The following is a 144,179-nucleotide window of genomic DNA, read 5'->3' on the forward strand; positions in this document are numbered from 1 at the left end:
AGTCTACAGTGCCGAAATTGCTACATCAGACTAATTACAGTCCATATTTACAGTGACAAATCGACGGAATCGTGTCTTAACGTCGCCGAAGAATACTACTAGTGAATTCGTAAACTGTGTTTTCTTGACTGTGACAAGTCGCAACTAAAAATGTTACTCTGAAATGAATCTTAAGTAACACTGGCGGTGAAAATAGCAGAAATCGCATTTTAACGTTGGGGAGGGATAAAAATACACCGTTGAGCCAGAGGAATTGGTACACCTGCCTAATATCGTGTATAACCCCCATGAGTACGCAGAAGTGCCGCATCACAACGTGGCATGGACTCGACTAATGTCTGAAATAGTGCTGCAGGAAATTGACAACACGAATCCTGCAGGGCTGTCGATAAATTCGTAAGAGTACGAGGGGGTGGAGACCTCTTCTGAACAGCACGTTGCAAGGCGTCCCAGGTACGCGCAATAATGTTCATGTCTGGAGAGTTTGGTAGCCAACGGAAGTGTTTCAACTCAGAAAAGTGTTCCTGGAGCCACTCTGTAGCAATTCTGGACGAGTTGGTTTGGCATTGTCCTGTTGGAATGGCCAAAATCCGTCGGAATGCACAATGCACATGAATGGATGTAGGTGATCAGACAGGATGCTTACGTACGTGTCACCCGTCACACTCGTATGTAGACGCATCAAAGGTCCCTACCACTCCAACTGCACATGCCCCACACCATTACAGAGCCTTCACCAGCTTCTGCATCTACATCTACATCTATACTCCGCAAGTCACCTGACGGTGTGTGGCGGAGGGTACCTTGAGTAGGCTACCTCTATCGGTTCTCCTTTCTACGAGGGCAGTTCAATAAGTAATGCAACACTTTTTTTTTCTCGACCAATTTTGGTTGAAAAAACCGGAAATTTCTTGTGGAATATTTTCAAACATTCCCGCTTCGTCTCGTATAGTTTCATTGACTTCCGACAGGTGGCAGCGCTGTACGGAGCTGTTAAAATGGCGTCTGTAACGGATGTGCGTTGCAAGCAACGGGCAGTGATCGAGTTTCTTTTGGCGGAAAACCAGGGCATCTCAGATATTCATAGGCGCTTGCAGAATGTCTACGGTGATCTGGCAGTGGACAAGAGCACGGTGAGTCGTTGGTCAAAGCGTGTGTCATCATCGCCGCAAGGTCAAGAAAGACTGTCTGATCTCCCGCGTGCGGGCCGGCCGTGCACAGCTGTGACTCCTGCAATGGCGGAGCGTGCGAACACACTCGTTCGAGATGATCGACGGATCACCATCAAACAACTCAGTGCACAACTTGACATCTCTGTTGGTAGTGCTGTCACAATTGTTCACCAGTTGGGATATTCAAAGGTTTGTTCCCGCTGGGTCCCTCGTTGTCTAACCGAACACCATAAAGAGCAAAGGAGAACCTTCTGTGCGGAATTGCGTGCTCGTCATGTGGCTGAGGGTGACAATTTCTTGTCAAAGATTGTTACAGGCGATGAAACATGGGTTCATCACTTCGAACCTGAAACAAAACGGCAATCAATGGAGTGGCGCCACACCCACTCCCCTACCAAGAAAAAGTTTAAAGCCATACCCTCAGCCGGTAAAGTCATGGTTACAGTCTTCTGGGACGCTGAAGGGGTTATTCTGTTCGATGTGCTTCCCCATGGTCAAACGATCAACTCTGAAGTGTATTGTGCTACTCTTCAGAAATTGAAGAAACGACTTCAGCGTGTTCGTAGGCACAAAAATCTGAACGAACTTCTCCTTCATCATGACAACGCAAGACCTCACACAAGTCTTCGCACCCGAGAGGAGCTCACAGAACTTCAGTGGACTGTTCTTCCTCATGCACCCTACAGCCCCGATCTCGCACCGTCGGATTTCCATATGTTTGGCCCAATGAAGGACGCAATCCGTGGGAGGCACTACGCGGATGATGAAGAAGTTATTGATGCAGTACGACGTTGGCTCCGACATCGACCAGTGGAATGGTACCGTGCAGGCATACAGGCCCTCATTTCAAGGTGGCGTAAGGCCGTAGCATTGAATGGAGATTACGTTGAAAAATAGTGTTGTGTAGCTAAAAGATTGGGGAATAACCTGGTGTATTTCAATGCTGAATAAAACAACCCCTGTTTCAGAAAAAAAATGTGTTGCATTACTTATTGAACTGCCCTCGTATTCCAGCCTCGTATTGTTCGCGGAAAGGTGGAAAGAAGGATAGTAGCTACGCCTCCGTGTGGGCTCTAATCTCTTTGATTTTATCCTCATGGTCTCTTCGCGAAATATTCGTAGGAGGGAGCAATATACTCAAAAATGGCTCTGAGCACTATGGGACTCAACATCTTAGGTCATAAGTCCCCTAGAACTTAGAACTACTTAAACCTAAGTAACCTAAGGACATCACACACAACCATGCCCGAGGCAGGATTCGAACCTGCGACCGTAGCAGTCCCGCGGTTCCGGACTGCAGCGCCAGAACCGGTAGACCACCGCGGCCGGCCGGAGCAATATACTGCTTGACTCTTCGGTGAAGGTATGTTCTCGAAACTTCGTCAAAAGCCCGTACCGAGCTACTGAGCGTCGCTCTTGCAGAATCTTTCGCTGTAGTTTATCTATTATCTCTGTAACGCTTTCGCCATTACTAAGTGATCCTGTAACGAAGCGCGCTGCTCTCCGTTGGATCTTCTCTATCTCTTCTATCAACCCTATCTGGTACGGATCCCACACTGCTGAGCAGTATTCAAGCAGTGGGCGAACAAGTGTACTGCAACCTACTTCCTTTGTTTTCGGATTGCATTTCCTTAGGATTATTCCAATGAATCTCAGTCTGGCATCTGCTTTACCGACGATCAACTTTATATGATCATTCCATTTTAAATCACTCCTAATGCCTACTCCTAGATAATTTATGGAAATAACTGCTGACCTGCTATATTGTAGCTAAATGATAAAGGATCTTTCTTTCTATGTATTCGCAGCGCATTACACTTGTCTATCTTGGGATTGAACGGTTCTCTGCTGGCATGCAGGATCCATGGGTTCATGAGGTTGTCGTCCATACCCGTACACGTCTATCCGCTCTAAATAATTTGAAATGAGACTCGTCCGACCTTGCAACATGTTTCCAGTCATCAAAAGGGCTATCTCAGTGTTGACGGGGTCAGGGCAGGCGTAAAGTTTTGTGTCGTGCAGCCATCAAGGGTACACGAGTGGGCCTTCGGCTACGAAAGCCAACGTCGATGATGGTTCGTTGAATGGTTCGCAAGCTGACACTTGTTGATGGCACAGCACTGAAATCTGCAACAATTTGCGGAGGGGTTGCCCTTCTGTTACGTTGAACGATTCTCTTCAGTCGTCTTTGGTCGCGTTCTTGCAGGATCTTTTTCCGGACGCAGCGATGTCGGAGATTTGACGTTTATCGTATTCGTGATATTCACGGTACAGTCGAGAAATGATCGTACGAAAAAATCCCCATTTCGTCGCTACCTGGGACAAGCTGTGTCCCAACGTTCGTGCGCCGACTTTAAACCACATTAAAACTCACTTAAACCTCGATAACCTGCCATTGTAGCAGCAGTAACCGATCTAACAACTGTGCCAGACACTTGTTGTCTTATATAGGCGTTGCCGACTGCAGCGTCGTATTCGGCCGGTTTACATATCTCTGTATTTGAATACCCGTGCCTATACCCGTTTCTTTGGCGCTGCAGTATATAATAAGTACTACGAAGTGCTTTTATTTCCGCTATTTGACCTTAGATTTCCTCTCAGTCAATTTCGAAAAGCTGTCTGGTTGAAAGGTGTGCGAAGGAAAGGTTGAAAACAGATCAGACCTAGCAAAACATTTACTCAGCATCTTGGAGATCACAACCGTTATGTCATTCCATATTTATCGAAATGCTGACTTTCGAAAGCAGCCTTTTCACAACACATAATTGTTTCTATGGTTATTCTAAAGTGTAACAAACGGAAAATTACACTCCTGGAAATTGAAATAAGAACACCGTGAATTCATTGTCCCAGGAAGGGGAAACTTTATTGACACATTCCTGGGGTCAGATACATCACATGATCACACTGACAGAACCACAGGCACATAGACACAGGCAACAGAGCATGCACAATGTCGGCACTAGTACAGTGTATGTCCACCTTTCGCAGCAATGCAGGCTGCTATTCTCCCATGGAGACGATCGTAGAGATGCTGGATGTAGTCCTGTGGAACGGCTTGCCATGCCATTTCCACCTGGCGCCTCAGTTGGACCAGCGTTCGTGCTGGACGTGCAGACCGCGTGAGACGACGCTTCATCCAGTCCCAAACATGCTCAATGGCGGACAGATCCGGAGATCTTACTGGCCAGGGTAGTTGACTTACACCTTCTAGAGCACGTTGGGTGGCACGGGATACATGCGGACGTGCATTGTCCTGTTGGAACAGCAAGTTCCCTTGCCGGTCTAGGAATGGTAGAACGATGGGTTCGATGACGGTTTGGATGTACCGTGCACTATTCAGTGTCCCCTCGACGATCACCAGTGGTGTACGGCCAGTGTAGGAGATCGCTCCCCACACCATGATGCCGGGTGTTGGCCCTGTGTGCCTCGGTCGTATGCAGTCCTGATCGTGGCGCTCACCTGCACGGCGCCAAACACGCATACGACCATCATTCGCACCAAGGCAGAAGCGACTCTCATCGCTGAAGACGACACGTCTCCATTCGTCCCTCCATTCACGCCTGTCGCGACACCACTGGAGGCGGGCTGCACGATGTTGGGGCGTGAGCGGAAGACGGCCTAACGGTGTGCGGCACCGTAGCCCAGCTTCATGGAGACGGTTGCGAATGGTCCTCGCCGATACCCCAGGAGCAACAGTGTCCCTAATTTGCTGGGAAGTGGCGGTGCGGTCCCCTACGGCACTGCGTAGGATCCTAAGGTCTTGGCGTGCATCCGTGCGTCGCTGCGGTCCGGTCCCTGGTCGACGGGCACGTGCATCTTCCGCCGACCACTGGCGACAACATCGATGTACTGTGGAGACCTCACGCCGCACGTGTTGAGCAATTCGGCGGTACGTCCACCCGGCCTCCCGCATGCCCACTATACGCCCTCGCTCAAAGTCCGTCAACTGCGCATACGGTTCTCGTCCACGCTGTCGCGGCATGCTACCAGTGTTAAAGACTGCGATGGAGCTCCGTATGCCACGGCAAACTGGCTGACACTGACGGCGGCGGTGCACAAATGCTGCGCAGCTAGCGCCATTCGACGGCCAACACCGCGGTTCCTGGTGTGTCCGCTGTGCCGTGCATGTGATCATTGCTTGTACAGCCCTCTCGCAGTGTCCGGAGCAAGTATGGTGGGTCTGACACACCGGTGTCAATGTGTTCTTTTTTCCATTTCCAGGAGTGTACATTGCCGAGATCCAAATGGTTTAAATCGCTCTGAGCACTTTGGGACTTAACATCTGAGGTCATCAGTCCCCTAGAACTTGGAACTGCTTGAACCTAACTAACCTAAGGACATCACACACATCCATGCCCGAGGCAGGATTCGAACCTGCGACCGTAGCGGTCGCGCGGTTCCAGACTGTAGTGCCTGGAACCGCCTTGCCGAGGTGAAACGCGTCATATGAGTGGAACAATACGCAGTATGCAATACGAGAAAAACGTCTAAAATGCCTTGCTACCCTTTGTCACTCACGAAAGCTTTACTATTTGAAACAACTGTTGCGTGCACAAGACAGAAGATTAATGTTATCAGTGCATGAACTAGCAGAAAAAAATGGTGTGCTGTAGGGAGACACCAGTATAGCTGACCCAAGAACGAAATTTCCAGGAAGTGCAATCAGGCAGCATTACAGTAGGTAAGGGACTTGTAACGGAATTACAAACATAACTACGTTCATGGACATAGACACAGTTTGCAGTGCGGAAAATATGTCTGCCGGCCGGAGTGGCCGAGCGGTTCTGGGTACTACGGTCAGGAGCCGCGCGACCGCTACGGTCGCAGGATCGAATCCGGCCTCGGGAATGGATGTGTGTGATGTCGTTAGGTTAGTTAGGTTTAAGTAGTTCTAAGTTCTAGGGGACTAATGACCTCAGAAGTTAAGTCCCATAGTGCTCAGAGCCATTTGAACCACTTTTAAAATATATCTCCACAGACGCACAAAGTAAGTGCGTCAATCCTACACAATAAAATCCAGATAAATGCCACACGGAAATCAAAGGCCTGAAAAATTTTACCCAGAGACTGACAGAATATGATGTAGAAGAAACAGGTGGTCCAGTAAAGTCTGCAGCAGAGTTGGATTCGGTTGGATTGGATTGTTTGGGGGAAGAGACCAAACAGCGATGTCAGCGGTCTCATCGGATTAGGGAACAACGGGGAAGGAAGTCGGCCGTGCCCTTTCAAAGGAACCATCCCGGCATTTGCCTGGAATGATTTAGGGAAATCACGGAAAACTAAATCAGCATGGCCGGACGCGGGATTGAACCGTCGTCCTCGCGAATGCGAGTCCAGTGTGCTAACCACTGCGCCACCTCGCTCGGTCAACGTTGGATGACCTTTGTCTTTATTTGACAACGTTTTATGTTTGATCACTTATTTTTGGGGCTACAAGATCAATCTTGAGGTACTGTTTCGGAGATGCCGGTTTTGTCATCTGATGTAATACGAAAAGAAGATTTTGCAAACACCAAAGAGATTAAGTCTCAAATCGAGGTGTGGTCATTTCTAATTGCATATTCTCTTGTTTCAAATTAATCGTCTCAAACTTATTCTGGATCGTCAGGATTTTCTGATTTCTTCCTCTGATTTATTGCAACTACTGTTAATTGTGTATGTTTACGCAAGTCAGTGACACAGCTTAGATTCGTTCACCGAATATATTTAAGAAATTTAAAAGTGTATTACAGGTTTTCATAGGCAGCCGGTCTTGATTACGTTAAACAAGACTTATTTCTGTCATGGTTATCGCTATTCTATGTTAGTAGGAAACATAGTGGTTTTATGATTGTATTTCAGTTGTGCAATCCGGTTTATCATTCATATCAAGCAGTATCTACTCTAGTTACCGTGAACTGTAAAGGATACCTCTTTAGACAAGAAAATGGGGATCTTATGTGACTAATCTTGAAAATGAAATAAAATTGTAAATAAGAATATAGGCTAAATAAACACACAACGCGGGGTGTATCATATTTACTAGCGGAAAATGACTCTGGTGGGAGCACACGATAACAGAGTTAAAAGCGTCCCAGTACACATGCAACCGCAAGCAAGACGTTTGCTAAATAATAGCAAACTTGAGACTACGATCAAGCACTGATTTCAACATGAAATATTGTTGTTCTCATTACACTACCGCTTACGTATTTGAAGTGAAAACCTTCCGATTATCCCGTAACTACGACACCTGGGTCCTAGGGAGCCGGGGAAATTTGTTTTTTCCATTGCCTTAATATAAGCTGATCACATTTCTTCAAGTCGACCTGGGACCAGTTTTATAAATGATCATCGCTCGGAATCCAAAAAAGCTGTGTAATTCTTATTCACTATTAAAGCTTACTACGAAATGAATAGCGGGCAGAGAATTCATACTTACTGTGTAATTATAATATATTTAAGTCTCAAAAGTTAGTAAATAGGACACAGCATTTGCTTACGTAACTATACACCGCTGTTAAATCTCCGTTGTCCGTACCGCCACAATTCTGTGACGAATGAAATTGATTCCGAAGATGCTGGCTTCCCTTTTGGTTTAAGAAATCATAGAATTCCGAACAGTTGTGTTAAAATTACCTTGCTCCATCAGTGTTACTTTCAATGTTTACACTTCCATTTGAGTTTTCTCAGATGTCCATATTTCATTCATCGAAGGAAAGTCACGCTCGACTCCGGCATTTGTACCGCGAGTACCTAACACAAATTCCACAATCTTACAAATAGTTTCATAAGATACATGTTTGGGTGTGAAGTGCTGCAACATTTGTACGGCGCATGAAGATATGTTAGATTAAATATAAAGTGTGGATACTTTTACAATGCTAGAAACAGAAAAACTTACATGATGACACCCCACATGACAGAGAATTTGGTTTCATTTCTAAAAAGCAGAACATTGAGGCGTCCCGGCAGAACCCGATGGGGACAAGGGAACTGGACTCAATCAATCTGGCCGCGCGGGATTAGCCGAGCGGTCTAAGGCGCTGCAGTCATGGTCTGCGCGGCTGGTCCCGGCGGATGTTCGAGTCCTCCCTCGTGCATGGGTGTGTGTGTGTGTGTGTGTGTGTGTGTGTGTGTGTGTGTGTCCTTAGGATACTTTAGGTTAAGTAGTATGTAAGCTTGAGGGACTAATGACCTTAGCAGTGAAGTCCCATAAGATTCCACACACATTTTATTCAATCAATCGGAGCTGTCCCGGCCAAATCGGGACGTCTGGTCACTTTACCAATATGTGTGGCAGCACTGACCCGGCTACCTCTGTAGTATCCAGTTGGCTACCAGCGGACAACATCGATGAAGGAGTGTCTTTGTAAGCTTTGCTTCTATAAAGCTGACTGCGTCCCGAAGTTCCTGGTGTACCTTTAGTCAAAGACGTTTTTTCTTTGGATTTGCGCTATCTTACGTAAGAAAAATGAACAAGAAAGCTATAGATACTATGAAGACTAAATGAACCAGTGGATGGATGACTACGATTGTCTCCAGCCTGTTTCGGTAGTTCGAATGAACAAAAACACCGATATTGAGTGTTACACAGAATGATCAAAAACTAAGTTTTTATAGCAATTTATGCTGTTGTGTACTATTTTCATAGACGATGATGAAGTCTGGTTTGTGGGGTGCTCAACTTCATGGTCATCAGCGCCCGTAGAAGTCCCAATTTTTATACAGTCCAATTTTTTTACACAGCCCAATCTAGCCACCGTCATGATTGATGATGATGATCAACTGATGAAATGATGAGGACAACACAAACACCCAGTAGTCCCTATGCAGAGAAAATCCGTAGCCCAGTCAGGAATCGAACCCGGGACCCTGTGATCCTGAGGCAGCAAGGCTAGCCGCTAAACCACGAGCTGCAGACATTTTCATAGACGAGCTAGTCATTCAGCTGAAAATGTTACAATAAAATCCGCCCGTAAGTTATGCCTGCAGAAATTTTTATACTGACTTTGAATTTTTGTTGTATTTTTTTACAGCTTCGAAGCATACTTTGTTTCGTGTTTCAGTGTGGAGTTTCACTTCTGTTGCCCAGTATTTGTAGTTGATGTGCACGATTTTGCAAAAGTATACTTTTTAAATTCTATATCTTATACTGTTCACTGACTTCGTTTTCAAAATTTCTACAAGATATGACCGGAAATGGTGAATATAGTTCTAAAATGGCAGTAATATATTCTTATAAAATGTATAATATTTTTAAATTACACCCAATTATTTACCTTTTTATTGAAACTCACCTGACACGTTAAGTAGTTCCTTATGTATTGTAATTTTTTAGAGAACCAGTTTTGGGTTAAGCCCCAATGTAATTGGGCTCAAATTTCAAACATGATCTTAACAAAAAAGCCATAGTGCTCCACTGCGTTTACTGTACACTATTAAAGATGGTGAGATGTTGAACACGCCACATCGCTTTTCGATGCAATATTACATTCTTCTGTGATTTGACTTAGGACTTGTTTCAGATACTGTTTTTCGTGTCTCTATAACGAAGAAATTTACAAGAAAGCGAAACAACGTTTGTTGATACATTTTCTTAAAAAGTTACTTAGGGTGTTGTAACCTTACCCTCCCACACATCACCAATAAATTGTTTGTACAAATTCTGAAAACTTCGAGAGGAGTAAGATTACAAAAGAACTTTTTTACTTAAGTTGATTATCTCGTTGTTGTCGACGGCTCAACGTCTCGTCTAGGGGTACATTCTTACAGCTGAAAGTTCGATTTAATGTTGCGGCTTCTTGTTGCACTAAATAATTAATATAGATTTGCCTGTGGCAATAAATATCTTTTTATTTTATCCCATTCTTCTATGCCACACTGACTTCACAAGCCCCATTTCTGTCACACCACCAGTTACATTATTAGAGACAAGAAGAGCAAAATACGTGCGTTTCCATGTGAGGCATGCCCACTGGTACTTATTCTGCGGCCCTCACATTATTCCAAAGAGTTTGCAAAGCAAAATAGATTACAAACTATATTTTCCAAAGAGTTTACATAGGTTAAGAGATTACAAACTATCTTTACCAAAGAAGAATCTTTCGCTAAAATTTATCATTATTTTGTAAATCAATGTAGAAATAAATTTAATAATTATCTATAGATTTTGCAATTAATAATATGAATTTTAAGCATGTGAGAATTACCGCAATTTAAATTATTTTTGAAAGAAGAGTAATTTTAGCTGTTACTACATATCGATTGTAACACATGAAGTTATATTTTATACATTTTAGCCTGAAATAATATATCACATACAAAATCGTATAAATTCTTTTAGTGAAACAGCTGAGTTAATTTTAAGCTATGCAAGAATGGATAGTATGCACGGTATTGGTTATCTCTATACAAAAAAAAGGTAGTGTTAGAAGAGGGTGACTCATTATAGTGGTCAAGAAAAAAGTAGGGCACCTCCTATTGACAAACTGCCTATTGGCAGTCTCGGGTTCCTCGGCCGACGTTCATCTAATGATTTTACTGACGTATCGCCAGCATGAGTGGCTGGCATTGTCAAAGCGTCACCTTCCATTGCCGGTGGTGAAGCTTTGACAATGCCAGCCACTCATGCTGGCGAAACGTCAGTAAAATTATTAGATGAACGTCGGCCAGAGAACCCGAGACAGAAGCCAATAGGCAGTTTGTCAACAAGTGGCCACGAAAGCCTTAACAATTTTGTACACCTCCTGTTACCACTACACTCACCTGTCGTTATTTTCGCCATTTATTATGATACAACACGGCGCCTGCAAATTGCCTCGATACAGCGGCAGGATAGTGAAGGGGCACAGGTGCGAGTCTAAAACAGGAGGCGATCGACCGCGGGAGCCGCGCCCACATCCGCCAAGTTGGCCAGCCTGCTGCAGCTGACAGCAGGGGGCAAGGGAGGCGTTAGGGGATTCCCCTGGGACCTCGCGGGGCTTTTACAGGCCTCCGCTGGTCAATGGCTCGCTGTATCGGCAGAGAGGAGATCGGCGAGGCTCCGAGAGGGCGGGAGGGAAGTCCGGCCTCCTCCCACACGGTGGAGACACCCTCTTTGATACCCCGCTGTAAATTAGCCTGCTCTCTCTTCTACAAGGCCCAGGGGGCGTGCGTCCACCGACACAGCATCCACTGCAAAACACACGCACTCCACTGTACCTACCAGAACACCCACAAAGAGTGCAGCGCACAGAAAACCATTTGCTGTATTGAAATTGTCATTTCCTTTCTCCCATTCATACACTGCACTACGTCACTTTCGTATAATTACTAAACACATCGTCATCATGACCATCATCATCATCTACACCTCTACTTCACAAGTCACTTTGCAGTCTGTGGCACAGGGGAGTTAGTGCACCACTGTCGCTTCCCACTGTGCAGTGCCAGCTGTGGAAAGTGCTCAGGAAGAACTATTGCTGGTAAGCATTCGTGTAGGCTCGAATATTTCCAATTTTACCTCCAGGATCTTTTCTGTATATATATATATACAGGGTGATATTTTTCACCATATAGAAACTCTAGGGATTGATTGGTGAGAGGATATGGAACAAGAAAGGTCTAATAGACTTACGTCCGGAAATGACTGGTTTCCATGCTAGTTACCACTTATTCAATCATACTTTGTTACAGAGACTGCGGTCTGATACGTACTGTACCACACAGCCACAGTTACAATATACATGGTTTCTTCCTAGAGGGTGGTACTGCTCCTCATACATCACGCCCTATCACCCTCTCCTGCCATAGCAATTGGTAATTTTGTGTGCGATTCACTTCTCTTGCTGACTCACCTTGTAGTAGATGTGGCACAGAATTGTACACAATGGTTCTGTATTCGAATCGAGAGCTCGATGACATGGTGTTTATTTATAGAAAGGCATGTGGCAGGGAGCAAGGTTGTATCTGGCACAGCATTCATTATTTGCAAAAGTTGTCTGAGACAGGGTCGTTTCAAGAAGCAGAAAATCATTAAGGATGTACCCAAAATGTTTGGACACCAAGCCTAGAGGACAATGTGATTAACACTGTGGAATGCGACTGCCATGTCAGTACCTGGCTGTTGGCCTGCCAATATAGGATAAGCCACATGATCTGTGGCACATTCTCCATAACAATTGTTACAACCCTTATCACTTACAACATGTGCAGGGCTTGCTAGCGATAGACTTTCCACATCAGGAACAGTTTTGTCATTGGTTTCTTCACCAAGCAACCACAATTCTGGGATCTGTGTCATCCACCCTATTCACAGATGAGGCCATCTTTACGCAGATTGGCTATCTGCAACTTTCATAACAGTCATCTGAGGGATAGTATGCAGAGCCCCCTTGGTATGGTGACACTGAATCATTTGCATGGGTGCAGCTGGAATGTTTGGGCCTGGATAATTAGTGACCGTATTTTGGGACCAGTCTTCCTTTCACAGTCGCCTAATAGGCAGGAACTATCAGTGTTTCTTGTATGTGACTTTGCCTCCACTGATGATCCGAAGAGTTATGTGGCAGTTACACGATGATGCTCCAGCCCTCTTTGGTGTTAACGTCTGGATGCATCTCAATTGTTTCTTCCCAGGCTGATGGATCAGATGGGGTGGTCAAGTTGCATGTCCTGCCCCTTCATCGGATCTCAACCTGTGCAATTTCTGGTCATGCGGCCATCTCAAAAGTATGCAGATCCCATTTCAGATGTGGAGACACTGGAGCAGCATATCCATGCTGCCTTTGATGCAGTTCGGATGTAGCCTAGCTGATGTGAACAAGTGAGACAGAACATGCTATGGCACATACATGCATGCATTGAGGCACATGCAAACCATTTTCAACACATACTGCAACTGTGACTGCACAGTATAGTGCGTATTAGATGGCAGTCTCCGTATCAATGCATGATTGAATAAATGGTCACTAGCATGGAAATCATACATTTTCGAACATAAGTTCATTAGACCTTTTTTGTTCTATATCTTCTCATCGATCAGTCAGGATGCTTACATACGTGTCACCTGTCAGATTCGTATTCAGACATATCAGGACTCCCATATCCAGCTACACATGCCCCACACTGTTACAGAGCCTCCACCAGCTTGAACAGTCCCCAGCTGAGATGCAGGGGCCGTGGGTTCATGAGGGTGTCTCCATACCCGTACACGTCCATCCACTCGACACAGTTTTGAACGAGACTCGTCTGACCAGGAAAAATGCTTCCCGTCGTCAACAGTCCGATGTCAGTGTTGAAGGGCCCGGGCGAGGCATAAAGCTTTGTGTCACACAGTCATCAAGGGTACACGAACCAGCCTTCAGCTCCAGAAGCCCATATCGATGAAGTGTCGTTGAATGGTTCGCTTGCTGACACTTGCTGATGGTCCAGCATTGGAATCTGCACCAATTTGTAATTCTGTCACTTTGAAAGGTTCTCTTCAATCTTCGTTGCTCCCGTTCTTGCAGGATCTTTTCCCGACCAACGACGTCAGAGATTTGATGTATTACTAGATTCCTAATATACACGGTACACTCGCGAAATCCCACTTCATCGCTATATCGGAGATACTTTGTCCATTCAAATATAAGAAAATTAGAGCACGTACTTAGGCGTTCAGACGGTCGCTTTTCCCTCGCACGATCCGCGAGTGGAACAGAGGGGGGAAAATGTGACTTTGGCGCGAATTGTGCCCTCCGCCACACACCGCTCGGTGGCTAACGGAGTATAGATGTAGATGTAGATGTAGCTGTGCCGACTATAACACCAGGTTCAAACTCACTAAAATCTTGATAACCTGCCATTGTAGCAGCAGTAACCGATCTAACAACTGCGCCAGACACTTGTTGTCTTACATAGGCGTTGTCGACCGCACCGCCGTATTCTGCATGTTTACCTACCTCTGTATTTGAATACGCACGTCTTTACCAGTTACTTTGGAGCTTGAGAGTGTACAGCAGAAGCCCAGTTATCGACAGATTAGAGAAAACCATGAGTTTTGAAATCTGTATTTGATAATGCAGTTAGTCGTTACTGGAATTACGAAGTTTTTATAGACAGGTGGAGGTTTTCATTACCTACCATCGATATGTGGTGATAGTCTAAACATGTGTGATCGTTTCCTTGAATTATATTGTAAGAACCAACGTCGTAACAGCCGTTATATGCCAAAGCTTCCAGTAACTAGCCCACCTAATAATATCCCACATTTCAGTGGAAGAGGAGTTTCTCTGCTGCATGCTGCTGCGGTGTGAGTGAGAGAATGCATGTACTTTCGTTTTTCTTGGCGGGAGCTGGCTAAGGTGAGCTGTGCAACAGGTCAGCTGATTAAGCCGTTATCCGACTCCCCCCCTCCCCCCCCCCCATATATCATCATCAGCCAATTCAATCATTAAATGATGTGGCCTCTGGCCTCTTCGAGTCGTGGATTCAGGTAGGCTTTCAGTATATATATATATATATATATATATATATTACGAATCTGCTGTATGGGTATATGTGACGCGCTACCCTTAACACCAGAACTGCGAAAACTTCATTCAGATGACGAATAAGAAAGACATATAAAAAATAATTACCCGATATTCGTGCATAACTAATAAGCAGATGTAATTGAAGCATTTTTCATTTACACTAATAAACCCATTTATTTTATATCTGTGAATAAAAATGAATAATAGATAAATCTGGAATCTAATGACATTTATTTTTCTATATCTTTGTCATTTATTGGGGAAGAGTACTCTTTGTTCGTTTAAATCAGTTATCAGAAGAACTACTTTTCTTTTTTTTTCAAATATCTCATCGGAAACTTTATTTGATTACTGTGACACAGTAAACTACATGGGTTGTACACATGAAAAGAGGATATCAGTGTGTAATATCACCCAAAATGGCCTCTACTTCATGGCAATGATATAACAGTTTCGATTCACAACGTTCTTACACAAAAATATTGAGAAAACATCAATTGAACTGCAGCTTCTGGAAATTTGTGGCTAGACCTTGTGGTGTGAGTACTGTAATACCTTCGGTACACACACCATCAGATTATTTGACTTGTCACTCTAACGAAGTAGGCGAGTGTCAACAATATGTCTCGTGGTCTTATCGTGGTGTGTTTATCTTCTGCCGTTACGTCAGACGATAGAAATGCCACTTGCACGCTTAGAGTAGCAAATTGACGGTGACCAACTTTAAACAGAACTTGATTAATTTTCACACACATTTATTAAAATAATAAAAAGCGTAGACATTATGTAACTTGATTCTGAATGCCGTTTACAATTGACAATCTGAAGTTCCTTTCGTCTTGGTACGTTAATCTTATTCTCCATATCTCTGATACTTGACAAAGTGTCTATTCAATTATCTTCATGGCTATGTACAGGAATACGGTAATCTTATTAGCCGCAGACTGAAACTTGACTATAGACTGGTACAGACTGGTGCAAACAAATGCAGACTAATGCAGACTGACTAATCGGAGGTTTTCTGTTTTTTTTTTTTTCTTTATTGTTATTTTCAAACCTGTTAACAGGCAGGCCAGCAGCAGAATGCTACGCCGCTCTTTGGCCTCAGAGAACACACAAGATACAAATGAAGACATCGAGAGAAAAAAACATGGTGGACATAGAAACGGAGACAAACACTTTTTAAAATACATGGAGCCATTCACGGGCGTAGAGTCCAAGATAAAATTTGTTCAGACACTTGGACAGAGACGAACAGTGTCACACGTGAACGTAGGCGCACAAAAACGAATAACACTGAACCACTTAAGCACAAAACGACGACACACACAGAACACGAGGCGTTGATCTCCGGTGCGCGAATGTTCACTAACCGTGTACGAGTCCGGGGACCTGCCAAGAGAGGAGGAGGGGGGGTGGGAGAGGGAGAGGGGAGAGCAGATGCCAAGGGCTGGGGAGAGAGGGGGAAGGGAAGAAGGGGGAGGGGAAGCCCGGGGTAAGAGAGGAGGAGGGAGGGGATGGGGGGAAAGGAAAGAGAAGGGAAGGGAGGGTGCCTAAAGGAAAGGACACAGGAAGTGGGGGGGAGGTTCAAAGTTGATAGGAGGGGTAGATGGAGGGGTGGAGGACATCATCAGAGAGGGGGAGCTGGCGGAAGCCACCTTGGGAGAGGGTAAGGAGGGTGGAGAGATGGAGACTGGGTGGGGTGTGGGAATATAGGCGCGGCAGCGGGTGGGGGTGGGAGAGGATGGGTGAGACAAGCGGATGAGGAGGATCGAGTTTGTGGGAGGTGTACAGGATCCGTATCCTTTCAAGGACGAGGAGGAGGTGGGGGAAGGGGATGAGATTGTACAGGATCCATGTGGGGGAGGGGAGACGGATGCGATAGGCGAGGCGGAGAGCATGGCGTTCAAGGATTTGGAGGGATTTATAAAAGGTAGGGGGGGTGGAGACCCAGGCCAGATGGGCGTAACAAAGGATAGGGCGGATGAGGGATTTATAGGTGTGGAGGATGGTGGAGGGGTACAAACCCCACGTACAGCCAGAAAGGAGCTTGAGGAGTCGGGAGCGTGCCTTGGCTTGGATTGTCCGGAGATGGGGGGTCCAGGAGAGGCGACGGTCGAGGGTGACGCCAAGGTACTTAAGGGTGGGAGTGAGGGAGATAGGACGGCCATAGATGGTGAGATAGAAATCAAGAAGGCGGAGGGAAGGGGTGGTTTCGCCTACAATGATCGCCTGGGTTTTGGAGGGATTGACCTTGAGCGACCACTGGTTGCACCAAGCGGTGAACCGGTCAAGATGGGATTGGAGAAGGTGTTGGTAGCGCTGCAGGGTGGGGGCAAGGGCAAGGAAGGCGGTGTCATCGGCAAACTGGAAGAGGCGGAGGGGGGGTGACGGCGGCGGCATGTCCACTGTATACAAAAGGTACAGAAGGGGGGAGAGGACGGAGCTTTGGGGCACACCGGCGGTGGGGAAAAAGGTGTAGGAGTTGGTGTTATGGATGGTGACGTAGGAAGGACGGTGGGAGAGAAAGGAGCCGATCAGACGGACGTAGTTAATGGGAAGGGCGAAGGTTTGGAGCTTGAAGAGGAGACCGGAATGCCGTACGCGGTCATAAGCTCGTTCGAGGTCCAGGGAGAGGAAGATTGCGGAGCAACGGGAATTAAGCTGGTCGGAAAGGAGATGAGTGAGGTGAAGGAGAAGGTCGTCAGAAGAGAAGGACGGCCAAAAGCCACACTGGGTAACGGGAAGGAGGGTAATCGGAGGCCTGTACACTTATTATAATACCTGGCGCGTTCAGGTATCACTGCGCAAGTGTGATCCGCGAGGAGAAAAGGTTCTACGTTAGCAGCAATCTCATTGGCTGCGTTACATATTAATACGCGGATCAGCGGAAGCAGAATTTGATCCGTCTCTAAGACAGCGCCATCTCGTAGTGCGGAGACGGACGAGCGCTGCGCCTGTGCTGTTGTGCTTAGCGGGGCGCGCTCTAGTGGGAAAGTTGTGTACGTGCTGACTACGCGGAACTACGTACACAACAGATCTTATGATACCAAACTGCTGAGGTCATCGGCCCCTAAGCTTACACGCTACTTAACCTAGTTTACACTAAGTTACGCTAAGGACAACACACACACCCATGTCCGATGGAGGCCTCGAAACTCTGACAGTAAGAACCGCTCGAACCATGCTGGACGTCCCAGACTGTGCGGCTACCCTGCGTGGCTGCAGCTTTTGCCAAATAAATTTGTTGTGCTTCCTGATTAGTTTCCGATCCCAGATTACGTGAAAAGCAAATTTTGTTTCAAGTCTTAACGCCATTTGAAACTCGTGACTCGATTTCTTCGATATTTTTTGGCTATTATAACTATGTCTGTAGTTACAAGTGTTACACCGTGGGTTGGGCATTGTTGCAAAATTGCAGTTCGAATGAAAAAGCGAAAACAGTCTGCCAATCGTCTCTTGACAGGTTCCTCGATAAAAAAAATTGCCAGTGTGTTGCAAGATTATGAACTCTTTAAGTATTCAAAGCTCTATGTAAGCGCATACACGCATGTCAGATCGAAAAACTATTCCATTTTCGAATGCAAATCCTAAAACAGTTTTGGACGACTTTGGTCATTTTGCAGGATTCCATGTACGTGTCACCTGTCAGAGTCGTATGTAGACCTACCAGGCGTCCCAAATAACTGCAACTGCGCACAAGCCACACCATTACATAGCCTCAACCAGCTTGAACAGTCCCCAGCTGACATTCTCATTTTGGAATTACTCCATTTTTAAGTGCTATACAAAAAGTTGCTTTCGGAGCATAAAACATACACGTCCAGCGTTTGAAAATAACTGCTCTAGGACCAGCAACACTGATGGGCACTTAAGGAAGCACTGTTTTGTTCAGAGCAGAGAAGGAACTAACTACGTTATATTCACCCAGTATTTCGTAACGAGAGAACTGAGCGGGTTGCAACAGACTTAAGCTTAAGCTTAATTTCAAACCTTTCCTAAACTTTTTCTCGGTCACATGGTAACACTGAAATATTTTACACATCAATAAGTTGTATTTGCAAAATACTGAGACGAAGTCTTTACAGAAAAATGAAAAAGCTGGTGGAAGCCAACTTCAGGGAAGAACAGTTTGGATTTTGGAGAAGTGTAAGAGGCAATACTGACCCAACGACTTACTTTAGAAGAAGGGGTAAGGAAAGACAAACCTACGTTAAAAGCATTTGTAGATTTAGAGAAAGCTTTTGATAATGTTGACTAGAATGGTTTCTTTGAAATTATGAAGATAGCAGAGGTAAGATACAGGGAGCGAATGGTCATTTAAAACTTCTGCAGAAACCAGATGGCAGTTATAAGAGTCGATGGGCATGGAAAGGGAGCGGTGGTTGAGAAGGGAGTGAGACAGGGCTGTAGCCTATCCCTGACGTTATTCAATCTGTATATTGAGCAAGCAGTAAAGGAAACAAAAGAAAAATTTGGAGTAAGAATTAAGGTTCATGGTGAAGAAATTAAAACTTTGAGGTTCGCCGATGACATTGTAATTCTGTCAGAGACAGCAAAGGTCCTGGAAGAGGAGCTGAACGGACAGGACATGTCTTGAAGGGAGGATATAAGATGAACATTAACCACAGCAAAATGAGGATAATGGAACGTAGTCGAATTAACTCAGGTGATGCTGAGGGAATTAGATTAGGAAACGAAACACTTAAATTAGTAGATGAGTTTTGCTATTTGGGGAGCAAAATAACTGATGATGGTCGAAATAGGGTGATATAAAATGTAGAGCGGCTATGGCAAGGAAAGCGTTTCTGAAGAAGAGAAATTTGTTAATATCGAGCATAGATTTAAGTGTCAGGAAGTCTTTTCTGGAAGTATTTGTATGGAGTGTAGCCACCTATGGAAGTGAAACGCGGACGATAAATAGTTTAGAGAAGACGCGAATTGAAGCTTTCGAAATGCCAAGCTACAGAAGAATGCTGAGGACTAGGTGGGTAGATCACATAACTAATGAGGAGGTAATGAACAAAATTGGAGAAAAAGGAATTTTATGGCACAATCTGCCTACAACAATGGATCGGTTCATAGGACACATTCTGAGAGATTAAGGGATTACCAATTTATTATCAGAGGGTAGTGTGAAGGGTAAAAGAGGAACCAAGAGATGGATACAGTTAGGGGACTGAATAGGACGTAGTCTGCCGTTGTTACTCGGAGGTGAAGAGGCGTGCACACGATAGAGTAGCATGGAGATAGTCTTCGGAGTGAAGACTCTGTGAGGTACTGGATGGGCTTAACAATGGGTTTAGAACGCTTGGCATATTTTGTGATTTAACTAAGGCATTTGATTGTGTTGATCACAAAATATTGCTCCAGTTTTGGACAATTACGGAATACGTGGAGTAGCTCACAATTGATTCACCTCTTACTTTAGTAACAGGCAGCAAAAGGTCATTATTCACAATGTTGATAATGGCTGTGCTGTGGGGTCTCAGTGTGGTACAGTCAAGCGGGGGCTGCCCCAGGGATCAGTGTTGGGGCCACTTCTGGTCCTTATTTATATAAATAATATGTCCTCTAGTATTACGGGTAACTCTAAAATATTTCTGTTTGCTGATGACACTAGCTTGGTAGTAAAGGATGTTGTGTGCAACATTGTTTCGGTTCCTAACAGTGCAGTTCATGACATAAGTCCATGGCTTGTAAAAAATAAACTAACGCTAAAACACAGTAATGTTCCGCTTTTACAGTTTCTAGCATATAATTCAACAAAGCCCGACGTTTTAATTCCACAGAATGGGCATATGATTAGTGAAACTGAACAGTTCAAATTTCTAGTAAGCTGTCGTGGAAAGCCCACGTTCAGGATATTGTGCAAAGACTTACTGCAGGCCTTTTCACTATTCGAATAGTATCTGAATTGAGTGATCGTTCGACACAAAAATTAGTCTACTTTGCTTATTTTCATTGACTTACGTCGTATGGTATTATATTTTGGGGTAACTCTTGCCATTCTAAAAGGATATTTTTGGCTGAGAAAAAGACGGTTAGGGCAATAAGTGGCGTAAGTTCGCGAACCTCTTGTGGACCCCTGTTAACTAGTCTGGGTATTTTGACATTGGCCTCTCAATATACACTCCTGGAAATGGAAAAAAGAACACATTGACACAGGTGTGTCAGACCCACCATACTTGCTCCGGACACTGCGAGAGGGCTGTACAAGCAATGATCACACGCACGGCACAGCGGACACACCAGGAACCGCGGTGTTGGCCGTCGAATGGCGCTAGCTGCGCAGCATTTGTGCACCGCCGCCGTCAGTGTCAGCCAGTTTGCCGTGGCATACGGAGCTCCATCGCAGTCTTTAACACTGGTAGCATGCCGCGACAGCGTGGACGTGAACCGTATGTGCAGTTGACGGACTTTGAGCGAGGGCGTATAGTGGGCATGTGGGAGGCCCGGTGGACGTACCGCCGAATTGCTCAACACGTGGGGCGTGAGGTCTCCACAGTACATCGATGTTGTCGCCAGTGGTCGGCGGAAGGTGCACGTGCCCGTCGACCTGGGACCGGACCGCAGCGACGCACGGATGCACGCCAAGACCGTAGGATCCTACGCAGTGCCGTAGGGGACCGCACCGCCACTTCCCAGCAAATTAGGGACACTGTTGCTCCTGGGGTATCGGCGAGGACCATTCGCAACCGTCTCCATGAAGCTGGGCTACGGTCCCGCACACCGTTAGGCCGTCTTCCGCTCACGCCCCAACATCGTGCAGCCCGCCTCCAGTGGTGTCGCGACAGGCGTGAATGGAGGGACGAATGGAGACGTGTCGTCTTCAGCGATGAGAGTCGCTTCTGCCTTGGTGCCAATGATGGTCGTATGCGTGTTTGGCGCCGTGCAGGTGAGCGCCACAATCAGGACTGCATACGACCGAGGCACACAGGGCCAACACCCGGCATCATGGTGTGGGGAGCGATCTCCTACACTGGCCGTACACCACTGGTGATCGTCGAGGGGACACTGAATAGTGCACGGTACATCCCAACCGTCATCGAACCCATCGTTCTACCATTCCTAGACCGGCAAGGGAACTTGCTGTTCCAACAGGACAATGCACGTCCGCATGTATCCCGTGCCACCCAACGTGCTCTAGAAGGTGTAAGTCAACTACCCTGGCCAGCAAGATCTCCGGATCTATCCCCCATTGAGCATGTTTGGGACTGGATGAAGCGTCGTCTCACGCGGTCTGCACGTCCAGCACGAACGCTGGTCCAACTGAGGCGCCAGGTGGAAATGGCATGGCAAGCCGTTCCACAGGACTACATCCAGCATCTCTATGATCGTCTCCATGGGAGAATAGCAGCCTGCATTGCTGCGAAAGGTGGATATACACTGTACTAGTGACGACATTGTGCATGCTCTGTTGCCTGTGTCTATGTGCCTGTGGTTCTGTCAGTGTGATCATGTGATGTATCTGACCCCAGGAATGTGTCAATAAAGTTTCCCCTTCCTGGGACAATGAATTCAGGGTGTTCTTATTTCAATTTCCAGGAGTGTATATTCCATACTGTCGTCTCTTGTTAGCAATAACTTGACGTGTAAATAAAAAATAAAATAACACCAATAACCACAGTAACTGGTATTTGAAGAAATGAGTCATTTCGATTCTTCAAAGAACCTCTGGTTTGATCTGAAGCCGGTTGTCAGGAACAGTGTCAAAAGCCGTCTAGAAATCTGAAAATATGGAATCCACTTCAGCTCTTGTGTCGAGACCACTCACTAGTTCGTGCGAATTAAGAGCCAGTCATGTTCTGCAAACACTACTGGCCATTAAAATTGCCAAGAAGAAATGCAGATGATATATGGGTATTCATTGGACAAATATATTGTACTAGAACTGACATGTGATTACATTTTCACGCAATTTGGGTGCATAGATACTGAGAAATCAGTACCCAGAACAACCACCTCTGGCCCTAATAACGGCCTTGATACGCCTGGGCATTGAGTCAAACAGAGTTTGGATGGCGTGTACAGGTACGGCTGCCCATGCAGCTTCAACACGATACCACAATTCATCAAGAGTAGTGACTGGCGTATTGTGACGAGCAAGTTGCTCGGCCACCATTGACCACACGATTTCAGTTGATGAGAGATCTGGAGAATGTGCTGGTCAGGGCAGCAGTCGAACATTTTCTGTATCCAGAAAGGCCCGTACAGGACCTGCAACATACGGTCGTGCATTATCCTGCCGAAATGTAGGGTTTCGTAGGGATCGAATGAAGAGTAGAGCCAGTGGTCGTAACACATCTGAAATGTAACGTCCACTGTTCAAAGTGCAATCAATGCGAACAAGAAGTGACCGAGACGTGTAACCAATGGCACCCCATACCATCACGCCGGGTGTTACGCCAGTATGGCGATGACGAATACATTCTTCCAATGTATGTTCACAGGGATGTCGCCAAACACGGATGCGACTATCATGATGCTGCAAGCAGACCCTGGATTCATCCGAAAAAATGACGCTTTGCCATTCGTTGCACTCAGGTTCGTCGTTGAATACACCATCGCAGGCGCTCCTGTCTGTGATGCAACGTCAAGGGTAACCGCACCCATGGTGTCCGAGCTGATAGTCCATGCTGCTGTAAACATCGTCGAACTGTTCGTGCAGATGGTTGTTGTCTTGCAAACGTCCCCATCTGTTGACTCAGGGATCGAGACGTGGCTGCACGATCCGTTACAGCCATGCGGATAATATGCCTGTCATCTCGACTGCTAGTGATACGAGGCCGTTGGGATCCAACACAGCGCTTCGTATTACCCTCCTGAACCCACCGATTCCATATTCTACTAACAGTCATTGGATCTCGGCCAACGCGAGCAGCAATGTCGCGACACGATAAACCGCAATCGCGATAGGCTACAATCCGACCTTTATCGAAGCCGGTAACGTGATGGTACGCATTTCTCCACCGTACACGAGGCATCACAACAACGTTTGACCAGGCAACGCAGGTCAACTGCTGTTTGTGTATGAGAAATCGGTTCCAATCTTTCCTCGTGTCAGCACGTTGTAGGTGTCGCCACCAGCGCCAACCTTGTGTGAATGCTTCTGAAAAGCTAATCATTTGCATATCACAGCATCTTCTTCCTGTCGGTTAAATTTCGCGTCTGTAGCATGTCATCTTCGTGGTGTAGCAATGTTAATGGCCAGTAGTGTATTTCTTGCATTAAAAATATTGCCTGTATTTATGTTGTGTTGTGGTGTTCCGTCCTGAGACTGGTTTGATGCAGCTCTCCATGCTACTCTATCCTGTGCAAGATTCTTCATCTCCCAGTACCTACTTCAGCCTACATCTGTCTGAATCTGCTTAGTGTACTCATCTCTTGGTCTCCAATTTTCGCTCTCCACGCTGCCCTCCAGTACTAAATTGGTGATCCCTTGATGCCTCAGAACGTGTCCTACCAACTGATCTCTTCTTCTAGTCAATTTGTGCCGCAAACTCCTGTTCTCCCCAATTCAATTCAATACCTCCTAATTAGATATGTGATCTACCCACCTAATCTTCAGCATTCTTCTGTAGCACCACATTTCGAAAGCTTCTATTCTTTCTTGTCCAAACTATTTATCGTCCACGTTTCGCTTCCATACATGGATTACACTCCATACAAATACTTGCAGAAACGACTTCCTAACACTTATATGAATACTCGATGTTAACAAATTTCTCTTCTTCAGAAACACTTTCCTTGCCATTGTCAGTCTACATTTTATATCTTCTCTACTTCGACCATCATCAGTTATTTTGCTCCCCAAATAGCAAAACTCCTTTACTACTTTAAGTGTCTCATTTCCTAATCTAATTCCCTCAGCATCACCCGACTCAATTCGACTATGTTCCATTATCCTTGTTTTGCTTTTGTTGATGTTCATCTTATCCCCTCCTTTCAAGACACTGTCCATTCCGTTCAACTGCTCTTCCAAGTCCTTTGCTGTTTCTGACAGAATTACAATGTCATCGGCGAACCTCAAAGTTTTCGTTTCTTCTCCATGGATTTTAATTCCTACTCCGAACTTTTCTTTTGTTTCCTTTACTGCTTGCTCAATATACAGATTGAATAGCCTGTATTTATATTCAGTTTAATTTATGTCCTCACAGTAGTTCAGAGTCAGTGAACGTGAGGGACGGAGAGGGTGTGGGAGGTTTGGCAGCTCCTCCTGTTGCTTCCTCCTCCCTCCTTCCCTCCCACGTCCTACCGTGCAAACTCTCAGCGGCCCCTGTCCTGCAGAGGGTCTGCAGGTTTTTCCGCTGTTTCTTTCTCCCTTAGCTTGCCTTTTTTTGTGTGTCGGGAACGCGGGCTTGGAATGGACAGCGGGTAGCGAAGCACGCACGCACAGTAGCTCCCCAGAGCACAATAGGCCTGACCCACCCCACCTGTTCTGCTTCGAGCTGCGCCTCTACCGTGCAGCCGCAACAAACTAGTAACGCCTGGAGAGAAAAAAAAGGAAAAAAAAAGGAAAATAAAGCTACACAGGGCAGGCGCTCCTGGAAATACCTGCCAGCACCCTCTCACTTCACACACGCAGACACTTCTATTAGGCCACCTCACCGCTTTTACCACTCTCAATGGAAGATGTTGAACACGAAGCAATATGGCGACGTTAGTCAATTGCCAAAGTGCACTAAATAGCGTCAAAAACTGGAATAAGCTGAATAAAAGTGTGTCACCTACAGTTATGAGTATCACCAAACAAAATACCTGACATTGCCAGAATAGGAGAGAGCAGTCGTAAACAGTTCATCATCAGTTTTCTGCTATATTAGCAGGTCCTTTGCCTCTCCATTTTCTGCGATCCATTGCTTCCTTCTTAAGGCTGCTGTATGTTGTACCGTCCATCATGTCATCCAGAATCTGGAATCTCTTCCTTCCTTTTCCCTTCTATACAACCTTCTAAAACTGTTTTTATCAGTCCGTCATTCTTTCTTAATATATGCCCAATCCAATTTCTTTTTCTTCTCTATTACATCTAGTAACTGTGTTTTCTGTCCCACTCTTCTCAGTACCTCTTCATTTTTTACTCTGTCCATCCAACATATTCTTTCCATCCTCCGCCATGTCCAGATCGGAAAAGCCTCCAGCCTTTCTCTGTCTTTCTTCCTCATAGTCCATGTTTCAACGCCATGTAGAAGAACACTCCATACAAGACATTTTATGAGTCTCTTCCTGAGCTCTCTATCCAGACCGCTGCAGGAAATTCTCCTTTTCTTATAAAACGCCTCTTTTGCCATTGCTATTCTTGTTTTAATTTCTTGCAGTTAACTAAATGTAAAATTTTAAAATCTTTCCATGAAGCGTTTTAAAGTTTTCACAAAGTTGCCATATAGTGTCCCCATCCTACTTGACATTAAAAACTTTTACATTAAAGCAGAGTTATTTAACACTATTTTCCGAAACTCCTTCACCAAAGAAGACGAAGTAAATATTCTTGAATTCCAAACAAGAACAACTACCAAGATGAGAAACACAGTAGTAGATATCCTCCGTGTAGCAAAGCAGTTTAAAGCCAGTTAATACTAGCCCCAATGTTGTTCAATCTGTATATTGAGCAACCAGTAAAGGAAACAAAAGAATAATTCGGAGTAGGTATTAAAATCCATGGAGAAGAAATAAAAACTTTGAGGTTCTCCGATGACATTGTAATTCTGTCAGAGACAGCAAAGGACTTGGATGAGCAGTTGAACAGAATGGACAGTGTCCTGAAAGGAGGATATAAGATGAACGTCAACAAAAGCAAAACGAGAATAATGGAATGCAGTTGAATTAAGTTGGGTGATGCTGAGGGAATTAGATTAGGAAATGAGACACTTAAAGTAGCAAAGGGATTTTGCTATTTGGGGAGCAAAATTCCTGATGATGGCGGAAGTAGAGAGGATATAGAATATTTATTTAAAAAATTGCAGCCAAATAGCCATATGCAGTTACTTTGCTTAACTTTTTACATTTACATTTTACATTTTTGCATATTCATTTATCGATTTCATACTTTTACTGCACAGTTCTATGTGATATCGTTCACAGGCTTCGTTACACAGTTCACATACACATGTTGTGGTTGGGTCGTGATAAGGATATAAAATGTAGACTGGCAATGGCAAGGAAAGCGCTTCTGAAGAAGCGAAATTTGTTAACATCGAGTACAGATTTAAGTGCCACGAAGTCGTTTCTGAAAGTATATGTATGGAGTGTAGCCATGTATGGAAGTGAAACATGGACCATAAATAGTTTGGACAAGAAGAGAATAGAGGCTTTCGAAATGTGGTGCTACAGAAGAATGCTGAAGATTAGATGGGTAGATCACATAACTAATGAGGAAATATTGAACAGAATTGGGGAGAAGAGAAATTTGTGCCACAACTTGACTAGAAGAAAGGATCGGTTGGTAGGGCATATTCTGTGGCATCAAGGAATCACCAATTTAGTATTAGAGGGCAGCGTGGAGGGTAAAAATCGTAGAGGGAGACCAAGAGATGAATACACTAAACAGATTCAGAAGGATGTAGGTTGCAGTAGGTACTGGGAGATGAAGAACCTTGCACACGATAGAGTAGCATGGAGAGCTGCATCATACCAGTCTCTGGACTGAAGACCACAACAACAACAACAATAAAGGCAAGGTCTCCGGTCCAGATTGTATACCAGTCAGGTTCCTCTCAGAGTACGCTGATACAATAGCTCCATATTTAGCAATTTTATACAACCCCTCGCTCACAGGTGATCTGTACCTATTAACTGGAAAATTAATCAAGTCACACCAGTACCCAAAAAGGGAAATGCGAGTAATCCGCTGAATTGCACGCCCATATCACTAAGGTCGATTTGTAGGGTAGTAGGGTTGACAAACAATATGAATACCACGAAGAAAACGATTTATTGATACATAACATGGATTCAGAAAATATCGTTCATCTGCAACACAACTAGTTCTTTATGAACTAATGAGTGTTATCCACAGGGGATGTCAAATTGATTCCATATTTTTGGATTTCCAGAAAGCTTCCCACACCGTTCCTCACAAGCATATTCTAACGAAACTGTGTGCCTATGGAATATCGCCTCAGTTGTGCGACTGTGAGGAAGGTCACAGTTCGTAGTAACAGACGGAAAGTCATCGAGTAAAAAAGTAATATCTGGCGTTTACCAAGGAAGTGTTATAGGCCCTCTGTTGTTCCTGATCTTAATTAACGACATAGGAGACATTCTGAGAAGCCGTCTTATATTGTTCGTAGATGATAGTGCCATTTACCGTCTTGTAAAGTCATCAGATGACCAAAACGACTTGCAAAATGATTTAGATAAGATATCTGTGAGGTGCGAAAAGTGGCAATTGACCCTGAATAAAGAGAAGTGTGAAGTTATTCACATGAGTACTAAAAGAAATCCGCTAAATTTCGATTACGCGATAAGTCACACAAATCAGAAGGCTGTAAATTCAACTAAATACTTAGAGACTACAATTACAAATAACCTAAATTGGATCGATCACATAGATTATGTGGTGGGTAGAGCAAACCAAAGACTGCGATTCATTGGCAGAACACTTAGAAGGTGCTACTGGTCTAGTAAAGAGACTGCATACAGCACGCTTGTCCGCCTTATTCTGGAGTACTGCAGTGCGGTGTGGGATCCGCATCAGGTGGGGCTGACGGATGACATCGAAAAAGTTCAAAGAAGGGCAGCTCGTTTTGTATTTTCGCGAAATAGGGGTACGTTGTTTCGCTACACGATCTCTTTCTTCCTGGATGTACTTGGTGTAGCAGCCGAGTAGAGTTCATACACTGAAGTGCCAAAGAAACTGGCACAGGCAAGCGTATTCAAATACGGAGATACGTAAACAGGCAGAATACGGCACTGCGGTCGGCAACACCTACGTAAGACAACAATTGTCTGGTGCAGTTGTTACATCGCAAGTTATCAAGATTTAACTGAGCTTGAACGTGGTATTACAGTCGGTGCATGAGCGATGGGACACAGCGTCTCCGAGGTAACGATGAAGTGGGGTTTTTCCGATACGACCATTTCACGAGTGTACCGCGAATATCAGGAATCCGGTAAAACAAATCTCCGACATCGCTGCGGCCGGAAAAAGACGCTGCAGGAACGGGACTAACGACCACTGAAGAGACTCGTTCAACGTGACAGAGGTGCAACCATTCCGCAAATTGCTGCAGATTTCAATGCTGGACCGTCAACAAGTGTCAGCATGCGAACCATTCGACGAAACGTCATCGATAGGGGCTTTTGGAGCCGAAGTTTACAAAGCCACTCAGCTACAATGCCACCAGATGGTAGCACAAAGCAGTAGAGTTTTAGCCCCATTGGCCTCGCATTAATACCGCTAGGCGCTAGCACACTCCTAAGATATGCCAATTCAATTGCTGTATAATAAAATTAGATCGCACTTGTGTACGTGTTTTATACTGATAGAAAAACCTGTATGTGTTTTATACTGATAGAAAAAATTACGTTGTGGGATTGTGAATGAGATATAATACATTTAAGTTTCGGATTTTGTCACGTGGTAATCCATTTGAGGTGCTGGGAACCATAAAGCACATCGTCGTCGAATGTGAGACTGCAGCAGCTATTACAGCTTCCGACATCTGTTGATCTTATGGTGGGTCAGGTTTATCTGTCAGATGTTTTTTATTCCAGTGTTTGATCACAATATCATCTTCAGACGATGACCGGTTTCAGTCCATAATTCAAACATTATGAATCACCTCGAAGGGAACGATCTGTTGATACGTAATCGGCATGGTTTCAGAAAACATCGTTCTTGTGCAACGCAGCTAGCTCTTTATTCGCACGAAGTAATGGCCGCTATCGACAGGGGATCTCAAGTTGATTCCGTATTTCTAGATTTCCGGAAAGCTTTGACACCGTTCCCCACAAGCGACTTCTAATCGAGCTGCGGGTCTACGGGGTATCGGCTCAGTTGTGCGACTGGATTCGTGATTTCCTGTCAGGAAGGTCGTAGTTCGTAGTAATAGACGGCAAATCATCGAGTAAAACTGAAGTGATATCAGGTGTACCCCAGGGAAGCGTCCTGGGACCTCTGCTGTTCCTGATCTGTATAAATGACCTGGGTGACAATCTGAGCAGTTCTCTTAGGTTGTTCGCAGATGATGCTGTAATTTACCTTCTAGTAAGGTCATCCGAAGACCAGTATCAGTTGCAATGCGATTTAGAAAAGATTGCTGTATGGTGTGGCAGGTGGCAGTTGACGCTAAATAACGAAGTGTGAGGTGATCCACATGAGTTCCAAAAGAAATCCGTTGGAATTCGATTAATCGATAAATAGTACAATTCTCAAGGCTGTCAATTCCACTAAGTACCTGGGTGTAAAAATTACGAATAACTTCAGTTGGAAAGACCACATAGATAATATTGTGGGGAAGGCGAGCCAAAGGTTGCGTTTCATTGGCAGGACACTTAGAAGATGCAACAAGTCCACTAAAGAGACAGCTTACACTACACGCGTTCGTCCTTTGTTAGAATATTGCTGCGCGGTATGGCATCCTTACCAGGTGGGATTGACGGAGGAGATCGAAAGGGTGCAAAAAGGGGCAGCTCGTTTTGTATTATCACGTAATAGGGGAGAGAGTGTGGCAGATATGATACGCGAGTTGGGATGGAAGTCATTAAAGCAAAGACGTTTTTCGTCGCGGCGAGATCTATTTACAAAATTTCAGTCACCAACTTTCTCTTCCGAATGCGAAAATATTTTGTTGAGCCCAACTTACATACGTAGGAATGATCATCAAAATAAAATAAGAGAAATCAGAGCTCTAACAGAAAGGTTTAGGTGTTCGTTTTTCCCGCGCGCTGTTCGGGAGTGGAATGGTAGAGAGATAGTGTGATTGTGGTTCGATGAACCCTCTGCCAAGCACTTAAATCTGAATTGCAGAGTAATCATGTAGATGTAGGTGTAGATGACCATCCTCAGATCTTTTTTGCACCATGTCCTAAAGTGTTAAGGCCATAATGGCATGGTGTAAAAAATATCTGACGATGGTCATTACGGACTGAAACAGGTCATCGTCTAAAGAATTGATATTGTGATCAAGGACTGGAATAAAAACCTTTTGACAGTATTGGATCACTGTTTGTATCTGCAACTATGTCGCAGTTGGTGAAAGGTTTATCTGTGCTGTAGATCCACATTGTACAAGGTCTGACTCAGAAGTTTCAAGACTGATTCATTTCTGAGCAGGGGAGCTCTCGCGGACTGGTTTCGCCAGGAGGGGGAAGTAGTGGGGGGTCTCAGGGGACGAACTGACGCTGCAGCAGTTGCCTCCAGAACCCTGGAGAGTGCGCATCGCTTGCAGCATGATTGCGTGTCACTGACCTCGGTCGAAAAGTGGGAGACGCGGAAATGGAGCAGCACTTGGAGCAGCATTATGCGATTAAGTTTTGAGTGCGACTGAACAAAACCGCCACGGAGACACTCAGTATGATCCAAGAGGCCTTCAAGGAAGAAGCCAAGTCCCGTGCATTGGTTTTCATGTGGTACAAACCTTTCAAAGATGGCCGCGGGAATGTTGACGACCGCTCTTTGACGCCATCATAAAGCCGAACAGATCAAAATGTGGAGAGAGTGCGGGAACTTTTAAACAATGACCGTCGTCCTAGTACTAAATAAATTGCCGATGAAACGGGACTCAGTCAGAGTACGGTGTGGAGGACTGTGACGGAGAATTTGATGATGTGAAAAGTGTGTGCCAAACTGGTACCAAAAATTTTGTCGGTGGATCAGGAGAAACGGCGCACGACTGTTTGCCACTTAATGCTCCAATGGTTGAATGTTGGTCCGAACCTTCTGGAGAAAGTGGTTACTGGTGATGAGATCTGGGTCTACACGTACGATCCTGAGTCAAAGCGTCAAATCTCAGAATGGCACACTGCTTTCTCGCCGAAGCCCATATATGAACATTCATGAAAAAAAAAGGTTCAAATGGCTCTGAGCACTATGGGACTTAACTTCTGAGGTCATCAGTCCTCTAGTACGTAGAACTACTTAAACCTAACTAACATAAGGACATCACACACATCGATGCCCGAGGCATGATTCGAACCTGCGACCGTAGCGGTCGCGCTGTTCCAGACTGTAGCGCCTAGAACCGCTCGGCCACCCCGGCCGGCATTCATGAAATGCAGTCTCAGTGGTTTCTCTGATATTCACTTTCATGTGGGACCGAAGACGGTGTGCTTTTGGCGCTTATGGTTCTCAGCGCCTCATTTTCATTCTAGTCAAATGACCACGTTGCTAGGCTTGAATTTAATTATTTCCAAAAACGGCAGTTTGTATTTGGAGCTGGTTGTTTACTGTGCTGGAATCGGCTTTCGCGTACAGTCTCAGCACTAACTCTCTTGAATTTGTTTTAAGTGCCAACAGAAAATAAAATATACCAGGAAAACTTGGCCGCAAAGGAAGTAGTACCTGATGACCAGATCCGTTGACGCCATCAAACAGGCGTGACTATAAGCGAACATTTAACAATGAAGTGTACAATAAACCGAAGTTGTTGTGTGGATACAACGTAAGAAAGTCTATTTTTCAGCCCAGAAGTTAATTCGTTGACTAATACTTGTGTCAGGCATCTTGTACATTTGTGTGAAAAAACAAAAAACACTGATACTCCCACTTACCCAAAAGTGGAAACGGGGAGTAGCGAAAACTTAAACATTATTTCGGTCTTGCCATAAACTGTACTTTATTATGTACGAAAGTACAAAATTATTTTTTCAGATAAGTTATGTACATTGTTATTATTATTGTTATTATTAGCCAAAGTCCCCGTTTGAGAATGATAAGCAGCTCATTTTCATTCTTTGTTAGGGTTCTTCTTATTTTCCCAATATTGTTTCATTTTTATCCCTGAAGACATTCTTTCATTCTTCGGTCCATTTCGGCCGGTATGGTTTTGGTTACATATCTGGAATAAACTTCCACTTAACAGTTTTGCTTCTGACTGTATACCTGTCTGATGTGTTTGTTAGCCTCGGGCTGAGATGTGTGTGATGTCCTTAGGTTTAAGTAGTTCTAAGTTCTAGGGGACTGATGAACTCAGATATTAAGTCCCATAGTGTTTAGAGGCATTTGAACCATTTTTTTGTGTTTGTTATGTCAATTTTTGCTTGTGTCAAATCCTTCTTAACTTAAATTACCCAAGGTATTGATGCTTTAATGGATGTCGCACAATCCAATAGACGTTTAGTTCGTCTGTTTCCAGATGATCTGTCTAGGTGTCCATAGAGCTTCATTCGTCTCTTTCTGATGTCAATTTCGATGTTTGATACTTTTTCTACTGTCTCGTTGGTTTGCAGTCTGTATCCATCTTGTGTGTATCGTGGTCCCAGAATTTTCCTTATAATCTTTCTCTCTACTTTCTTAATTTATTGTAAATCTCGTTTTCGATTTAGTGAGAGTGGTTTACTTACATGTGTTACTGTCGGTTTGATTACGGTATTGCAGTGTCTGATTTCAGTGCCTTTTGGCAGGCATTTTTTGTTATACATATCTGCAACAACTCCAGACACTTTCTTCATTGACTGCAATCTCTTTTTTGTATCTGATGGTTCAATAATTTCGCCGACAAACTCAAGACTTTTGTCTCTGTTGATTTCACCATAATTTGTTTTAAGTTTCGAAATATCTAACTTGGAACGCAGTAATTCAGTCTCCTCAAAAGAGATTTGCCGACCAAACTTCTCTGCACATTCTTTGAGGGTCCCGATTTGTTTTACTGCTGTTTCTTCACTGTCGCTTGTAGTCGCCAAGTCATCTGCAAATGCTAAGTATTGAATGTTTAATTTTCCTCCACCTCTTCCTAGTTGAATTGGCTTCCAAAGTTTTTCTTTTCTTAGTTCGTTTTCCCATTCTTTCATTACTTTGTCTAAAACGATGTTGAATAATAGTGGCGAGATCCCATCTCCTTGTATTACTCCTGTTTTAACTAACAATAGTTCTGAAACTTCGTCTATAAATTTAATTTTTGATTTGGTTGCCGCTCCTGTTTGTTCGATCAGTTTTCAAGTTTTGGTGTCTAGTCCGCGCTCTTCTAGAATGTTGTGTAGGGATTGTCGAGCTATAGAATCGCATGCCTGTTTAAAACCAACAAGTTTCGACCTGTTTGTTCTAATTTTTAACGTAGTTTTAAGATTAAAGATCAGTTCTGGGCATGATGTATTAGGTCGAAAGGCTGGTTGCTAATCTGAATTGTGTGTTCTAGCTGTTCTTGTACTCTATTTAGAAGACAAGCAGACAAAATTTTGTAAGTGGCCGGCAAAAGTGAAATCCCTCTGTAGTTGTTACGTCTGATCTCTCTCCCATTTTGCGCAACGGATGAATTAGTGCACATTTCCAGTCCTCTGCAATCTTTTCTGTCTGGCAATAATTATGAGGGTCATTAAATAGTTAGAGAGACAAATTGGTCTGGGGAAAAACTGTTAGTAGGGTAAATTTGGTACTTTTATGGCTTTAAGTTGGCATCACTGGGATTAGCCCTGATCAGGTGATGTATCAACATTGTTTTGTTTATAGACTCAAAAATACATTTCAAGATGGAACTACCACATTAGTTGATCAACGTTCTGTTATTCGTTTTTTACTTGCTGAAGGCGAGAAACCAGTGAATATGTACTATAGAGTGTCTAAAGTTTACGGTGATGATTGTATGAATCGTGCAAATTTTTACAAGTGGGTAGAGCAATTCAAAAGTGGCGACTCAGAGACTGACGAACTCTGTTCTGGTCGAACCGTTGCAGTTGTAGCTCCCTCACTTGAAAGTCGAATTAATGACATTATTCGTGCCGACTGCCGTGTTACTGTGGAAATGATAGTTGATAAGGTTCAAGCTAGTACTGGTACAGTTCATAACATTATCTGTAACAAGCTGAAGTACCGCAAAACATGTGCAAGATGGGTCCCATAGGAGTTGACGGGGCTACACAAGGAAACAAGGTTGAGAGTGTGCACGGAGCTAAAGGAACGTTATGAAAGGGAAGGTGAGCACTTCACCAAAAACATTTTAACCTGATTAAACTTGGGTTCACTATTATGAGGCGGAATCAAAAAGACAGATCACGAAGGACGCCAACTCACCTGTCAAGAGAAAATTCAAAACCCAAGAATCAGCAGGAAAAATCATGTTGACAGTGTTTTGGGATGCTGAATGTCGAGTTTCTTGTGATTATCTGGAAGAGCAGCGTACAGTGTACGGCCATTTCTATTCGGATTTGGTTTTAAACAAGGTGAAGCCAGGAAAGAGAGACAGACGTCGTGGATCTCAGAGGAGAGATGAGATTTTCCAGCAAGACAACGCACGTCCTCATATTGCTCAACTAATTCGTGAAACCATCGACAAAATGGGCTGGGAAGTACTGTCTCATCTGCCTTACAATGCTTATTTAGCACCTAGAGATTTCCATTTTCTCTGGTACACTGAAGGAGGCATTACGTGGGAAGAGGTTGCAGGACAACGAGGACGTGAAAAAGTTCGTGGGAAATTGGTTCGAAAATGATGATAAAGAGTTCTTTGCAGCCGGAATAAAAAAGCTTGTACACCGTTGGAACAAGTGAAATAATGTTTAAGAGCATTACGCTGAAGAGTAGAAAAAGTATTGTTTCGTAAAAATTAAAGCTTTTGTCTCCAGATCAAACTGTCTCTTTAATTATTGAACGACCCTCCTATTATTATTATTATTATTATTATTATTATTATACCCAGTGGAGGTACTTTTATGAATATATTGATAAGCATAATTGTTGTACAGTAGAAGCGATTTCAAATAACTTCCGAGAATTCGTCCAGGTAACACTTTCAGCGACCGCTGATATTTCGGCGGGAGAACAGCCCGCCATTTTCAAGGCAAACTGCAACGGAAAGGCTACGTTCATGCAAATTTAAACTCTCGGTTCTCGGACTGATGCTGCAGCGATAACACACACGCTGAACTCTAGTGCAACCACAGGTAACCAAAGTCGGAGCTGTCGATAGTAGGACTATGAACTGGCTGAATTCCAGGAAGTTATTTGAAAGTCATATACGCCAGGAGAAACTCAGGTCTCACAGTAGAAGCTATTAATTTCACACTCTCCCATGTACCTGAACCTACACTACTGGCCATTAAAATTGCTACACCAAGAAGAAATGCAGATGATAAACAGGTATTCATTAGACAAATATATTATACTAGAACTGACATGTGGCTACATTTTCACGCAATTTCGGTGCATACGTGCTGAGAAACTAGTACCCAGAACAATTACTTCTGGCCGTAATAACGGCCTTGATACGACTGGCCATTGAGTCAGGCAGAGGTTGGATAGCGTGTACAGGTACAGCTGCCCATCCAGCTTCAACACGATACCACAGTTCATCAAGAGTAGTGACTAGCGTATTGTGACGGCCTCCATTGACCTGACGTTTTCAATTGGTGAGAGATCTGGAGAATGTGCTGGCCAGGGCAGCAGTCGAATATTTTCTGTATCCAGAAAGGCCCGTACAGGACCTGCAACATGCGGTCGTGCATTATCCTGCTGAAATGTAGGGTTTCGCAGGGATCGAATGAAGGGTAGAGCCACGGGTCGTAACACATCTGAAATGTAACGTCCACTGTTGAAAGTGCCGTCAATGCGAACAACAGGTGACCCAGACGTGTAAACAATGGCACCCCATACCATCACGCCGGGTGATACGCCAGTATGGCGATGACAAATACACGCTTCCAATGTGCGTTCACCGCAATGTCGCCAAACACGGATGCGTCTATCATGATGCTGTAAACAGAACCCGGATTCATCCGAAAAAATGACGTTTTGCCATTCGTGCACCCAGGTTTGTCGTTGAGTACACATGGCAGGCGCTCCTATCTGTGATGCAGCGTCAAGGGTAACCGCAGCCATGACCACCGAGCTGATAGTCCATGCTGATGCAATCGTCGTCGAAATGTTCGTGCAAATGGTTGTTCTCTTGCGACCTTCCCCATCTGTTGACTTAGGGATCGAGACGTGGCTGCATGATCCGTTACAGCCTTGCGTATAAGATGCCTGTCATCTCGACTGCTAGTGATACGAGGCCGTTGGGATCCAGCACGGCGTTACGTGTTACCCTCCTGAACCCACCGATTCCATATTCTGCTAACAGTCATTGGATCTCGACCAACGCGAGCAGTAATGTCGCGATACGATAAACCGCAATCATGATACGCTACAATCCGACCTTTACCAATGTCGGAAACGTGATGGTACGTATTTCTCCTCCTTACACGATGCATCACAACAACGTTTCACCAGGCAACGCCGGTCAACTGCTGTTTGTGTATGAGAGATCGGTTGGAAACTTTCCTCGTGTCAGCACGTTGTAGGTATCGCCACCGGCGCCAACCTTGTGTGAATGCTCTGTAAAGCTAATCATTTGCATGCCCGAGGCAGGATTCGAACCTGCGACTGTAGAGGTCACGCGGTTCCAGACTGAAGCGCCTAGAACCACACGGCCACACCGGCCGGCTATTATACACAGTGAATGTACTTGTGTGAATATATTGATAAGCATACACATTCTCCTGTTTACCTGGATCTATAGGTTTGCGAACACCCAGAATGTATACTTACAAGCCGCCACTGCCCAGACTGATGTGTTACGCGCGCTCCCCCGTGCTTTATTGCCTCTGCGTATTCTGTGCACGCGCTCTGCGGTCTAAACTTTTGCAGCCGGGCAGCGTCGTGTCCTCTGGGTCAGACAGGGGGTGGGGGTGGGGGGGGGGGATGCACACGCAGTTGTAGAGGCAGAGCAAATGGGGCCCTGGGGGGCTGTAGCAGGCGGTGGCTCGCGCCGATCCAGGGACCGGAAATATTTGTCCCCACGGCTGCGGTCAGCCGCCCGTAGCAGTTGCTGCTTCCTGCTCTCGTTCTGCCCCACAGCGTACACACCCCACGAAACAGCTGGCCTAACGTGAAAATGCATTCCCTTTTTCTCTTACAAACAAAATATTACGCCATTACCAAATAGTCCTCGTTTGCAAACTGCATTGTGATGCAAAATGTTCTAGTGGTCCAACCACTTCCGCTCGTGTGTTTTCGACAAGGCCTTGCAAATATACACTACTGGCAATTAAAATTGCTACACCACGAAGATGACGTGCAACAGACGCGAAATTTAACCGACAGGAAGAAGATGCTGTGATATGCAAATGATTAGCACACAAGTTGGCGCCGGTGGCGACACCTACAACGTGCTGACATGAGGAAAGTTCCCAACCGATTTCTCACACACAAGCAGCAGCTGACCGGCGTTGCCAGGCGAAACGTTGTTGTGATGCATCGTGTAAGGAGGAGAAATGCGCCCCATCGCGTCTCCGACTTTGATAAAGGTCGGATTGTAGCCTATAGCGATTGCGGTTTATCGTATCGCGACATTGCCGCTCGCGTTGGTCGAGATCCAATGACTGTTGGTAGAATATGGAATCGGTGGGTTCAGGAGGGTAATACGGAACGCACGGGTAGAATATGGAATCGGTGGGTTCAGGAGGGTAATACGGAACGCCGTGCTGGATCCCAACGGCCTCATATCTTTAGCAGTCGAGATGACAAGCATCTTATCCGCATGGCTGTAACGGATCGTGCAGCCACGTCTCGATCCCTGAGTCAACAGATGGGGACGTTTGCAAGACAACAACCATCTGCACGAACAGTTCGACGACGTTTGCAGCAGCACGGACTATCAGCTCGGAGACCATGGCTGCGGTTACCCTTGACGCTGCATCACAGACAGGAGCACCTGCGATAGTGTACTCGATGACGAACCTGGGTGCACGAATGGCAAAACGTCATTTTTTCGGAAGAATCCAGGTTCTGTTTACAGCATCATGATGGTCGCATATGTGTTTGGTGACATCGCGTTGAACGCACATTGGAAGCGTGTATTCGTCATCGCCATAGTGGCGTATCACCCGGCGTGATGGTATAGGGTTCCATTGGTTACACGTCTCGGTCACCTCTTCTTCACATTGACGGTACTTTGAACAGTGGACGTTACATTTCAGATGTGTTACGACCTGTGGCTCTACCCGTCATCAGATCCCTGCGAAACCCTACATTCCAGCAAGATAATGCACGACCGCATGCTGCAGGTCCTGTATGGGCCTTCCTGGATACAGAAAATGTTCGGCTGCTGCCCTGGCCAGCACATTCTCCAGATCTCTCACCAACTGAAAACGTCTGGTCAATGGTGGCTGAGCAACTGGCTCGTCACAATACGCCAATCACTACTCTTGATGAACTGTGGTATCGTGTTGAAGCTGCATGGGAAGCTGTACCTGCACACGCCATCCAAGCTCTGTTTGACTCAATGGTCAGGTGTACCAAGGCTGTTTTTACGGCCAGAGGTGGTTGTTCTGGGTACTGATTTCTCAGGATCTTTGCACCCAAATTGCGTGCAAATGTAATTACATGTCAGTTCTAGTATAATATATTTGTCCAACGAATACCCGTTTATCATCTGCATTTCTTCTAGGTGTAGCAGTTTTAATGGCCAGTAGTGTAGGTGAAACACCGGTAGATTTTTCAGCATGACAACATCTGCAAAACTGGAAGAGTTTTTCTTCAAATTCACTTCAGCTGCAAAAGCCTAATAGGTTGCGTTATCCTTTTACTGTATTAACATCTACACTCTGAATGCTATGTTATAGTGTGTGGTGGAGGGTACTTGGTACACTGTTATATTTCTCCTCATTCCTGTTCTTGCTGCACATGCTGTCGCGAAGAGCGATGGTTGTTGAGCCTCTGTATAAACTCTGTGCGTGTGTGTGTGTGTGTGTGTGTGTGTGTGTGTGTGTGTGTGTGTGAGGAAGCAGTATGTTGGTTAACTCGTCTGGGAATGCAGCTATCGAAGTTTTAAAATCATGCCAAGCAGGGGTGCCCATCCATTCAGCTTACCTGGATCACAGTGGAGCAAGTCGAGCATTTTTGGGCTGCACATAATAAACTTAAAATACTGACTGCTATCAATAATTGAGGAGGAAAAAAAGGATGGACTAAGGAGAGAATAGCAACGTGTTGTCGGAGTTTCACATTGAATTCTTGCACACAACATCCTTAATATCCTTTACTACCGAGTTAGTGTCATCAGCAAACAGAAATATTTTGGAGTTACCCATAATACTTGAGGGCACATCATTTATATAAATAAGGAACAGGAGTGGCCCCAGCACTGATGCCTAGGACACCCCCCTTTCTGACCATACCCTACTCAGACCCCACATCATAGCTATTCTCAAGACCGTGAATAATGACCTGCTGTCCGTTTTTAGAGTAAGAGGTGAACCACTTGTGAGCTACTCCCCGTATTCCGTAATGGTCCAACTTCTGGAGAAATATTTTGTGATCAAGAGAATGAAACCCCTTAGTTAAGTCAAAACACATGCCTAGTGTTCGTAACCTTTTGTTTAATCCATCCAGTACCTCTCAGCGAAAAGAGAATATAGTATTTTCAGTTGTTAAACGGCTTCTAAAGCCGAACTGTACAGTTGATAAAAAATTATATGATATAAAACAATTAATTATCCTCACATAAACAGACTTATCAGTAACTTTACCAGACACTGATGGCATAGAAATAGGTCTAAAGTTGTCTACATTATCCCTTTCTGCCTTTTTATGAAGCAGTTTTACTACTGAGTACTTTAATCGTTCAGGAAACTGGCTTTAGTAGGTACCATAGTTGAACACAAATGTTCCTATTCTGTGCTTACACGAAATATAATTTTCATCCGTCGAACCTATAATACCACTGTGCGAGGAGGCATGGTACCTAACGCACAAGATCTGCATTCGGGACAGCTGGGTTCATCCCCAGAGTCAGCCGAGCAGATTTGGGTTTTTTGTGGAGTTCAATCTAGGCAAATACCGGGATAATTCCTGTATAAAGCCCACTGCCACCTTGTTTCCCTTACAATACTAAAAAAATGCGAGCAAAGCTACGTCTTGCTGTCGACGAGACAAAAAAAAAGAGACTAAACTTACTTTCGTACTTCTGCCGCCAGAGATGATCGGTAGCGTATGAAGTGGACCCACGCGTATGTTGACGGCATTCAGCAAGAAGGAAATTCTTTTCCGTTACACCTCCTCTTTTCGTGGCGGTCGTTCTGTTGCTTCCCTTACTCGGTGCCTCGTTGTTGTTTGAAATCTAGCCACGAGTTGGAAAGACGTGGATTGCCGCGCGCGCAGATGTTCACTGTCGTCCCTGAACAACGTTTACTCACACACAAAAACATACCCTCACGGAGATACGACTGACAAAATAACTAACAGTTTTCCGATAGCTCCTTTACTTGTAACGTTAAACCAGCTTTTCATATCTGTAAAAGCCTTACTTCTCCAGAGAATTTTTTTATATTTCGGAAATAAACTGCAACACCCATAACGTGAATGCTTCAAGGATTGTCCCGAAAGTACCGCACCGCATTCTTTTTCTCAGTCGGAAACAATGCTACGGATGGCAAACGTTTAGCGTTCAGAGGATGTAACACCACTTTATTACATACTATTATATACAGTCATATCACCAACTATTTTACATTTCATATTAACACCTCTACCACGAACAAAGACACAGATATTTTCATCATGAGACAGTTTACAAGATCTACGGGTTGTAACACACAATGATTTACCAATAAAAAAATTAGTCGATGTTTGACCAAAACCGCGAACTTGAGACATGGTTACCATGAACGTCCGATAACCGAGAACATCGCGAGGAGGTATCTGCTCCAAAGATGTAGCTGTAGACTTAGTCAGTTCGTCCGTTTTGATTGATGTGTTGAAAGGACAGACTGTTCTTCGAGGAGGTCGTTTTGATTTTACTTTTTCTGTTACTGACAATCCTGTCGGTCAGTGTTGGTTGACAGTAGCGATTATTCGTATTGATACTGCTACTAAGTCTACAGCAACGTCTTTGGAGCAGATACCTCCTCGCGATGTTCTCGGTTATCGGACGTTCATGGTAACCATGTCTCAAGTTCGTGGTGCTGCTGAAACATCGACTAATTTTTTTATTGAAAAACCATTGTGTGTTAGAACCCGAAGGTCTTGTAAACTGTCTCATGATGATATTTGTGTCTTTGTCCGTGGTAGAGGTGTTGATGTTAAATGTAAAATAGTTGGCGATATGACTGTAGATAATAGTCTATTTTTCGAGGAGGTCGGTTTGATTTTGCTCTGTGTTATACGAGATGCATTCAAGTTCTAAGGCCTGCGATTTCTTTTCTAATTAACTACTCACCCGAAATCGATGAAACTGGCGTTACTTCTCGACGTAATCGCCCTGCAGACGTACACATTTTTCACAACGCTGACGCCATGATTCCATGGCAGCGGCGAAGGCTTCTTTAGGAGTCTGTTTTGACCACTGGAAAATCGCTGAGGCAATAGCAGCACAGGTGGTGAATGTGCGGCAACGGACAGTGTCTTTCATTGTTGGAGAAAGCCAAAAGTCACTAGGAGCCAGGTCAGGTGAGTAGGGAGCATGAGGAATCACTTCAAAGTTGTTATGACGAAGAAACTGTTGCGTAACGTTAGCTCGATGTGCGGGTGCGTTGTCTCGGTGAAACAGAACACGCGCAGCCCTTCCCGGACGGTTTTGTTGCAGTGCAGGAAGGAATTTGTTCTTCAAAACATTTTCGTAGGATGCACCTGTTACCGTAGTGCCCTTTGGAACGCAATGGGTAAGGATTACGCCCTCGCTGTCCCAGAACATGGACACCATCATTTTTTCAGCACTGGCGGTTACCCGAAATTTTTTTGGTGGCGGTGAATCTGTGTGCTTCCATTGAGCTGACTGGCGCTTTGTTTCTGGATTGAAAAATGGCATCCACGTCTCATCCATTGTCACATGCGACGAAAAGAAAGTCCCATTCGTGCTGTCACTGCGCGTCAACATTGCTCGGGAACATGCCACACGGGAAGCCGTGTGGTCGTCCGTCAGCATTCGTGGCACCCACCTGGATGACACTTTTCGCATTTTCAGGTCGTCATGCAGGATTGTGTGCACAGAACCCACAGAAATGCCAACTCTGTAGGCGATCTGTTCAACAGTCATTCGGCGATCCCCCAAAACAATTCTCTCCACTTTCTCGATCGCGTCGTCAGACCGGCTTGTGCGAGCCCAAGGTTGTTTCGGTTTGTTGTCACACGATGTTCTGCCTTCATTAAACTGTCGCACCCACGAACGCACTTTCGGCACATCCATAACTCCGTCACCACATGTCTCCTTCAACTATCGATGAATTTCAATTGGTTTCACACCACGCAAATTCAGAAAACGAATGATTGCACGCTGTTCAAGTAAGGGAAACGTCGCCATTTTAAGTATTTAAAACAGTTCTCATTCTCGCCACTGGCGGTAATATTCCATCTGCCGTATGGTGCTGCCATCTCTGGGATGTATTGACAATGAACGAGACCTCATTTTAAAACAATGCGCATGTTTCTATCTCTTTCCAGTCCGGAGAAAAAAAATGGGAGGCCTTAGAACTTGAATGCATCTCGTATCTTACATGAAGTCTCCTGAGAGAGCGCGCCAAGTTTCCGTCACTTCCAACAGATAGCGTAGTTGCAGGATAGTTTAAAAAAGGCGTCTGTAGGTGGTGTGCGTTGCAAGCAACGTGCCTTCATTGCAGAGAAAAAAAACTGTGGGGGAATGTTCGCAAACGCTTGTGCAGAGTCTGTGAAGCATCTGCTGTCGACAGAAGTACAGTTAGTCGCTGGGCACGGCAGTTGAGGTCATCAGAAGGCGGTTCGGCGGAGCTCCACGATTTGCAGCGGTCGGGAGGGGGGCATCCACGGCTGTCACACCCGACATGTAGCAACGAGCTGATGTTGACATTCGCGAGGACAGACGCATCACGACTCGGCAGTTAGCGCTGCATCTTGCAGTCAGAAAAGGAAGTGTGGATGCAGTTATCCGCACTCTAGGATATTCAAAAGTGTGTGCGAGATGGATCCAGCGGTGTATCAAAAACGGCACAGAAAAAAAAAAAAAATTGTCTCGATTTGTTGCAAAGTTTTGAAGCTGAAGAGGAGGCCCTCTTGTCGAGGATTGTGACACGTGATAAAATCTGGGTTGCCCATTTTGAGCCCGAAGCAAAACGACAGTCGATGAAATGGCGCCATTCCTACTCCCCACAGAAGAAAACATTCAGAGAAACTGCTTCCGCTGGTACGGTCATGATCACCGTGTTCTGGGACTGTGAAGGTGTGATTCTCATTGATGTGATTGCAAGAGGCGGTACCATTAATTCATAAGCCTATGTCAACACGTTAAGAAAAGTCAAGACGCGCTTCTGGCGACTTCGGCGCCACAGCAACCCAGGAGATGTTTTGCTCCAACACGATAACGCTCGGCCCCACACAAGTCTGAGGACAGCTGAACACGTAGCAAAACAGGGTTTGACAGTGTCACCCCGTCCACCCTACAGCCCTGACCTAGACCCCTCGGACTTCCGCTCGTTTGGACTATTAAAGGATGCCATTTGTGGAAGACATTTTGAGGACGATGAGGAGGTGATTCACACAGTGAAGCACTGACTCCGCCACCAGGACAAGGATCGGTGCCGACAGGGCATACACGCTCTTGTTTCGCCCTGTAGGAAGACCATAAATTACGTGTGTAGATAAAACACCATTATTTCGTGTGTTTAATTCTCGTTTGCAGAATGAGATTTTCACTCTGCAGTGGACTGTGCGATGATATGAAACTTCCTGGAAGATTAAAACAGTGTGCCGCACCGAGACTCAAACTCGGGACCTTTGCCTTTCTCGGGCAAGTTCTCTACCATCTGAGCTATTTTTTATTTTTTTTAATACCTCCCTCCCATCCTGGGGATGTACAAAGGATGCAGTATGTGTATTATTGTGAATTTTCTTAATTTTATTAATTCATTTATTTATTTTTAATTTTTGTTTTTATTTTTATTTTAACAGTAAGGAACCGAAAAGTAGTAAGTGCACTCGTTGCGTCGAGTTGGGGACGCACATAACTAAAAACATGCTAACAGTTGTAGAAAAAGGCATAAAGAAAGAGAGCAAAGGGGGGGGGGCTAAGGAAAACATGAAACAAAACTGAAGGGTGGAATCCATACCACCATTAACCAGTGCTACATCTTACACCGGATGGGAAACAAAAACTGCGAAGAGCTTTTCGCACCGGGGACAAAAAGAGGAAATGGGGCAAACACTGCTACAGAGTGCGAGGGTTCACAACGAAACTCTCCATCCGCTGTATCATCCAGGTATGACTTCTCGTAATGACCAAGGTAGATCCCACGTTGTACCGTGTAGTGTTCTATCATCGTCTTGAAATTTCATCTTCTCTTACCCGTGATGTGCCAGCTACGTGGAGGGTCGAGGAACGCACTCCACAAATAATTGGAAAAATACTGTCGATACTTTGGGTTACGGAGGATCTTGCAATGTCGTTCCTGCAAGTAGTTCCAGAAGTCTAAAGTGTCCTTAGTGCCGTCTTGAAACAAATAATGCACTGCCTCTCAAAGCACGACTCACGACCCACCCTCACAGCTTCAATTCAGCCAGTAACTCGTCTCCTACCTACCAAACTTCACAGATCGTAGAGCACTTGCCCGCGGAAGGCAAGAGACTTCGAGTCTCGGTCTGGCACTCAGTTTTAATCTGCCAGGAAGTTTCATATCAGCGCACACTCCGCTGCAGAGTGAAAATCTCATTCTGGAAACATCCCCCAGGCTGTGGCTAAGCCATGTCTCCGCAATATCCTTTCTTTCAGGAGTGCTAGTTCTGCATGGTTCGCAGGAGAGCTTCTGTAAAGCTTTGAAGGTAGGAGACGAGGTACTGGCACAAGTAAAGCTGTGAGGACGGGGCGTGAGTCGTGCTTGGGTAGCTCATTTGGTAGAGCACTTGCCCGCGAAAGGCAAAGGTCCCGAGTTCGAGTCTCGGTCCGGCACACAGTTTTAATCTGCCAGGAAGTTTCATATCAGCGCACACTCCGCTGCAGAGTGAAAATCTCATTCTGGAAACATCCCCCAGGCTGTGGCTAAGCCATGTCTCCGCAATATCCTTTCTTTCAGGAGTGCTAGTTCTGCATGGTTCGCAGGAGAGCTTCTGTAAAGCTTTGAAGGTAGGAGACGAGGTACTGGCACAAGTAAAGCTGTGAGGACGGGGCGTGAGTCGTGCTTGGGTAGCTCATTTGGTAGAGCACTTGCCCGCGAAAGGCAAAGGTCCCGAGTTCGAGTCTCGGTCCGGCACACAGTTTAAATCTGCCAGGAAGTTTCTTAATTTTCGTTATGTTCAATAAGGAATTGTTGAAGAAAATATGCAGTACTTTACTTTCTGGGCAACCATCATATCATTTCAAAATGGAACAAGAAAATATGTTAAAAGGCTATTACATGGCTCGATAGGGACATAGTCGGAGAACCGTACCTCGCCAATATTTCCATAGATGCTGAAAGAAGAGTGCCACAGACTGAGTCAAATAAGATGCGTTATTTCCCAGATAGCTTTATGAAAGTTAAACGCGTTTTTAAAATTCATCTTGTATTAAAAATGTTATCATAATAAACTAAAATAGATAAATAAACAATTTTTCTGATACTGCAATATCTAGTATCATTCAGTGTTGGCACGAATCTGCAATTTCCCTCGGGTTATATGGGTACATCTGCATTTACATGAATACTTTGCAAATCACATTTAAGCTCCTGGCAGAGGGTTCATCCAATAGTTCTCTATTAATCCAATCTTGTACAGCGCGCGGAAAAAACGAATACCTATATCTTTCCGTGCTAGCTCTGATTTCACTTATTTTATTATGGTGATCGTATCTCCCTATGTAGGTCGGCGTAAACAAAATCTTTTCGCACTCAGAGGAGAAAGTTAGTGACTGGAATTTCGTGAGAAGATTCTGCCGCAAGGAAAAACGCCTTTGTTTTAATGATGTCCATTCCAAATTGATGAGAGATCTGGAGAATGTGCTGACCAGGGCAGCAGTCGAACATTTTCTGTATCCAGAAAGACACGTACAGGATCTGCAACATGCGGTCGTGCATTATCCTGCTGAAATGTAGGGTTTTGCAGGTATCGAATGAAGGGTAGAACCACGGGTCGTAACACATCTGAAATGTAACGTCCACTGTTCAAAGTGCCGTCAGTGAGAACAAGAGGTGACCGAGATGTGATGGTACTTCATACAATCACGCCGGGTGATACGCCAGTACGGCGATGACGAATATACGCGTTCAATGTGCGTTCACCGCGATGTCGCCAAACACGGATGCCACCATCAAAATGGTGTAAACAGAACCTGGATTCATCCGAAAAACTGACGTTTTGCCATTCGTGCACCCAGGTTCGTCGTTGAGTACATCATCGCAGGCGCCCCTGTCTGTGACGCAGCGTCAAGGGTAACCGCAGCCACTGTCTCCGAGCTGATAGTCCGTGCTGCTGCAAACGTCGTCGAACTGTTCGTGCAGATGGCTGTTGCCTTGCAAACGTCCCCAGCTGCTGACTCAGGGATCGAGACGTGGCTGCACGATCCGTTACAGCCATGCGGATAAGATGCCTGTCATCTCGACTGCTAGCGATACGAGGCCGTTGGGATCCAGCACGGCGTTCCGTATTACCCTCCTGAACCCACCGATTCCATATTCTGCTAACAGTCATTGGATCTCGACCAACGCGAGCAGCAATGTCGCGATACGATAAACCGCCATCGCGATAGGCTACAATTCGACCTTTATCTAAGTCGGAAACGTGATGGCACGCATTTCTCCTCCTTACACGAGGCATCACAACAACGTTTCACCAGGCAACGCCGGTCAACTGCTGTCTGTGTATGAGAAATCGATTGTAAGCTTTCCTCATGTCAGCACGTTGTCGGTGTCGCCACCGGCGGCAACCTAGTGTGAATGCTCTGAAAAGCTAATCATTTGCATATCACAGCATCTTCTTCCTGTCGGTTAAATTTCGCGTCTGTAGCACGTCACCTTCGTGGTGTAGCGATTTTAATGGCCAGTAGTGTAATTGCGTTTCACAAGAACGATGTTTTCTAAATCCGTGTAGACTATGTGTAAATAGACTGTTTTCTTCGAGGTATAATAGATAAAGACCAATGTACTCGCGAAGTCCGGGTGAAATATTCTCTCTGTCATGTCTAGGCCATTTTAATGTGCAGTCTGATATTACTGCAGCTTTAGTGTTTGCGAGACACATTCCGACATAATACGTTACGCAATAGAAAGAAGCTGCTTCAAATCTCTGACTCGTGAACTGGGGTGCCCCCTTCTATCAGGACGAAGCCCTGTGAATCGCACCCTGAAGCAGAGTGTGGACAATGTTCCCGCTAACTCACACGCATTCCATTTCCATGTAGATGATCGCTCGCACATACATAAACATAGAGACATGCATATACATGCTCATACGGGCGCTCCCAATCAAATGCATGGAGGGAGCTTCGCGCCTACACTGAGTGCCATTATCAGACTGGTGCGTTGTTCAATCTACAGTGTGTCTATCCGGTCAACAATACACGACGCATCACCTATTTCCATTCCGCTCACACTTAACAAAGACTAAATTTCATAAAGCTATTAAATAAAAATGTAAATGTTCGTTTGTTCAAACTCAAATCTCTGAACTTTCTTCGCCGAATACTTTAAAATTTTAACACAAGATTGCATTCGAATATGCTCATGTTTTGGTATGTATACTGGAGAGTCAAATTGTAATACAAAAATACATATTCCACATATAAAGGTGAAACGTTGTAGCAAAAAAATTCGAAAAATTCCTGATCGATAATCTTCAAATTTTTACACGTTACTCTAATAAACGTTGGGATGCACATAGATTCTATGTATATTAAATGTACGTAATATGTAACATCCTAGTAAAGAACTGTCAAAATACTGAAATATCAAAATATCTTACGTTTCGTAAGTACAGGGTGATTCAAAAAGAATACCACAACTTTAGGAATTTAAAACTCTGCAACGACAAAAGGCAGAGCTAAGCACTATCTGTCGGCGAATTAAGGGAGCTATAAAGTTTCATTTAGTTGTACATTTGTTCGCCATTTCAGCCAATAAAGCTTTTGGTCCCTTTTTCTTCGAAGGTGCTACTGTAACTGGACTACAGTATCTGGAGATGTTAGAGAATTGGCTGTTCCCTCAGCTCGAACAAGAAGCACAACAATTCATATTTCAGCAGGATGGAGCGCCACCACATTGGCACTTATCTGTCCGTAACTACCTGAACGTCAACTACCCGAGGCGATGGATCGGCCGCCAGGCAGCCCGTGACAGAGCACTTCATCACTGGCCTCCAAGAAGCCCTGATCTTACCCCCTGCGATTTTTTCTTATGGGGGTATGTTAAGGATATGGTGTTTCGGCCACCTCTCCCAGCCACCATTGATGATTTGAAACGAGAAATAACAGCAGCTATCCAAACTGTTACGCCTGATATGCTACAGAGAGTGTGGAACGAGTTGGAGTATCGGGTTGATATTGCTCGTGTGTCTGGAGGGGGCCATATTGAACATCTCTGACCTTGTTTTTGAGTGAAAAAAAACCTTTTTAAATACTCTTTGTAATGATGTATAACAGAAGGTTATATTATGTTTCTTTCATTAAATACACATTTCTAAAGTTGTGGTATTCTTTTTGAAACACACTGTATTATACTTAACAAGAAATAACAGAAAATATTTACTATACAGGGTGACTGACGAAGATATGGAAATTTTTTAATATGTTATTCTACAAGTAAAACTAAAGACAACAGTCCGTATAAACGTAGGTCCGCAAATGTTCAGCTGAGGATTTGCGGCTATTATAAGATTTGGCCTGAAATTTAGCAACTTCGCTAATATGAAGCTATCGAAAACTGTGCGAGGTTAAAGTAAAGCTCGATTTCCATTTCTTTTGTTGTTATTGGCCTGGTGAATCTAATGAAACATGTCCCAGATGTGTATCTGCAGTAGTTTTCCAGAACATGCAGAGAAAGGAAGATTATTGTACAAGCAAATTTGTTTACTTTCCATTAGGAATGCAGAAACTTTTATGTCATTGTTGGCAGCCGTTAGTGACTTGTTTCAGTTGTTTCCTAACCTTGATACGAATTAGTTTTCTGTATTCTTCAGTGAAAGAACATAATACCAACAGTGTATTTAAGTGAAACCACATAGTAACTGTTGTAGTTTGTAAATTATTTATGAAAGAGGGATGGTGTACACGTCTGTAGCCACCCAGTTCGCCCGATTTAACACCAATGGATTTTTGTGTATGGAGATGGATGGAAAACATAGTTTATGAGGAAAGAGACAATACACGTGAGGCATTACTTGCTCGCATTATGAATGCAATAGGCGAAATTAAGAACAACCCTTTGAAAGCGAAACGAGCTACAAAATCTATTCATACAAGTGCAGCTAAATGCATTGACCTCGGGGGAGACATTTTTGAACATTTATTGTGAATGTATTGTGAAATTATATGTACACTGTACAACTTCCTTAACACTGAGCTTTGTTTCTTCCGGTTTAACATGAATTGACGTGTGCTGTGGTATTAAAAAAAAGCAGATTATCTGACACATTCATACAGTTTCAGTTAATATAATTAGGATCATTTTTCCTAAATTAAATTCTCTACAAGTTCTGTTGAAAACTTTGTTCAATTGTCTGTAATGTAAAAAACAAATTGGGCCAAGTAGTTAATAAATTAAAAATTTTACGGAATTACGTCTTTGCTTCTGTGGATGTTCTGGAAAACTACTGCTGATACACGTCTGGGACATGTTTTATTAGATTCACCAGACCAATAATAACAAAATAAAGGGAATCGTGTTTTACTTTAACCTCGTACAGTTTTGCGATGGCTTCATATTAGCGAAGTTGCTAAATTCAGGCAAAATCTTTTATTAGTCGTAACTCCGTAACTAAACATTTTCGGACCTATGTTAATGTGAACTTTTTTCTTTAGTTTTGCTTGAAGAATGAGATATTAAAATACTTGCATATCTTCGTGAATCACCCTCTATATGCACTATTGTCGTCACTTTCTACTGGACATCACTTGATACTGCCAATATGCTGGAACAACCCTGTCGAGTAAAATATCAAAAATGTATTTCAGTATTGTAGCTAGTTTTGGAGCTTTCATTTTCAGCATGTGTTACAATGTCGTATAGTATGCTGCGCGCCCAACGGGACGTAAAATAAATACACGTGTAATGCCTAATAAGGAAACGATACTAGCAAACGTCTTCGATACTTCTTGGCCAATTTATTTAGTTTACATTTTTTTAAATGTATTAATTCAACTCGATCTGATCATCAAACCAGCGTTTCACGCATACAGTATATATGACATCAGAGTTAGTTGACATTTTTATTGGACACTCTAGTAAATATTCATATCGACAGAGACTATGTATTTTTCTAAACAACAGTGTACTGTTTTTCCGTTAAGCACCACGTGCGAGAAAGAAATGTGTATCATTTTCTAACAAGGGAACCTCCCCATCGCACCCCCCTCAGATTTAGTTATAAGTTGGCATAGTGGATAGGCCTTGAAAAACTGAACACAGATCAACAGAGAAAACAGGAAGAAGTTGTGTGGAACTATGAAAAAATAAGCAAAATATACAAACTGAGTAGTCCATGAGAAACATAGGCAATATCAAGGATAGTGTAACCATAAGAGCGCCGTGGTTCCTTGCTTAGCGTGAACAGCTGCGCAACGAGAGGTCCTTGGTTCAAATCTTCCCTCGAGTGAAAAATTTACTTCCTTTATTTTCGCAAAGTTATGATCTGTCCGTTCGTTCAAGGACGTCTCTGTTCACTGTAATAAGTTTAGTGTCTGTGTTTTGCGACCGCACCGCAAAACCGTGCGATTAGTAGACGAAAGGATGTGCCTCTCCAATGGGAACAGAAAACATTTGATCGCAAGGTCATAGGTCAACCGATTCCTCCACAGGAAAACACGTCTGATATATGCCATACGACACTGGTGACAGCATGTGCGTCACATGACAGGAATATGTTGTTGACCCACCTAACTTGTACACTTGGCGAATGAGCAAAAAGATTCTTCTACCTAGCCCGATTTAGGTTTTCTTGTGGATGTGATAATCACTCCCAAAAAAGTGATGAAAACATGAGTGTTTGTCACACAAACTGAAAATAAAAAATTAAAATTTTCACTAGAGGGAAGACTTGAACCAAGGACATGTCGTTCTGCAGCTGTTTACGATAACCACAGGACCACGGCGCTCCTGAGCCCATTATCCTTGATGTTGCATATCTTGGAAATGGACTACTCAGTTCGTATATTTTGCTTATTTTTTCATAGTTCCACACAACTTCTTCCTGTTGTCTCGATTGATCTGTGTTCAGTTTTTCAAGGCCTATCCACTGTGCCAACTTATAACTAAATCCGAGGGTGGTGCTATGGGGAGGTTCCCTTGTAAGGGACCAAACTGCTGAGGTCATCGGTCCCTAGACTTACACACTACTTTAAAGTAACAAACTAGCTTATGCTAAAAATAACACACACACACGCGCGCGCTCTAGGGAGGACTCGTACCTCCGGCGGTAGGGGCCGTCGTTTTGTTTCTCACAGTCTGTTTTAACTACGCTAGCATAGAATTTAAATAATTACAAAAATTCCAGGATGAAATTTTCACTCTGCAGCAGATTGTGCGCTGATATGAAGCTTCCTGGCAGATTAAAACTGTGAGCTGGACCGAGACTTGAACTCGGGACCTTTGCCTCTGGTGGGCAAGTACTCTACCAACTTTTTTCCCCTTGCTGATCTCATTTTGTTCGTTAATGTTCGTTGCATTTGTCCGGGGGGGGACGTCCCATGACACCTGTTCAAGTTGATCGTTGATCCGGTCTTTATTACAGAGGGCAGCTAACCCTCCGACAACTGAGCTACCTAAGCACCACTCACAGGTTTACTTCCGCCAGTTTTCATTCTGGAAACATCCCCCAGACTGTGGCTAAGCCATGTCTCCGCAATATCCTTTCTTCCAGGAGCGCTAGTTCTGCAAGTTTGGCAGGAGAGCTTCTGTGAAGCTTGGACGGTAGGAGACGAGACACTGGCGGAATTAAAGCTGTGAGAACGGGTCGTGGGTCATGCTTGGATAACTCAGTGAGTACAGCACTTGCTCGCGAAATGCGAAGGTCCTGAGTTCGGGTCTCAGTCCGGCACACATTTTTCAAAAAATTGTTTAAATGGCTCTGAACTCTATGGGACTTAAACTTCTGAGGTCATCAGTCCCCTAGAACTTAGAACTAGTTAAACCTAAGTAACCTAAGTACATCACACACAGCCACGCCCGAGGCAGGATTCGAACGTGCGACCGTAGCGGTCGTGCGGGTACAGACTGTAGCGCAGCCAAAAGCGAGCCAAAGGTTTCATTGGCAGGACACTTAGAAGATGCAACAAGTCCACTAAAGAGACAGCTTACACTACAGTCGTTCGTCCTCTGATAGAATATTGCTGCGCGGTTTGGGATCCTTACCAGGTGGGATTGACGGAGGACATCGAAAGGGTGCAAAAAAGGGCAGCTCGGTTTGTATTATCACGTAGTAGGGGAGAGAGTGTGGCAGACATGATACGCGAATTGGGATCAAAGTCATTACAGCAAAGACGTTTTTCGTCGCGGCGAGATCTATTTACGAAATTCGAGTCACCAACTTTCTCTTCCGAATGCGAAAATATTTTGTTGAGCCCAACCTACATAGGCAGGAATGATCATCGAAATAAAATAAGAGAAATCAGAGCTCGAACAGAAAGGTTTAGGTGTTCGTTTTTCCCGCGCGCTGTTCGGGAGTGGAATGGTAGGGAGATAGTATGATTGTGGTTCGACGAACCCTCTGCCAAGCACTTAAATGTGAATTGCAGAATAGTCATGTAGATGTAGATGTAGCGCCTAGAACCGCTCGGCCACTCAGGCCGCACAAAAATTGTTTATCCGATTTATATTCTTTCTCACTATACATATATTTAAATAAAAATCGTATACACAACAATTTGTTGGTTTGTTTTCTTCCTCACAGTCGGTTTTCACAGAAGTTGTATTTGTGGCTTAACACAATATGATTAGAATGGTTATAAGGAATCTGAATCGACGGTAACAATAAAAAGGGCTCAAGGTGAAAATGAGGGGCAGGGGAAGATGGACAGAAAAAGGGGGAGGGAATGGACTCAGAGACAGGGAATAAGGAGGTGGACAGAGAGAGGGGAAGGAAAGAGGTGAAGGAGAAGTGCAGAGAGGGAAGGGAGGAGGTGACAGGCAGAGAAGATCGAGACATGGAGATGGACAGAGAGATGGGGACATCAGGAGATTATGACCACCCACGCAATAGCCGGTGTGTCCATCTTGCGGGGGGGGGGGGGGGGGATGACAGTGGCGACGCATCTTGGAATGGAAGCAATGATCCCTTGGCAGGGCGCTGGAGGGAGTTGGCACCACATCTGAAAACAAGACACCTACGAGGTGCATTCAAGTTCTAAGGCCTCCGATTTTTTCTCTAATTAACTACTCACCCCAAATCGATGAAACTGGCGTTACTTCTCGACGTGATCGCCCTGCAGACGTACACATTTTTCACAACGCTGACGCCATTATTCCATGGCAACGGTGAAGGCTTCTTTAGGAGTCTGTTTTGACCACTGGAAAATCGCTGAGGCAATAGTAGCACGGCTGGTGAATGTGCGGCCACTGAGAGTGTCTTTCATTGTTGGAAAAAGCCAAAAGTCACTAGGAGCCAGGTCAGGTGAGTAGGGAGCATGAGGAATCACTTCAAAGTTGTTATCAGGAAGACACTGTTGCGTAACGTTAGCTCGATGTGCGGGTGTGTTGTCTCGGTGAAACAGCGCACGCGCAGCCCTTCCCGGACGTTTTTGTTGCAGTGCAGGAAGGAATTTGTTCTTCAAAACATTTTCGTAGGATGCACCTGTTACCGTAGTGCCCTTTGGAACGCAATGGGTAAGGATTACGCCCTCGCTGTCCCAGAACATAGACACCATCATTTTTTCAGCACTGGCGGTTACCCGAAATTTTTTTGGTGGCGGTGAATCTGTGTGCTTCCATTGAGCTGACTGGCGCTTTGTTTCTGGATTGAAAAATGGCATCCACGTCTTATCCATTGTCACAACCGACGAAAAGAAAGTCCCATTCGTGCTGTTGTTCCGCGTCAACATTACTCGGCAACGTGCTACACGGGCAGCCACGTGGTCGTCCGTCAGCATTCGTGGCACCCACCTGGATGACATTTTTCGCATTTTCAGGCAGGATTGTGTGCACAGAACCCACAGAAATGCCAACTCTGGAGGCGATCTGTTCAACAGTCATTCGGCGACCCCTAAAACAATTCTCTCCACTTTCTCGATCATGTCATCAGACCGGCTTGTGCGAGCCCAAGGTTGTTTCGGTTTGTTGTCACACGATGTTCTGCCTTCATTAAACTGTCGCACCCACGAACGCACTTTCAACACATCCATAACTCCATCACCACATGTGTCCTTCAACTGTCAATGAATTTCAATTGGTTTTACACCACGCAAATTCAGAAAACGAATGATTGCATGCCGTTCAAGTAAGGAAAACGTCGCCATTTTAAGTATTTAAAACAGTTCTCATTCTCGCCGCTGGCGGTAAAATTCCATATGCCGTACGGTTCTGACATCTCTGGGACGTATTGACAATGAAGGAGGCCTCATTTTAAAACAATGCGCATGTTTCTATCTCTTTCCAGTCTGGAGAAAAAAAATCGGAGGCCTTAGAACTTGAATGCACCTCGTAATTGGCGCAAATTCCAGGGTTATGAGCTGTGACGCTACGTTCAACCGCATCCCAGATGTGTTGGATCGGGTTCAGATCTGGCGAGTTGGAAGGGCAGGCAGCACGTCACTCGGAACTCGCCACTGTGTTTATCGAACCACTCCATCACCCCACTGGCCTTGTGACATGGCGCATTATCTTACTGAAAAATGCCACTGCCGTCAGGAAACAAGAGCTTCGTGAAGGGGTGTACGTGGTCTGCAATCAGTATCCGACACTCCTCGGCCGTCATGGTCCCTTGAAGAACGAGCTCCACTGGGCCCATGGAAGGCCACGTGAATGTTCCCCAGAGCATAATGGAGCCACCCCAGCTTGTCTCCGTCCCACAAGACATATACATCTACATGGATATTCTGCAAATCACATTTAAGTGCCTGGCAGAGCGTTCATCGAGCCACTTTCGCAATCCTCTATTACTTCATTCTCGCATAGCGCCAGAAAGAACGAACATCTATATCTTTCCATGCGAGCTCTGATTTCCCTTATCTTATCATGGTGATCGTTTCTTCGTATCTAGGTCGGCATCAACAAACTATTTTCGGATTCGGAGGAGTAAGCTGACGATTGCAAATTCGTGAGAAGATTCCTCCACAACGAGAAACGCCTTTGTTTTAATTATGTCCACCCCAAATCGCATATCATTTCAGTGACACTCTCTCCCATATTTCGCGATAATACAAAACGTGCTGCCTTTCTTTGAACTTTTTCCATGTACTCCGTCAATCCTATCTAGTAAAGATCCCAGACCGCGCAGCAGTATTCTAAAGGAGAACGGAGAAGAGTAGTGTAGGCAGTCTCCTTAGTAGGTCTGTTACATTTTCTAAGTGTCCTGCCAATAAAACGCAGTCTTTAGTTAGTCTTCCCCATAACATTTTCTATATGTTCCTTCCAATTTCAGTTGTTCGTAATTGTAATACCTAGGTATTTAGTTGAATTTACGGCTTTTAGATTAGACTGATTTATCGTGTAACCGAAGTTTAACGAGTTCCTTTTAGCACTCATGTGGATGACCTCACACTTTTCGTTATTTAGGGTGAATTGTCACTTGTCTCACCATTCAGATATTTTTTCTAAATCGTTTTGCAATTTTTTGATATTCTGATGTGTTAACTAGTCGATAAACGACAACGTCATCAGCAAACAATTTAAGACGGCTGCTCAGATTGCTTCCAAAATCGTATACGAGGGCAGTTCAATAAGTAATGCAACACTTTTTTTTCTCGGCCAATTTTGGTTGAAAAAACCGGAAATTTCTTGTGGAATATTTTCAAACATTCCCGCTTCGTCTCGTATAGTTTCATTGACTTCCGACAGGTGGCAGCGCTGTACGGAGCTGTTAAAATGGCGTCTGTAACGGATGTGGGTTGCAAACAACGGGCAGCGATCGAGTTTCTTTTGGCGGAAAACCAGGGCATCTCAGATATTCATAGGCGCTTGCAGAATGTCTACGGTGATCTGGCAGTGGACAAAAGCACGGTGAGTCGTTGGGCAAAGCGTGTGTCATCATCGCCGCAAGGTCAAGCAAGACTGTCTGATCTCCCGCGTGCGGGCCGGCCGTGCACAGCTGTGACTCCTGCAATGGCGGAGCGTGCGAACACACTCGTTCGAGATGATCGACGGATCACCATCAAACAACTCAGTGCTCAACTTGACATCTCTGTTGGTAGTGCTGTCACAATTGTTCACCAGTTGGGATATTGAAAGGTTTGTTCCCGCTGGGTCCCTCGTTGTCTAACCGAACACCATAAAGAGCAAAGGAGAACCATCTGTGCGAAATTGCTTGCTCGTCATGTGGCTGAGGGTGACAATTTCTTGTCAAAGATTGTTACAGGCGATGAAACATGGGTTCATCACTTCGAGCCTGAAACAAAACGGCAATCAATGGAGTGGCGCCACACTCACTCCCCTACCAAGAAAAAGTTTATAGCCATACCCTCAGCCGGTAAAGTCATGGTTACAGTCTTCTGGGACACTGAAGGGATTATTCTGTTCGATGTCCTTCCCCATGGCCAAACGATCAACTCTGAAGTGTATTGTGCTACTCTTCAGAAATTGAAGAAACGACTTCAGCGTGTTCGTAGGCACAGAAATCAGAACGAACTTCTCCTTCTTCATGACAACGCAAGACCTCACACAAGTCTTCGCACCCGAGAGGAGCTCACAAAACTTCAGTGGACTGTTCTTCCTTATGCACCCTACAGCCCCGATCTCGCACCGTCGGATTTCCATATGTTTGGCCCAATGAAGGACGCAATCCGTGGGAGGCACTACGCGGATGATGAAGAAGTTATTGATGCAGTACGACGTTGGCTCCGACATCGACCAGTGGAATGGTACCGTGCAGGCATACAGGCCCTCATTTCAAGGTGGCGTAAGGCCGTAGCATTGAATGGAGATTACGTTGAAAAATAGTGTTGTGTAGCTAAAAGATTGGGGAATAACCTGGTGTATTTCAATGCTGAATAAAACAACCCCTGTTTCAGAAAAAAAAGTGTTGCATTACTTATTGAACTGCCCTCGTATATAGATAAGGAACAGCGAAAGGGCTACAACACTATCTTTGTGAACCCCAGAAATCACTTCTGTTTTACTCGATAACTTTCCGTGAGTTACTACGAATTGTGACCTCTCTGACAGGAAATCACAAATCCACTCACATAACTAAGACGATATTCCGTAAGCACGCAATTTCACTACAAGCCGATTGTGTGGTACAGTGTCAAAAGCCTTCCGGAAATCCAGATACTCGGAATCAAGTTGAAATTCCTCGTCGATGGCACAACGCTCCGTTCGAGTAAAGTGCTAGTTGTTCCACAAAAACGATCTTTTCTAAATCCGTGTTGACTGTGTGTCAATAGGTCATTTTCTTCGAGGTAATTCATAATGTTCGAGCACAATATAGTTCGAAAAGCCTGCTCCCTGTTGTTGTTTGTTTTTGTTGTAGTCTGTTTTGTGTTAGCAGAAGAGCCAACACCGTGTTACGAGTGGAGGCCGAAATGCACGTGTTTTAGCTCACGCAGTTCTGGCGTGAGGAAGGAAAAACTATACTGACGTGAGGTCTGGAACATGACAAGGAATGAGTATTAAGAAAGCGGACGTAATTAGTTGAATACTTAATTTTAATCCATTAATGATGAACGTCGCTCTTGACGGTACATGATTCAGAATATTATCTGTTCAGAATACATTCTTGAAGTAATTAGAGTAATTGAATATGGCGCCTTGTTAGGTCGTAGCAAATGACGTAGCTGAAGGCTATGCTAAACTGTCGTCTCTGCAAATGAGAGCGTATGTAGACAGTGAACCATCGCTAGCAAAGTCGGCTGTACAACTGAGGCGAGTGCTACGGAGTCTCTCTAGACCTGCCGTGTGGCGGCGCTCGGTCTGCAATCACTGATAGTGGCGACACGCGGGTCCGACGTATACTAACGGACCGCGGCCGATTTAAAGGCTACCACCTAGCAAGTGTGGTGTCTGGCGGTGACACCACAGTCCTGAAACTGGGTTCATGCAGCTCTCCATGCTCCTCTATCCTGTTCAAGCTGCTTCTTATCGACGTTAATGATATGGGACTGTAATTTAGTGGATTACTCCTACTACCTTACTTGAATATTGGTGTGACCTGTGCAACTTTCCAGTATGTGCGTACGGATGTTTCGTCGATCCAGCGGTTGTGTATGATTGTTAAGTATGGAGCTGTTACTTCAGCATACGTCCCTGCCGCAATGATAACACCAGTTCCCATCAGATTACCGAAGTTAAGCGCTGTCGGGCTGGGCTAGTACTTGGATGGGTGGCCATCCGGTCTGCCGAGCGCTGTTGGCAAGCGAGGTGCACTCAGCCCTTGTGAGGCAAACTGAGGAGCTACTCGACTGAGAAGTAGCGGCTCCGGTCTCGTAAACTGACATATGGGAGGGAGATGATTTACTATCCAGCATTACTCCGATAGCTGATATGCCCTATAATATATTGGTAAACACCACTCACGGTTTAGACCTTCGTAAACGTGCCGGCCGGCGTGTCCGAGCGGTTCTAGGCGCTACAGCCTGGAACCGCGCGACCGCTACGCTCGCAGGTTCGAATCCTGCCTCGGGCATGGATGTGTTTGATGTCCTTAGGTTAGTTAGGTTTAAGTAAAATCAGTTCTAGGGGACTGATGACCTTAGTGCTCAGAGCCATTTGAACGGTTTAGACCTTCGTAAATGTAAACACCACCTCCATATCCGCATCCAGCGGCGCCTATGGGCTAAGTGTGACATGGCGGCCGGTCGGTACCGTTGGGCCTTCCCAGGCCTGTTCGGACGGAGTTTAGTTTTTATCGCATCAGCATACTCTGAAAGGAACCTTATTGGTATACAGTCTGGAGCAGAAGACTTGCTTTTATTAACTCAATACCGCATTTGGACGGATTGACAGCTGGATTGTAATTCTATGGCAGCGACACAGTAGCGCATTACACCCAAGCCCCTACCACGCCGTAGCGGAGAAGCGAGGCAACTGTCCCCCAGTTGAAGCAGCTGATCGCTGGCATTTACAGGGATGAATCCTAGTACTGGGGTTGTGATTTGACGTATATGAGGCGCAACAAGAGCAAATTGAAGCACAAATTAAACGCATGTTTGTTTAAAAAGTACAGAGTATTCGAGTCTATTTTAAAAGTATACTTAAATGAATGAAGTTTCCTAATTTCCGAAATACGTCTGCATTGAGACGTGAAATTTAAGAATGTGAGGCTCTTTCCTGACAAGGTGCAGCGAGTTTACATCGAGCTATTTGCATTAGATAATTACATGAAACTTTTGAAGTAGCAGACAGTATGATTATTATTTAATTCACGTAGTTTTCCTGTCAGGTGCTGTTTGCTTTTTGCCGACTACTGTGTACATTTTACACGCTTACTTTTGTATAGCACAGTATTGTCTACACTCTAATTTTGGTATGATTCATTGTAATAACCCATATCACTTTAAATACTGTAGGAATTTCATTCGCACGTTAGTTTCTAACACTGATAGCACCTCTAAAACTGGTTGAGATTGCAATATTTGATCAAATATTTGACCATTTGGGAAGTATAATCACCGCCTGACAACACATGTTAAGTATCTAAACGCAATTATTCCACCTACCTCTCATTCATATGTAATATATATTTGATTGCCTTGGTAACCAGGAAAAGGAACGTTTAAAATTATACACACAGACAGTATTTCCACACTATTTAACCTAGGCCTATATTGCACCATTTCCAGGACACTATACCTTTTTCAAATGAGTTGGAAATCCAAATACTGTCGGTATAGCATCGTCCTTAAGTTGACGTCTATTTACATAATTTTCCATGTAACAATTCTCTTCAAAATGAAGAGAGCGCAGCAAACGATTTGCTGTCGGTTGGAAGTTCTCTCTCCGAGTAGCAACTATCCATTTCCGATTTAGAAAATCGTTTGTAAGGGGAAACCTAAACAAAAACAAACGCTCATGATGTATTATTTCACCATGAAAATACTATATACAAGTAATAGAAAGTAACAAACAACCAGAAATGACTGACCTGTGAAATGTAACATTGTTTCCGTCTTCGTCTTTGCTTGCCTTATACTGTTACAATTAAAAGCAGCCCACGAACGAACCATGTTTACGCACTGTTTCCCTGCAACTGGCGGCTTCTATCACGTTCAACGTGGGGACGCGACACTAGCGTCAATGCGCGGTCTAGTTTTTATTTAATAAGTCTATGATTACACCTGGCTGCAAGCTCTACCTAGCCGAGCGCGGAATAGCTCGCTGCCTAGCGAACGCCAGCTGCGCCCCGCCCAGGTCGATAGTCGATGGTCGACGTAACGGCGAAGTTCCGACTGTTGCGTAACGGAACACGAAGCCCCAGGAGGCGCCGCGTTAACACTGTGTGCAAATCGACCGCGTTCCGCTGCGACCTCGCGGGGTGGCTTCTACAGGCGAGCGGGGCCTCCTCATGTGCGACTCCAGGTGCGGCGATCAGTAGCAGTGGAAACAGGTCTACTGATCCACAGCGGGGAGAGAGAACTCGTTACCAGTACTAAAGGCGCCTCTAGAACGACGCGTCAGCGCTAGTACGCATATAGAGGGAGCAGAAATCTTGAAGCACCTCGGCGGATACGTCTCGGGCGGTCCCAGCGAAACGGTAGCTCTAGAACAGACGTAAATGAAACTATAGTCTGATTGAAATTACTTGTCCAAGTTGTAGCCTCCCCCTTCCTAATCGGTCTACTTGACTGCAGTATAACTGACCATGATAGGCATATGCCTAATGAAATTTTACAAACGCTATCGTTACCGAAGGAAAATAGCACCGGCTAGTTGGGGGAAAATGTAGAACAGACCATTCTGAAGGAAGAAGCTATTCGAAACATAATCTACTAGGTTTAATAGTGGCAACTGTTTATTTACAGATCGTACAAAATAGATACGTGTTTCAAAGTTTTACTTACCTTCAAAGTAGTCACCAGCATTGTGTATAACCCGTTGCCAGCGACGTGGAAGTCGTAGGATACTCTTAGCAGTGCCAGTTGTGTTGACAGTTCGAGCGGGGCGGTCTACTGCCCAATGAATTTGTAGCAGTTCTGTGGCGAATGCCGTGAAGCGTTTTCTTCACTTTAGAAATCGAGTTGAACTCACGAGGGCTTAAGTCAGGGCAGTGCAGTATGTGGTACAGCACTTAGCAGCCCCATCAGCCAAACAAATCAGTAACAGCTTGAACTGTACGTCCTTGAGCATTGTGCCGCAAAATGATGATTAAGGATGTCTCTATGCAGTTCAGTTTTGGAACAAAACCTATAACCAGCTTAGAGACAGAAGTAGTGACACATTCTGCAGGACCTGACCAACATTTTGCGGCACAATCCTCAAGCACGTACAGTGCAAGCTGTTACTGATTTGTTTGACTGATGGGGCTGCTATGTGCTGTACCACCTACTGCACTCCCCTGACTTAAGCCCTCGTGAGTTCAACTCGATTTCTAAAGGAAGAAAACGCTTCACGGCATTCGCCACAGAACTGCTACAAATTCATTGGGCAAAAGACCGCCACGCTCGAGCTGTCAACACAACTGGCACTGCTAAGAGTATCCTACGACTTCCACATCGCTGGCAACGGGTTATACACAATGCTGGTGACTACTTTCAGGGTGCCTCTCTCTAAGCAGGAAGTCTTATTACCTTCCACGATTTACAAGAAAGGAAAATCGGCAACGCCTATATAAAACAACAAGTGTCTGGCGCAGTTTTTATATCGGTTAGTGCTGCTACAATGGCAGGTTATCAAGATTTATGTACGTCTGAAGATGGTGTTACAGTCGGTGCACGAGCAATGGGACACAGTATCTCCGAGGTAGCGATTAAGTGCGGATTCAGAAATGGTTGAAATGGCTCTGAGCACTATGGGATTTAACTGCTGAGGTCATCAGTCCCCTAGAACTTAGAAGTACTTAAACCTAACTAACCTAAGCACATCACACACATCCATGCCCGAGGCAGGATTCGAACCTGCCACCGTAGCGGTCGCACGGCTCCAGACTGTAGTGCCTAGAACCGCTCCGCTACTCCGGCCAGCTCTGTGCGGATTTTCTCCTACTAACATTTCATGAGCGAACCGTGAATATCAGGAATCTGGTAAAACATCAAGTCTCCGACAATTCTGCGGCCGGAAAAAGATCCCGTAAGAAGGACGACTGAAGAGAATCGTTTAACGTGACAGAAGTGCAACAATTCCGCAAATTGCTGCAAATTTCAATGATGGGCCATCAACAAGTGTCAGCGCGTGAACCTGTCAACGAAACACTATCGACATGGGCTTTCGGAGATGAAGGTCTACTCTTCTACCCTTGATGCCTGCACGACACAAAGCTTTACGCCTCGCCTGGCCCCGTCAACACCGACATTGGACTGTTGATGACAGGAAACGTGTCGCCTGCTTGCACGAGTGTCGTTTCAAATTGTATCGAGCGGATGGACGTCTACGGGTATGGAGACAACCTCATGAATCCATGGATACTGCATGTCAGCAGGGGACTGTTCAAGCTGGTGGAAGCTCCGTGTAGTTGGAGTGATATGGGGTCCCTGATACGTCCAGATACGACTCTGAGACGTACGTACGTAAGCCTCTGGTATGATCCCCTGCATCCATTCATGTCCGTTGTGCATTCCGTTGGACTTGGGCAATTCCAGCAGGACAATGCGACACTCCCACGTCCAGAATTGCTACATAGTGGCCCCAGGAACACTCTCCGCTGCCCACCGAACTTCCCAGACATGAACATTACTGAGCGTATCAGGGATGTCTTGCAACGTGCTGTTCAGATCTCCTCCCCCTCGTACTCTTACGGATTTACGGGCAACCCAGCAGGATTCATGGTGTCAGTTCCCTCTGGCACTACTTCAGACATTACCTGAGCCCATGCCAGGTCCTAAGGGACTAAACGTAATCTAGCTTAAGCTAACTTACGTTAAGGACAACACACACAAACACACACACACACACACACACACACACACACACACACACACACACATAATCGGGAGGGAGGAGTCGTACCTTCGACGGGGAAAGCCGCGCGAGCCGTGGCAAGGTGTCCCTAGACCATATGTATATCACTACAAAGCTAATAGCTCTTACAAACAGGAACAGAAATCTGTCGGCTCATTCTGACGCATTTCTAACTTGCTTTTGGAAGTCCCGGTTTTGCGGCTTGCGAATACACAGCAGGTTATATCGAGTCGGCTGAAAGTGTTGGGACGAGCCTGAACGTAACACCACTTTTGGATCACACACGAGAATACGTGATTATCAACACGCTTGTTCGGAGAAGCAAATTTTGACAGCAAATTCGCGCGGCAATATTCTGTCGGCTATAAAAGGCTGCGTCGCTACACAGTAAAGATTTATACACTACATTGATTATCTCCACCAAAAGCCGTTAGAGCGCAGTAAAAGCAGAGCTCTTTTAGCGACGTTGCGATATTAGCTGTGTGATGAGTTTAACGGTGGACACGGACTGTGATGCGATACAGCAGATGGTACCAATACTAAAGTTATCATCTCTCGTACGGTTACAGGACGTCGGTCCGTCCCGATAGCTGAGTGGTGCCGGCACGGTAGCCCAGCGGGTTCGGTTTAGAGAGCTGGTTGGTCTCTGTAATAAAAATAAATAAAAAAAATAAAAAAACTGAGTGGAAGGATCAACAAACGAACTTTAACGAATGTCATGCGACGTCCAAACGACCAAACGGTTCTAGGTGCCTCAGTCTGGAACCGCGCGACCGCTACGGCCGCAGGTTCGAATCCTGCCTCGGGCATGGATGGGTGTGATGTTATGTTAGTTAGGTTTAAGTAGTTCTAAGTTCTAGGGGACTGATGATCTGAGATGTTAAGTCCAATAGTGCTCAGAGCCATTTTTGTAACATATCGGCGTACCTCTCGCCCGTCACGGTAGCAGTTACAAAACCAGAATCACGCATTTCCTCGAAGAAAAAAGGCCCGATAATGGTGCATTTGGTAAATGCAACCCATACCGTGACTTTCTCGTCGTGCAATTGAGTTTCCACGACAGTTCTAGCATTTTCGGCAGCCCAAATTCTGCAGTTGTGGGCGTTGACAGACCCTCGGAGCGTGAAATGAGCTTCGTCGGTCCACAACACGTTACTCAAATAAACGTCATCTTCCGCCATCTTTTGAAACGCCCACATCGCAAACGCCCTCCGCTTCACTAAATCGCCAGGTAACAGTTCATGAATCCGATGGATTTTGTTCACATTCCAAGCATGTGTGTCAATTTTTGCATCTCTATCTACATTATTCCGTGGTTTATTAAGTTTTCAAATTTATACTGACTTTTTGATCACCCAGCATAAAGACTTGCACCAGGCGACCGGTATACACGACGGGAGGCCCTAGCAACAGCATGTGACACGTGTCGACAATAAATGTAGGTAATGAGATTCGTACGTATCCTCAGCCATACTTTATTAAGAGCTACTTTCAGTCCACGTATAGCGTTTATGGTGTTCCTTTATCGTTTCACGCTATTCCATGAACTAGGCAACAACGATGTTGTAATTGGTATTAGGTAACTGAAACATCGTTACAAATGCGTTGATAATTTATGAGACACTTTGCTCTGTAAAAATGCGGACTTCTGATCTGTGAGCAAAATGCTATCTTTTGATGTAAATATGAACCGCATTCCATTTGCATTCCGTTATGTTTGTAGCGATGATGATGATGATGTCTGGTTTGTGAGGCCTCAACTGCGCGGTCATCAGCGCCCGTACAAAGTCCCAATTTTTACACGGCCCAATCGAGCCACTGTCACCGATGATGATGATGATGATGATGATGAAATGATAATACAAACACCCAGTCCCCCGGCACAAGAAAATCCCCAACCCAGCCGGGAATCGAACCAAGGACCCTGTAATATTATTGGATTTCAGATACTTTGCATATGAGATATTTGTCATAAAAGAAAAGGGCAGCCAACGAGCTGTACTTCGTAAAAATGCTGAACATCACAGCGCGAGAGTAAAGAGACGAAATATTTTTTTTATTGTGCGCCTATACCAAGATGCGCGTCCAGAGTTTAAATACTTTAAATAAACACTATGACCCGCTGGGCGCAGATATTTAAAATAATTATCGCTGTGCTTGATAGCAAGAAGGTGCGAAACAGAAGAAAAAACAATCTATCTTTTGTTAAGAAATATTGTAGAGACTTCATTATCCCTTGTACTTTTGGTCGCCGACATATTAAGACGTACTACATAGCATTGCTACAAGTTGTATTTTTTTTTTTTTTTTTGTATGTGTGTAATATAATGTGAAACGACGAAGGTGAAGGTGAAGATAAAATGTACTTACGCGCACGCAAGGCAATTTTATTTTAAGAAGGAACGGACTGACAAAGCAGCGATTATTGGACTGCGCCATGTACAAAAGAAATATCAGATGTAAGTCATGTATTCATTGTATATTTATCAATGTCTATGTTTAAAGCCATTTTATTAGCTGCGTGGGATTAGCCGAGCGGTCTAGGGCGCTGCAGTTATGGACTGTGCGGCTGATCCCGGCGGAAGTTCGAGTCCTCCCTCGTGTGTTTGTTCTTAGCACAATTTAGGTTACGTAGTGTGTAAACGTAGGGACTGATGACCTTAGCAGTTAAGTCCCATAAGATTTCACACACATTTGAACATTTTTCAAAGCCATTTTTTTTAAATATTAATATTTTACGATGCAGTAATTTTCTTCTTATTCTTTTCTTTCACTAACCAAAATTGATGTTCAAATTGTATATGAGCTTTGTTAGAGGTGCGCTCTTTTCGCAGTGTCTTGATCTTATTTGGGAGACCTCTAATATGTTCAACTTCCGATCTGTTAATCTTTTATCTTACTAAATTCCACTAATTTGCTTTCATTTCCATTTTTATATTCAAATAGGTCCCTTAGGTATTATCGTCGAAGAATCTGATTGCGTGAAGGCAATCCGGGTCAAAACGTCAATAAAGAAAACCCCTTCGCGTAATCAGTCCGTACGTCTGAACACAATCGAGAACCGACGCATCGGCGATCAATTAATAATGTCTCCCTCTTTTCAAGTCGTACTGAAAAACGGCTACACAGGATCGCCGCAAGTACGCAATCTAGTGGTAGGTTGCATTTTGACAGTAAATATTACCAACCAACAGTGACAGCATCACTGTTATTATTTACTACTATTTCTTATACAGAATTAGCAAGTTCCTAACGCTAGAACCCCATGATCCAGAGGCAGCAATGCTAGCCACTAGACCGTGAACTGTGAACATGTTTGTAGCGATTTTCGTTTTTGCATGCTTTTATCCCCATGCTAACCCAGTACACTGCACAGATGACTTCCATGTTAAAAGAAATGATGATCTGTCACGGCCACTGAATACTGTTTTGATCAACTGAGTCATACGGAAATTGGCATTCAAGTCAAAGGAAATTGTGAAAGTTATTGTTGTTGTTGTGGTCTTCACTCCAGAGACTGGGTTGATGCAGCTCTTGGTTCAAATGGCTCTGAGCACTATGGGACTTAACATCTGAGGTCATCAGTCCCCTAGAACTTAGAACTACTTAAACCTAACTAACCTAAGGACATCACACACATCCATGCCCGAGGCAGGATTCGAACCTGCGACCGTAACGCCTAGAACCGCACGGCCACTCCGGCCGGCGATGCAGCTCTCCATGCTACTCTACCCTGTGCAAGCCTCTTCATCTCCCAGTATCTACTGCAACCTACATCCTTCTGAATCTGCTTAGTGTAACCGTCTTTTGGTCTCCCTCTATGATTTTTACCCTCCACGCTGCTCTCCAATGCTAAATTGGTGATCCCTTGATGCCTCAGAACCTGTCCTGCCAACCGGTCCCTTCTTCTAGTCAAGTTGTGCCACAAATTTCTCTTCTCCCCAATCCTATTCAATACCTCCTCATTAGGTGTGTGCTCTACCCATCCAATCTTCAGCATTCTTCTGTAGCACCACATTTCGAAAGCTTCTATTCTCTTCTTGTTCAAACTATTTATCGTCCATGTTTGACTTCCATACATGGCTACACTCCATACAAATACTCTCAGAAACGACTTCCTGACACATATATCTATACTCGATTTTAACAAATTTGTCTTCTTCAGATGTCTAAGTATTCACTTGAAATACTTAGTGATAATATCATATGATTTGTCTGACGCCACAGAGATGAGGTCACAATCCCGCACAAAGTAAAAAGGCCCCTTAGAAGTTGTGGGCAGTTCTGGAGAGTGTAGAGTTAGTGGAACTGTTTCGAGTTTGTTGAGCAGGATGTTGGCAAAAATCACCATGCCAGGTGGAAATGGAAGCCGTATGTCTTTCATACACAAAGGAATTAAAGAGATTAGCTGCCAATGGGCACTGATTTATATCAATGGGACAAGTGGGAAATTTGTGCTGGAGCGCGATTCGAAGCCAGGTCTCCTGCTTACAAAGGCAGTCGCGCTGACCACTTCGCGGTCCACACACAGAGGTCGCCGCAACCCTATCACTCCAGCCAGACCCAAGTTCTCAACTGATATACACACTAATGGTGTAGCGTCCCTACTCAATGGCTTCATAGCTCGCAGCATCTCGCCGATTCCCATAAGGGTTCGAGCTTAGTGTGTGTCCACACTGAAGCGATCATTGACGGTTACATACAGGGGATAGGCAAAATAATGTGAACAGTGGTGGTAATGGAACGGTTGTGTTTGACGCTCAACAAAGCCGGTTAAGCAGGTATCGCGCTAGACTATGCGTGTTGAGTACGGACTAAACATCAGAGGCAGTCAGAGGCCGAGGTCGATGTACAATGAAAGACCTAACAGGGTTCCAAAGAGGGCAGATTGTGGGGGCCAAATTAGCTGGAGCATCAGTAACCAAGGTAGCCTACTTATTGAATGTTTCAAGAGCAACTGTTTCAACAGTCATGTAACACCCCACGCATCACTTATCAGGTTTTGGCGTGTGTTCACCCCAGCTAATTGACTAACAGATCAACAGAGAGTGCAAAACTGCCGCAATATCGCATAACGCAAAGAATGTAATAAGGCCCTGTGACTCCTGATTGAACTGCGGTGGCAGTGTTGACATTAATTGATTCAGAATTAATCCCTTTTAATTAAAAAGCGGTGCACATTGATGTTATATTCAGCTATTGAACACCAGATGCAAATGTTGAACATAAAATTAATTGAGAAAGTGACTTGGGATTTCAACTACTTGCCTGAAAACAGATGCAGTCGATTATCACAAATTTATTTTAACTGACGACCTTCAATCATCACATTACATGACTCTCCTAACAGGCAGTGGGAATAAATTGCGTTTGCGTGGAGTAAAGCGCGATAAATAAAAAGTAATTCCTATCGACTGACCCAGGCATAATGCAAATTGCGAGAAGAATTCTACAATACACGGCCCATGAAACCCTCGTCGAAACTTTGCCGACGTGATCCAACAAATTAATAAGTGGCCTAACTCAAGCCAGGAGCGGGCGCAATATCACCGAATTCAGCGTGGCGGGGGAGTCGTCGTTATGCGGACATTGGCCGGCCTATTGGTGCTGCAAGGCTGCGCTCGTCTATTCACTCCTAGCTATCTTGCTCAGTACATAGCTGTCCCAAAACTTTCTATCTCCAAGCTCAATCGTCCCGTTTGCTAAGTACTAAACTGCAGAGATGCTCACTCTCTCTCAGGCAAGCTAAGTAAAGAGCGCCATGTCCGCACTCTAGGCAAGCCGGGAACGGAAGACCACAACGGAGACTTCTCCCAGTCCACACTTTGCCTCAGTCCCCCCCCCCCCCCCCCCAGCAAAATCACTTACGCCAATTGCAGCGCAAGTCACGTTAATTATGCGTCGCTTCCCAGCGCCGACCAATGCCTGCTCAGGGAAGTGAACAAATTCCCACAAAATTTCCCTTCCTCTCAACTTCTGTTATATAGCTCCACCCAGGCCACCCATCAAGGTTAGCATCTGCACAAAGCACCAATTTTTCCGGAATTCTGACTCCCAGGAGAGTACTTCAGATTCCTCGGTCCTACGTTCCCATTGGAGGCCGGCGTATTCCATTCTGTTGCTCTTCACCTGATTACTTCAGACTCTGCGGACCGTGAATTCAGCGTGAAGTTGCTATAGTCATGAACACGCATATTTTGGCCTCTGTTGACCGCTCCACCGTAGCTTTTCGCGGCTTCCTCGCATGTTTCTCTCAAAATGGGACGACGGACATTTACCAACAGGCATACAAGTTCTCCGTCTGCTTCCCGATACACCAGCATGGAGTCAACCACCCACTCACTGTCACTCATTTTAAGGCAGCTGGAGGCCGCGCCCCGTTACCGCTTTCTCAGAGCTTGAGCCGCCCTAAGCTGCCTATTGTTGCTTCCCTTAGCCGCTCCCCAGCCAGCCACGGTCAACTGTGTATACTTCCCTGGGATAAACTAGACTCCAGTAAATCGACACGTTTCCACAAAGTTTTCATGTCGTGTGAATTACTTTAAAACCATCACCCAACATTAATTATTACAATACGTCCATACTATACCCTCTACAAGATGCATTGTGCCTTGTCAGTCATTTTTGTTCAGCCCTGCTGTTCGCTCAACGTGAGTTAAGTGATCCTTAATGACTTCATGTAAGGGGCATAGTTCTTGCCATCTTACAGTTATAACAGCCTACACAAATTATGGAAAGACACCATGTTGTAAACGTAATAGTGGGCACAAATCAAAAGTAAACCGTCGTGTGCTAACACGAACTGTGTGAAAAACAACACAACACTACGGCGGATAATGTGACTGCATAGCTCAATAGCCATCTTCGAGACCATGCATCTATCGACACTGTCCGCCGAGATCTCCATAAAGCCAATATTTGTGGACGAGCTGCTATACCGAAACCATTACTGACGACAACGAACGCAAAGAAACGTAAAACATGGTGTCAGGAGCATAAATCCTGGGCGGCTGATCAGTAGAAACAGGTCATATGGTCCGACGAGGCAACGTTTTCATTATTTTCAACATCGGGCCCAGTTTTCGTCTGGAGAGCGCGAAAAGAAATCTACAATCCTGATTGCTTGATTCCAACGGTTAAGCGTGGTGGTGGAAGTGTGATGGCAATATACAACTTTTGCCATTATCAGACCTGTAATTAAGATTAAAGGAACTTAAGAAAAATAGGCGTTAGTTTTAATTCTCACACATGAAGCGTTGTACACAGTTTTATCTACAAATTACGCTGAGAAGGCGTCAAGATTTTATTCATTTACGTCGCTGGAATGTAATCAGCTCAGATAAGTCTGATTTCAAGCCACAGTACAAATGCATCGTGATATCAGTACAGAGATTACGTGCCATCAGCTGTCCAACTATCTGCTTTGCTTGTTAGAAACAGCCTGTTTCGGGAAGACATCATCCCTTTATCAAGTTCTAAATATTAAATATTATGTCGCATTATTTCACATACTAACATACAGGGCTATTACAAATGATTGAAGCGATTTCATAAATTCACTGTAGCTCCATTCATTGACATATGGTCACGACACACTACAGATACGTAGAAAAACTCATAAAGTTTTGTTCGGCTGAAGCCGCACTTCAGGTTTCTGCCGCCAGAGCGCTCGAGAGCGCAGTGAGACAAAATGGCGACAGGAGCCGAGAAAGCGTATGTCGTGCTTGAAATGCACTCACATCAGTCAGTCATAACAGTGCAACGACACTTCAGGGCGAAGTTCAACAAAGATCCACCAACTGCTAGCTCCATTCGGCGATGGTATGCGCAGTTTAAAGCTTCTGGATGCCTCTGTAAGGGGAAATCAACGGGTCGGCCTGCAGTGAGCGAAGAAACGGTTGAGCGCTTGCGGGCAAGTTTCACGCGTAGCCCGCGGAAGTCGACGAATAAAGAAAGCACGGAGCTAAACGTACCACAGCCGACGGTTTGGAAAATCTTACGGAAAAGGCTAAAGCAGAAGCCTTACCGTTTACAATTGCTACAAGCACCCGATGACAAAGTCAAACGCTTTGAAAATTCGGCGCGGTTGTAACAGCTCATGGAAGAGGGTGCGTTCAGTGCGAAACTTGTTTTCAGTGATGAAGCAACATTTTTTCTTAATGGTGAAGTGAACAGACACAATGTGCGAATCTGGGCGGTAGAGAATCCTCACGCATTCGTGCGGCAAATTCGCAATTCACCAAGTTAACGTGTTTTGTGCAATCTCACGGTTTAAAGTTTATGGCCCCTTTTTCTTCTGCGAAAAAAACGTTACAGGACACGTGTATCTGGACATGCCGGAAAATTGGCTCATGCGACAACTGGAGACCGACAGCGCCGACTTCATCTTTCAACAGGATGGTGCTCCACCGCACTTCCATCATGATGTTTGGCACTTCTTAAACAGGAGATTGGAAAACCGATGGATCGGTCGTAGTGGAGATCATGATCAGCAATTCATGTCATGGCCTCCACGCTCTCCCGACGTAACCCCATGCGACTTCTTTCTGTGGGGTTATGTGAAAGATTCAGTGTTTAAACCTCCTCTACCAAGAAACGTGCCAGAACTGCGAGCTCGCATCAACGATGCTTTCGAACTCATTGATGGGGACATGCTGCGCCGAGTGTGGGAGGAACTTGATTATCGGCTTGATGTCTGCCGAATCACTAAAGGGGCACATATCGAACGTTTGTGAATGCCTAAAAAAACTTTTTGAGTTTTTGTATGTGTGTGCAAAGCATTGTGAAAATATCTCAAATAATAAAGTTATTGTAGAGCTGTGAAATCGCTTCAATCATTTGTAATAACCCGGTACATATAATAGAACTCTGTCTATATTGTCCGTACCTTAAAGCTATCATACCATTAGGCACAGTGAATTTAAGCAAGCAGCAAACATGTATTGTCCAACTTACGCTGTTCGTCTCCATCATACGCATCACGGTGTAATGTTAGAATTTACTGCTGGCGCTCAATACTCGCACAGAGCTCTGTTTACTGAATAATGAAACTCAGCTAGAGTTTATCAATCAGAAACTGTGTAAGTAGGCTGTTTAGGTTTTTCTGTTGGTGACGCCACGTAGCGCTCTGTATTAAAATCACTGACTGCGTGCTGGTTGGACTCATTGTTGGATTATTTGCCAGTATAGTGTTGGGCAGTCGGATGTGAACAGCGTGTAGTGTTGGGCTGTTGGAGGTGAGCCGCCAGCAGTGGTGGATGTGGGGGGAGAGACGCCAGAGCTGTGAGATGTTAATATGAGCGGACGATCTGGACGTGTGTCTGTCAGAAAAAGGATATTTGTCGAACTGGATGTCACGAATTTATATATATAATAACATCTGAACTCTATTAAGGTAAATAGATTGTTTGATATATATACATATACAGGGTGAGTCACCTAACGTTACCGCTGGATATATTTCGTAAACCACATCAAATACTGACGAACCGATTCCACAGACCGAACGGGATGAGAGGGGCTAGTGTAATTGTTTAATACAAACCATACAAAAATGCACGGAAGTATGTTTTTTAACACAAACCTTCGTTTTTTAAATGGAACCACGTTAGTTTTGTTAGCACATCTGAAGATATAAACAAATACGTAATCAGTGCCGTTTGTTGCATTGTAAAATGTTAATTACATCCGGAGATATTGTAACCTTAAGTTGACGCTTGAGTACCACTCCTCCGCTGTTCGATCGTGTGTATCGGAGAGCACTGCAACATACATCGCGTTTCTACAGAATGATCTGCCAACGTTGCTCGAAAATGTCCCACTGGAAACGCGTCGACGTATGTGGTATCAGCATGGTGGTGCACCTGCACATTCCGCAATTAACACTAGGATGACCCTTGACAGGATGTTCGACGGTCGTTTCATAAGACGTGGAGGACGCGTAAATTGGCCAGCCCGTTCTCCTGATCTTACACCTCTGGACTTCTTTCTGTGGGGTACGTTAAAGGAGACTGTGTACCGTGATATGCCTACAACCCCAGAGAATATGAAACAACGTATTGTGGCAGCCTGCGGCGACATTACACCAGATGTACTGCGGCGTGTACGACATTCATTACGCCAGAGATTGCAGTTGTGTGCAGCAAATGATGGCCACCACATTGAACATCTATTGGCCTGACATGTCGGGACACACTCTATTCCACTCCGTAATTGAAAACGGAAACCACGTGTGTACGTGTACCTCACCCCTCATGGTAATGTACATGTGCGTCAGCGAAAAAGACCAATAAAATGGTGTTAGCATGTGGACGTAATGTGCTGTTCCAGTCTCTTCTGTACCTAAGGTCCATCACCGTTCCCTTTGGATCCCTACGTAATTCGGTGCTCTCCGATACAAACGATCGAACAGCGGAGGAGTGGTACTCAAGCGTCAACTTTAGGTTACAATATCTCCGGATGTAATTAACATTTTACAATGCAACAAACGGCACTGATTACGTATTTGTTTATATGTTCAGATGTGCTAACAAAACTAACGGGTTTCCGTTTAAAAAAACGTAGGTTTGCGTTAAAAAATACACTTCCGTGCATTTTTGTATGGTTTGTATTAAACAATTACACCAGCACCTCTCCTCACGTTCGGTCTGTGGAATCGTTTCGTCAGTATTTGATGTGGTTTACGAAATATATCCAGCGGTAACGTTAGATGACTGACCCTGTATATGTATATATATATATGTATATATATATATATATATATATATATATATATATATATATATATATATATGTATGTATGTATGTATGTATGTATGTATGTATATGTCACTTTTAAACAGTATTAAGGCAAATACATTGTTTGTTCTCTATCAAAATCTTTCATTTGCTAACTATGCCTATCAGTAGTTAGTGCCTTCAGTAGTTAGAATCTTTTATTTAGCTGGCAGTATTGGCGCTCGCTGTATTGCAGTAGTTCGAGTAACGAAGATTTTGGTGAGGTAAGTGATTCATGAAGGATAGGTTATTGTTAGTCAGGGCTATTCTTTTGCAGCGATTATTAAAAGTCGGACTGCGTTGCGTCAAAATATTGTGTGTCAGTTTAGAAATGATCAGAATAGGTAAAGAGAAAACTGTCTGAGTACAATCAGTTTTACTCAACTGTTTCAGTATCAAATAACGCAGTTTACCAGCACAGTCTTTTTTTACACTCAAAGGGGAAATTTCAACTGTTGACACCTTGTTGCATATACAGGGTGTTTCAAAGTCTTTGCATAAACCTGATATAAACATTACACCACGTATTCTTCCGCATTTGCTAGAACCTCATTGGATTTCGTTTCACGTGCAGTGGAGGCCAAGCCGCTTACAGTACAGTCAACTAGGATATTAAGGATTTTATGCTGCGCATCGCTCGACCCAACATTAATACGGAGCAACAGCTTTACCGGCGCATGTAACTCTCACAACACTAGCCAGCCAGCGATCCAACTAACCTACAATGCTGTGACCAGTTGCAGTTCAGACGTAAAAAGAGACGAACAGAGAAACAATATAGCTTCGACTGTCATTTAGCTTATAAACAGACTGAATGATATGTGTCAAAACTCCGGCAATACGCTTCTTAGGTGACCAAAAGGAAAACTTAACATGCTGTCGTTCTTAGCTAACACAACATTCTAGTTACAAACAAGAAAGATGAAAATTCCTCTAGCTTAAACACAGTGTAATTCTTCAGCGCGAGCTGTATGTGACTGAAAAGCATACTGCAGGGATATCACCGTATTGTTACAGCTTAAAACCACTGAAGGTATTAATTACAGTCGTCTAGTAATCTCTGAAACTCCTCCTGTATACGACTCCGAGGAATACATTTCAGTAGTTGAACTGCCATTTGCTACGTCGATAACGAAGTGACCAACAATAGAATCACCAATGTACCGGAAAAACACCATCTTCTCCTCTTCTTTGATGACATGCTGTTCTGCATTTCGCATGCCTCCGGCAGTCACATGTCACAAATGTTACTAGGAAGGCAAAAAGTATGTGGTATGCAGATAGAACAGCTAAGTCTCAGGATAAAATTAAAACCATATGGTCTGTCGTAAAGGAAGTGGCTGGTCTGCAGAGACAGGTCGAGGATATAGAATCAGTGCGTAGTGGGAATGTCCGTGTTACTGATAAGTCGCATATATGTACACTATTTAATAATCACTTTCTGAATATAGCAGATGAACTAAATAGAAACCTAGTCCCAACAGGGAATCACATAGCGCTCTTAGAAAAAAGTGTTCCGAGACTGTTACCTGAAATGCTCCTCCATGATACTGGCAAGAGGGAGATTGAGTTAATAATTAAATCACTAAAGACCAAGAACTCTCATCGATATGACGGGGTATCTAGCAGAATACTGAAGTATTGTTCTGTGTATGTTAGCCCAGTTCTCAGCCATATCTGTAACTTTTCCTTTAGGAGTGGTCGGTTTCCTGACCGATTAAAGTACTCGGTTGTGAAGCCACTTTATAAAAAGGGAGACATTGATAATGTTGACAATTTTAGACCTATTTCTAGGCCATCGGTGTTTGCTAAAGTTATCGTGAAGGTTGTATATACAATGTTACTGGAGCAATTAAATTCACATAATTTGCTGTCAAATGTTCAGTTTGGTTTTAGAAATGGTTTAACAACTCAAAATGCTATATTCTCTTTTCTCTGTGAGGTTTTGGACGGATTAAATAAAAGGTTGGGAACGCTAGGTGTTTTCTTTGATTTAACGAAGGCTTTTGACTGTGTTGACCACAAAATATTACTGCAGGAGCTGGACCATTATTGCGTAAGGGGAGTAGCTTACAATTGGTTCGCCTCTTACTTTAAGAACAGAAAGCGGAAGGTAATTCTCCGCAATATTGAGAGTGGTAGTGATGTTCAGTCCCAATGGGGCACTGTTAAGTGGGGCGCTCCCCAAGGGTCGGTGCTGGCGCCACTGCTGTTTCTTATTTATGTAAATGATATGCCTTCTAGTATTACAGGTGATTCAAAAATATTTCTGTTTGCTAATGACACCAGCTTGGTAGTGAAGGATCTAGTGTGTAATATTGAAACAGTATCCAATAATGTAGTTCATGAAATAAGTTCATCGCTTGTGGAAAATAATTTGATGCTAAATCGCAGTAAGACTCAGTTTTTACAGTTTCTAACTCACAATTCAACAAGAACCGATATTTTGATCAGACAGAATGGGAATAATATAAGTGAGACGGAACAGTTCAAGTTCCTAGGGGTTCGGATAGATAGTAAGCTGTTGTGGAAAGCCCATGTCCAGGATCTTGTTCAGAAACTAAATGCTGCATTATTTACCATTAGAACAGTATCTGAAATAAGTGACAGTTCAACACGAAAAGTAGTCTACTTCGTATATTTTCATTCGCTTATGTCGTATGGTATTATTTTTTGGGGTAATTCTTCTGATTCAAAGAGGGTATTTTTGGCTCAAAAACGGGCTGTTCGAGCTATATGTGATGTAAGTTCGAGAGCCTCTTGTCGACCGCTGTTCAATAGTCTGGGAATTCTGACATTGCCCTCACAGTATATATTTTCTCTAATGTCGTTTGTTGTTAGCAATATTAGCCTATTCCCAAGAGTTAGCAGCTTTCACTCAGTTAATACTGGGCAGAAATCAAATCTGCATGTGGAATGCACTTCCTTGACTCTTGTGTAGAAAGGAGTGCAGTTTTCTGCTGCATCCATTTTCAATAAGCTACCACAAGAACTCAAAAATCTTTGAAGTAGCCCAAACGCTTTTAAGTCCAAACTGAAGAGTTTCCTCATGGCTCACTCCTATTCTGTCGAGGAGATCCTGGAAGAGCTAAAAAATTAAGCGAATTCCAGTGTTACATTCTTGATTTTCTTTATTTAAACTTACGACTTGTCACCTGAATATGTTTCTTTATATTTCATTTTATCTGTTTCTAATATCGTGTTATAATTTCATGTATTGACTCGTTGCATGACCATGGAGGCTTCTCCTTAATTTGGTCCCAAGGAACAATAAATAAATAAATAAATAAATAAACAAAGTATCGTGCATTAGCCTGGTACGTCTGGAAGTTTAAATTTCTTGTTATTTCTCGCGACAAATCACTTCACTTGGCACCAGATCAGTAATGTTCGGTTCATATTGCAGTGAAACGGCGGCCACTTTAAAGATGCAGCATTTGTAATGGTGTGCTCGATGCCGTGGAAATTATTGCCCTTGGCTTCTACGACAGTAATAACTATGGCTCTCGTGAGACCACATTTGCGGTATCAGGCAATGGATATACCCAAATTAAGAATACATGATTTTTCCCTTTTTCTCCAAAAATTTAATTGTGTAATGTTATCTTAAGTTAACCAGTCTTTTATAAAATATCGATAATTAAGAATTCATATTTGCAACGAAAACAGGAATTTTGTGTGTGATGTGTAAATGAACGAGAAGAATCGAATTTTTCGTAAAAATGATAATGAAATGTGTGTTATGATTTAAATAATGAAAAACTGAACAAGATACTTATTTTTTCACAACGTATTTCGAGGATTTATTCTCATTTGCATTTCTTTCCATGAGTACTACAGAGAATTTATTCTCATTTCCGAATGCATTTGTTTACATGAACACTGTTAGTAGGAAACGCGCTTAAAAATTAATATTCTTGAACACAAATGCATTTGAAAATGGGAATAAGTCCTCGAAACACAATGTGGAAAAATAAGTAACTCGTGCAGTATTTCATTATTTAAATCGTGAGTGACACAATTGCAGGCTTTCCTATAACTCGAAAACGATGAACGAAATTAAGTATGTGGTAATCGGCATATACCTGATGAAATTGGTTTTTGAATGATGTAGGTTTTCAGACTGAACGAAAAATAGGTCAATGCGGGATTCGAACCACCGCCCTACAACTTTCTCATTCCATAAACTTCAACTCCACAGGTTGCGGTTGCGGTACTTGCATTTAGGAAATACTGTCTCACGAAAACTTCAAAGCGGATTTTTCTCTGTAACGTTGTCAAAAACATACAGAGCTACCTCTTTCTCGCCATTTTTAACGACGTCCCGTGCGCGTTTTTCACTACGAAGCACGGAGCAGCGTAACCCATTTTGACAATACTTACGCATTAACGGCGTAACAATCACAGTGCAGGTAGGGTTTACAGAGACTGCAACTGTACGAAGTTTTTTAAATAAAAAATAAGTTGCTAAAATAAGGAAAAACGTTGATGGTTGGTAATAAATTAGAATATCGTACAGTTTCATTTACAGTGTCACAATTATAGGATATCTGATACATAAGTTTGAACTACACTACTGGCCATTAAAATTGCTACACCACGAAGATGACGTGCTACAGACGCGAAATTTAACCGATAGGAAGAAGATGCTGTGATATGCAATTGATTAGCTTTTCAGAGCATTCACACAAGGTTGGCGCCGGTGGCGACACCTACAACGTGCTGACATGAGGAAAGTTTCCAACCGATTTCTCATACACGAACAGCAGTTGACCGGCGTTGCCTGGTGAAACCTTGTTGTGATGCCTCGTGTAAGGAGCAGAAATGCTTACCATCACGTGTCCGACTTTGATAAAGGTCGGATTGTAGCCTATCGCGATTGCGGTTTATCGTATAGCTCAATGGCTCTGAGCACAATGGGACTTAACATCTGTGGTCATCAGTCCCCTAGAACTTAGAACTACTTAAACCTAACTAACCTAAGGACATCACACACATCAATGCCCGAGGCAAGATTCGAACCTGCGACCGTAGCAGTCGCGCGGTTCCGGGCTGAGCGCCTAGAACCGCTAGACCACCGCGGCCGGCGTTTATCGTATAGCGACATTGCTGCTCGCGTTGGTCGAGATCCAATGACTGTTAGCAGAATATGAAATCGGTGGGCTCAAGAGGGTAATACGGAACGCCGTGCTGGATCCCAACGGCCTCGTATCACTAGCAGTCGAGATGACAGGCATCTTATACGCATGGCTGTAGCGGATCGTGCAGCCACGTCTCGATCCCGAGTCAACAGATGGGGACGATTGCAAGACAACAACCAACTGCACAAACAGTTCGACGACGTTTGCAGCAGCATGGACTATCAGCTCGGAGACCATGGTTGCGGTTACTCTTGACTCTGCAACACAGACACGAGCGCCTGCGATGGTGTACTCAACGACTAACCTCGGTGCACAAATGGCAAAACGTCATTTTTTTCGGATGAATCCAGGTTCTTTTTACAGCATCATGATGGTCGCATCCGTATTTGGCGACATCGCGGTGAACTCACATTGGAAGCGTGTATTCGTCATCGCCATACTGGCGTATCACCCGGCTTGATGGTGTGGGGAGCCATTGGTTACACGTCGCGGTCACCTCTTGTTCGCATTGACGGCACTTTGAACAGTGGACGTTACATTTCAGATGTGCTACGACCCGTGCCGCTACCGTTCATTCGATCCCTGCGAAACTCTACATTTTAGCAGGATAATGCACGACCGCAATTTGCAGGTCCTTTACGGGCCTTTCTGGACACAGGAAATGTTCGACTGCTGCCCTGGCCAGGACATTCTCCAGATCTCTCACCAATTGAAAACGTCTGGTCAATGGTGGTCGAGCAACTGGATCGTCACAATACAATGTAATCACATGTCAGTTCTAGTATAACATATTTGTCCAATGAATACACGTTTATCATCTGCATTTCTTCTTGGTGTAGCAACTTTAATGGCCAGTAATGTAGAATATCGTACAGTTACATTTACAGTGTCACAATTATATGTTATCTCATACATAAGTTGGAACTACTTCCAAGAGCGTAAAAACACCAGTGCATATTACGTGTGCTACGGCTGCTGACCAATCATGGCGTTTGTATTTGTTTACATATGCTTTATTCTTGCGATAAACGAAGTCCGACGTCCTTTTGTTATGGGTAAGCCCCGAAGAGGCTGCCGCTGTGCGGTGTGAGCACGCCTTGTGTGTTGCCAATAATCTAGTCATTTTCTCTGGATGAGAAGGTTTAGGCCCAGCAAAGCAAAGTTTCTGAGTCGCTTCTAAAATGTCCATCTCTGCTTTGAGACACCAATTGCGACGGTTTTCTTGTCGAATATCACTCCATGAATGTAACACACCTCATTATTAGTCCTTCCAAGTTCGGTGAAATCTTATCGTCCCACGCCTAGCCAATATTAAAGGACTACTACCATAGTAAAAAAGCAGGTGTTGACCGATGTGAAAATTACCGAACTATCAGTTTATAAATCACGGCTGCAAAATTCTAACGCGAATTCTTTACAGACGGATGGAAAAACTGGTAGAAGCCGACCTCGGTTAAGATCAGTTTGGATTCCGTAGAAATATTGGAAAACGTGAGGCAATACTGACCCTACGAATTATTTAAGAAGCTAGATTAAGAAAAGGCAAACCTACGTTTCTAGCATTTGTAGACTTAGAGAAAGCTTTTGACAATGTTGACTGGAATAGACTCTTTCAAATTCTGAAGGTGGCAGGGGTAAAATACAGAGAGCGAAAGGCTATTTACAATTTTTACAGAAACCAGATGGCAGTTATAAGAGTCGAGGGAGATGAAAGGGAAGCAGTGTTTGGGAAGGGAGTGAGACAGGGCTGTAGCCTACCCCCGATGTAATTCAATCTGTATATTGAGCAAGCAGTAAAGTGCCTTCAGTTTTAGAAACCTTCAGTCATAAAAAATGTAACTGAGAAAAAGCAGTGTCTTGATAGCAGACTTTCTTTAATAGAAAGTTTGGAAAAAGCATTCTTTATACCAATTGCTTCATATTCTATTAATTAATTAAACCAAACAAGCAATAAGCCTCCTAATTCAGGCCATAGCAAGAAAAGGTGTTTGTATCATTCTCACAAACCGCTTTTTCGCAATAAAGAACAACGGTGATGTTTTATTTCCTATTGTACTTCGACGAAACGTGAATAATTCATAGTCATACCAACAGTGTTTGTCGGTATTTTGCGTGATATGTTGGGAGATATATTGAATGACGAGCTGCATTAGCGTAACGCTATGGACTTTTACCTCTTCAAACTCTTCAAAATTTCGTACAATGGTTTACTACATATAATGCTGCACAATAAATGCGTTGAACTTCGGAACAAAATTAAGTCATTAATGGGGGGGGGGGGGGAGGTATCAGTCAAGAAGATGTGTAAAAATCAAATTTTTGGGCCAAATAGTTTTTGTGAAATCGAATGACAAAGTGTGTCAAAGCAGTCGAAACACCATGTGTCTTGTCTGCACAGGCGAGCAGTGCAGTGGTTACAAAATCGCGCACATCGTGGAATGCGGGGAGCACGTCTCTGTAGCAGCGAAAGGGTTAATGCGGCCGTGGTGGCTTTACTTCATAAACTGCGCGCTCCCCCCTAAACGTAAGTTTGCGAACTATACTATACTATGGCGCAGCTTCTCTTGGCGTGTGCGTCGTGTGCAACTGGCAACGCAGCAATCTCCAGCGTCTGGGCGGGCATGCGCGGACGCCAAGATAAAAGAATTGAACTATAGTAGCCTCATGACCAACGCTTAATCCACCTTATAAATTATGTTCACTGGATACAAATTAGAAACAAATAAAAACACTATCACTACTAAAGGACATTAAACGTGATGGTGTGTTTCGCCAAAAACATCGCTAAAGTGGCCCCAGAAATTCCTACTGGACATTACTGTGTTTGTCTTTAACATGTGACTCGTTCATCTCTGAAAGCGCAAAATATTTCTGTTTCTTCATTTGTGTGGCCATATCGTCCGTAGTAGCTTTACAGCTCTTGAGGGTATTTTGGTTCTGTCGTTGCAACAACAAAAAATACATTTTCACCAGACAAGTTTCGCTTTATTGAGGTAAAGCATCATCAGTGGTCTGTAATAAAGTTATTTACATTTTGAATTGCTTTAACATAAAAAAACAGTTCGTTAACAATATATTGGCTTCTACAATGCCTGTGGTGATTTCCATTCGATTTCTCGCCTACATCAGGAAATGCCGTGTGCTATCACATCCTTGATGTTTCTCCTCTTTGGACTCTAATAATTGTAGACAAATTTTGGTTTCTCTGCAGAACTATGCATTTTTTCCGTTTGACAGTGCGCACTTTCCGCACATCATCCTTTCCTGTTTGTTTTTATACTTCTAAGTACACTATGTGATCAAAAGTATCCTGACACCTGGCTGAAAATAAGTTTGAGGCGCCCTCCATCGGTAATGCTGGAATTCAGTATGGTGTTGGCCCATCCTTAGCCGTAATGACAGCTTCCACTCTCGCAGGCATACATTCATCAGGTGCTGGAAGATTTCTTGGGGAATGGCAACCTATTCTTGACGGAGTGCTGCACTGAGGAGAGGAATCGATGTCAGTCGGTGAGCCCTGGTAAGGAAGTCGGCGTTCCAAAACATCCCGAAGGTGTTCTGTAGGATTCAGGTCAGGACTCTGTGCGGGCTAGGCCATTACAGGGATGTTATTGTCATGTAACTACTCCGTCAGAGGCCGTGCATTATGAATAGATGCTCGATCGTGTTGAAAGATGCAATCGCCATCCCCGAACTACTCTTCAACAGTAGTAAGCAAGAAGGTGCTTTTAAAACATCACTGTAGGCCTGTGCTGTGATAGTACCACGCAAAACAACAAGTGGTGTAATCCCCCTCCATGAAAAACACGCCCACACCATAACACTACCGCCTCCGAATTTTACTGTCGGCTCTACACACGCTGGCAGATGACGTTCACCGGGCATTCGCCATACCCACACCCGGCCATTGGATCGCCAAATTGTGTACCGTGATTCGTCACTGCACACAACGATTTTCCACTATTCAGTCGTCCAGTGTTTACGCTCCTTACACCAAGCGAGGCGTCGTTTGGCATTTACCGGCGTGATGTGTGGCTTCTGAGCAGACGCTCGACCATGAAATCCAAGTTTTCTCAGCTCCCGCCTAACTGTCATAGTACTTGCAGTGGATCCTGATGCAGTTTGGAATTCCTGTGTGATGGTCTGGATAGATGTCTGCCTGTCACACATTACGATCCTCTTCAACTGTCGGCAGTCTCTGTCAGCCAACAGACGAGGTCGGCCTGTACACTTTTGTGTTTTACGTATACCATCACGTTTTCACTTCACTATCACATCGGAAACAGTGCACCTAGTGGTGTTTAGGAATGTGGAAATCTCACGTACAGACGTCTGAAACAAGTGGCACCCAATCACCTGACCACGTTCGAAGTCCGTGAGTTCCGCGGAGCGCCCCATTCTGCTCTCTCACGACGTCTAATGACTACTGAGGTCGCTGATACGGAGTACGTGGCAGCAGATGGCAGCACAGTGCACCTAATACGTAAAATGTATGTTTTTCGGGATGTCCGGATACTTTTGATCACATAGTGTATGTTTGTGGTTTGTATTTTTTAGTGTTTCCTCTAAGTACGACGACAGACAACCTTCCTGTTGTAAACGCGGTGTGTTCAAGTAGTCTGTGAACCTTCCTAATGTTTGATACTCGTTCTTAGGGTGATTTACTGATGCCGAAGAACCAGTCTCTTTATTACAATGTTCGGTGAACCTCGTGAAGTTCCTTTCTATCTGTGGTCATAATTCACGTCACAATCTTGTGATTATATAACTTTTCAAAATTCGAGTCTTGCAACCAAAAACATTATTGAAAGTCAATTCCATTTTCCAGCTTGCATTTATTACGGTCACACTTGTTTACTTCACATAATCAACTACTTTTGCAACAAACCGCACAAAAGTGCTTATTCGTAACTAGTTCATCTATACAGGGCGAAAATTAATAAAACCGACAAACTGCAGAAACGAATTTCTGCCTGGAAATGTAGGTAAAGGGGTTGTATGAATATACACTACTGGGCATTAAAATTGGTACACCACGAAGATGACGTGCTACAGACGCTAAATTTAACGGACAGGAAAAGAGGCTGTGATATGAAAATGATTAGCTTTTCAGAGCATTCACACAAGGTTGGCGCCGGTGGCGACACCTACAACGTGCTGACATGAGGAAAGTTTCCAACCGATTTCTCATACACAAACAGCAGTCGGCCGACGTTGCCTGGTGAAACGTTGTTGTGATGCCTCTTGTAAAGAGGAGAAATGCGTACCATCATGTATTCGACTTTGATAAAGGTCGCATTGTAGCCTATCGCGATTGCGGTTTATCGTATCGCGACGTTGCTGCTCGCGTTGGTCGAGATCCAATGACTGTTAGCAGAATATGGAATCGGTGGGTTCAGGAGGGTGATACAGAACGCCGTGCTCGATCCCAACGGCGTCGTATCACTAGCAGTCGAGATGACAGGCATATTATCCGCATGGCTGTAACGGATCGTGCAGCCACATCTCGATCCCTGAGTCGACAGATGGGGACGTTTGCGTCTGCACGAACAGTTCGACGACGTTTGCAGGAGCACGGACTATCAGCTCGGAGACCATGGCTGCGGTTACCCTTGACGCTGCAGACAGGAGCGGCTGCGATGGTGTACTCGACGACAAACCTGGTCGCACGAATGGCAAAACGTCATTTTTTCGGATGAATCCAGGTTCTTTTTACAGCATCATGATGGTCGCATCCGTGTTTGGCGACATCGCGGTGAACGCACATTGGAAGCGCGTATTCGTCATCGCCATACTGGCGTATCACCCGGCGTGATGGTATGGGGTGCCATTGGTTACATGTCTCGGTCACCTCTTGCTCACATTGACGGTACTTTGAACAGTGGACGTTACATTTCAGATGTGTTACGACCCGTGGCTCTACCCTTCATTATATCCCTGCAAAACCCTACACTTCAGCGGGATAATGCACGACCGCATGTTGCAGGTCCTGTACGGGCCTTTCTGGATACAGAAAATGTTCGACTGGTGCTCTGGCCAGCACATTCTCCAGATCTCTCACCAACTGAAAACGTCTGGTCAATGGTGGCCGAGGAACTGGCTTGTGACAATGCGCCAGTCACTACTCTGGATGAACTGTGGTACCGTGTTGAAGCTGCATGGGCTGCTGTACCTGTACACGCCATCCGAGCTCTGTTTGACTCAATGCCCAAGCGTATCAAGGGCGTTATTACGGCCAGAGGTGGTTGTTCTGGGTAATGATTTCTCAGGATCTACGCACCCAAATTGCGTGAAAATGTAATCGCATGTCAGTTCTAGTATAATATATTTGTACAATGAATACCCGTTTATCATCTGCATTTCTTCTTGGTGTAGCAATTTTAATGGCCAGTAGTGTATGTCATTCGTCCGCGTCCTGTACCGTGGAACGAAGCATTTCCGGGCATATGTTCACAGGACCTTTTTCCCTCCATTTGGAATCCAGCTTTGCGGTTTGTCGGTTTTATTAATGTTGAGCCCGTACAAGATGTCCGAAGACGAACTGTCTATGTTTGAAGATATGACAGGGACGCTGATCTGAAATAAAAAACTTCATCTGGACATAGGCCCTGTTCTGAATACTTTCAGAGGCAGAACACATTTAGTGTGCAGTATTATCCATTTTCTGTATTATTCAGTACATTGTTCAGCTTTTCACAGGTACTTTCAAGTAGTCGGTCAGGTGATATGTAGAGTTTGCTTTAGAAGCATTAATTTTTTCCGTAGCGAGTTCTATAATTCCTCAAAATAACTTTTTTCAACGTAGGATTAAACAGCCAACAGGTTGCAGATAAACAGTTGATATCATGACCTACGTTTCGACACCTATTAGGAGTGTTTTCACCACAATGAAATGTCGTAAAATCCTAAACTTGCATTGTTAAAAAGCATTAGTCAGAATTTGGAGCAGCTATGTTTAAGTCAAAAGTAAAATAAAACGTTCTCGCTTTTGCCACGTGTGTCCAGCTGTGAAAAACATCAGACGGTCTGACGCTGTTCCCAGCTGGGCACATGTGGCACAGGCGAGAACGTTTTATTTTACTTTCGTCCTCTTGCACTGATGCATGCCTGTATCCGTCGTGGCATAGTTTCGACAAGATCATCATGCCACTGTTGGTCCAAATTGTCCCACTTCTCAACTGTGATTCCGCGTAGATCCCTCAGAGTTTTTGGTGGGTCACGTCGTCCATAAACAGCCCTTTCCAATCTATCCCAGGCATGTTCGATAGGGTTCATGTCTGGAGAACATGATGGCCTCTCTAGTCGAGCGATGTCGTTATCCTGAAGGAAGTCATTCACAAGACGCGTACGATGGAGGCGCGAATTGTTGTCCATGAAGACGAATGCCTCGCCTATTACGCTCCGATATGGTTGCACTATCGGTCAGAGGATGACATTCACGTATCGTACAGCCGTTACGGAGCCTTCCATGACCACCAGCGGCGTACGTCAATTCCACATAATGCAACCGCAAACCATCAGGGAACATGCATCTCGCTGCACTCGGCGTTCAGGCGTTCAGCCTGACCGGGTTGCCTCCAAACACGTCTCCGACGATTGTCTGGTTGAAGGCATATGCGACACTCATCGATGAAGAGAACGTGATGCCAATCCTGAGCGGTCCATTGAGCATGTTGTTGGGCCCATCTTTACCGCGCTGCATGGTGTCGTGGTTGCAAAGATGGACCTCGCCATGGACGTCAGGAGTAGAGTTGCGCATCATGCAACCTATTGCACACACTTTGAGTCGTAACACGACGTCCTGTGGCTACACGAAAAGTATTCTTCAACGTTGTGGAGTTACTGTCCGGTTTCCTCCGAGCCGTAATCCGTAGGTAGCGATCATCCACTGCAGTAGCAGCCCTTGGGCTGCCTGAGTGAGGCATGTCATCGACAGTTCCTGTCTCTCTGTATCTCCTCCATTTCCTCATAATATCACTTTGGTTCACTCCGAGACGTCTGGACACTTCCCTTGTTGAGAGACCTTCCTGGCACAAAGTAACAAAGCGAACGCGATCGAACCGCGGTATGGTCCGTCTGGGCATGATTGAACTACAGACAACACGAGTCGTGTACCTCCTTCCTGGTGGAATGACTGGAACTGATCGGCTGTCGGACCCCCTCCGTCTAATAGGCGCTGCTCATGCATGGTTGTTTACATCTTTGGGCGGGTTGAGTGACATCTCTGAACAGTCAAAGGGACTGTGTCTGTGATACAACATCCACAACGTCTATCTTGAGGAGTTCTGGGAACCGGAATGATGCAAAACTTTTTTTGATGTGTGTATTTACGAAGCCTACACAAAACAATGTAAGTTTAGGATTTTACAAAATTTTCATTCTGGTGGAGACACTCCTAATACGTGTCGAAATGTAGGTCAGGATATCTACTGTTTATGTGCGATCTGGCGGCTGTTTAATCCCATGTTGAAACTAGTGTACAGTTGTTGAGCAACAGCCATTTTCAAAACTGGTCCTCAAAGCGAAAGGATGGCTGACATAGCGTTTAGTGTATCTGGGATTGTAAAACAGTTAAGATCCTTAGACGCCAGAAAGGCATCTGGCCCAGCGGTATCCCCGGGAGATTTTATGTTGACTATGCTACAAATATAGCACCATTCTTATCCGTATCATTGGAACGGCGGAAAGTTCCACGGGACTGGAAGAAGGCCCAGGTTATAGCAATCTATAAAAAGGGTAGAAAATCGCATGCACATAATTACCGGGCAATTTCACTGACATCGATTGGTGTAGAATCATGGAACATATTTTGTGTTAAGACATAATGACCTTCCTAGACTCTGAGAAGCTTATCTGCAGAAACCAGCACAGTTTTAGAAAACAGCGGTCATGCGGGACACAGCTGGCCCTCTTTGTGCACGATATACAACAGGCTCTAGATACCGGCTCCCAGGTTGATGCCATATTTCTCGACTTTCGAAAGGCGTTCGACTCAGTTCCGCGCTGTCGCTTGCTACAAAAAGTGCGCGTTTACGGTCTATCCGATGACATATGCGGTTGGATAGAAAGTTTTCTAACAAACGGAGAGCAGTATGTCGTCCTGAATGGGGTGACTTCAACAGAAACAAGCGTAACTTCAGGTATGTCCCAGGGAAGTGTAATAGGTCCACTGCATTTTACGATTTACATGAACGATCTGGTGGATGGTATTGACAGCGGCCTTAGACGGTTTGCCGATGATACTGTAGTCTACAGGAAAGTAGTATCACACGAAAGTTGTGAACAAATCAATGAGGATTTGCAGAAAATAAATGCGTGGTGTGATGACTGGCAGTTATCTCTCAATATTAGTAAGTGTAATTTACTTTGTATAACAAGGCGAAAATCCCAATTTGTGTACGAGTACAAAATAAATCATCAGTCTTCGGAAGCGGTAACATCCGTCAAGTATCTGGGTGTGACTATTGGAAATGATCTCAAATGGAAGGATCAGATTACACGAGTAACGGGTAAGGCGAACACTGGATTGCGCTTTATTGGTAGAATCCTGAAGCTCTGCAGTCCTTCAACAAAGGAAATAGCTTACAATACGTTAGTTCGTCCAGTCTTAGAGTATTGTTCGTCTGTATGGGATCCTTACCAGTTGGTTCTGATTCAAGAGATTGAGAAGGTCCAAAGAAGAGCGGCAAGATTCGTGACTGGTACATTTAGCCATCGACAGAGCGTTACAAATCTCATAGAAAGTTTGAAGTGGGACGCACTTGCAGATAGACGACGCGCTAAACGGAAGTGGCTGCTCACTAAATTCCGAAATCTGATGTTCGCTGAGGATGTAGAGCATATACAGTACTGACCATTAAAATTGCAACACCAAGAAGAAATGCAGATGATAAACGGGTATTCATTGGACAAATATATTAAACTAGAAGTGACATGCGATTACATTTTCAATCAATTTGGGTGCATAGATCCTGAGAAATTAGTACCCAGAACAACCACCTCTGGCCGTAATAACGGCCTCGATACGCCTGGGCATGGAGTCAAACAGAGCTTGGATGACGTGTGCAGGTACAGCTGCCCATGCAGCTTCAACACGATACCACAGTTCATCCTGGCGTATTGTGACGAGCCAGTTTGTCGGCCACCATTGACCAGACGTTTTCAGTTGGTGAAAGATCTGGAGAATGTGCTGGCCAGGGCAGTAGTCGAACATTTTCTGTATCCAGAAAGGCCCGTACTGGACCTGCAACATGCGGTCGTACATTATCCTGCTGAAATGTAGGGTTTCGCAGGGATCGAATGAAGGGTAGAGCCACGGGTCGTAACACATCTGGAATGTAACGTCCACTGTTCAAACTGCCTTCAATGCGAACAAGAGGTGACCGAGGCGCGTAACCAATGGCACCCCATACCATCACGCCGGGTGATACGCCAGTATGGCGATGACGAGTACACGTTTCCAATGTGCGTTCACCGCGATGTCGCGAAACATGGATGCGACCATCATGATGCCGTAAACAGAACCTGGATTCATCCGAAAAAAATACCGTTCGGCCATTCGTGCGACCAGGTTCGTCGTTGAGTACACCATCGCAGGCGCTCCTGTCTGTGATGCAGCGTGAAGGGTAACCCCAGCCGTGGTCTCCGAGCTCATAGTCCGTGCTGCTGCAAACGTCGTTGAACTCTTCGTGCAGATGATTGTTTTATTGCAAACGTCCCCATCTGTTGACTCAGGGATCGAGACGTGGCTGCACGATGCGTTACAGCCATGCGGATAAGATGCCTATCATCTCCACCGCTAGTGATACGAGGCCGTTGGGATCCAGCACGGCGTTCTGTATTACCCTCCTGAACCCACCGATTCCACATTCTTCTAACAGTCATTGGATCTCGATCAACTCTAGCAGGAATGTCGCGATATGATAAACCGCAATCGCGATAGGCTACAATCCGACCTTTACAAAAGTCGGAAAAGTGGTGGTACGCATTTCTCCTCCGTACACGAGGCATGACAACAACGTTTCACCAGGCAACGCCGGTCGACTGCTGTTTGTGTGTGAGAAATCGGTTGAAACCTTTACTCATGTCAGCACGTTGTAGGTGTTGCCACCGGCGGCAACCTTGTGTGAATGCTCTGAAAAGCTAATCATTTGCACATCACAGCATCTTATTTCTGTCGGTTAAATTTCGCGTCTGTAGCACGTCAACTTCGTGGTGTAGCAATTTTAATGGCCAGTACTGTATTATTACCACCAACTTTCAAATCGCGTAATGATCGCCACTCAAAGATAAGGGAAATTAGACCTCGTACTGAGGCGTTCAGACAGTAGTTTTTCCCTGGCGCGATCTGCGAGTAGAACAGAGGCGGGGAAATATGACTTTGGCGCGAATTGCGCTCTCCGCCACACACCGCTTGGTTTGTAACGGAGTGTATACGTAGATATGTAGAAAATATTTTATTAACGATCAGCATGGTTAGCTAATTGAAGAGAGGTGCCCCGGTACATTGCCTTTTTGCATCTAGACAGCTTGCTAGACATGATGGCTGATCACGAGCAACTAACAATCCGCTTGCTGTTAATTACAGACAAGTTATGAAACAGCAGGTCCATAGCTTACCTTCATGTCCAAGACAATCCATTATAAATAATCTCACTTAAACTCCGTATCGCCATACAACTAAATAGATTTAGACATATGTAAAAATTCAATCGGGAGAACGTATAGCTTGCACTGATGGAAGTGTTAGAATGATGAGCACTGCTGAGTTCTAGACCGCATCGTACTGCACACCCGTGTCGCTGCCGCTTTCTGGTGTTACGCATTCATCTCAGCAACCCACTGTAGCTGAGACTGTCCATTTGTACTCACCCACTGCGGCCCAGCCGGGCTGTGACGGAGCGACCTCCACCGGCCTGCTGCTGCCGACGTCAGCACTGGGGTTGGGTCCCCCCTCCGCCCCCGCCGCCCCATCGCCGTCGCTCTCCTCCCCCACCTCCTCCTCCACGATCTCGGCCTCCTCCGAGTCGGACGTCTCCGCCGCTGCAGAGGCCGACGACATCGTCCGTCCAGCCGCCAGCCTCACTTCTGCAACACGACAGCACACCGCACACTCTCTTACTGGTCTCAAACAACTTACACACTGCCTTAAAAAGATTCAACACCCTCATGCACTGTGTCCAGTGGCATCAGAGAAGCATACAATTTCCATACTGATGGGACATAGTATTCATTTGCACAGTGTAAGATTGATATGTGTCATGTATAATTTTGTTATCTGAATTTTTGGTATCTGATTCGATTGTGAGCGAGCAGCGATGTTGTAAGCTGTATTTCAGAAGTTAATTGAGGATCTTTGAGCTTCGCGAGGGTGCAGGGGAGCAGTCAATGTTAAAGCTTTGGTGGAGTGAGTCACTCAAAGTGTTGCTGTGTTACAGTTAGGCTGATAATGTTAAGCAGTATTCGAGTGAAGAAGCAACGGCAATATTATGATTCAAATTTTCATTTTCTTCAATCAACATGATTATGAAACTATAGTCATGCTCATAAATTAAGGATAATTGCAGAATGTAGTGCCACACAACGTGGCACTACACAAAACTGGCGTTAATAGCATAGGCACATAGGGAACACACACGACACAGATCTGTAAGTCCACGGTATTGGTGATAAGTTGAGAAAACAACCGCGAAACACATGTGCTACAAAACGCCACTTTTTCCTGCGCATTTACCCCGACATCAGTATGGGCTATGATCATCATGCACGCATACACAGGCCGCACAACGGGTTGGCATACTCTGGATCAGGTGGTCGAGCAGCTGCTGGGGTACAGTCTCCCATTCTTGCACCAGTGCCTGTCGGAGCTCCTGAAGTGTCGTAGGGGTTTGAAGACGTGCAGCGATACGTGGACCGAGAGCATCCCAGACGTGCTCGATGGGCTTTGGGTATAGAGAACAGGCAGGCCACTCCATTCGCCTGGTATCTTCTGTTTCAGGACACTCTTTCACGATGGCAGTCCGATGGGGCCGTGCGTTATCACCCATCAGGAGGAAGGTGGGACCCACTGCACCCCTGACAAGACGGACATACTGGTGCAAAATGACGTCCCGATACACCTGACCTGTTACAGTTCCTCTGTCAAAGACATGCAGGGGTGTACGTGCACCAATCATGATCCCACCCCACACCATCAAACCACGACCTCCATACAGGTCCCTTTCAAGAAAATTAAGGGGTTGGTATCTGGTTCCTGATTCACGCCAGATGAAAACCCGGCAAGAATCACTGTTCAGACTATACCTGGACTCGTGCGTGGACATAACCCGGGACCACTGTTCCAGTGACCATGAGCTGTGTTCTTGGCACCAGGCTTTACGGCCTATCCTATGACCAGGGGTCAGTGGAATGCACCTTGCAGGTCTCCGGGCGAATAAACCGTGTCTGTTCAGTCGTCTGTAGACTGTGTGTCTGGAGACAACTGTTCCAGTGGCTGCGGTAAGGTCCCGAGCAAGGCTACCTGCAGTACTCCGTGGCCGTCTGCGGGCACTGATGGTGAGATATCGGTCTTCTTGTAGTGTCTTACACTGTGGATGTCCCGTACTGTAGCGCCTGGACACGTTTCCTGTCTGCTGGAATCGTTGCCATAATCTTGAGATCACACTTTGTGGCACACGGAGGGCCCGTGCTACGGCCTGCTGTGTTTGACCAGCCTCCAGTCGCCCTAGAATTCTACCCCCCATAACGTCATCAATGTGTGTTCTTTGAGCCATTTCCAACACACAGTCACCATTAGCACGTCTGAAAACGTCTACACACTTACTCGCTTCACCGTACTCTGACATGCACCAACAGACCTCTGCATACGTGGTCTGCTGCCAGCGCCACCGTGCTACGACCGCAGGTCAAATGCACCGCATGGCCATACCGCGAGGTGATTTAAACCCGCAACCCGCCCACCAGAGCTTTATTTCACCAAGTATCAGCAGTATCCTTAATTTATGAGCATGAGTATATTTTGTGTAGGAAGAAGTCTAATGCAATGTCACGTAAATACAAAAATCATGTTACCTTTTTTTGGAAATATTCCTGCATCATCGAACTAACTTGGTTATTGTACTGAAAGTCGCTAGATTTGAGAGATAGGAAAGAGTATTTTGTGGATGCTGAGAAGTTCATTAAATTTAAAATCTGCCTGGGGCACTTTTTCACAGTACACAAAAAACTTAGTGTTGTCATTTATGCACATATTTCATTTTCTTACCAAGTTTTCTCTTACAGTTCTTTTTAGCGGATCACCCAAGCAAGTATGTTCGATAAACTGTTCGAATTCTAATTAGCAGAGAACTCATTGCACCTCTACAGTGTCTCTGTGAAGATACAGTATTTTCTAGCTTAACATAGCGGCGCGCTTGACAGAGCAGTAATATAACGCCTGATCCAGATTCACGCAGAACAGAGGTAATAGTCCAGTGAAACTGTCAGAAAAAAAGCGTGTACCTTGCAAAAGGTGGGGTAGAAGATTTTATTTTTTCAACTCATTCATATGGTTGGAAAGATTAGAAAACCGAGTTTTGCCAACAAAATTTCGCTTGGGAAAACTTTCTGCAGTCTAAAAACTTCGAAAAATCGGACTTTTTTCAGTTTTTCAAAATATCTCAGTTTCATTTGCTCCTATCGCTTTGACGTCTATTTTCTTATTTAAAGAGCACAAAATTCTCTGCAAATTTGATTCTTACCATTTTTTTCTACTCCCAGTATCTAAGGCGCTACAGCGCGTCAAAAAATACCAATTTTTCAAATTTCGAGCAAAGAATAGTTGGTGACAATTTCCACGATGTAAAGTTCCGTATAAAAGATAAAGTTGTGACTCACCTTTCTGCGTTCAATTCTGTAAAAGCTGAGAGCACTAAAATTACTCCTGCTGATCCTTTAACTCTTTTCCAAAGGATTTGTTTAATGAAACAAAGTGAAGAAGAGTTAAAAGCCTTTCTGAAATATGAACTTGCTCCTTACCCAAAGTCCCTATTCTGAGAAAAAGGCACGGGAAAAGGAACAAAATCTTCATTCTACAATGCCTTCGTTTCAGTGGAAGATACGAAGTCAGGTGGACCGAGTAAATTTTTTGTCATTGATGGAGGGTACCTTATCCACAAAGTGACTTGGACTCGAAATGTTTGCTTCAAGTCAATAGCCCAAAGCTATGTTTCTTACCTGCAGCGTCATTTTGGATCTCAATTTGCTATTGTATTTGATGGGTATCCATGTGATGGAGACAAATGTAGCACAAAGAGTGCTGAGAGGATTCGTAGCTCCAAACAACATTCTTTCGTTGACGTTGTGGTTGAATCAGAGATGGTGAACCAAGTCCCTCGGGACAAGTTCTTGTACAACGAACGAAACAAGATGCGTTTGATCACACTCCTTAAAATAGAATTTCTGGAGTGTAGCATTGAAGAGCACCAGGTACAAGAAGACGCTGACGTTATAATTTTAACATCCGCCATTTCAAGAACAAGATTTTGGAAGTGTCATTGTAGGACCTGCTTGTGCTCATGACCGGTTTGGGGCAAGGCATTGAAAACTTATTTTTCTTAAAGCCAGGAAGGGGAAATGCAGAAGACAAGTGGTTTTCCTCTGTATCTTACAAGTTTGACAGTGAATATATTCTGTTCACTCACGCCTTTAGCGGATGTGATACATCTGCTTTTTTTGGTCAATGAAAAATTAAGTACTGCAGTATTGTTGCGAAAAATGAACTCCTAACCTCAGCACTTTGCACGTTCAATAAACCACATGCTACCCGTGAAGAAATAATAACAGCAGGAGAACAGGTTACTATCGCATTGTATAGTGGAGGTGTCAGCAGTTCCCACACACTAGACCATTTGCGGTACCAGCTATTCGCCAAGTCTGCCACAAAAAGCAAACTGAATCTTGCACGGTTGCCACCTACACAAGATGCTGCACAACATCATTCGTTGCGGACTTACCAACAAGTCCAAAGTTGGATGGGAAACTGGAAATCTCCTGAGAAATGGGGCTGGAATCACAGCGACCACGGTCCAATACCCGTTATAATGAGCCAAGATCCAGCACCTGAAGCACTTCTTCATATTGTTTCATGCTCATGCAAGCTGAACTGTGGCGGAGCGTGCTCCTGCAGAAAAGCGGGTTTGAAATGTTCTTCAATTTGCAAGAAATGTATTGGGATCAGCAGTGAAAAAGTGCCAAAATTTTTATATGAATACAGTGAAGAAGATGTTATGGAGGATGTTGAGGAAACCGCTGACGAAACCAACGAACTTGCTGAGGCTGACTCGCTGTTTAAAGAAGGGGTCAATCTGGGATCAACTCTATGTACAGACCCTGAATCCGTAACTCAAGGTATTTCTGGTGACACTGAGGAACCTGGCCCATCAAAACGTTGGAAGTGGTGTTCATATCTGTCTCAAGTGCGCTAATGTGCGATATTACAGGTATTACACACCCAGAACTGTCAACACTTTTTAGTAACTGACAATGCATTTTAATTGTAATAAAGCTACTTATTTTTAATGTCAACTGTGTGGCTTTTATACACAAGAATAATTACCTACCTAATTAGTTTGCCTATTGCAGCTAATAATAGTTCAGTTTCCTGAGACAAATTACTTTGTGTGTGTGTGTGTGTGTCTTAATGATGTATTTTTATATTTATAGTTTTACAAATACCAGGGCACAGGTGTCCCATAGTGAACTTGAGGTAGTGATGTAAGAAGCACAATAGTTGGGTGCCCAGCAATCCTCATGTTGCATACAGAGAAATTGAATACCTGAAAGTGAGGTGGTAAATTCCAACATATAACATGATGTATACTGTATTTATACTACACAAACAGAAACTGAAAAAATAGTGTTCAAAAATAAGGCATTTTGCCACTATGCTCAAAATTAGAAAAATTGGTATTTTTTGAGGCGCTGTAGCGCCTTAGATATTGGGAGTAGAAAAAAATGGCAAGAAACAAATTTGTAGAGAATTTTGTGCTCTTTAAAAAAGAAAATAGACGTTAAAGCGATAGGAACAAATGAAACTGAGATATCTTGAAAAAACTGAAAAAAGTCCGAAATTTACGAAGTTTTTTGACTGCAGAAAGTTTTTCCAAGCGAAATTTTGTTGGCAAAACTCGGTTTTCTAATCTTTCCAACCATATGAATGAGTTGAAAAAATAAACTCTTCTACCCCACCTTTTGCAAGGTAAATCTACTATTTGACTGGACTATAATGAGAAAACATGATTGTTTTATTTATTCGGTCAGGGCCAACTTATGTTATTCAGAGACAGTTTGTGTGATCAGATTTTGCAAAGCCAAATACTCTAGGTCTTATGTCCAAGTTAATTATTCGGGCAGTTTATACTGTTAAAAATTGTCGCAGTCAGATTGCAAATTTTTACAGGATGAAAGAGCTCTATTATCATTGCGACAATTAATTATTATTACAGTGCATCTCGGCTTTCACATTACGACAGTTCAGAGCTTACAATCAGAAACAGAGTACTTCATTCATAATTTTATTTATTTAGATAACTTTCAAGGTGCTCTTGTCATTTTCATTTTTGTACGAGGGGTTTTTGAAAAGTCCGTGCAAAGTCCGAGAGATGGCACCACCGGCGCGTTTCGAGGTCATGTTTAGTTAGTAGCATCTTTGGAAAGAACGCACAGCAATTTTCAGCCATATTGGTCTATTGCTTTGTGTTTGGCATTCGTGAGAATCAAGGAAGTCAAAGCATTGTCAAAAAATGGACGAAAAAGAATTTCATGTGGTGATTATACATTACTTTATGAAAGGCAAAACGCCTCAGGAGACTAAAGAGAAGCTTGATAAATATTACGGTGACTCTGCACCTTCAATCAGAACTGTTTATAAGTGGTTTCAAAACTTTCGGAGTGGCCATATTGGCAGAGGTGATGCTGAACGTTGTGGACGCCCTGTAGAAGTTACAACTGCAGAAATCATTGATGAAATCCATGATATGGAGATGGATGACAGAAGAGTTAAGGTGCGTGAGATTGCTAGTGCTGTGGGCGTCTCGAATGTAGAGGTATATTTTGCATAAAAATTTGGACATGAGAAAGCTATCCGCAAGATGGGTTCCGCGATTGCTCGCGCTTGACCAAAAACGGAATCGTGTGAAGTGTTGCAAGGATGGTTTGCAGCTGTTCAGGAAGAATACGCAGGACTCTAAGCGTCGTTTCGTCACTGTGGGTGAAACATGGATACATTACTATACTCCTGAGACCAAACAACAGTCTAAACAATGGATTACCAAGGGAGAATCTGCACCAAAAAAGGCGAAGACCGTTTCTTCGGCCGGAAAGGTTGTGGCGACTGTCATTTGGGATTCGCAAGGGATAATGCTCATTGACTATCTGGAAAAGGGTAAAACTATTACAGGTGCATATTATTCGTCGTTATTGGACAGTTTGAAAACCGAGCTGCAAGATTGGACCGCAAAAAAGTCCTTTTCCATCACGACAATGCACCCGCACACACCTCAGCAGTCCGCAGCTCGTGGTCGTGCGGTAGCGTTCTCGCTTCCCACGCCCGGGTTCCCGGGTTCGATTCCCGGCGGGGTCAGGGATTTTCTCTGCCTCGTGATGACTTGGTGTTGTGCGATGTCCTTAGGTTAGGTAGGTTTAAGTAGTTCTAAGTTCTAGGGGACTGATGACCATAGATGTTAAGTCCCATAGTGCTCAGAGCCATTTGAACCATTTGAACACCTCAGCAGTTGTGGTCGATAAATTAATGGAAATAGGATTCCAACTCGTTTCACATCCCCCACCCCCTATTCACCAGACTTGGCTCCCTCGGACTACTATTTGTTCCCCAATTTGAAGAAATGGCTGGCGGGACAAAGATTTTATTCAAACGAGGATGTGATTGCAGCAACTAATAGCTATTTTGCAGAATTGGACAATTCCTATTATTCGGAAGGGATCAACAAATTAGAACAGCATTGGACAAAGTGTATAAGTCTAACAGGACACTATGTCGAAACATAAAAAAGGTTTACCCCAAACACGTAAGTAGTTTTTATTTTTGCATGGACTTTTCAAATGCCCCTATTAAGTTATCGATGAGTGCATCAGAGAGGGAGCAAGCTATACTACTGTTAAACAATCTGTGGCCTTGAGATGGCACAGTCTTTGCTTCTACACAGTCTGATAGATTTTTTGTTGAAGTCTGGCAGGTGATCGACGAATTCAGTAGTGCTGTTTGGACTTGTAAGTGTACTGTTAGGTAAAGAATATAGTAAAGGACAGCAAGGATGGATATGATGTATCTATTGAATAGTGAAAGGAATATATATTTTGAGTAATGTAATTATTTTTGAAGAGAAGGAGTTTGGGGTAAGACAGCAGCACCGTGCAGCTAGGAATGATTATTGTCAGCTACTTAACTTGCTCAAAGCAGAAAGGCCACCTCACTCATGCATTAACATATTAATTGACTAAGGGGACCACACCCTTCCTGTCTACCCCATGTTAATTTAGGCAAGTATTTGCCCCATTTCTGAAAAAAACTATTTGATGCAGGAGCTTAATATTTTTACTGTATGTTATATGATGCTAATAGAGTTAAATACTAAAATCTACTTTATCCAACTTATAGTTTTTAAGAAACACTTTTGTAAATTTATTAATAAAAATATTATGCTTTTTCTGCAGAAAATATTTTTTGTAAACTTCCTAATTCAGGAATATTAATTAATGTAGTTCCAGAAGTGGCTTTTTATGTCATGCAGAGTCTCTCAAAATTTCATTCATTTATCTATGATAGTTTCTAATATAATGCGGCATATGCACTGAAAATTTTGGTTTGCAGGAAATTTACTTTAAAGAAAAAACTTTTGAAATTTGTTTCATACCGTTAATTAAAACTGCCCTGCTGCATATGATTGCCCTTCTTTGGCCTCTAGCAGGTCTTCCAGCTTCTTTTTCACCTTCCCGAATGTTTTCCTTGCTTTCTTGGCGATATTAGATGCAGACCTGTCTGCATCGGCTATCCTCATTTTATCGCAGTGTTGCAGCCCATTGATCATATTTTCACAAGGATTAATTCCCAGCTTTTTCAGTACTCAACATTTTCCAATATTACCACAATTGAATGTAATAACTGCATCATGAACTGCTAGTTTCATTGTATGCTTGCCTACAAATACAGTTTTAGGAAGGCGGTTCCAAATTATGCTGTTGAAACATTTATTTGGGTTCTGTGTCTGCCCATGCAGACATTTCCTTAGAAGGTCAGTATGAGCCAAGTCTCTGAAAATAGGTTTAATTGCTGTAATAACAGCAGCAGGAAGAGAGTGCTGTTGAGAATAAGATTCTCCAGTTGCCTGAGCCCTATTGTATTTGCACCGCGAATTTTCTCCTGATGGACACAATCCATGACATGGCTTATCACCAGTAGAGGACTTATGGAAGAATATGGCCCAAACATCTCTCTTCGTTGCCTGCAGATTTTCTTTATTTCTCCTAACTGCCTGCCCATAGTATACCTGCAAGTTTTCTATAACAACTACTCGCAATCACACGTGAACAAAACTAACCGCGTGTTTGAAAGCGTGTTGTTTACAAACAGCACAAACAAAAGAATACCGACCGTTGCGTTCCAAGGACAGCCAAAACACTCGCGAGCAAAAAAAATAAAAAAAAAATAAATAAATAAATAAAATAAAATAAAATAAATCCCTAGCGTGCAATGTAGGGGATATAAAGATCAAAAATATATGGAGAAAAGTGTGTGACAGAAAAGTGGACGTGGCACATGAACACGCGTGGTAGGAAAATGCTATTTAAATGCTCGAAAAAAAATTTTTTACAGCAAAATCCTTTTCAGAGCGCTTAAATAAAACCTAAATCTATCGAAATATGATGAAAACCGAAAATCGATTTTTTTCTACCTGAACCACGGTGTGGTCCCCTTCAGCTGTTTGATTTTTACAGAACCTCTCTGTTAACACTGTATCCTTTTTAAATCATTGTTCCGTTTGTTGAGGATAGTATTGTTCAGATCCATGTTATACGTAAAGGTCACAGCAAGTATAACTTTGTCTTCTTGAATATGTGCAGGGTAACACAGAAAAACGGGAACATTTCCACAATCCAACAAAACTAGAATGGCTCTGAGCACTATGGGACTTAACATCTGTGGTCATCAGTCCCCTAGAACTTAGAACTACTTAAACCTAACTAACCTAAGGACATCACACGCATCCATGCCCGAGGCAGGATTCGAACCTGCGACCGTAGTAGTCGCGCGGTTCCGGACTGAGCGCCTGAACAAAACTAGAAGTGACGAAAGAAAGAAATTGCATTCATAGTAATTGAAACCTTACAACCTTGCCATTTACGAAACACTGATGGCATTTATCATTTTTAAAAAAATTACGTCCTTTAGATGGTGTCCTCCTGTACGAATACATTCGTGAAATCTTCTGTTGAGATTCCTCATTGACCGCTGCAACATCTCAGCTGGGATGCTGTGAATTGCATCCCGAATTCTCTGTTTTAACTCATCCAGAGTTCTTGGTCGAGTCGTGCAGACTTAGCTCTTGAAGTAGCCCCCCGCCCCCCCCCCCCCAAAAAAAAACACAAACGGATATATCTGGCCAAGCTCAGCCGATATTTTTGCGAAGAACCTAACGGTGTTCCGAAAGGATGGGCTAAACACGGTTGGCGGTGGCGTGTTTGTTGCTCTCAGAACTGGTTTAACTTGTCACGAAATTGAAGTAGATACTTCCTGCGAGTTAGTATGGGCAGAGGTCATTGTTTGCAACCAGAATAAAATGATAATTGGATCCTATTACCGACCTCCCAATTCAGATGAAACAGTTGTTGAAAGGGTCAAAGAAAACTTGAGTCTGATTTAAAACACTTACCTGAATCATACGATAATAGTTGGTGGTGACTTTAATATGGTGGCGAAAATACATGTTTAATTCCGGAGGTGCGCATAAAATCCTAAGTTAATAACGAGCATCAAAACCGATTCAGGGATTAGTGATCACAGGGCTGTCGTAGCAAGATTGAACATTGTAGTCCCCAAATCCTCGAAAAATAAGCGAGAAATATACCTATTCAAAAAAGCAGATAAAATTCACTTGACGCCTTCCTGAGACACAATCTCCACTAATTCCAAATTAATAATATACGTGTAGATCAGATGTGGCTTAAATTCAAAGAAATAGTATCGGCAGCAACCGAGAGATTTATACCAAATAAAGTAACAAACGACGGAGCTGGTCCTCCTTGGTAAACAAAACGGGTTAGAACACTGTTGCAGGAACAACCAAACAAACGTGCCAAATTTAAACAGACGCAAAATCCCAAGGATTGGCGATCTTTTACAGAGGCTCGAAATTTAGCGTGGAATTCAATACGAGATGCTTATAACAGTTTTGTCTCGAAACGTGGCAGAAAATCCAAAGCGATTCTGGTCGTATGTGAAGTATGTTAGCGGCAAGAAACAATCAATGCCTTCTCTGCACGAAACCAATGGATATAGCATCGAAGACAATGCTGCCAAAGCAGAGTTACTAAACACAGCCTTCCGAAATACCCTCACAAAAGAAGACTAAGTAAATATTCCAGAATTCGAATCGAGAACAGCTGCCAAATGGTTCAAATGGCTCTGAGCACTATGGGACTCAACTGCTGTGGTCATAAGTCCCCTAGAACTTAGAACTACTTAAACCTAACTAACCTAAGGACATCACACACATCCATGCCCAAGGCAGGATTCGAACCTGCGACCGTAGCAGCAGCGCGGTTCCGGACTGAAGCACCTAGAGCCGCTCGGCCACAGCAGCCGGCTCGTGTGTGTGTGTGTGTGTGTGTGTGTGTGTGTGTGCGTGTTCGTCTTTCATCGTTCCGAGATAGGCCTGCAAACAGACATTTCAAATTCCCTTGCACAACGCTTACTTACTGCTGTTTTGCATTGAAAATGACACTGTGTGCACCTGTCGAAATATCTGTTGTTGCAGATGACGTCACGGGGCTGCATTTCTGTAACTTCTTTGAATGTTACACTGAAGCGCCAGAGAAACTCGTATAGGCATGCAAGTACAGAGATATGTAAACAGGCAGAATACGGCGCTGCACACTGGACTCGCATTCGGAAGGACGACGGTTCAATCCCGGGTCCGGCCATCCTGATTTAGGTTTTCCGTGATTTTCCTAAATCACTCCAGGCAAATGCCGGGATGGTTCCTCTGAAAGGGCACGGCCGACTTCCTTCCCCATCCTTCCCTAATCCGATGAGACCGATGACCACGCTGTCTGGTCTCCTTCCCCAAACCAACCAACCAATACGGCGCTGCGGTCGGCAATGCCTGTGTAAGATAACAAGTGTCTGGCGCAGTTATTATATAGGTCACTCCTGCTACAATGGCAGGTTATGAAGATTTAAGAGAGATTGAACATTTTGTTATAGTCGGCGCACAAGCGATGGGATACAGCATCTCAGAGGCAGCGATGAATGGAGATTTCCACGTACGACCATTTCACGAGTGCACCATTAACGTTAGGAATCCTGTAAAAGATCAAATGTCCGACATTGCTGCGGCCGGAAAAAAATCCTGCTAGAACGGGACAGAAGACGACTGAAGAGAATCGTTCAACCGGACAGAAGTGCAACCCTTCGCAAATTGCTGCAATTTGCAAGGCTGGGCCATCAACAAGTATCAGCGTGCGAACCATTCGACGAAACATCATCGATTTGGGCTTTCGGACCCGAAGTCCCACTTGTGTACCCTCGATGACTGCGTGACACAAAGCTTTATGCCTCGCCTCGGCGCAACAACACCGACATTGTACTGTAGATGAACGTGTACAGATATGGCGACAACCTCATAAATCCATGGACCCTGCATGTCAGGAAGGGACTGTTCAAGCTGGTGGAGGCTCTGTAATGCTGTGGGGCGTCTGCAGTTGGAGTGATGTGGGGCTTCTGATACGTCTAGATACGACTCTGTCAGATGACACGTGCGTAAGCATTCTGTCTGATCACGTGCCTCCATTCATGTCCATTGTGCATTCCGTCGGACTTCGGGGAATTTCAGGAGGACAATGCGACTCCCCACAAGTCGATAATTACTACAGAGTGATTCCAGGAACACTCTTCTGAGTTTCAATACTTCCTCTGGCCACCGAACTGCCCAGAGATGAACATCATTGAGTATATCTCAATCCCCTGGTACTGTTACGGATTTATGGAGAGCCCTGCTGGATTTATGGCATCAATTCCCTCCAGCACTACTTCATGCCACGTCGTGTTGCGGTACTTCTACTTGCTCGCGGGGGGCCTTACACGATATTAGGCAGGTGTACCAGTTTCTTTGGCTCTTCAGTCTATATTCCACAATACTGAAGCCTCATAAGTTACCACATGTGTTATTATGGAGCTATATATCCTGTGCATCTGAGACTTAGACACCACTTTTTTTCTGAGGCTCTTCTAGAGCACATAAGAGCACTTATATCTTTGGAAGATGTATTGTACAGCTGAGGGATCCATGTTACTTTCACATACAGACTCACCCCTAGGCATTTCGCTCTCCCCTCCACTGGTAGAGTTTCGTTGAACAGCTTATGATTCCTGTATGTCTCCTGGATATGCTTGCTCATGAACAGTGCTGCATCAGTTCTCCTGCAACTCACTCTTAGATTTGTTTCCAACACCACCTCTGCACAGTGTCAGAACGCATTACGCTCCCTGTACAGATTCTGGAGGGCCACAGTTTGTATCTGCATCCGGGTGTTGAGATTTAGACTTTCCGTGATTTCTTCAAATCACTTGAGGCAAATGGCGGGGTGTAGCCAATTAAACGCCTGCACAGTTCGTTATTTTTAATATTCTTCCCCAATGGAACTTGGATCAACATCTTTCAACGCTCCTATGCTTCCGAAACGAGCCCCTCAGGAACGTGTTGCAGATCTTCCGTATCTTCTCTGTTAACCCTACATGGTACACATTCAGAAGGATGAAGAACATTCATGAACTGTGTGAATGAATCACATTTCCAATCAGTCTCAGCGTAGTTTATTTATTTATTTTTTTTTTGCGCTCTTAGCATCTCTATTTTCAATTATATGGCGAACTAGCATTACTACAAAGACAATTACGTATCCAGCAAGGGCGTCCATGCGATAGTTTGTAGGAGGAGGACAACCTATTGAGCCGTGCTGCAGCTCGCGTTGGTACCGCGTGTAGGTTTCTGCCAGACGGTATCGTTTAGTTGGCATGGTTGCGTTGTTCGTCTTCTTCACTGGTGCCACTCGGTTTCGTAAGCGTTGCCTGTCCGCTAATGGCAGCAAGCGGCGGTTATCGATATGTAGCAGAGGTAGACCCGTGGTCTAGGGGTAGCGTCTTCGATTCATAATCAAAACGTCTTCGGTCCCGGGTTCGATCCCCGCCACTGCCTGAATTTCGATAAATAATCAGCATTGGCGGCCGAAGACTTCCGGCATAAGAAGTCAGCCTCATTCTGCCAACGGCCTTGTCAAAGAGGGCGGAGGGGAAATCGCCCCTAAAGGTGGAAGAATCAGCAATGATCAACGACATGAGGATGCAGAAGGCAATGGAAACCACTGCATTAAAGACACGTAACGTGTATCCACAGGACATGTGACCTGTAATGATGATCTCTCCATTGGCAAAACATTCGGGAATAGTCCCCCATTCGGATCTCCGGGAGGGGACTGCCAAGGGGGAGGTTACCATGAGAAAAAGATTGAATAATCAACGAAAGGATAACGTTTTACGAGTCGGGGCGTGTAATGTCAGAAGCTTGAACGTGGTAGGGAAACTAGAAAATCTGAAAAAGGAAATTCAAAGGCTCAGTCTAGATATAGTAGGGGTCAGTGAAGTGAAGTGGAAGGAAGACAAGTATTTCTGGTCAGATGAGTATCGGGTAATATCAACAGCAGCAGAAAATGGTATAACAGGTGTAGGATTCGTTATGAATAGGAAGGTAAGGCAGAGGGTGTGTTACGGTGAACAGTTCAGTGACCGGGATGTTCTAATCAGAATCGACAGCAGACCAACACCGACAACGATAGTTCAGGTATACATGCCGACGTCGCAAGCTGAAGATGAACAGATAGAGAAAGTGTATGAGGATATTGAAAGGGTAATGCAGTATGTAAAGCGGGACGAAAATCTAATAGTCACGGGCGACTGAAATCCAGTTGTAGGGGAAGGAGTAGAAGAAAAGGTTACAGGAGAATATGGACTTGGGACGAGGAATGAAAGAGGAGAAAGACTAATTGAGTTCTGTAACAAGTTTCAGCTAGTAATAGCGAATACCCTGTCAAAGAATCACAAGAGGAGGAGGTATACTTGGAAAAGGCCGGGAGATACGGGAATATTTCAATTAGATTACATCATGGTCAGAGATTCCGAAATCAGATACTGGACTGTAAGGCGTACCCAGGAGCAGATATAGACTCGTATCTCAATATAGTAGTGATGAAGAGTAGGCTGAAGTTCAAGACATTAGTCAGGAAGAATCAATACGCAAAGAAGTGGGATACGGAAGTAATAAGGAACAACGAGATACGTTTGAAGTTCACTAACGCTATAGATACAGCAATAAGGAATAGCGCAGTAGGAAGTACAGTTGAAGAGGAATGGACATCTCTAAAAAGGGCCATCACAGAAGTTGGGAAGGAAAACATAGGTACAAAGAAGGTAGCTGCGAAGAAACCATGGGTAACAGAAGAAATACTTCAGTTTATTGATGAAACGAGGAAGTACAAACATGTTCTGGGAAAATCAGGAATACAGAAATACAAGTCGCTGAGGAATGAAATAAATAGGAAGTGCAGGGAAGCTAAGACGAAATGGTGCCGCCCGTGGTGGCCGTGCGGTTCTAGGAGCTGCAGTCCGGAACCGCGGGACTGCTACGGTCGCAGGTTCGAATCCTGCCTCGGGCATGGATGTGTGTGATGTCCTTAGGTTAGTTAGGTTTAAGTAGTACTAAGTTCTAGGGGACTGATGACCTAAGATGTTAAGTCCCATAGTGCTCAGAGCCATTTGAACCATTTGCCGAAATGGCTGCAGGAATAATGTGAAGACATCGAAAAAGATATGATTGTCGGAAGGACAGACTCAGCATATAGGAAAGTCAAAACAACCTTTGGTGACATTAAAAGCAACGGTGGTAACATTAAGAGAGCAACGGGAATTCCACTGTTAAATGCAGAGGAGAAAGCAGATAGGTGGAAAGAATCCATTGAAAGCCTCTATGAGGGTGAAGATTTGTCTGATGTGATAGAAGAAGAACAGGAGTCGATTTAGAAGAGATAGGGGATCCAGTATTAGAATCGGAATTTAAAAGAGCTTTGGAGGACCTACGGTCAAATGAGGCAGAAGGAATGGATAACATTCCATCAGAATTTCTAAAATCATTGGGGGAAGTGGCAACAAAACGACTATTCACGTTGGTGAGTAGAATATATGAGTCTGGCGACATACCATCTGACTTTCGGAAAAGCATCATCCACACAATTCCGAAGACGGCAAGAGCTGACAAGTGCGAGAATTATCGCACAATCAGCTTAACAGCTCATGCATCGAAGCTGCTTACAAGAATAATATACAGAAGAATGGAAAAGAAAATTGAGAATGCGCTAGGTGACGATCAGTTTGGCTTTAGGAAATGTAAAGGGACGAGAGAGGCAATTCTGACGTTACGGCTAATAATGGAAGCAAGGCTAAAGAAAAATCAAGACACTTTCAGAGGATTTGTCGACCTGGAAAAAGCGTTCGTCAATATAAAATGGTGCAAGCTGTTCGAGATTCTGAAAAAAGTAGGGGTAAGCTATAGGGAGAGACGGGTCATATACAATATGTACAACAACCAAGAGGGAATAATAACAGTGGACGATCAAGAACGAAGTGCTCGTATTAAGAAGGGTGTAAGACAAGGCTGTAGCCTTTCGCCCCTACTCTTCAATCTGTACATCGAGGAAGCAATGATGGAAATAAAAGAAAGGTTCAGGAGTGGAATTAAAATACAAGGTGAAAGGATATCAATGATACGATTCGCTGATGACATTGCTATGCTGAGTGAAAGTGAAGAAGAATTAAATGATCTGCTGAACGGAATGAACAGTGTAATGAGTACACAGTAGGGTTTGAGAGTAAATCGGAGAACGACGAAGGTAATGAGAAGTAGTAGAAATGAGAACAGCGAGAAACTTAACATTAGGATTGATGGTCACGAAGTCAATGAAGTTAAGGAATTCTGCTACCTAGGCAGTAAAATAACCAATGACGGACGGAGCAAGGAGGACATCAAAAGCAGACTCGCTATGGCAAAAAAGGCATTTCTGGCCAAGAGAAGTCTACTAATATCAAATACCGGCCTTAATTTGAGGAAGAAATTTCTGAGGATGTACGTCTGGAGTACAGCATTGTATGGTAGCGAAACATGGACTCTGGGAAAACCGGAACAGAAGAGAATCGAAGCATTTGAGATGTGGTGCTGCAGACGAATATTGAAAATTAGGTGGACTGATAAGGTAAGGAATGAGGAGGTTCTATGCAGAATCGGAGAGGAAAGGAATATGTGGAAAACACTGATAAGGAGAAGGGACAGGATGATAGGACATTTGCTAAGACATGAGGGAATGACTTCCATGGTACTAGAGGGAGCTGTAGAGGGCAAAAACTGTAGAGGAAGACAGAGATTGGAATACGTGAAGCAAGTGCTACTCTGAGATGAAGAGGTTAGCAGAGGAAAGGAATTCATGGCGGGCCACATCAAACCAGTCAGTAGATTGATGACAAAAAAAAGTACCTGTGGCCCTATCTTTGGGGCGATGTTGTTGTTCTTCCGGGTCGTGTCAATCGTTAGTTCAGTAGGGGGACTCAGGAGGAGCCAGGTCCGCGCAGTGGCAGAACACGCCGGGACCAGTGGCAGTGTGCATGGACTGCCGGAAGGAAGGGCTGTGGTCACGAGGGTGCACGACCTCATCGTAAACCGGATCCAGCAAGCTCTAAGGTGAGTGCATTTCAATCCAAGTAGAGAAACCTCCACCACTGCGAAATCTCTCGATTCTCCAGTGACTTGGGTTCGTGTTGCTGTTCGTAGTGTCGCCGAGGCGAAGAGCAGAGAGTGGAGTGCTTCGGGAAGGCGGATCTGATTAGCTTTCCTCGACTCCTGATTACTATTTACTGACTAAAACTTGTTACAATTTGTTAAATTCAACCAGCGGTAATTTTTCTTGCCTGGTGGCCGCTAACGCCCCAGGTACCAGCCCTGGGGGTTAGTGTATATAACGGCAGTGTACGTTTCCTCGCCTTGCCGCCGCTATCCGGTCAGGCGTGTAGTTTTGACAGCTTCTCGATTGTAGGTTGGGTGGTGTTCTTCTACCTTAGTGGTAGACATTCCTCCTTGTTCTAGGTGCTCTAAGCACAGTATTCTGCGGCCGGAGCCCAGACCGCTGTTTCCGGCTTTGTCGAACTTATACATCTTGCATTTGTTTTCCTGGATGTCAGGTAGCCTCACCAAGAGTATCATTAGTCGCTCGTTAGACTCCAACTAGTCCGAGTTACCATCTTGTGATCTGAATGCAACTCTTGGCTACCTTTCTCTTCGCTCGTGAAAGTGTTTTTGGTGTGACCTATTCAGACGTCGATTCCTGGAGCACCGCCAGTCACTGGACCTTGTGTCTTCTTTCGTTATTGTATTATTAGGTTACCATCATTTGTCTCACCTGTCTGGTGATCTGTTGTTCGTTTTTCTAAATGACTTTGCTGTGCCATTCGCCATTTGACAGTATATTGGTTACATTTTTTAATAATTGCCATTTTGGGCGTTAAAGGCCTTCAGCCGTGATTGTGGTTATTTGCTTTAAAATTCTGATTGCGATCACATCTACATCTACATTTATACTCCGCAAGCCACCCAACGGTGTGTGGCGGAGGGCACTTTACGTGCCACGGTCATTACCTCCCTTTTCTGTTGCAGTCGCGTATGGTTCGCGGCAAGAACGACTGCCGGAAAGCCTCCATTCGTGCTCGAATCTCTCTAATTTTACATTCGTGATCTCCTCGGGAGGTATAAGTAGGGGGAAGCAATATATTCGATACCTGATCCAGAAACGCACCCTCTCGAAACCTGGCGACCAAGCTACACCGCGATGCAGAGCGCCTCTCTTGCAGAGTCTGCCACTTGAGTTTGCTAAACATCTCCGTAACGCTATCACGCTTACCAAATAACCCTGTGACGAAACGCGCCGCTCTTCTTTGGATCTTCTCTATCTCCTCCGTCAACCCGACCTGCTACGAATCCCACACTGATGACCAATACTCAAGTATAGGTCGAACGAGTGTTTTGTAAGCCACCTCCTTTGTTGATGGACTACATTTTCTAAGGACTCTCCCAATGAATCTCAACCTGGTACCCGTCTTACCAACAATTAATTTTATGTGATCATTCCACTTCAAATCGTTCCGCACGTATACTCCGAGATATTTTACAGAAGTAACTGCTACCAATGTTTGTTCCGCTATCATATAATCATACAATAAAGGATCCTTCTTTCTCTGTATTCGCAATGCATTACATTTGTCTATGTTAGGGGTCAGTTGCCACTCCCTGCACCAAGTGCCTATCCGTCGCAGATCTTCCTGCATTTAGCTACAGTTTTCTAATGCTGCAACTTCTCTGTATACTACAGCATCATCCGCGAAAAGCCGCATGGAACTTCCGTCACTATCTACTAGGTCATTTATATATATTGTGAAAAGCAATGGTCCCATAACACTCCCCTGTGGCACGACAGAGGTTACTTTAACGCCTGTAGACGTCTCTCCATTGATAATAACATGCTGTGTTCTGTTTGCTAAAAACTCTTCAATCCAGCCACACAGCTGGTCTGATATTCCGTAGGCTCTTACTCTGTTTATCAGGCGACAAGATTATCATTAGTCGCTCGTTAGACTGCCACTAGTCCGAGTTACCATCTTGTGATCTGAATGCAACGCTTGGCTGCCTTTCCTTTATTGTATGATTATATGATAGCGGAACAAACACTGGTAACAGCTACTTCTGTAAAATATCTGGGAGTAAGTGTGCGGAACGATTTGAAGTGGAATGATCATATAAAATTAATTGTTGGTAAGGCGGGTACCACACTGGGTTGTTTTCAAAGATTATTTGCAGTCTGTATTTTATGCATTTGTTAAATTTTAAATAAATGCCATTTTTCGCGTTAAAGGCCTTCAGCCGTGATTGTGGTTACGTGCCTTGAAAGTCTGATTGCGACCTCACTGACTTGTTTTCAAAAATTATTTATTAAAATAAATGAGTGAAATTGAAAAGCAAACCAATAGTAATTGATTTGGGCCCTGTCCACAATCGTAACTCAATCCTGCCTTCCTTAAGTACCAGGTTTCACCTAGACTTGGGGGTACTGAGTATTTTCAACGTTTTGGAAGACGAATAGCGACTTGTGAGTAGCGACAAAAGAGTTCCGACCATGCAAAGCGAAAAAAAGCGGAAGTATTGAGGAGTATCAGAAAACCAGGTTCGGGAGGAAGGTAACTTAATAAGTGAGTGCCAGTTGGTAGACGAAATGCAACAGAAACGGTTACAGATCTATCCTGACTGATAACATTCTGATAAAAAGAAAATGCGCAAAATTCCACCTCTTCTGTACGCTGGCCGACAGAAAACAGTCAGCAGCTACAAAACTTTTCTACATTATCTTGGCAAAACATCAGATGTCCTCCGTAAAAAGTTAAACTCTTGCAATTACAGACCTGTATTTTGCAATATGAACAGCATATAAAAATTTTTAGTGAATAATAAAGACAAACAGCAACCATTGGTGCAGAGTCGTGTGTGTAAAATCACACGCAGTCACTGTGTGAAGGTGAATGCTGTTTAGTCCGTTCAGAGCTGTGGCGATTAAGTTATCGTAACGTGAGCAGAGCTGGAGGTTAAGAAAGGTAAATTCAACATTTGTAGAACCACCCATACGATGCAATTAGGCAGTTTTCCATTCTGCCAAGAAAAGAAAAAAAAAGAAAAAAAAGACCTTTTTGGGTATTCTGGAAATCAACAAGCACATGATGCAGAATGTCCCAAAAATTTAACTTTTCTTCTACTTCGCCTATTTCAACCAATTTTTAAAATCATGTCTATCATGTAAAGATGTAGCACAACCCACATTTTCAAGACCAGACCCTCACTGGTTAAGAGTTTATTTTACTATAATTTCAAATTCATTTTTGATAACCAACTTTTGGTACTAAAACATCAGCTTTGGCTTTCCATATGTTTTAGGTGCGTTCACAAGACACTGTTCAACAGTTTTACGCATTTATTTTGAGAGAAATGTTGTTAATTTACTTTCCGTATTTATTTCAAGTTTGAAACTTAAATTTTCGTTAATTATCGTTGATGGTAAAGTAGATAAAGCGCATTTTCGGTAGTGTTAATGGGAAGGAGTATGCAGATGCCTCAAGATTGTTCTTGTAGCGGTTTTCAGTCAGCAGACTCGTTCGATGCAGCTCTCCATGCAACTCTATCCTGTGCAAGCTTCTTCATCTCCCAGTACCTACTGCAACCTACATCCTTCTGAATCTGCTTAATGTATTCATCTCTTGGCCTCCCTCTATGATTTTTACCCCCCTCCCTCTCCCCCCCCCCCCCTCCCCCACACCTCTCCCGGCATCCCTCTAGTACTACGTTAGTGACCCTCTGATGCTTCAAATGAGTCCTACCATGTTGTGTCACAAATTTATTTTCTCCACAGTTACGTCCAGTGCCTCCTTATTACTTACGTGACCTACCCATCTCATCTTCACCATTCTTCTGCAGCACCTCATTTCGAAAACTTGTACTCTCTTCGTGTCTAAATGGATTATCCTCCTTGTTTCACTTCCATACGTGGCTACACTCCATACAACTACTTCCAGAAAAAACTTTCTGACACTTAAATCTAAACTCGATGTTAACAAACTCCTCTTCTTCAGAAACGCTTTTCTTGACATTTTCCAGTCTACATTTCATATCCTCTCTACTTGAGCCATCATCAACTATTTTGCTGCCCAAATAGCTTTTAGCATCTCATTTCTTAATCTGATTCCTTCATCGTCACCTGCTTCAATTCGACTAAATTTCATTATCCCTGTTTTGCTTTTATTGATTTTCATCTTATATCCTCCTTTCAGGACACTGTTCATTCCGTTCAACTGCTCTTCCAAGTCCTTTGCTGTCTCTGACAGAAGCACAATCTCATCGGCAAATCTCAGAGTTTTTCTTTCTTTTCCATCAGTTTTAATTCCTTCTCCAATCTTTTCTTTTTTTTTTTTTTTTGTTTCCTTTACTGCTTGTTCAGTGTAAAGATTGAATAACATCGGGGCTAGACTACAGTCTTGTCTCGCTCCCTTCTCAACCACTGCTTCCCTTTCATACCCCTCGACTCTTATAAGTGCCGTCTGGTTTCTGTACCACTTGTAAATAGCCTTTCGCTCTCTATGTTTTACCCCTGCCACGTTTAGAATTTGAAAGAGAGTATTCGAGTCAACATTCTCAAATGCTTTGCCTAAGTCTACAAACGCTAGAAACGTAGGTGTGAATTGATGTAACCTGTCTTCTATGAGAAGTTGTGGGGTGAGTATTGCCTCGCGTTTTCCTAATTTTCTCCACAATCCAAATTGATCTCCCACGAGGTCGGCTTCTGCCAGTTTTTCCACTCTGTTGTAAAGAATTCGCGTTAGTATTTTGCATCTACATCTACATCTACATGATTACTCTGCAATTCACATTTAAGTGCTTGGCAGAGGGTTCATCGAACCACAATCATACTATCTCTCTACCATTCCACTCCCGATCAGTGCGCGGGAAAAACGAACACCTAAACCTTTCTGTTCGAGCTCTGATTTCTCTTATTTTATTTTGATGATCACTCCTACCTAAGTAGGTTGGGCTCAACAAAATATTTTCGCATTCGGAAAAGAAACTTGGTGACTGAAATTTCGTAAATAGATCTCGCCGCGACGAAAAACGTCTTTACTTTAATGACTTCCATCCCAACTCGCGTATAATATCTGCCACACTCTCTCCCCTATTACGTGATAACACAAAACGAGCTGCCCTTTTTTGCACCCTTTCGATATCCTCCGTCAATCCCACCTGGTAAGGATCCCACACCGCGCAGCAATATTCTAACAGAAGACGAACGAGTGTAGTGTAAACTGTCTCTTTAGTGGACTTGTTGCATCTTCTAAGTGTCCTGCCAATGAAACGCAACCTTTGGCTCGCCTTCCCCACAATATTATCTGTGTGGTCTTTCCAACTGAAGTTGTTCGTAATTTTAACACCCAGGTACTTAGTTGAATTGACAGCCTTGAGAATTGTACTATTTATCGAGTAATCGAATTCCACCGGATTTCTTTTGGAACTCATTTGGATCACCTCACACTTTTCGTTATTTAGCGTCAACTGCCACCTGCCACGCCATACAGCAATCTTTTCTAAATCGCATTGCAACTGATACTGGTCTTCGGATTACCTTACTAGACGGTAAATTACAGCATCATCTGCGAACAACCTAAGAGAACTGCTCAGATTGTCACTTACCTGATTGTGACATATTGAACTGATAGTTCGGTAATTTTCACACTTGTCAGCACTTTTAGTCTTTGGAATTGGAATTATTATATTCTTCTTGAAGTCTGCGGGTATTTCGCCTGTCTCATACATCTTGCTCACCAGATGGAAGAGTTTTGTCATGGTTGTCTCTCCCAAGGTTATGAGAAGTACTCGCGGATTGTTGTCTACCCCTGGGACTTTGTTTCGACTTAGGTCTTTCAGTGCTCATTCTTCTTCACGCAGTACCATATCAAAGGTCTCACTAATGTTCCCGTGGTTGGCATCTATCTTGCCCTTAGTGATATTTGCTTCTAAATCCTTACATTTGTCCCCTAACCATTTCTACTTAGCCATTTGTACTTTCTGTCGGTCTCAGTTTTTAAACGTTCCTCTTTCCTTTCGTATGCTTCATTGACTGAATTTTTATATTTTTACCTTTCATCAATTAAAATGAATATCTCTTACGTTATCCAACGATTTCGACTTGTCCTCGTCGTTACCTACTTCACTCGTTAGACCTATAATTGAGTATTGTTCACCAGTGTGGGATCCGTACCAGGTCGGGTTGACAGAGGAGATAGAGAAGATCCAAAGAAGAGCGGCGCGTTTCGTCACAGGGTTATTTGGTAAGCCTGACAGCGTTACGGAGATGTTTAGCAAATTCAAGTGGCAGACTCTACAAGAGAGGCGCTCTGCATCGCGGTATAGCTTGCTGTCCAGGTTTCGAGAGGGTGCGTTTCTGGATGAGGTATCGAATATATTGCTTCCCCCTACTTATACGTCCCGAGGAGATCACGAGTGTACAATTAGAGAAATTCGAGCGCGCACAGAGGCTTTCCGGCAATCGTTCTTCCCGCGAACCATACGCGACTGGAACAGGAAAAAATGGTTCAAATGGCTCTGAGCACTAGGGGACTCAACTGCTGAGGTCATTAGTCCCATAGAACTTAGAACTAGTTAAACCTAACTAACCTAAGGACATCACAAACATCCATGCCCGAGGCAGGATTCGAACCTGCGACCGTAGCGGTCTTGCGGTTCCAGACTGCAGCGCCTTTAACCGCACGGCGGAACAGGAAAGGAAGGTAACGACAGTGGCACGTAAAGTGCTCTCCGCCACACACCGTTGGGTGGCTAGCGGAGTAGAAACGCAGATGCAGATCCTTTGTTGCCTTCGCTATTTCATCTCTCACCTGAAGCCTATGTCTTGCAAAAATTTCATTGACATGAGTTAGTATTTGGGATAAAAATCTGACACTGAACTTAGAAAAACAAACTTGTGGGAAAACTAATTTCAAAATATTATAAGAAAAATGAATGGTGGTCCAAGACACATGAGCATTGAAGTTCACCAGGAGCATACGTTTTTTCTTCCTGCTGCTGTAAACCTTCTTCTTATTGTAATATGGAGACCAGGATAGCAAGGATTTTCTCCAAGACGGTATATTCAAAAACAACCCCACAAGCTACCAGTGTCCTAAACGATAGGGAGGCTATGCAGAAAAGTAACCTAATATATGTACAATCACATGACTGTATTGCTTGCAAGAAATAAAATGTATATCATTCAGTGGAAGCTTTGCAACCTTAGTTTCTGAGCACCCCTCAGGCAAATATTACGTTATAATGATAAATTCAACTTTGTTTTTCGCATACTGTTAAATATTCACCACTTTAAAAAAAAATTCATTTTTAGTGAATGGTGTGAAGAAGAAAGCAAAAATAAGGAGGGGAGTAAGGCAAGGATGCCCATTACCACCATATTTGTTCAACTTATTTATTGAAAAAAAAACATTGAAAAATGGAAAAGAATAACCAAAGGAACTAAAATTAACGGGGAACGAATACACTGTATCCGTTTTGCAGGTGGTAATGTAGTACTTGCTGACTCAGTAAAGGAAACGGAGCTTATCTTGCTAAAATTTGCCAAAATCCTAAGAGAATTTGATCTAAAAATAAATAAGAGGAAAGCAAAAACTATGGTAGTAGGGAAGACAAAAGAAAACGGTAAAGCTAATTATAAACTAGAATATGATGTTTTAGAGCAGGTTGATAACTCCTGTTATTTGGGGAGCACAATCACTGACGACAATAAACGTATCACGGATATAAAGAGAAGAATAGTCTTGGCAAAGCAAGCTTTCCAAAATAAAAGGAATTTACTAACAAACAATCATATAAGCCTAGAATGTAGGAAAAAGTTTGTCAAAACTTTTGTCTGGAGTGTCGTAACATACGGATGTGAAGCGTGGACTCTGGGAAAGGCAGAAAAAAAGAGACTGGAAGCACTTGAAATGTGGACATGGAGAAGAATGACGAAAACATGCTGGGTAAATAGAAAAAGTAATGAACAGGTCTTAAGAGAAGTGAATGAGAATAGAACGCTACTAAATTATATAGGAAGAAAAAAAATGATAGGTTCACATAATGAGACACAACCAGTTCCTGAAGAATGTATTTGAAGGAAAAATTTTAGAACCGAGAGGCAGGCCAAGAGCAACATATTTTAATAACATCAAAGAAGACATGGGGATAAAATCGTACGAAGAATTGAAGAGGATGGCAATGGAGAGAGGGACGTGGCTAAATCGATAAGGTATAGAATTTAGTTTGTGATGACCATGACTTATTTCTGCGTAACATAATAACGTAAACATTCAATACATCTTCATTGTGGTATTCTTTGTATAAATAATACCTGGGTGAGTCGCACCTTATTTTAACAGTGTTTACCGCATCCAGTTGTCACCTGGCGACAGACTAAAGCCCCACTGAACCCTGGAACAAATGCAAGCGAACACAGATGACTGCGCATGAGCAGGCATTTTGATAGTACTCACTGCCGTTCGCTCGTATGTGCAAACAAGCGTTTACACTAGAAGGAACGGAAGACAACACGAGATAGTGAGCATAAGCAGGACACTCATTACTGAGTAGCAAGATAACCTGAACACAGGCTAGCGTTCACACTCTGCTTAACAGCTAGAGCACACATTTGCGTTAGCGATTGTTTCGCATTCCTGCAGGTGACACATCTCAGATAGCTTCTCAAGTCTGCAGTGGCACGTGATGCAGTTTAAGGATTTCATTAAAATACGTATAAGGAAGATAGTATTTACTAAATATGACTAATGAAATGTGAAACGTACTACATACACTCCTGGAAATGGAAAAAAGAACACATTGACACCGGTGTGTCAGACCCACCATACTTGCTCCGGACACTGCGAGAGGGCTGTACAAGCAATGATCACACGCACGGCACAGCGCACACACCAGGAACCGCGGTGTTGGCCGTCGAATGGCGCTAGCTGCGTAGCATTTGTGCACCGCCGCCGTCAGTGTTAGCCAGTTTCCCGTGGCATACGGAGCTCCATCGCAGTCTTTAACACTGGTAGCATGCCGCGACAGCGTGGACGTGAACCGTATGTGCAGTTGACGGACTTTGAGCGAGGGCATATAGTGGGCATGCGGGAGGCCGGGTGGACGTACCGCCGAATTGCTCAACACGTGGGGCGTGAGGTCTCCACAGTACATCGATGTTGTCGCTAGTGGTCGGCGGAAGGTGCACGTGCCCGTCGACCTGGGACCGGACCGCAGCGACGCACGGATGCACGCCAAGACCGTAGGATCCTACGCAGTGCCGTAGGGGACCGCACAGCCACTTCCCAGCAAATTAGGGACACTGTTGCTCCTGGGGTATCGGCGAGGACCATTCGCAACCGTCTCCATGAAGCTGGGCTACGGTCCCGCACACCGTTAGGCCGTCTTCCGCTCACGCCCCAACATCGTGCAGCCCGCCTCCAGTGGTGTCGCGACAGGCGTGAATGGAGGGACGAATGGAGACGTGTCGTCTTCAGCGATGAGAGTCGCTTCTGCCTTGGTGCCAATGATGGTCGTATGCGTGTTTGGCGCCGTGCAGGTGAGCGCCACAATCAGGACTGCATACGACCGAGGCACACAGGGCCAACACCCGGCATCATGGTGTGGGGAGCGATCTCCTACACTGGCCGTACACCACTGGTGATCGTCGAGGGGACACTGAATAGTGCACGCTACATCCAAACCGTCATCGAACCCATCGTTCTACCATTCCTAGACCGGCAAGGGAACTTGCTGTTCCAACAGGACAATGCACGTCCGCATGTATCCCGTGCCACCCAACGTGCTCTAGAAGGTGTAAGTCAACTACCCTGGCCAGCAATATCTCCGGATCTGTCCCCCATTGAGCATGTTTGGGACTGGATGAAGCGTCGTCTCACGCGGTCTGCACGTCCAGCACGAACGCTGGTCCAACTGAGGCGCCAGGTGGAAATGGCATGGCAAGCCGTTCCACAGGACTACATCCAGCATCTCTACGATCGTCTCCATGGGAGAATAGCAGCCTGCATTGCTGCGAAAGGTGGATATACACTGTACTAGTGCCGACATTGTGCATGCTCTGTTGCCTGTGTCTATGTGCCTGTGGTTCTGTCAGTGTGATCATGTGATGTATCTGACCCCAGGAATGTGTCAATAAAGTTTCCCCTTCCTGGGACAATGAATTCACGGTGTTCTTATTTCAATTTCCAGGAGTGTACATTACCTGCTACTACACTGAGAGATTAAAAACAGAGGACAATAGTTATAACAAAAACACGATAGAGCTCTCTTTCTGTTCCACTGCAGCAGGTCATAACAAGTGAAAATGCCGGAATGAGATTTTCACTCTGCAGCGGAGTGTGCGCTAATATGAAACTTCCTGGCACATTAAAACTGTGTGCTGGACCGAGACTCGAACTCGGGACCTTTACCTTTCGCGGGCAAGTGCTCTACCAGGAAGTGCTCTACTAGGAAGTTTCATATCAGCGCACACTCCGCTGCAGAATGAAAATCTCATTCTGGAAACATCCCCCCAGGCTGTGGCTAAGCCATGTCTCCGCAATATCCTTTCTTTCAGGAGTGCTAGTTCTGCATGGTTCGCAGGAGAGCTTCTGTAAAGCTTGGAAGGTAGGAGACGAGGTACTGGCAGAAGTAAAGCTGTGAGGACGGGGCGTGAGTCGTGCTTGGGTAGCTCATTTGGCAGAGCACTTGCCCGCGAAAGGCAAAAGTCCCGAGTTCGAGTCTCGGTCCGGCACACAGTTTTAATCTGCCAGGAAGTTTCATATCATCACACACTCCGCTGCAGAGTGAAAATCTCATTCTGGAAAATTGACTCAAAATTGCCATACATGCTTCTCTGGATGTTCTGGAAAGCTAATGCGGATACACGTCTGGGTCATGTTTTATCAGAATCACCAGACCAATAACAACAAAATAAATGGAAATCGTGCCTTACTTAAACCTTGTACAGTTTTGCGATGGCTTCGTATTAGCGAAGTTTCAGGCAAAATCTCTTATTAGCCGTAACTCCGTAACTAAACACTTGCAGACCTATGTGTATGTGAACTTTTTCTTTAGTTTTACTTGTAGAATAACATATTAAAATATTTGCATATCTTCGCGAATGACCCTATATACACGTACTACTTCCTGTTTGTTCTACAAGGACCTTTTATTTTCAAGCTTCCATCGGCAGTGAAATGAAAAAAACATTGAGAATTTTAAAAAAAAGTCTTATTTGCAACAGTAAGCTACACCTTCAAGTTAAGAGAGTCACTCGAAAAGAAATCCACACTATTTTTGTAAAAATACAGTTTTCATTCTGCATGTGTGAAAATTTTACAGTGTGTAGATACATCCTTCCCGCTTGTTTTCAAACTTAGTTCAACCTGTTCCCGTGAGTGGCACCGTCAAAGCATGTCTTCAAGATGGCTGCTACACTTGACGTTCGTCAGAAGCAACGTGCTGTCATAGAATTCCTGTGCTGTGGAAACGAGACAGTGGGAAACATCCACAAGAGGTTGAAAAAGGTGTACGGAGATGCCGCTCTCGATCGCAGTACAGTTAGTCGGTGGGCAAGCAGGTTACGTGACGAAAGCGGGCACGGCAATATTGAGGATTGTCCTCGCAGCGGCAGGCATCGTACTGCACACACTCCAGACAATGTGCAGAGAGTTAAAGAATTGGTGACTGCTGACAGACGCATCACAGTGAACGAATTGTCACGCTACCCTGGGATAGGGGAAGGAAGTGTTTGTAGAATGCCCGCATCTCGTGGTCGTGCGGTAGTGTTCTCGCTTCCCACACCCGCGTTCCCGGGTTCGATTCCCGGTGGGGTCAGGGATTTTCTCTGGCTCGTGATGGCTGGGTGTTGTGTGATGTCCTTAGGTTAGTTAGGTTTAAGTAGTTCTAAGTTCTAGGGGACTGATGACCATAGATGTTAAGTCCCATAGTGCTCAGAGCCATTTGAACCATTTGTTTGTAGAATACTGAAAGTATTAGCCTCAAAAAAAAAGGTTTGTGCCAGTTGGGTTCCTAGAATGTTGACAGTGACTCAAAAGAAACAAGAAAAACGTTATGCAACGAACTTTTGGAACAGTATGATAATTGTGGTGATGAATTTCTTGGAAAAATTGTGACAGGTGCTGAAACATGGCTCCATCACTTTTAACCAGAGACGGAGAGGCAATCAATGGAGTGGCATCATGCAAATTCACCCAAGGAAAAAGAAATTCAAAACCACATCTTCTGCTGGAAAAGTTATGGCTACAGTGTTTCTCGATTCCGAAGGACTCTTGCTTGTGGACATCGTGCCAAATGAACCACCATAAATTCTGATGCATATGTGGCGACACTGAAGAACAAGCTCGACTGAGTCGTGTTCGACCACATCGGCAAAAGCAGGATGTTTTGCTGTCGCACGACAATGTACGGCCACATGTCAGTCAAAAAACCGTGGAAGCGATCACAAAACTCAGATGGACAACACTGAAACACCCACCTTACAGTCCTGGCCTGGCTCCATGTGACTATCATCTCTTTGGGAAACTGAAAGACCCTCTTCGTGGAAGAAGGTTTGAAGATGATGACTCCCTTGTGCACGCTGCCGAACAGTGGCTCCAACAGGTTGGTCCATAATTTTACCGTGCGGGTATACAGGCGCTCGTTCCAAGATGGCGTAAGGCAGTTGAGAGGGATGGAAATTATGTGGAGAAATGAAAATATTGTTCCTAATGTATCTACACACTGTAAAACTTTCAAACATGTAGAATAAAAGATGGATTTTTTAAAAAATAGTGTGCATTTCTTTTGGAGTGACTCTTGTACACAGTTGTTGCTCTGACTTACACATTCGTCCAAGCGTGCTGCGCCAACTTTCCACATCCCTCATAATAGCAGGTGGCCGCCTGTGATTTTCGCCAATTCCTTACACTGGTATGCAGCTCATTCTGTGTGCCAAAATGTCCTCACAGACAGCGGTTCATTGAGTGACGAGATGAAAATCAGACGAAGCCAAGTTCGAGATGTGTGGTGGGTGATCAAACACTTCCTATCGAAACAGATGCATGGACGATCTCGTTGCCCCTGCAGTGTGCGGCCGAGAACTGTCGTGAAGAAGTAAGTGCGCGACAGTTACATAATGCAGGGTTGCATAAAATCAGGAGGAACTCCTCAGCAGGCACTTCACACTCGGCAGGAGATGCTATCTTTAGGGGAGTAGACATGTTTACGCGCTCACGGGCGCACACAACTTAAAAATACGACGAGACGCGATTGACGGGTATACTGGAGGCTCCACACAACACATCTGCACAAAGTTTCATACAATTTTTACCGTGGTTTTAATTTCATGAGCAATCGAAATTTTAAAAAAATTATCCTTCATATTTATTTGGCCGACTCTGAAGATGGCTGTGGCTGGAGTGCCTTGCTGTGTGTAAATCTACCCAGGTGTGAAGGACTTGTGCACTGTGAGTTCCTTACAAGCTTAATTATGTGTGCAGACATTTCATCCATCCACAGAATCGAGAACATCGATAGCTCAGCATGTTCCGTCAGAGAGTTAGCTGCCCTCTGTAATAAAAAAAACTGAGTGAACGCATCAACGAACAACCTGAACAGGTGTCGTGAGATGTCTGCACCGAACATATACAACGAGCAAAATGAGATGAACAAAGAATTAAAAAAAATAAGAGGGATAGAGCGTCTGCCATGTAAGCAGGAGATCCCGGGTTCGAGTCCCGGTTGGGGCACACATTTTCACCTGTCCCCGTTGATTCATATCAACGCCCATCAGCAGCTGAAGGTATTAATATAATTCTAATTCCGATCACTTTTGGCTGTTACCCATGTCAATACTGGCAAGAACCGGTCCAGACATACAAAAACAAGCGAGCAGTGTACTACAGTTTATATTTGTAGAGAGAGACGATATCATAAAATATTTTTTATCTACTTACTGAAACATGACTACAACTTACATTATGTTCATGTCTGCATGCAGTAACATTTTTGTATTATACCGGGTGATCAAAAAGTTAGTATAAATTTGAAAACTTAATAAACCACGGAATAATGTAGATAGAGAGGTAAAAATTGACACATGCTTGGAATGACATGGGGTTTTATTAGAACCAAAAAAACAACAAAGTATTGCTAGACGCGTGAAAGATCTGTTGCACACGTCGTTTGGTGACGATCGCGTGCTCAGCCTCCAGTTTCGTCATGTCTCCCAGGCCCCCAGACCTCAAACCGTGCGATAATTGTCTTTGGGGTTACCTGAAATCGCAAGTGTATTATGATCGACTGACATCTCTAGGGATGCTGAAAGACAACATCCGACGCCAATGCCTCACCATAACCGTGGACATGTTTTACAGTGCTGTTCACAACATTATTCCTCAACTACAGCTATTGTTGAGGAATGATGGTGGACATATTGAGCATTTCCTGTAAAGAACATCATCTTGCTTTGTCTTACTTTGTTATGCTAATTATTGCTATTCTGATGAGATGAAGCGCCATCTGTCGGACATTTTTTGAACTTTTGTATTTTTTGGTTCTTATAAAACCCCACGTCATTCCAAGCATGTGTGTCAATTTGTACCTCTCTATCTACATTATTCCGTGATTTATTCAGTTTTCAAATTTATACTGACTTTTTGATCACCTGGTACTTTTGATAGATAATGCATTCAATGTGAAAGTTGTACGTTCATATCATTTTTCTAGAAAGCTGCCTACTGATTCTGCTGTTGCGTGCTTACACAAACTCTTTGTCTGAGAAATTACTATCGCAAGTGGTAGTGAGCGAACAGTTGTACAGAGTAGTGGGGCGCAGACTGGCATGGAGAAAAGCCACGTGTCAGAAGAGTTCTCAACCTCCCATGACTGTGCTAGAGGCGTGAGAGGAGATTTTTGTATTAACCGAGTATTTTTGGTAATTGGTTCTTTTGCTGCATGTTGACGTTACTTGCTTGTGCACTGGAGGGGCTTTGTCAGATCTGTGTCTGCATACATTCAAAGTACTACTCACGTCTTTGTTGTGACAAAAAATGGTTCTAATGGCTCTGAGCACTAGGCGACTTAACTTCTGAGGTCGTCAGTCGCCTAGAACTTAGAACTAATTAAACCTAACCAACCTAAGGACATCACACACATCCATGCCCGAGGCAGGATTCGAACCTGTGATCGTAGCGATCGCTCAGCTCCAGACTGTAGCGCCTAGAACCGCACGGCCACTCTGGCCAGCTTTGTTGTGACAGGGTATGTGGTTATTGATTAAAGATATCATGGAATAATTAAAGATTTTGCTGATCAAACTGCCCATGGAAAAGAAAGGTCTGAGTAAAGATTGTCAATGTCTGGATCATCAATTTCAGAACACAGTAAATCAAAAGTGTATATTGATTAGTTTCATTTTTTTAAACCACTTAAGGTGTTTTGACTAAACCCCTCCACATCATTTAATTTCTGTAAAAAAGGAAGAAGCGGAATAGTTGCATCAGTAGTTGTGACCATGCATTGCACTCTGCATGGATAGCAGTATTTCTTTGAATTATTTCAGCATGTTGCTGAATGCGGAATATTCAGTTGCAGTGGCAAGATGAGGCAAGTTATCAGTCACAAGCAGGGGCATCACAGTATAATTGTTAGGAGATGTTAGAAAGTATTCTAAAAAACGCAGTCAGATACAAAAGACCTGACCTGTCATGATTCATAGGAAGAGTAATTAATTTCTCTTTTTTCTTCTACATTAGAACACTTAAGTGTCCGATAGCAGCAAGTTCCTGAAAATGCTTGAATACTGACATGTCGGGATAATGGTTTTCATAATGCCAGTGGTATAGCTACATATCAGATTTTATGATAACGATAATGAAGTTTCACTAGATAGCTGAGCAATTTTTAGAGAAAAAGTATAGATAAGGATAATATTGTCAGAGATAGAACTTACATGTTTCCGTATACCTGTTGCCACGATGATAATTTTTGGTAATAAAACTTTCAAATGCAATGCAGTCAGTCACCTTCAGGTTGCTGCCACGGTATGTAGTTATGGCGGAGAACATTCCACATCTCGTGGGACACATTGGGTGTCGTTTGTTTTGCCCATGGCCTCTGCTTCCGAGGCACCTCCTAGTGCTCCTAACGCGGTGGATCCGCCCTCACAGTCTTCTGGCTGGTTTGATGCAGCCCGCGCCACGAATTCCTCTCCTGTGCCAAGCTCTTCATCTGATAGGAGCACTTGCAACCTACGTCCTCAATTATTTGCTTGACGTATTCCAATCTCTGTCTTCCTCTACAGTTTTTGCCCTCTACAGCTCCCTCTAGTACCATGGAAGTCATTCCCTCATGTCTTAGCAGATGTCCTATCATCCTGTCCCTTCTCCTTATGAGTGTTTTCCACATATTCCTTACCTCTCCGATTCTGCGTAGAACATCCTCATTCCTTACCTTATTAGTCCACCTAATTTTCAACATTCGTCTCTAGCAACACATCTCAAATGTTTCGATTCTTTTCTGTTCCGGTTTTCCCACAGTCTATGTTTCACTACCATTCAATGCTGTACCCCAGACGTACATTCTCAAAAATTTCTTCCTCAAATTAAGGCTGATATTTGATATTAATAGACTTCTCTTAGCCAGGAATTCCCTATTTGCCAGCCCTAGTTTGCTTTTGATGTCCTCCTTGCTCCTTCCATTGCTCGTTATTTATTGTCTAGTTAGCAGAATTCCTTAACTTCATCTACTTCGTGATCATCAATCCTGATGGTAAGTTTCTCGCTGTTCTCATTCATACTACTTCTCATTACCTTCGCCTTTCTTCGACTTACTCTCAATCCATACTCTGTACTAATTAGACTGTTCATTCTATTCAGCAGATCATGCAATTCTTCTTCACTTTCACTTAGGAGAGCAATGTCATCAGCGAATCGTATCATTGAGATGCTTTCACCTTGAATTTTAATTCGACTCTGAAACCTTTCTTTTACTTCCATAATTGCCTCCTCAACGTACAGATTGAAGAGTAGGGGCGAAAGGCTGCATCCTTGTCTTACACGTTTTTTAATACCAGCAGTTCCTTCTTGGTCGTCCACTCTTATTATTCCCTCTTGGCTGTTGTACAAATTGTATATGACCTGTCTCTGCCTATAGCTTACCCCTACGTTTTTCACAATTTCGAACGTCTTGCACCATTTTACATTGTCGAACGGTTTTTCCAGGTCGACAAATCGTATGAATGTGTCTTGATTTTTCTTTAGCCTTGCTTCCATTATTAACCGCAATGCCAGAATTGCTTCTCTCGTGCCTTTACCATTTCTAAATCCAAACTGATCGTCATCTAGCGCATCCTCACTTTTCTTTTCCATTCTTCTGTATATTATACTTGTAAGCAACTTGGATACATGAGCTGTTAAGCTGATTGTGCGGTAACTGTCGCACTTTTCAGCTCTTGCCGTCTTCGGAATTGTGTGAATGATGCTTTTCCGAAAGTCAGAGGGTAAGTCGCCGGACTCATACATTGTATACACAAACGTGAATAGTCGTTTTGTTGCCACTTCCCTCCAATGATTTTAGAAATTCTGACGGAATATTATCTATCCCTTCTGCCTTATTTGATCTTAAGGCCTCCAAAGCTCTCTTAAATTCTGATTCTAGTACTAGATCCCCTATCTCTTCTAAATCGACTCCTATTTCTTCTTCTATCACATCAGACAGATGTTCCCTCTCATACAGGCTTCCAATGTATTCTTTCCACCTCCCTGCTCTCTAAAAACAAAATATAGAGGACACTGCCTAACTGGAACGCACCATTAGACCCAGAAGAAGGCCGCTGGAATCGTAGCCGAAACGTTGGTTTTTCTCCAGCAGAAGCAGTATTTTTTACATTATGACGCGGTACCACGGCCAGAAAACTTTTACGTTGACAACCATTTCCTGTCAATGATCGCTTCCTTTGGAACAGAGGATCCAGGCTATTCCATGTAAACACAGTCCCACTATTATGTCGGCTGTGGCCGACTGGGAGCACGAGAGTCACCATAGGAAATTTTAAATTCTACTCTCCTGAATATAGGTTTGATGGCTTCCACTGCAAAATAAATACGTTTGAATACCACAGAGCGAAATACAGTGACGCGCGATGAAAGAATGCTGTGTGAAGATGTGTGGCACCGAACTGACCACCAGCTTGCACAGTGCCTTGTTGGCAACTTGGCTCCATGTCTTAGTGGTGTCTGCATTACACTCGAACCCTACCGTCAGCTCTTACCAACTGAAATCGGGACTCATCTGACCAGGCTTAGGTTTTCCAGTCGTCTAGGGTCCATCCGATATGGTGATGAGGCCAGAACAGGCCCTGCATAGCTGTCATAACCCATTAATGCCAAATTTCGTCGCACTGTACCAACGAACACGCTCATCGTCGTCCCACATCGATGTCTGCCTCAGTCGTTAAGTGAAGGCCGTCGGTCACTGCGTTGTCCATGGAGAGAGGTTATGCCTGAAATTTGCTGTTTGTCGGCACGCTCTTGATACTGTGCATCTCTGACTATTGGCTGGTTGGTTGTTTTGGGGAAGGAGACCAGACAGCGAGGTCATTAGTCTCATCGGATTAGTGAAGGATGGGGAAGGAAGTCGGCCATGCCCTTTGAAAGGAACCATCCCGGCATTTTCCTGGAGTGATTTAGGGAAATGATGGGAAACCTAAATCAGGATAGCCAGACATGGGATTGAATGATACTGCGCATCTCTTTGCTTGGTTGGTTGTTTTGGGGAAGGAGACCAGACAGCAAGGTCATTGGTCTCATCGGATTAGGGAAGGACAGGGAAGGAAGTCGGCCGTGCCCTTTGGAAGGAACCATCCCGGCATTTTCCTGGAGCGATTTAGGGAAATGATGGGAAACCTAAATCAGGATAGCCGGACACGGGATTGAACTATACTGCGCATCTCTGAGTATTGGTTGGTTGGTTGTTTTGGGGAAGGAGACCAGACAGCGAGGTCATTAGTCTCATCGGATTAGTGAAGGATGGGGAAGGAAGTCGGCTGTGCCCTTTGAAAGGAACCATCCCGGCATTTGCCTGGAGCGATTTAGGGAAATGATGGGAAACCTAAATCAGGATAGCCGGACACAGGATTGAACGATACTGCGCATCTCTGAGTATTGGTTGGTTGATTGGTTTGGGGAAGGAGACCAGACAGCGAGGTCATCGGTCTCATCAGATTAGGGAAGGACGGGGAAGAAAGTTGGTCGTGCCCTTTGAAAGGAACCATCCCGGCATTTGCCTGGAGCGATTTAGTGAAATCACGGGAAACCTAAATCAGGATAGCCGGACACAGGATTGAACGATACTGCGCATCTCTGAGTATTGGTTGGTTGGTTGTTTTGGGGAAGGAGACCAGACAGCGAGGTCATTAGTCTCATCGGATTAGTGAAGGATGGGGAAGGAAGTCGGCCATGCCCTTTGAAAGGAACCATCCCGGCATTTTCCTGGAGTGATTTAGGGAAATGATGGGAAACCTAAATCAGGATAGCCGGACATGGGATTGATCGATACTGCGCATCTCTGAGTATTGCTTGGTTGGTTGTTTTGGGGAAGGAGACCAGACAGCGAGGTCATTAGTCTCATCGGATTAGTGAAGGATGGGGAAGGAAGTCGGCTGTGCCCTTTGAAAGGAACCATCCCGGCATTTGCCTGGAGCGATTTAGGGAAATGATGGGAAACCTAAATCAGGATAGCCGGACACAGGATTGAACGATACTGCGCATCTCTGAGTATTGGTTGGTTGATTGGTTTGGGGAAGGAGACCAGACAGCGAGGTCATCGGTCTCATCAGATTAGGGAAGGACGGGGACGAAAGTTGGTCGTGCCCTTTGAAAGGAACCATCCCGGCATTTGCCTGGAGCGATTTAGTGAAATCACGGGAAACCTAAATCAGGATAGCCGGACACAGGATTGAACGATACTGCGCATCTCTGAGTATTGGTTGGTTGGTTGTTTTGGGGAAGGAGACCAGACAGCGAGGTCATTAGTCTCATCGGATTAGTGAAGGATGGGGAAGGAAGTCGGCCATGCCCTTTGAAAGGAACCATCCCGGCATTTTCCTGGAGTGATTTAGGGAAATTATGGGAAACCTAAATCAGGATAGCCGGACATGGGATTGAACGATACTGCGCATCTCTGAGTATTGGTTGGTTGGTTGTTTTGGGGAAGGAGACCAGACAACGAGGTCATTAGTCTCATCGGATTAGTGAAGGATGGGGACGGAAGTCGGCCACGCCCTTTGAAAGGAACCATCCCGGCATTTTCCCGGAGTGATTAAGGGAAATGATGGGAAACCTAAATCAGGATTGCCAGACACGGGATTGAACGATACTGCGCATCTCTGAGTATTGGTTGGTTGGTTGTTTTGGGGAAGGAGACCAGACAGCGAGGTCATTAGTCTCATCGGATTAGGGAAGGATGGGGAAGGAAGTCGGCCGTGCCCTTTGGAAGGAACCATCCCGCCATTTGCCTGGAGCGATTTAGGGAAATGATGGGAAACCTAAATCAGGATAGCCGGACACGGGATTGAACTATACTGCGCATCTCTGAGTATTGAGTGGTTGGTTGTTTTGGGGAAGAAGACCAGACAGCAAGGTCATTGGTCTCATCGGATTAGGGAAGGACAGGGAAGGAAGTCGACCGTGCCCTTTGAAAGGAACCATCCCAGCATTTGCCTGGAGCGATTTAGGGAAATGATGGGAAACCTAAATCAGGATAGCCGGACATGGGATTGAACGATACTGCGCATCTCTGAGTATTGGTTGGTTGGTTGTTTTGGGGAAGGAGACCAGACAGCAAGGTCATTGGTCTCATCGGATTAGTGAAGGATGGGGAAGGAAGTCGGCTGTGCCCTTTGAAAGGAACCATCCCGGCATTTGCCTGGAGCGATTTAGGGAAATGATGGGAAACCTAAATCAGGATAGCCGGACACAGGATTGAACGATACTGCGCATCTCTGAGTATTGGTTGGTTGATTGGTTTGGGGAAGGAGACCAGACAGCGAGGTCATCGGTCTCATCAGATTAGGGAAGGACGGGGAAGAAAGTTGGTCGTGCCCTTTGAAAGGAACCATCCCGGCATTTGCCTGGAGCGATTTAGTGAAATCACGGGAAACCTAAATCAGGATAGCCGGACACAGGATTGAACGATACTGCGCATCTCTAAGTATTGGTTGGTTGATTGGCTTGGGGAAGGAGACCACACAGCGAGGTCATCGGTCTCATCAGATTAGGGAAGGACGGGGAAGAAAGTTGGTCGTGCCCTTTGAAAGGAACCATCCCGGCATTTGCCTGGAGCGATTTAGGGAAATGATGGGAAACCTAAATCAGGATAGCCGGACATGGGATTGAACGATAATGCGCATCTCTTTGGTTGGTTGGTTGTTTTGGGGAAGGAGACCAGACAGCAAGGTCATTGGTCTCATCAGATTAGGGAAGGACAGGGAAGGAAGTCGGCCGTGCCCTTTGGAAGGAACCATCCCGGCATTTGCCTGGAGCGATTTAGGGAAATGATGGGAAACCTAAATCAGGATAGCCGGACACGGGATTGAACTATACTGCGCATCTCTGAGTATTGGTTGGTTGGTTGTTTTGGGGAAGGAGACCAGACAGCAAGGTCATTGGTCTCATCGTATTAGGGAAGGACAGGGAAGGAAGTTGGTCGTGCCCTTTGAAAGGAACCATCCCGGCATTTGCCTGGAGCGATTTAGGGAAATCATGGGAAACCTAAATCAGGTTGGGTGGATGCAGGATTGAACCGTCGTCGTCCCGAATGCGAGTCTAGTGTGCTAGCCACTGCGCCGCCTCGCTCGGTCTCTTTGAGTATTGAATTCCCTAACGATTTCCGAAATGGAGCGTACCATGCGTCTAGCTCCAACTACCATCTGCGTTCAAAGTCTCTTAATTCTCATCGTGTAGGCAGAGTGACGTCGGAAAACTTGTCATATGAATCACATAGGTACAAATGACAGATCCACCAATACACTGTGCTTTCACACTGTATACATAATACGGCTGCCATCTTCTTCTTCTTCTTCTTCTTCCTCTTCTTTCGCTACCGCCTTTATCCCGCATTGAGGGCAGGGTCGGCAGGGTTAAGTACGGATTTGGCATGGTTAATTTTAAGGGGTGGCCGGATGCCCTTCCTGGTGCCACCCCATACCCCCGGGACAGAAATAGTGTACCCCAGCTGTCTGCGTCAAGTGCAAATTGTGAAATAGCGTGAATGTGTTTCAAATGTCTGCGAGTCGTGTAACTGAGGCGGGACGTGGGGACCAGCCCGGGATTCACGTAGTAGAATGTGGAAAACCACCTAAAAACCACATCCAGACGGGCCGGCACACCGACCGTCGTCGTTAATCCGGCGGGCGGATTCGATCCGGGGCCGGCGTGCCTGCCCAAGGCCAGCAAGCAGCGCGTTAGCGCTCTTTTTTTCCATTTTGTTCGTTATTGATCGTTGCGGACGTCGCAAGACATCCTGTTCAAGTTCGCTGGTTGATCCTTCCACTCACTTTTTTCATTACAGAGGACAACCGGCTCTCTGACCGAACACGCTGAGCTACCGTGCCGGCTATATGCTCTCGGCTAACGTGGCAGGTACACTGCCACCATCTGTACATGTGCATAAGGTCACCCCATGGATTTTCGCACCTCATTGTAAATTTCAACTTGATTCCTTTATTGCATGTGATGGACACTGTCAAGTTAGGGGGCGGTCTACATTAGTGGAAAAAGAGAAGTAAAACTTCAGACTTAACAGGAAGCGCTGCACTTTCAATGCATCGTTTAACGCACAAGTATTGAAGCCAGTCATATGGCAAGTTCGTTTTAGAAAAACAAATACAATAAAAATATACGTGTCATAAAACACAGGCAGCATAAACCCTCAACAATCACACATTGCTGTTCTTTACCTCGCTGTAGTTAAGCAGACATGAAGAAACGATAAAGGGAATAATTAATGTTGCATTCACCACTGCCACAAACGCTTCATTTACAAGTAAGTAAATCATTCAATGAAATTACACTACTGGCCATTAAAATTGCTAGACCACGAAGATGACGTGCTACAGATGCGAAATTTAAACAACAGGAAGAACATGCTGTGATATGCAAATGATTAGCTTTTCAGAGCATTCACACAAGGTTAGCGCCGGTGGCGACACCTACAACGTGCTGACATGAGGAAAGTTTCCAACCGAGTTCTCATACACAAACAGCAGCTGACCGGCGTTGCCAGGCGAAACGTTGTTGTGATGCATCGTGTAAGGAGGAGAAATGCGCCCCATCGCGTCTCCGACTTTGATAAAGGTCGGATTGTAGCCTATAGCGATTGCGGTTTATCGTATCGCGACATTGCCGCTCGCGTTGGTCGAGATCCAATGACTGTTGGTAGAATATGGAATCGGTGGGTTCAGGAGGGTAATACGGAACGCACGGGTAGAATATGGAATCGGTGGGTTCAGGAGGGTAATACGGAACGCCGTGCTGGATCCGAACGGCCTCGTACCACTAGCAGTCGAGATGACAGGCATCTTATCCGCATGGCTGTAACGGATCGTGCAGCCACGTCTCGATCCCTGAGTCAACAGATGGGGACGCTTGCAAGACAACAACCATCTGCACGAACAGTTTGACGACGTTTGAAACAGCACGGACTATCAGCTCGGAGACCGTGGCTGCGGTTACCTTTGACGCTGCATCACAGACAGAAGCGCCTGCGATGGTGTACTCAACGACGAACCTGGGTGCACGAATGGCAAAACGTCATTTTTTCGGACGAATCCAGGTTCTGTTTACAGCATCGTGATGGTCGCATCCGTGTTTGGCGTCATCGCGGTGAACGCACATTGGAAACGTGTATTCGTCACCGCCATACTGGCGTATCACCCGGCGTGATGGTATGGGGTGCCATTGGTTACACGTCTCGGTCACCTCTTGTTCACGTTGACGGCACTTTGAACAGTGGAAGTTACATTGCAGATGTGTTACGACCCGTGGCTCTACCCTTCATTCGATCCTGGCAAAACCCTACATTTCAGCAGGATAATGCACGACCGCATGTTGCAGGTCCTGTACAGGCCTTTCTGGATACAGAAAATGTTCGACTGCTGCCCTGGCCAACACATTCCCCAGATCTCTCACCAATTGAAAACGTCTGGTCAATGGTGGCCGAGCAACTGGCTCGTCACAATACGCCAGTCACTACTCTTGATGAACTGTGGTATCGTGTTGAAGCTGCATGGGCAGCTGTGCCTGTAGACGCCATCCAATGTTTGACTCAATGCCCAGGCATATCAAGGCCGTTATTACGTCCAGAGGTGGTTGTTCTATGTACTGAATTCTCAGGATCTATGCAGCCAAATTGCGTGAAAATGTAATCACATGTCAGTTCTAGTATAATATATTTGTCCAATGAACACCCGTTTATCATCTGCATTTCTTCTTGGTGTAGCAATTTTAATGGTCAATAGTGTACTAAGCTGGCTTTATACAGTCAGAATATTTACGCTATGAACTTGACGGTTAGGTACTGGAATGGTCCTCGAAGTCTTGTTGTGAAGGAGCCAAATGACAGCATCACAGTAATATACAGCTAATCCAGCAACGTGCTATGTAGTCCAATAAAAATACACTTGTCATATGAGTGAATATAGTGTGAATTGTGCACAGCAAGCGACATAGCCCGGTTTGTATAGCTGTTATGAATATATTACCATATTGTACAGCAAGTTTATTTTATGTTATTACTCAGCAGGTAGCAGGTACAATAAATGCTGTACAATAGTGATCTTGGGTTTTTGATGCTGTACGTTTCCGCGTTAATCTAGATCGCCCCCTAACTTGACAATGTCAAGCACATAACGATATTCTGAGTAACTAGGCTATTGAAGAGTTTCATACTTTGCTGAAAATTAAAAATAAAGTAAGTAAATATCAGCAACAAATCCGTTTCCACAAATGATGTGTAAAGCGTAGGATTATTGTCATGTATGACATAATTAATACTAAAAATTCCTCAAAACTTCCTAAAATTGTGAAGTCCAAATCAGAGGTCAAATGGTTTAAGTAACAAATTAGAGAGTTTTATAAAAATATCAACTTTTAACTAATGGAAATGACAGTACTGAAGTTTCTTTAAAAAGGAAATTGACAAAGGAGTGATTTTTAGAGGTGAAAATTTTTATTCTGTATTCTGATGGTGAAATGTCAAAGTTAATTCAACATAGGCATTGTAAGCAAATGGAAAGCTTACGAGTAGATTTCTTTAAACAAGTTAATGCAAATATCAAAAGTAGTGTCCTTTCCGGATAGAGCTGAAAATCTAACAGGTTTTTTTTTTTTCTCATGCAGAACAGGAATTGCTACAGAGAGGCTTAGCACAACGATCATAATAATTTTAGACAACGTGACATTAAGGAAGTACTAGGAGAGACTAAGAATGCTTTACATAAGTGAGGAATAAAGAAGAGTCAGGGTATCGCTGGTGCTGTTGTTACTGCAAAAGTTTTAAAAAGTGAATCGTGTACGCCCTTATGTGGTAGCAACGTGACCGAACTTGTAAATTCTAGTCACGTAAAATCGAAGGATGATAAAAGGTACTGCTATGAAAGCCGATAAAAGTAATTTTGCAAAGAGTATAACATGGTACAAATCGCTAAGAACCCGACTAAGACAATTTAATCCGGTCGTAAGAAATAAAACCAATAAATATAGTTTCATATTAATTGAAAATTAGAAACGGTATGTCAATATGACGAATGCGAGTATACCAAAGTTACCCTCACGGATTATGAAGCACATGCCTAGCAAAACGATAAGGCCTATTGTGGATAATATATCATTGCCAAATTACGAACTAAATAAGTTGCTAAGTAAGGAATTAAAACATTTGTTTTTCAGAATCCCACGAATATGAAAAATAGGAACTTACACATTTTTTGTAGAACATTAAGGTACCCAACGAATCGGTGTTAGCATGCTTTGATATAGCGAACCTCTGTACGAACATATCGACTGGGGAATGTCTTCAAATAATAAAGTATAGTTTGTTAACTCGTCTTAGATTAAGTCAGGGAGAAATTGTCGAGCTGACTGAGTTGCTTGAGTTATCAGTGCCTTACAATTATATCCAACTTAATAATAAGTTTTACCACCAAACTGAAGGACTGGCCATGGGTGACAACCTGTGTGGAAGCTTGGCAGACATCTGTATCAGTAACTTAGAAAAATCTTTTTTTCGTCAGAGTAATGATCTCAAGAAAAATATCATATAATTTACACGTTACGTAGATGAAATTATCGTCCTGGTAAAGGGTCGTCAAGTAGATGTACAGAAATATATAACAACGTCGAATAGAAAACATAAGAAAATACTGTTTACATTTAAAAAATGGTTCAAATGCCTCTGAGCACTATGGGACTCAACTTCTGAGGTCATTAGTCCCCTAGAACTTAGAACTAGTTAAACCTAACTAACCTAAGGACATCACAAACATCCATGCCCGAGGCAGGATTCGAACCTGCGACCGTAGCGGTCTTGCGTTTCCAGACTGCAGCGCCTTTAACCGCACGGCCACTTCGGCCGGCTTACATTAGAAAAGGAAAACGATAATACCATAAATTATTTATATAGCACCATTAAGAAATAGAATGGTAATCATGCCTTCAGCATATTTCGGAAACAGGGGAATAATGATATGATCATTAAAGTTTGCTCATGTCATCCATTGCTCATTTTAACACAGTGTTACTCAGAATTTTAAGGGATGCCAAAAGTATTGAACGTGAATTGGCAACATTAAAACATATTGCTGAAGGTGATGGGTATTCGCAGACCATAGTCGAAGATCTTTATGTAAAACTAAAACAGACGTTAAGTAAAGATCCACTTGAAATACATTTCCATAACATACAGAGGGAAGATATCGGACAAAATTGAAAGGCGCTTCAGGAAGTAAAATGTAAATCCTGCTTTTAAAACTTCCATTACCCTAAAGCATAAGTTAAGACACAAAACTGAGATGACTGATGACGAATGTAATGGAATGGGTGTTTACAAACACAAGTTCAGTGTATGCAGAGCTTTTTGTGTGGGACAGACGGTAAGGTCATTTCTTACGAGCTTTAGGGACCACACTAGTAACCATAACAAAACCACCTTCGGAGATCGTCTGTGAGACACGAAACATAGCATTACTTATATTCATCGTAATGTGACAGTTTTCCTAAAGGGAAAGGATCAGACGTCTTAGAAAACGCACAAATTTATAGTCGTAATAAAAGAAATCTGAATAATTTATTGAATTACCAATCAGAATCTAACGAGAAATTTTTTACTATTTTTGACGATCTTTTGTAATTCGTTTTTATAAAATTTCTCTTGTAAATGTGATATTATAGTATAATTTCACGGAAGATTAGGTCTCCTTGTTTCTTCGATATTGATTTTCTTTCGCTCATACATCACAATTGTGGAAAGCCCACTCTGAGAACATATTGTCTATGCTCCTGGTTTGACTACATTCATCTTATAATTTTATCTCTAAAATTATCTTATGCACTTACGTTACATATCACGTAGACATTGGACGACATGCTACTAATTTGTGACATTTCTGGTCACAGTTTTTTTTTTTGGTATTTGTTATATTGCAAAGTGTATAGAAATACCAAATATTACAACCTGACAATTTTTGGAACTATACTATTCATTCTGACTGTCCCTGTCAGTTCATATTTCACACTTAGACCTCGAGCAGTATGCCAGAATATAAACCTCGAGCAACAAGGTGAAATAGCGTAATATAGTGTGAATTTCGTGTAGCAGTCTAAAAGGCCCTTTTTGTATAGCTGTTATGACTGTATGGTGGCCGGCCGGTGTGGCCGTGCGGTTCTAGGCGCGTCAGTCAGGAACCGCGTGACCGATACGGTCGCAGGTTCGAATCCTGCCTCGGGCATGGATGTGTGTGATGTCCTTAGGTTAGTTAGGTTTAAGTAGTTCTAAGTTCTAGGGGACTGATGACCACAGATGTTGAGTCCCATAGTGCTCAGAGCCATTTGAACCATTTGAACTGTATGGTGTAGCAAGTTTATTTTTATTGTACTACATGTGAGGTTGAAGGATTACGCTGTTTAAAAATGGCTGTGAGCACTATGGGACTTAACTTCTGAGGTCATCAGGCCACTAGAGCTTAGAACTACTTAAACCTAACTTACCTAAGGACATCACACACATCCATGCCCGAGGCACGATTCGAACCTGCGACCGTAGCGGTCGCGCGGTTCCAGATTGTAGCGTCTAGAACCGCTCGGCAACCACGGCCGGCTACGTTGTTTATTTCTGTTCTCTTGTCATCTGTGTCTTTTACGCCAAGACCTCGAGCACCATGCTAATACCTAAACGTCGAGCGTAAATATTGTGATAGGGGAGATAATTGTGACACAGCCTGACTAAAAGAAGGGACAGATTGGTAGGGCACGTTCTGAGGCACCAAGGGATCAACAGTTTAATACTGGAGGGAAGCGTACAGAGTAAAAATCGTAGAGGAAGACCAAGAGATGAATACACTAAGCAGATTCAGAAGGATGCATGTTGCAGTAGTTATTCGGAGATGAAGAAGCACGCACAGGATAGAGTAGCATGGAGAGCTGCATCAAACCAGTCTCTTCATGTTTGCTTCATTACACAGAGGTACCGATGGGCAATGTATGTTTGTCGAAGCTTAATGCTGCCGGCAATTCATGACATCTATATTTTTGTTGTTTTTGTTTTCCTAATGCGAACGTTTCATATGACTGGCTTCACTACTTATGTATTAAACGATACGTTGAAGGTAAATGCTTCCTGTTATGTTGCTTAAAGGTGGTTTTAAATTTTATACAATATTAATTTATAATTATTATAACAAAATGAGTGTGTCGTGCTTTGATTTGGATTATTTATTTATTTATTGTACGTCTGCAGCGTAACATTCTCGGATCGTAGGTTCCTCTTTAGTCGTTATATTACACGACGTATTCTTCTTTGTAACCACTATCAAAGTGCCACCTGGTGGCTGGTTGTAACGTCTGTGATGTTTATTTGAGAATCTCATCTTCATTCTCCTAATGTACGAACATGAGCTTGTATAATCAGCGAAATATGCACGTTGTTTTATGCAACAGATATTTTATCCTTGACTTGTTCCTATACTGTTGTTCTCATGTTCATGAAATATTGTTCTTTGATATGATAAGCTGTATGACGCATTTTGTCAAGATTCAGTGAAATGTACTGCTGAAGGCATGTTATATTCCATAGTATGGTCCTTGTATATGTTATACTGTATTACAACCCTTTACATCTGATCGCAGTGTGCTGGAAGTTGTTGATGTGTACTTTACACATCTCCTGACGACAACGTGGTTTGCTGAACACGGTCGTGACAACAAAAGCTGTACAATAACGATCTCCGCTGTCTGAAGCTGTAGTTCTGTCTCTGCATTAATGTGATCAAAAATATCCGGACACCCCCAAAAACATACGTTTCTCATATTAGGTGCATTGTGCTGCCACCTACTGCCAGGTACTCCATATCAGCGACCTCAGTAGTCATTAGACATCGTGAGAGAGCAGAATGGGTCGCTCCGCGGAACTCACGGACTTCGAAGTGGTCAGGGCATTGGATGTCACTTCTGTCATACGTCTGTATACGAGATTTCCACACTCCTAAACATCCCTAGGTCCACTGTTTCCGATACGATAGTGAAGTGGAAACGTGAAGGGACACGTACAGCACAAAAGCGTACAAGCCGACCTCGTCTGTTGACTGACAGAGACTGCCGACAGTTGAAGAGGGTCGTAATGTGTAATAGGCAGACATCTATCCAGACCATCACACAGGAATTGCATACTGCATCAGGATCCACTGCAAATATTATGACAGTTAGGCGGGAGACGAGAAAACTTGGATTTCATGATCGAGCAGCTGCTGATAAGCCACAAATCACGCTCGTAAATGCGAAACGACGTCTCGTTTGGTGTAAGGAGCGTAAACACTGGACGACTGAACAGTGGAAAAACGCTGTGTGGAGTGACGAATCACAGTACACAATGTGACGATCCGATGGCAGGGTGTGGGTATGGCGAATGCCCGGTGAACGTCATCTGCCAGCGTGTGTAGTGCCAACAGTAAAATTCGGATTTTTATTAAAAATGAAATTCCTCCAGATGTACTTAAGATTTCATGTGTATTTCGCTACTAGTTTCGACGTTGCGTCAACGCCATCATGACGCCCGTTCACTCTGATGATGTCAGTTGTGTGTGGCTGAGTACCAGAACTCCGCGGTAAGACCAATAGGTACTCCACATGGATGGTGGGCAGTAACTCCATCCATGTGGAGAACGTATTGGTCTTACCGCGGAGTTCTGGTACTCAGCCACACACAATTGATATCATCAGAGTGAACCGGCCTGATGATGGCGTTGACGCAACGTCGAAACTAGTAGCGAAATACACATGAAATCTTAATTACATCTGGAGGAGTTTCAGTTTTAATAAAAATTATACCAGCTGATGTCCCACCATCATCCAATTTAAATACGGATGTCCGAATAATAAAATTCGGGGGTGGGGGGGGGGATATTATGGTGTGGTCGTGTTTTTCGTGGAGGGGGTTTGCACCCCCTGTTGTTTTGCGTGGCACTGTCACAGCACAGGCTTACATTGATGTTTTATGCACCTTCTTGTATCCCACTGCTGAAGAGCAATTCGTGGATGGCGATTGAATCTTTCAACACGATCGGGCACCTGTTCATAATGCACGGCCTGTGGCGGGGTGGTTACACGACAATAACATCCCTGTAATAGATTAGCCTGCACAGAGTCCTGACCTGAATCCTATAGAACACCTTTGGGATCACCAACTGCGACATAATCGCGTGTCCAAACGGTGATCCAATACCGTAAAATGCTTTTTTATTCCAGTCTCTGATTACAAATGAATTCTTTAGACGATGACCGTTTTCAGTCTGTAATGACCATCTTCAGATCTTTTTTACACCATGTCCTAAAGTGATACGATGCCATTTTACACCTTTGGGATGTTTTGGAACGACGACTTCGTGCCAGGCCTCACCGACCGACATCGATACCTCTCCTTAGTGGAGCACTCCGTGAAGAATGGGCTGCCATTCCCCAAGAAACCTTCCAGCACCTGACTGAACGTATGGCTGCGAGAGTGGAAGCTGTCATCAAGGCTACGGGTGGGCCAACACCATATTGGATTCCAGCATTACCAACAGAGGGCTCCACGATGTTGTAAGTCATTTTCATCCAAGTGTCCGGATACTTTTGGTCATATAATGTACCTGTAACTATTCCTGAGAAAAGCGGTCTTAACATTTGGACAGACGAACGGACAGACAAACAGACAGACCGGTACAGAGATAGACATACAACGAAGTGACCCCTTAAGGTTTCCAGCACACCGAGTGAGGTTCGGGCCCTAAAAAAAGAAAAGATGGAGGCAGCAGCAATCGTATCACAGGCGTGGAGTTGACTCTGCTAGAGGGTCGAGAATTGTTTGTCGATATTGGTGTGGGGCTATGCAATCGTACACCAGTGAAAGATACGGAAAAAACCGTGTGTAGTTGACATCACCTGTGGAGCGGTGGTCCTCAGTGCTGGCTGGATGACGCACGGCGCACAGTTGAGAACGGGCGACACGAGAAACCCCCCGTGGAGTCAGGTGCGTAGAGCAGTCTCGGCAAGACGAACCGCTACCACTACCACTACCACAACCACAACCACAACCACTACCAGCGCGGATCGCGAGAGGCTCCCTGCGGGAGCGCGGAGCAGGTGACCAGCACGCCCGGAGATGGTCTGGTTGGCTACAGCACTGAACACTGTGTGGGCCCGCTCTTCTCCTTGAGCCGGTCTTATCTCGCCGCTAATCTCAGATAGCGAAGCCCCAGGCGTGCAACTCTGCTGGCTGAGTGGACCGCTCTATCTGCGGAATTTCTGGGCGAACCGTGGGCGAGAGATACAAGACCACCTGTCACGTCTGAGTATAGGGATAGGTCGCAGCACCGCCAGGCCGGTCACAGTCTGCATCCTTATCAGACAGTCCAGAAACAATATCAGCTGTTCTCGCACACTGATTGTGTTTACTGATAAATACACTGATACGTGTTACAAACCGGACACAATAGGAAGGACCAGGCCCCTACGCTTTTTTCATTTATCACTCGTTTATTACATCAGAGAAATACACATTTTAAGACAAAATTTAACCACATGAAATATTGCTCCCAGTAAAGGTTAACATAAGCAGTGACAAAACTTAGTTCTCTTAAGGGTTGTCCGCAGGTCGTGGTCGTGCGGTAGCGTTCTCGCTTCCCACGCCCGGATTCCCGGGTTCGATTCCCGGTGGGGTCAGGGATTTTCTCTGCCTCGTGATGACTGGGTGTTGTGTGTTGTCCTTAGGTTAGTTCGGTTTAAGTAGTTCTAAGTTCTAGGGCACTGAAGACCATAGATGTTAAGTCCCATAGTGCTCACAAGGGAACCTCCCCATCGCACCCCCCTCAGATTTAGTTATAATTTGGCACAGTGGATAGGCCGTGAAAAACTTAACACAGATCAGTCGAGAAAACAGGAAGAAGTTGTGTGGAACTATGAAAAAGTAAGCAAAATATACAAAGTGAGTAGTCCATGGGCAAGATAGGCAACATCAAGGATAACATGGGCACAGGAGCGCAGTGGTCCTGTGGTTAGCGTGAACAGCTGCGGAGCGAGAGGTCCTTGGTTCAAGTCTACCCTCGAGCGAAAAGTTTACTTACTTTATTTTTACAAAGTTATGATCTGTCCCTTCGTTCATTGACGTCTCTGTTCACTGAAATAAGTCTAGTGTCTGTGTTTTGTGATCGCGCCGCAAAACCGTGCGATTAGTAGACGAAAGGACGTGCCTTTCCAATGGGAACCGAAAACATTTGATCCAGGAAAACACGTCTGATATATTCTATACGATACTGGTGACGGCATGTGCGTCACATGACAGGAATATGCTGTCGACCCACCTAACTTGCACACTTGGCGAATGGATAAAAGATTTTTCTACCTTGCCCGATTTAGGTTTTCTTGTGGATGTGATAGTCACTCCCAAAAAAAGTGATGAAAACATAAGTGTGTGTCACATAAACTGCAACAAATGAATGCAACAGTTTCACAGTCGCGCAGTTTTCTCTGTGCTCTGTCAAAACATATGTTTTTTAACGTTTTCAAATTTTTCCGTGTGTAGACCGTCAAATCCTGCGTATGTCCAAGAAAATCTGCATATGTCCAAGCAAATCTGAACATGTCCTGGAAGTTTGGAGAGCGAAATTGATTATGTGTGAGTGCCTGGACTCTGATAATTGTGTGAAAATAAAAATTTAAACGTTTTACTGGAGGGAAGACTTGAACCAAGGACCTCTTGTTCCGCAGCCGCTCACGCTAACCACGGGACCACGGCGTTTCTGTGCCCAGGGCATCCTTGGTGTTGCCTATGATACCCATGGACTACTCAGTTTGTATATTTTGCTTATTTTTTCATAGTTCCACACAACTTCTTCCTGTTTTCTCGATTGATCTGTGTTCAGTTTTTCAAGGCCTATCCATTGTGCCAAATTATAACTAAATCTGAGGGGGGTGCGATGGGGAGGTTCCCTTGTCAGAGCCATTTGAACCATTTTTTCTTAAGGGTTTCTGCTGGCAACAGATTTTAAGGAAGCAATGTAAGGTTTATATCAATTTAGCTCAAACACGTAGCTAGTGATTGAATCACGACACAGACACTTCAACAATTTCGGCAACAAATAAATAGCGTGAATTTGTACTCACAGTAACCAACTAATCAACAGCCTTGCCATTGAATAACTAGTAGGCCATTTGGAACGAATTAGCAACACCCAGCAAATAGGGAGTTAATACCAACAGCCTTTAAATGTCTTGCTCCCCATTAAATAAACAAACTTACAGTAATTAAATGAATAACAAATCAAACACACTACGCTCCACTCAAACTCTTCAGTGGAAGCCAAGCCAAAATGAAGATTCCATTAACTGACTAGCACTGAAGTCACACTACAGCTCATCTCTGTGTTTCCAGACACACATGGGGCAAACTCATACAAGACAAGATTTTGAAGTAAAACCGGTAGTGGAGCTAACTCGTGCCACTGAAAACTAAGGTACTAGACCGGGGCACAAGGTGGTATACAATGAGGTTGCCTTAGTGCTATACTGCGCTCCAAAATATTAATTGAAATGGCCAATTCAAAATTAAGTACAGATAAACCAGCATTAATTAACGAGGAGTGACACCAGGTCGCTCGAAGGGATGACAACACTTAATTGAAAAGACGAATGCCGGAGGCGGCAGTAACATCAAACACCTTCTCCGAGTTTTAACCAGGAGTCACTTCCCGCTATACAAGTAAACATTTAACCAAGCACAAGGAAGGAACCCCAAAGAGAAAGTTGAAATAAAACCCCAAGAGATTATAAAGGACAGGGAACCCCAACTATTTAAATTTAAAAGAATTAGCTCTCCCCAGAGGCAGTGTAAACGCTAAGCCCACACTTAAGATGCCACCAAAACTGGTTACAAACGGTCTTATACATTTGCTACTTTTCTTTAAAAGAAACACGAGGCTGCTCAACTTCTGCTGGACGTCCGGTATGGCTCGTGTGGGATTCACCAGGCAGCAACCCAAGCTAGGCGGTCGCAAGGCACGGAGAGCAAAATCAGGAGAGCAGACAGGCAGGCAGCCGACACATATCCTCCATGCTGAACCGGCAGACCGCGTACAACCAACTCCACATATACGTGGTTGCTTCCCACCTCGTACCTCGCGGCGTCTCAGCAGGTAGCCCGAGTAAACGTCAACTGCCACTCGCCCCGCGAATGCGGAAAACAACAAGGCAAGCAAAGACAAGAAACATCGAAGGATCGATAATGGACATCCAAGAGACTGGCGCGCCAGTAACGAGCGCCAAGGCTCATACACTGAAGCGCCGAAGAAACTGGCATAGGCATGCGTAT

Source organism: Schistocerca americana, chromosome 10 (assembly GCF_021461395.2).
Source record: "Schistocerca americana isolate TAMUIC-IGC-003095 chromosome 10, iqSchAmer2.1, whole genome shotgun sequence".
In the NCBI taxonomy this organism is placed as follows: Eukaryota; Metazoa; Arthropoda; class Insecta; order Orthoptera; family Acrididae; genus Schistocerca; species Schistocerca americana.